General features: G+C 48.5%; 12 protein-coding genes, 3 non-coding genes and 2 pseudogenes across 31 annotated transcripts in view; 12 read left to right on the top strand and 5 right to left on the bottom strand.

Moving 5' to 3' along the window:
- The first annotated feature begins 29,907 nt into the window (after window positions 1–29,907).
- On the top strand, window positions 29,908–38,201 carry TNFSF12 (TNF superfamily member 12). Of its 2 annotated transcripts, none has more exons than XM_065910068.1 (7): window positions 29,908–30,156; window positions 30,304–30,351; window positions 30,906–30,978; window positions 31,627–31,680; window positions 31,765–31,800; window positions 37,191–37,315; window positions 37,483–38,201. In XM_065910068.1, exons 1-7 carry the CDS (start codon window positions 29,980–29,982, stop codon window positions 37,732–37,734), a joined length of 765 nt encoding a protein of 254 aa, XP_065766140.1. In that variant the 5' UTR covers window positions 29,908–29,979; the 3' UTR covers window positions 37,735–38,201. The 2 variants fall into 2 exon arrangements, with proteins under 2 accessions (XP_065766140.1, XP_065766138.1); XM_065910066.1 differs by having other exon boundaries at window positions 30,301–30,351.
- Window positions 38,202–38,644: 443 nt separating this feature from the next.
- TNFSF13 (TNF superfamily member 13) lies at window positions 38,645–42,039 on the top strand. Its single transcript, XM_065910069.1, has 6 exons — window positions 38,645–39,675; window positions 40,031–40,109; window positions 40,244–40,291; window positions 40,435–40,553; window positions 40,768–40,906; window positions 41,152–42,039. The coding sequence occupies exons 1-6, from the start codon at window positions 39,418–39,420 to the stop codon at window positions 41,259–41,261; spliced, it is 753 nt and encodes a 250-aa protein (XP_065766141.1). The 5' UTR covers window positions 38,645–39,417; the 3' UTR covers window positions 41,262–42,039.
- Window positions 42,040–42,416: 377 nt separating this feature from the next.
- On the top strand, window positions 42,417–51,951 carry SENP3 (SUMO specific peptidase 3). The gene is made up of 11 exons (XM_065910004.1): window positions 42,417–42,662; window positions 43,823–44,548; window positions 46,895–47,134; window positions 47,225–47,336; window positions 47,718–47,865; window positions 47,995–48,042; window positions 48,456–48,533; window positions 50,197–50,334; window positions 50,519–50,602; window positions 50,725–50,775; window positions 51,538–51,951. The coding sequence occupies exons 2-11, from the start codon at window positions 43,834–43,836 to the stop codon at window positions 51,646–51,648; spliced, it is 1,725 nt and encodes a 574-aa protein (XP_065766076.1). The 5' UTR covers window positions 42,417–42,662; window positions 43,823–43,833; the 3' UTR covers window positions 51,649–51,951.
- A 939-nt stretch (window positions 51,952–52,890) lies between these two features.
- On the top strand, window positions 52,891–58,948 carry EIF4A1 (eukaryotic translation initiation factor 4A1). The gene is made up of 11 exons (XM_065910202.1): window positions 52,891–52,997; window positions 54,363–54,411; window positions 54,831–54,963; window positions 55,425–55,564; window positions 56,484–56,652; window positions 56,992–57,101; window positions 57,270–57,413; window positions 57,500–57,637; window positions 57,753–57,842; window positions 58,093–58,172; window positions 58,285–58,948. Exons 1-11 carry the CDS (start codon window positions 52,975–52,977, stop codon window positions 58,427–58,429), a joined length of 1,221 nt encoding a protein of 406 aa, XP_065766274.1. The 5' UTR covers window positions 52,891–52,974; the 3' UTR covers window positions 58,430–58,948.
- Window positions 54,998–55,130, top strand: LOC136150447 (small nucleolar RNA SNORA48). Its single transcript, XR_010659869.1, has one exon. It is a non-coding gene; the product is annotated as a small nucleolar RNA SNORA48 (small nucleolar RNA).
- LOC136150448 (small nucleolar RNA SNORA48) lies at window positions 55,849–55,993 on the top strand (annotated as a pseudogene).
- Window positions 56,762–56,901, top strand: LOC136150472 (small nucleolar RNA SNORD10). Its single transcript, XR_010659891.1, has one exon. It is a non-coding gene; the product is annotated as a small nucleolar RNA SNORD10 (small nucleolar RNA).
- On the top strand, window positions 57,882–58,024 carry LOC136150426 (small nucleolar RNA SNORA67). Its single transcript, XR_010659851.1, has one exon. It is a non-coding gene; the product is annotated as a small nucleolar RNA SNORA67 (small nucleolar RNA).
- Window positions 58,949–59,443: 495 nt separating the features above from the next.
- Window positions 59,444–61,545, top strand: CD68 (CD68 molecule). The gene is made up of 6 exons (XM_065910203.1): window positions 59,444–59,597; window positions 59,676–60,136; window positions 60,307–60,426; window positions 60,546–60,618; window positions 60,731–60,901; window positions 61,197–61,545. Exons 1-6 carry the CDS (start codon window positions 59,549–59,551, stop codon window positions 61,328–61,330), a joined length of 1,008 nt encoding a protein of 335 aa, XP_065766275.1. The 5' UTR covers window positions 59,444–59,548; the 3' UTR covers window positions 61,331–61,545.
- Window positions 61,546–62,971: 1,426 nt separating this feature from the next.
- MPDU1 (mannose-P-dolichol utilization defect 1) lies at window positions 62,972–66,538 on the top strand. Of its 2 annotated transcripts, none has more exons than XM_065910205.1 (7): window positions 62,972–63,095; window positions 64,476–64,541; window positions 64,725–64,857; window positions 65,195–65,280; window positions 65,401–65,519; window positions 65,684–65,794; window positions 65,928–66,538. In XM_065910205.1, exons 1-7 carry the CDS (start codon window positions 62,987–62,989, stop codon window positions 66,045–66,047), a joined length of 744 nt encoding a protein of 247 aa, XP_065766277.1. In that variant the 5' UTR covers window positions 62,972–62,986; the 3' UTR covers window positions 66,048–66,538. The 2 variants fall into 2 exon arrangements, with proteins under 2 accessions (XP_065766277.1, XP_065766278.1); XM_065910206.1 differs by lacking the exon at window positions 62,972–63,095 and adding an exon at window positions 63,187–63,345.
- A 96-nt stretch (window positions 66,539–66,634) lies between these two features.
- Window positions 66,635–68,224, bottom strand: SOX15 (SRY-box transcription factor 15). Its single transcript, XM_065910207.1, has 2 exons — window positions 67,690–68,224; window positions 66,635–67,018 (listed from the first exon to the last, which is right to left on the bottom strand). Exons 1-2 carry the CDS (start codon window positions 68,220–68,222, stop codon window positions 66,850–66,852), a joined length of 702 nt encoding a protein of 233 aa, XP_065766279.1. The 5' UTR covers window positions 68,223–68,224; the 3' UTR covers window positions 66,635–66,849.
- Window positions 68,225–68,531: 307 nt separating this feature from the next.
- On the bottom strand, window positions 68,532–83,384 carry FXR2 (FMR1 autosomal homolog 2). Of its 4 annotated transcripts, XR_010659701.1 has the most exons (18): window positions 82,811–83,383; window positions 77,068–77,120; window positions 76,631–76,724; window positions 76,157–76,228; window positions 75,894–76,042; window positions 75,563–75,656; window positions 74,982–75,098; window positions 73,509–73,679; window positions 73,169–73,247; window positions 72,742–72,851; window positions 72,426–72,512; window positions 71,918–72,140; window positions 71,513–71,710; window positions 71,222–71,422; window positions 71,031–71,126; window positions 70,787–70,887; window positions 69,590–69,701; window positions 68,532–68,649 (listed from the first exon to the last, which is right to left on the bottom strand). XR_010659701.1 is itself a non-coding variant. In XM_065910201.1 (17 exons), exons 1-17 carry the CDS (start codon window positions 82,889–82,891, stop codon window positions 69,696–69,698), a joined length of 1,932 nt encoding a protein of 643 aa, XP_065766273.1. In that variant the 5' UTR covers window positions 82,892–83,383; the 3' UTR covers window positions 69,559–69,695. The 4 variants fall into 4 exon arrangements, 3 of the variants coding, with proteins under 3 accessions (XP_065766273.1, XP_065766272.1, XP_065766271.1); XM_065910201.1 differs by lacking the exon at window positions 68,532–68,649 and having other exon boundaries at window positions 69,559–69,701; XM_065910200.1 differs by lacking the exons at window positions 68,532–68,649; window positions 69,590–69,701 and adding an exon at window positions 69,755–70,455 and having other exon boundaries at window positions 71,031–71,123; window positions 82,811–83,384.
- A 7,532-nt stretch (window positions 83,385–90,916) lies between these two features.
- Window positions 90,917–92,539, bottom strand: SAT2 (spermidine/spermine N1-acetyltransferase family member 2). Its single transcript, XM_065910323.1, has 6 exons — window positions 92,244–92,539; window positions 92,021–92,072; window positions 91,801–91,884; window positions 91,600–91,701; window positions 91,425–91,465; window positions 90,917–91,290 (listed from the first exon to the last, which is right to left on the bottom strand). The coding sequence occupies exons 1-6, from the start codon at window positions 92,307–92,309 to the stop codon at window positions 91,123–91,125; spliced, it is 513 nt and encodes a 170-aa protein (XP_065766395.1). The 5' UTR covers window positions 92,310–92,539; the 3' UTR covers window positions 90,917–91,122.
- SHBG (sex hormone binding globulin) lies at window positions 92,466–97,253 on the top strand. 12 transcript variants are annotated; one of them, XM_065910315.1, is made up of 11 exons: window positions 92,474–92,594; window positions 93,049–93,169; window positions 93,272–93,357; window positions 93,529–93,733; window positions 93,895–93,986; window positions 94,767–94,956; window positions 95,422–95,583; window positions 95,821–95,980; window positions 96,097–96,233; window positions 96,611–96,818; window positions 97,068–97,253. In XM_065910315.1, exons 3-11 carry the CDS (start codon window positions 93,290–93,292, stop codon window positions 97,214–97,216), a joined length of 1,371 nt encoding a protein of 456 aa, XP_065766387.1. In that variant the 5' UTR covers window positions 92,474–92,594; window positions 93,049–93,169; window positions 93,272–93,289; the 3' UTR covers window positions 97,217–97,253. The 12 variants fall into 12 exon arrangements, with proteins under 12 accessions (XP_065766392.1, XP_065766394.1, XP_065766387.1 ...); XM_065910316.1 differs by having other exon boundaries at window positions 92,507–92,594; window positions 93,060–93,169; XM_065910314.1 differs by lacking the exon at window positions 92,474–92,594 and adding an exon at window positions 92,662–92,854 and having other exon boundaries at window positions 93,060–93,169.
- Window positions 97,254–107,855: 10,602 nt separating this feature from the next.
- On the bottom strand, window positions 107,856–108,232 carry LOC136148969 (small ribosomal subunit protein bS16m pseudogene; annotated as a pseudogene).
- Window positions 108,233–111,714: 3,482 nt separating this feature from the next.
- Window positions 111,715–118,384, top strand: ATP1B2 (ATPase Na+/K+ transporting subunit beta 2). Its single transcript, XM_065909023.1, has 7 exons — window positions 111,715–112,414; window positions 114,224–114,352; window positions 114,700–114,804; window positions 114,906–115,111; window positions 115,343–115,399; window positions 116,197–116,295; window positions 116,403–118,384. The coding sequence occupies exons 1-7, from the start codon at window positions 112,303–112,305 to the stop codon at window positions 116,565–116,567; spliced, it is 873 nt and encodes a 290-aa protein (XP_065765095.1). The 5' UTR covers window positions 111,715–112,302; the 3' UTR covers window positions 116,568–118,384.
- Window positions 118,385–123,535: 5,151 nt separating this feature from the next.
- Window positions 123,536–134,652, bottom strand: part of TP53 (tumor protein p53) — a 12,715-nt gene continuing 1,598 nt past the window's right edge. Inside the window, exons 2-11 of the mRNA XM_065910419.1 lie at window positions 127,858–127,959; window positions 127,701–127,722; window positions 127,362–127,613; window positions 126,744–126,927; window positions 126,550–126,662; window positions 126,215–126,324; window positions 125,748–125,884; window positions 125,589–125,662; window positions 125,086–125,192; window positions 123,536–124,482 (exon numbers count right to left, since the gene is read on the bottom strand). Of these exons, the coding sequence (XP_065766491.1) occupies window positions 124,401–124,482; window positions 125,086–125,192; window positions 125,589–125,662; window positions 125,748–125,884; window positions 126,215–126,324; window positions 126,550–126,662; window positions 126,744–126,927; window positions 127,362–127,613; window positions 127,701–127,722; window positions 127,858–127,931 (1,155 nt within the window). The 5' untranslated portion in view covers window positions 127,932–127,959 and the 3' untranslated portion in view covers window positions 123,536–124,400. The remainder of the gene's footprint in view (window positions 124,483–125,085; window positions 125,193–125,588; window positions 125,663–125,747; window positions 125,885–126,214; window positions 126,325–126,549; window positions 126,663–126,743; window positions 126,928–127,361; window positions 127,614–127,700; window positions 127,723–127,857; window positions 127,960–134,652) is intronic.

Below are 134,652 nucleotides of genomic sequence, written 5' to 3'. Positions count from 1 at the left end.
TTTTCTCTTCTAAGAGTTTTATAGTTTTAGCTCTTACATTTAGATCTGTGATCTGTTTGGGATTACCTTTTGCGTATGGTGTGAAGTAGGGATCTAGCCTCGTTTTTTTTCCGAGTTGGAGCATAGTTGGTTTACTATGTTGTGTTAGTTTCTGTTATGCAGCGAAGTGAATCAGCTATACATGGACATATAATCCTGTTTTTGGGGTTTCCTTCCCATTTAGGTCACCAACTTCATTCTTTTATATGTGACACTCCAGCTGTCTTAGCAGTATTTGTTGAAAACACATTTGACTTGGCATCCTTGTTACAAACTGGCTGGGCACAAATGTAGGAATTTACACCTTGCTGGCATTTTGTTGTTGCTGCTGTTGTTAAAATGTATTTTATTTATTTATTTTTATTTTTGGCTGTGCTGGGGCTTCGTTGCTGCTCGGGCTTTCTCTAGTTGCAGAGAGCGAGGGCTACTCTCTAGTGGTGCAAGGGCCTCTCATTGAGGTGGTTTCTCTTGTTGCCGAGCATGGGCTATAGAACGAGCGGGCTTCAGTAGTTGCGGCAATTGGGCTCAATAGTTGCATTTCACAGGCTCTAGAGCGCTGGCTCAATAGTTACAGCGCAAGCTGTTGCTCTGCAGCACATGGGATCTCCTCAGAGCAGGGATCGAGACTGTGTCTCCTGCATTGGCAGAGAGATTCTTTACCACAAGCCACCAGAGTAGCTGCCTGACTCATTTTGAACAAGTCAAATCAAACATCTTCCTCAGTGGTGCCTTCCTGACCATCCCGCCTCCCTCTGCATCCAATTAGTTAAGGCTTTTGTAATGTCATCCCCAATCCCGGTTCACAACCCTCTGTATGTAATTATTTACCTACCCCCTGCTCCTTGTCTGACTCTAGATTCAAACTCTCTGAAGTCGCTGTAGCATTTGAGTGCCCTGTACCTGGGTCCCTACAGGATATCCTCAGCTTTTTTTTTTTTTCTTTTTTTGGCGCAGGATCTTGGTTCCCCAACTGGGGTGGAACCTGCACCCTTGGCAGTGAAAACTTGGGAGTCCTAACCACTGGACCGCCAGGGAATTCCCAGCTGCAGCCCTTTTGAAGGAAGGTTTTCTTTGTTGTATTGGTTTTGCCTTTCTAGGGTGACCAGATCGTCTCTATTTCTCTTACACTGGAAGTTCAGAGCCCCAAAAAACACCTCAGTCCCAGGCAATGTGGATGGTTGGTCACCTGACCGGTAGCGCTCCGGGACAGGTTTGGGTCCTGGGTGGAGGCTCTTGTGCCCAGGCCTGAGTCCTTGTCATGCTCCTCAGCTCTCCCCGGGGTCTGTGAACCTGACTCCTCCTTCGCGTCTGTAGAAAGCAGAGTCTGTGTGCAATGACCACCGGGGTTTCCTGGTGACCCTGTCGCCACCTCACTGCCGCTTGTCAGGCTCCAAGGTCTGCAAGAAACAGAATCTGGGAGGCAGAATTCCTCATTCAGCCCCTCTGACAGCTCTTGCTCTCCTAGACAGCCCGGGCCAAACCCAGAGGCAGAGAGTCAGCGAGAGGTCAGGGCTCATCACTGACCTCCAGGCTGTGATGCATCTACCAGACTGTGCTGCAGCCCACATGGAGGGGCTTTTGAAGAACTACCCATGGTTCTTGCTCTCGAAGCTTCATGAGGAGGTCAATTCTTTTTTTATTTCTACTTTTAAATTTTTTTTTAAATTTACATTGAAGTATAGTTGATTTACAATGTTGTATTAATTACCACTGTACAGCAAAGTGAGTCAGTCATATATACATATGTATATATTCTTTTTTATATTCTTTTCCATTATGATTTATCATAGGATATTGAATATGGTTCCCAGTAGGACTTTGTTGTTTATCCGTTCTATATATAATAGTTCCCATTTGCAAACCCTCACCTCCCACTCCATCCATCCCCAAGCCCCGTCTGCTGTGGCAACCGCCAGCCTGTTCTTCATGTCTGTGATTCTGTTTCTGTTTCATAGATAGGCTCGTTTGTGTCATACTGTGTCACATTTTAGATTCCACATATAAGTGATATCATATGGTTTTTGTCTTTCTCTTTACGACTTATTTTGCTTAGTATGATAATCTCTGGTTGCATCCATGTTGCAGCAGATGGCATTCTTTCATTCTTTCTGAGGGCTGAGTTAGTATTCCATTGTCTATATGTGCTGTGTCTTATCCATTCATCTGTCATTAGACATTTAGGGTGTTTCCTTGTCTTGGCTACTGTGAATACTACTGCTAGGAACCTAGGGGTACATGTATCTTTTTGAATTATAGCTTTGTCCAGATATGGGCCCAGGAGTGGGCTTGTGGGATCGTATGATACTCCTATTATTAGTTTTCTGAGGACCCTCCATACTGTTTTCCACAGTGGCTGCACCTACTACATTTCCACCAACAGCATAGGAGGGTTCTCTTTTCTCCACATCCTCTCCAGCATTTTTGTTATTTATAGACTTTTTAATGATGGACATTCTAATTGGTGTGAGGTTTTACCTCATTTTAGTTTCATTCATATTTCTTTAAAAATCAGGAATGTTGAACATCTTTTCATGTGCCTGTAGCCATCTGTCTTCTTGGAGAACTGTCTTTTTAGGTCTTCTACCCATTTGTAAATAGAGTTGTTTGTTTTTTGTTGTTGAGTTGTATGAGCTGTTTATTTATTTTGGAAATTAAGCCCTTGTCAGTCTCATCATGCAAATATTTTCTCCAGTTCTGTAGGCTGTCGTTTTGTTCTGTTTATGATTTCCCTTACTGTGCAAAAGCTTGTAAGTTTAATTAGGATCCATTTGTTTATTTTTGTTTTTATTCCTATTGCCTTGGGAGTCTGACAAGGAGGTTAGTTCTTTACCCAACCTGCTAGGAGGATCTCAGGAGAAATGTCTCCATGGATTGATCCTAAGACCAAGAGCAGAAGCTTCCTGAGCAGCTGGTTGCTTATTAATCTCAGAGACTCTTGGAACCATGTTATTGACCAAGTCATCCTTCCTTCATCAGCTGCAGGGATGTCTGGAGCACACTCTTGTTCCACTCCCCAAACACAAAGCATCTAGGACATTGTGGTTTCCACTTTGTCCTTGTTCCTGGTGTGTGATGGCCCCACCTTACTATTTCATTCCTCTTTCCCCTTCTTTGCTTTATTGAGGTAAAATTACATCCAGTGAAAATGCAAAAAAAAAAAAAAAAGCAAAAAGAAAATACACACATCTTACGCATACAATTGGATGAGTTTTGACAACTCAAATGTTGACACCCATGTACCAACACCCAAATCAAAAAAAGAACATTTCTATCACCCAGAAAGCCTGCTTATATTTCTTTATGGCCAACTTCTCACCCTGAAACTATCCTTTCCCTGCTTTCAATATATTCTCTTACTGTTTTTCATGTAGTCTCCCCCACTCCCACTGGTTGTAGTAACTTTATATTTTTTATTTTTATTTTTATTTCCATTTTGGTTGTGCCACAAGGCATGTGGGATCTTAGTTCCCTGACCAGGGGCCAATTCCAAGCCCCTTGCAGTGAAAGTGTAGAGTCTTAATCACTGGACCGCCAGGGAAGTACCCATGTAATCTTTTGAATATCTTAAATCTTCTCTTGCAATGAGAAAGAGCATGAATAATGATGGTTTGTAATGAGGGAGATGTCCCAGCCCTGGCTCAATATTGTACAGAGCTTACCGCCCACCTGGGAGAATGACAGAGCCTAGAATGCTGAAGCAGCTCAGATCCTACCATCTGAGGTCTTCTGACCACATGCAAGTTCCCTGCCAGGTCCTCCTCCCCTCTGTGTGGCTGGAAGCCTCCTCCATGTGGTGCTGCCCAGCCTGGGGGTACTTCCCAGGACATCTCCTCATGGGTGACTTGTGTCTTTGTTCACTGTCTTCCCCATTGCTAACCATCATGGATGCTCCCCTTCCTTCAACCCAGCCCCAAACTTAGTCTTCACATTTCATCCATAGACAAGGCTGAGATGGTTTTGGCCCTCTGGGAAGTAAGAGGCTTGCTCACCCATACATGGAGAAGTCACCTCACGATACAAGACTGTGTGTAACCTCAGGAGAGGAGAATTACTGTGCATTTATGCACACCAACCTCTGCAGCAGTCTAAGGTCCTCGAGTTTATTAAGCCATTCAAAAATATTTATTTAATTTTGCTACATGCAAAGTACAGTTCTATAATTTTTTTTTTTTTTTTTTTTTTTTTTTTTAACCACGTGGCATGTGGGATCTTCATTCCCTGACCAGGGATTGAACCAGCAGCCCCTGCATTGGGAGGGTGGTGTCTTAACCACTGGACCAGGCAAGTCCCCAGGCACAGTTCTAGACACATCAGTAATTAAAACTGTGAGGTCCCCTGCTCTTGGGGAGCTTGTACTATCATAGGATAAAATACACAATAAATGTGAGAAATCAGTAAATCCTGTAGACTGTGAGAAAGTAACCATTGCTATGGCAAAAAGGAAAAGAACAGGATCAGGGATCAGGAATTTGGGGCCGGGGTCCTGATGTAGGATTAAATGAGGTGGTCTGGGTAGGTCTCACTGAGCAGGTGAGATTTGAGCAAAGACTTGACGGGGGAGGGAGGAAGTCAAGTGGGTATCTAGGAAAGCCCATTCTAGGCCAGTGGTTCTCAGTCTGTGGTGATTCCTCCCTCATACTCAAGGAACTTTTTGCCAACATCTGGAGACATTTTTGTTGTCACAACTGTGTGTATGTTTGGGTGCTGCTGGCATCTACAAGGGAGAGGCTATAAACATCCCACAATATACACAGGACAACTCCCACAACAAAGAATTAGCCAGAGGGCTGATGGTGCCAAGGTGAAGAAGCTGGTCTGGTAGCGGAAAGAGCCAGCGCAAAGGATCTGTGGCAGAAGCATGCCTGGCATCCATAGAACTTCTGGGAACCCATATGGCTGGAGGGAGGAGGTAGGAGCCAAGGTGAGAGGCAGGAGTGCCAGCCTGACATAGGGCAGGGAAGGAAGTGATGACTGACTTGGGTCGTCACTGCAGGGTTTGAAGTGGAGGATTGATGTCATCTCACTGAACATTTTAGAGTCTCCATCAGGCTGCTGTGCTGGGAACAGGCTGTGGGACTGAAAGCCAGTGACCCGAGAGCCGGTTTGGACTTTCCCCTCTTTCCTCCCCATCCTCTGCCCCCTCCCTCACTCCCAGCTGCCTCAGAGCAAAAGCAGCAGCTGTGAGATGTGCCCCCCCACCCCCCTCCCCGCCCCTGTCCTGTCCTTTCCCGGCACAGGGCACAGGCCAAGCCCCAGGCCAGGGCTCAGGATTCCCCTCCAGTCCATCCCTTCAGTGCGCAGGCGCACTCCCACGTCTCCTGTATGAGACAGACGCTGCCCAACCAGCCCCAGAGGCAGAGCTGTCCTTCAATGCAGCAGAGTCTGGGAGGGAGTCACCATCATCAAGTGCTAGCCTTTTGTAAATTGAATCTCTTTGTTATGAAAGATCCTAGGGGTTCCCTGTACTTTACCGTATGAATTTGAATCTCTTTGTTATGAAAGATCCTAGGGGTTCCCTGTACTTTACCATATGAATTCTTTATGAGCAGGCATTCCTTTTCCAGATAAAACAGAAGCATAGAATTAAAAATATTTAACAAAAATAACTTATAAAAAATTTAACAAAAATAACTAAAAAACACCCTCCACTGGCCCTGGAGCCCCTCTTCAGCTACCATCCCCGCTCCTCTCCTCCCTATCCCTTTGCATCAAACCTCATCTTCACCCACTGCAGTCTGGTTTGCACCCAAACTGTTCTAACCTCTGTGTTGTAAATCAACACAGCTGGCAACCTCCTTGCTCCCTGACACCAGGTCCTCCCCTCCTACCCCACTGGCACTCCTCTTCTGGCTTCTGGAGTTCCTCAGCGGGATCTTAGTCCCTGACAGGAATTGAACCCGGGCCTCCTGCATTGGGAGTGTGGAGTCTTAACCACTGGACCACCAGGGAGGTCCCCAATCAACCTCTACTTCTCCCTCCCTGGGTGATCTCCTCCCACAGATTCAAATAGCATTTACACTTAAAATATCATTTATAGGGGCTTCCCTGGTGGCTCAGTGGTAGAGAATCTGCCTGCCAATGTAGGAGACAAGGGTTTGATCCCTGGTTGGGAAAGATCTCACATGCCTCGGAGCATTTAAGCTCGTACACCACAACTAGTAAGCCTATGCTCTAGAGCCCAGGAGCCACAGCGACTGAGCCCATGTCCCGCAGCTACTGAAGCCGACACACCAAGAGCCCGTGCCCCGAAACAAGAGAAGCCACTGCAGTGAGAAGTCCGAGCACCACAACGAGAGAGTAGCCTGGATTGCCGCAACTAGAGAAAAGCCCAAGTAGCAAGGAAGACCCAGCACAGCTTAAATAAATAAATATTTTTTAAAAATACCATTTATAGCATCAGCCTGACTCCAACCTGAAACACCCAAGCACTAGACTTCCCTGCTTGGGCATCTCACGGGTACTTCAGACCTAGCAGGGTGGGAATGGAACTCTGTCTCAGACTTGTTCCTCCCTGGAGGTCCCCATCTCAATGCATGGCACCCACATCCACCAGGTGCTTGTTCTGTCTTTATGATTTTGACTACTCTAGGTCAAAACTAGTTGCTGCTTAGCCTCTTGGGGTCACACAGGTGAGTTTGGCCATGAACACACAACATCTTTGTTCTTGTCATCTGCTGTCCCCACACTGCACCACTGGACACAGCAGCTCCTGAACTGACAGGTCAGGTGAATGAAAGCTTCAATCAGGCATTCTTCTTGCTCCCTGAAAAATGGGGCCTGCTCCTCCACTTCAGGGAGAAGCCTGAAATGCTTTTTCAGAATAATGCCCAGTCAGACTACAGAGTACATTTCTTATATCCAACTACAATTTCCTCTTTGTATAATGAAAATTGCTTCCAGTGCTCCTTGCATCCAAGTGAAGGCTCAATAACTATTTGTTAGCAGTGAACAGATAGTGGTACCTCAGTAATTGTTAACTGATGAGCATGAACATGACTTAAGTATAAGCAAAATGTAAACAAACAAGCCTTAACCACCACCAAAAGGCTAAGGACAAAGCTGTCACCAGTGTGGGCATTAGGTGTCATTTGGAAGCCAAGGATCTGATCATCCTGTCTGGGCAATTTCCTATCATATGCATGCTGCTAGGCGGTAAAGCCTTCTACCCTCAGTAGAGACCCTATGGCCAGAGGTTCACTTTCCCAGCATCCCTTGCAGCTGATGGGGGGGGACATGACCCAGGCTGAGTCAGGTGGACCACTGCCCCCTGAGGTTTTGGTTTGAAGGCTAGAGAAACAAAGTCACATGAAGAGTATCCATCCAGGGCCAGCGGCGGCCTCCAGCCTCCAGGGCCAGTGGTGCTGTGAGTCCGGCTGTGCATCTGCGTCCTGCAGGGCCTGTGGCGGGCATGCCCTCAGCAGGCCAGATCCACAGTGAGCGTTGGTCCCTGTCATTGCTGTGACTCCCTTGATTAGGTTTGTTTCCTGAGCCTGGCTATCCAAACTTCCTGGAGATTCTAGGAGCCTATGGCCTTCTTTCTGATTGATTTTTGCTCCACCACACAGCTTGTGGGATCTTAGTTCACCAACAAGGGATTGAATCTGCACCCCCAGCATTGGAAGCTCGAGTCTTCACTACTGGACCGCTAGGAAAATCCCCCTATGGCCTTCTGATAAGCTCCTTTCCGGCTTGTAAACACCAGGGATGGTTTTTATTGCTAAAACTCTAACAGCTCGCCGCAGACAAGAACTTAAGGGAGAGGTGGAGGCCTTATGTCCTGCTCGTCTGAGAGCCACACATCAACTCCAGGCTCAGGCTCTGACAGGGGACTCCTCCAGCAGAGCCTGAGCAGGACCCTGAAGCGGTGGGGCCAGAGGCTGAGAAAGCCCTTCCTAGAGGGAGGTCCCCAACCAGCAGTGGAGGCATCATCAGAAATGCAAATCCCCCTTCCCTGATCAACAGAACCAGAAATGCCAGTGGGGGCTTCCTGGTAGTCCAGTGCTTAAGATCCTGCCTTCCACTGCCGGAGGTATGGGTTCGATTCCTGGTCAGAAAACTAAGATCCCACATGTCACAGGATGCAGCCAAAAATTTAAAAAAAAAAAATGCTGGTGGTGAATCCCAGCAATTGACACTTTAAGAAGCCCTGTAAGTGACTCAGATGTACCCTAAAACTTACCCTGCAACTTCAGGGAGGAACCAAGTGCAGCAGAAAAAGCAACAGATAGAAACTAGAGACCTGGTTCTAGCTCTTGACTAGTTGACTTTGAACTCATTTGCCTTTTCTGAGTCTAGTTTCCTTTCATCTATAAAACAGGGCTTGTGGCATCACCATAGAGGCTTTTTGTGAGGATCAAATTAAGTTAACACTGTACACATACAGTGCCAAGCCTGATAACGGGCCCCCAGGAGAGGCCCAGGAAACGACAGCCGTCACTGTTCAGACTGGTTGCAATTAGTTCTCTTAGTAGACGTCTGTGCAAATTTGGGCTGGGCCCCTAGTGTCTCAGCCTCTTTTTCTCTCTGTAACATGCAGATAACAGTCCTCACCTCCTAGGCTTGTTTGGAGAATCAAGGAAGATAAAATATGAAAGCAATATTTTGTCCAAACTGAAACATGAAACTATGAAAACACAAAATGAAATAAAGTTCAAAAATATTCTACCTAGGGGACTTCTCTGATGGTCCAGTGTCTAAGATTACATGCTTGCACTGCAGGGTTTGATCCCTGATCAAGGAACTAGATCTCACATGCCACAGCTAAAGATTTCGAATGCCACAACAAAAATTGGAGGTCCTGTGTGCCAGAACTAAAACGTGGTACAGCCATATAAATAAATAAATAAAAATTTAAGAAATAAACCAAAAATATTCCATCTAGACAGCAAGACACAAACAGCAGGCAAGGAAGGGCTTACTTACAGGTTTCTCATGAGGCCTGGGCTGCCACTGTGGGTGGAGGCTACATTAGGCACAGAGAATCCAGCAGTGAACTGGCAGATAATAGTCTCTGTCCTTGAAATTGTTCATAATTTAACTTTCCACTCATTCAGGCCAGAGTAGACTACTGCTCATATTTCTATAGTAAAACATTTATGTAGAGTTATGTATATGTGTGTGTGTTAGTCACTTAGTCGTGCCCAAATTCTTTGTGACCCCATGGACAGTAGCCCACCAGGCTCCTCTGTCCGTGGAATTATCCAGGCAAGAATACTGGAGTGGGTTGCCATTCCCTTCTTCAGGGGATCTTCCCGACCCAGGGATCGAACCCAAGTCTCTACATTGCAGGCAGATTCTTTACCGTCTGAGCCACCAGAGGAGCCCAACATATTTATATATACACACGTGTATACTTATATATATTCATACATATGTGCTTGTGTGTGCTCAGTCACTTCAGTCATGTCTGACTCTCTGTGACCCCGCCAGACTCCTCTGCCCATGGGATTCTCTAGGCAAAAAGACTGGAGGGGGTTGTCGTGGCCTCCTCCAGGAGATCTTCCTGACCTAGGAATCAAACCCGCATCATCTCCTGCATTGCAGGCGGATTCTTTACCCACTGAGCCACCTGAGATAACATATAAACCTTTGTCTCTCTACATGTGAGTGTCAAATATGTGTGTGTACATATAATTACATAGGCTTGAGTTAGATTTAAACTGAAGAAAGTTTTGAAAACACACATTTTGAAAACTGTGGTGCCAATTCCTTCCTTATTGTATTCATTTGCTTAGACCAGATGACACATACGCATGGGTATAGGAATATATGGCACAAATTCTCTCTCACTGCAGACCTTCAGATTCCCAGTTCTTCTGCTGCAGGGGAAACCCTGGTACCAATCTCATGTATCTTCTTCTAGAAACATAGGCTGCGCTTAGGCAAGAGGGTCAATGGCTGTTGGTAGACACCACAAGTGTGGTTTTTGGTTTTGATTGACTGATTTGTGCGTTTACATTTGCCTTCCCCAAAAGGGTCTGAGGTGGCTAACACTGAAGTATCAGGACTTGTGTTGTTTTACCATTTTCTCCTGCTTGGAGGGAGGCCAGATGGTCTGACCCATTGCAGCCAAGCTAGAACTGAGTCAAGCTGCAGCTCAGGGCCAAGGCTGAGGTAGGTGCCAAGGGCCAGTGGCCAAACTAGATTGATCATATTAGTTATCAGGTCAATCTCCATGTTGCCAACATAGCCACAGAGCTAGGCCAGATAGTGGTGTCCAGAGCACACACCACCCAGGAGCCTGGCCCCCTCCTCACATTCAGTACCATCTGGGCTGAGTCTAAACTGAGGCAGCTATGAAATGGACGGAGAACTGAGGATAAAAATAAAAACCTTGTAGGGACTTCCCTGGTGGTCCAGTGATTAAGAATCAGCGTTGCAATGCAGGTGATGCAGGTTCGATCCATGGTTAGGGACATGCCTTGGTGCAAGTAAGCCTGCATTCTCCAGGACCTGAGCACCACAGCAAAAGGTCTGGCATGAGGCAAGGAAGATCTCGTGTGCCCCAACTAAGACCTGATGCAGCCAAATAAAAAATTTAAAACAACAACCACCATGACCTTATGAGTGAAACTCTGAAATAGAGAAGGTATAACGTCAAAGATGCAGATGACAGTCAGGCTAATCATTGCTCACCTAACCTTGGAATGCTGATCCTTCTTCTCTACTCATCAAATCCTACCCAGTCTTCAAGGCCAGTACTTCTTTCCCCTCCTCTGGGAACTGATGGAACAAATAGGGCAAGGGGTCACTTTGGAGTCCCAGGTTTGAATTCTGGTACCCTCACTTCCTGGCAAAAACCACTCATTCATTCAATGAGTATCTATGGAGCATCTACTATGTGCGAGGCATTAGCTGGGTTAAGGAAACAAAGATAAATTGATCACAGCCCCTGTACCCATGAAGCTGACAATAGGGAGTCAGATGAGTCAACAGATGATAACATGGAGGGATAGTGATGTGATCAGATAAGCACAGGCAGTTGGAATGCAGAGTGAGGCCCTAACCATCAAAGGATGCACAGGGACCCAAAAGGTCCGGGTGGAATCCTTTGGAGAATTCCCTGGGACCAACCAAGGAAAAAGACATTTATTCAACAAATACATGAAGTGCATTACTGGGTGCCTGGCAAGAAGTAAGGCACTGGAGATACAATGGTCCACAGCACAGAGAACTTCGCACTCCAGTGAGGGGATGCCCAATGCATGTGAATTTTGCCTGGACTTCCCTGGTGGTCCAGTGTTTAAGACTCCACGCTTCCAACTCAGGGGACCTGGGTTTGATCCAGGGTTGGGAAACTAATATTCCCACATGTCACACGGGACCACCAATAAATAAATAAATTGGGTCAAGTGAATGATAGAAACACAGCATTGTGATCAAGAATAATACTGGGGATGTGAAGGGGATACAACTGTTGGAGGGAGGAAGAGGATGAACCTTGTGGTGTTAGATCGCAATGAAAAGTGTCATAAGAATTTACTATATGGTATGTATCCTATCTATGCCTGATAAAGGGTCTAGAAACAGTGGTATTTCCCAAACTATTGACTTTACTTTGTGCTTAGATCTTGGTTTCTCATAGACCTCTCTGTGATAGGAAACAGAGTTCTTTGAAGAACTCCCAGGGCTGGTAAAGAGGAAGTACAAAGGGTACCTGGAAAAGAGAGGTGCAGGGGTGGGGGAGAAGAAAGAGAAAGGGGAGAAGGCAAAGAGGAAGAGAATAAGGACAAGAAGGAAAAGCTCAGAAGCTAAAGAGGGTACAGGGATCAAATGGAAAAACCTCCCACTGGATGAAACTGGACAATATAAATATTGAAATGGAGGATGACTTAATAGGTTATAATACATGAAACGATACATAACTAATGGACACACGGTTATCCTAAATCTAAAGACAAATAAATTGGGGAAGAAATTATAATATACCATAGTTTATAAATACAGAGGGACAATTACGAAGTCCACATCTTTAAATCAGCCTAGTAATAATTGGTTCAGGCAAGAATCATTAAAGGATGTTAAAATCTTCAGACAAAAGTTTGTTGGAAGACAGGATATTTATAGGGTCTCAAATGTCTTTCCACAGACTGTTTTTCCACAGATCCCATGTGGCCTGTGGGATCTTAGTTCCCCCAGCAGGGATCAAGCCCATGACCGCTGCAGTGGAAGCACAGAGTCCTAACCATTAGACAAACAGGGAATTCCTTCTACAGACTATTCATTCATTTCAAAAATGATAAATGTAACTTTAGAGTGGAGGAGCCTGGCACATATAACCTTAACCAAGGGATCAAAGTTAACATCACCACTAATGGGATTAATTATGACCTGTATGACCTGGTATGCAGCACCAAGAAGGACACTACAGCATTTCTAGGTCTTCGCTGCCAAAAATGTGGAATCTGATTTATTCATTAAAATAAAGAAAAAAGTAAGGGATGTTCTGTGATATTTTGATTTATAATAAGAAATATATATTTCATCTTTGTCTCCATTTCTGGCCCAGAGTGCCTAAAGCCCTTGGAATTTCCCAATCCATAAGAGTAATGGGAATATCTTTTCTTTTAGCATTTGGTCTTTTGTCCTTGGTTTCTGAAAAGATGCCAGGGCCATAAAGGTGAAAAGAATGTGTCATAACAAGTGTCATAACCCCTTTCTACCACACCTGAGTTTATGTTAATGGAATGATTTTTGGAAAGCCTCTGGGGGATAGGGGCGGGTTACCAGGGAAACCAATCAAGTGATTAGAGGGTTGGGCTGTCAATCCCAAACTTCCAGGGACAGGCTAGAGATGGAGTTCAAGCACCAATGGCTGATGATTTAATCAATCATGTCTATGTAAAAAAGTCTCCATAAAACTGCAAAAGGATCAGGTTTATAGAGCTTCTGGGTTCAACGGACAGGTGGAGGGGCTGGGAGGGTGCATGCCCCTTCCTACACACCTTGCTCTGTGCATCTCTTCCATTGGCTGTTCCTGAGTTGTATCCTTTTGTAATAAACTGATAATCTAGTAAGTAAATGGTTCTCTTGAGCTCTGTGAACCTATTTAGCAAATTAATCAGTGATTAATTAACCACTGCTTCATAGCTTGAAGAGGACTGGCTCAGAGGTTAAAGTGTCTGCCTGCAATGCAGGAGACCTGGGTTCGATCCCTGGGTCCAGAAGATCCCCTGGAGAAGGAAACGGCAACCCACTCCAGTATTCTTGCCTGGAGAATCTCATGGATGGAGGAGCCTGGTGGGCTACAGTCCATGGGGTCGCAAAGAGTCGGACACGACTGAGCAACTTCACTTTCACTTTTTCATAGCTGGTTGGTCAGTTGCATGGTATCAACCTAGACTTTCCCTTAGTGTCTCAAGCATATGGGGAGGGGATAGTCTTACAGGACTGAGCCCTTAACCTGTGGGGATCTATGCTATCTCTAGGTAGATGGTGCTGGAATTGGAGTTAAATTGTGGGACACTCAGCTGGTGTCACAGAAATGTCTGACGTGTGGAAAAAGCATACATCTGGTGTCAGAAGTGAAGTGGAGGAGCAGGAGTATTGAGAGCACAGGAGACACACAACAGGAAGTGAGTTTTCCCTTTACACCATCTGTGAAACAACCAACCTGGACACAAAACCAACAATGTCGTGAAAGACAAAACAAGACCAAGAAAACAGTCTCAATAAAAGGAGCCTAAAAAGGCGTAACACGGTGACCTTTGATCCTGGATCAGAAGAAATATTTGCTATAGCACACATTATTGGGATAATCAGGGAAACTTGAATGTAGATTTTGTACTAGATAATGATATTGTGTGTGTGTGTGCACTCAGTCACTCAGTTGTGCCTGATTCTTTGCGACCCCATGGGCGTAGCCTGGCAGGTTCCTCTGTCCAGGGAATTTTCCAGGCAAGAATACTGGAACAGGTTGCCATTTCCTACTCCAGGGGATCTTCCTGACCCAGGGATCGAACCCAAGTCTCTTGAGTCTCTGGCATCTCCTGCATGAGCAGGTGGATTCTTTACCACTGTGCCACATGGGAAGCCCCAGTGGTGTTGTCTGGATATTAAGTATCCAGATTTGATAGTTATATTGTAGTTAAGAAAGAGAAAATCTTTGGGAGTTCCCTAGCCATCCAGTGGTTAGGACTTGGTGCTTTCACTGCCACAGCCTGGAGTTCAAAGCCTAGTCATCTGGGCACTAAAATCCTGCAAGCTGCATGGCACAGCCCCAAAAATAAATAAATAACAAATAAAAGAATTTATTTAAATAAAATCTTTGTTCTTAGGAGATCCAAGCTGAACTATGTAAGGTAAAAGGCTATGATACCTGCTACATACTCTTACATGTGTCAATAAGAATAAGAAGATGAAAGTATATTAATGTATGTATATGAAAAGAAAGGTAAAATAAATGTGGGAAAAAGTTGGTCATTGATGAATACAGGGGGAAGGTCTAACAGTATTCACTCTACTTTTGTTGTTTATTTGCTAAGTTGTGCCTGACTCTTTTATACCCCATGGACTATAGCCTGGCAGCCTCCTCTATCAATGGTTTCCAGGCAAGAATATTGGAGTGAGTTGCCGTTTCCTTCTTCAGGGGTTCTTTCTAAGTGGGATCGAACCCATATCTCCTGCATTGGCGGGTGGATTCTTTACCACTGAGCTAAGAGGGAAGCCCTCATTGTACTGTACTTGAAACTTTTCTGTAGGTTTAAAATTGTCCAAAATAAAGTTTCAGAATAAAAACCTGGACTTCTCTGGTGGTCCAGTGGTGAAGAATCCACCTTCCAAGGCAGGGGACATGGGTTCAATTTCTGGTCAGGGAACTAAGATCCCACACGCTACAGGGCAACTAAGCCCTCGAGCTGCAATGAAGATTCAGGGCAACCAAAAATAAATAAATACTAAAAATAAATCAAAAGCTACAACCAGTTCCAATTTAAAATACTTTGGAGTGAATTCAGTGATCAAGTGTGAAATTTCTGTATCAGCTCAATTTATGATACCAAGTTTGGTTAAAAAATGAATGAACCAACTTAAAGATAGTGCATTTATCTTCTTTAAAATGACTAACGAAGGAAATGAGAAGCCAGAGGTAGAGGCCAAGGAAAGAGGGTTTCAAAATGACAGTAAAACACAAAGACGCTACAAAGAAGTAAGATGTGGGCTAAGGTATATCTGGTGAGGCGAGTAAAAGGGAGTGATCTTCCAGCAATCCCATGACTGGGGGTATACCCTGAGGAAACCATAATTGAAAAGGACAAATAAACCCCAGTGTTCATTGCAACACTATTTACATTAGCTAGGACATGGAAGCAACCTAGATGTCCACCCACAGATGTATAGATAAAGAAGGTGTGGTACGTATATACAATGGAATATTACTCAGCCATAAAAAGGAACACATTTGAGTCAATTCTAATGAGGTGGATAAACCTAGAGGCTATTATATAAAGTGAAGTAAGTCACAAAGAGAAAAACAACTACTGTATATTAACGCATATATGTGGAATCTAGAAAGATGCTACTGATGAACTAGTTGCAGGCCAGTAATGGAGATGAAGATATAGAGAACAGACTTGTGCACACAGTAAGAGAAGGAGAGGGTCGGATGAATTGAGAAAGTAGCATTGAAATATATATATATGACCATATGTAAAATAGGCAACCAGTGGGAATTTGCTCTGTGACACAGGGAACTCAAATCTGGGTGCTCTTTGACAACCTAGAGGGGTGGGACATGTGTATACCTATGGCTGATTCATGTTGATGTATGGCATAAACCAGCGTAACATTGTAAAGCAATTATCCTCCAATTAAAAATAATTTAAAAAAAAAAAGCAGGAGAGGTCTTTGGTGGAGCATCGGTTCAGCTGGCCAATGGGTGGGGGGAGGTGTAGGAGGGAGGGCCAGGAGTTATCAGCGAAGAGATGGTTTTGAATGTCTGGGGAAGGCTGAGGATGGGGAATAGGAGTGGAGGATTTCAGTTGCTTTCTTATTTGATTAAGTTCTGAGCTTACAAATTTTGACCAGAAGTGTGTGGGGTGGTGGATTGGGAGGGTGGTTATGAATAGCTAGTCCTCTCCTAGGCTTGGTACTAATTCATTTCTATTGCTTGGGATTGTTCCAGGTATAGCATCAAAAGTTCCCCCTCCTAGGAACCTTCTCAGTCAGGATCCTTACTCTCCACTCCCAGGCTGCTCCCACCAATAAATATTCACTGGTCACTGCCAGCCCGGGAGGTTAGATTGTATTTATTCATTCAACAAGCTTTTGCTGGTGCTGAAAATATGGTGGCCAGCAAAGCAGACAGCTGCCATCCTTACAGACCATGTGAAATTCCTTCTTTGCGTTGAAGCTGTATTAATAAAACTGGGCCTCTTTAAAAAAGAAAATCTCATTTCCCCTCATCATAATGGTAGAAAATTTGAGAAGAAAAAGCGTAAAAAGACAGAGGAAAAAAAATTACACTGGCAGATTTCCTCTCAGTATTTTTCCTACACATTTCCCAAGTCACTTCCGATCAGTGTCCAAAAAAATGCAAGTTAATTTTAATTTTGGCCGCAAACCAAGAACAAAAAGGTTAAGTGCATTGAATTAATTTTTCAAGCTCAAGTTAAAGGCTCTGAGGGTGATCTGCTGTCTCCAAGGGTCCAAACCTGTTTTTCTCCACTAGCAGGTGTGATCACAGACCTGGCCCAGGTGGGAAATAACTTTCTCTCCTCAGCAAGGCTTCCAGATTTGCAATTTTTCTCTTTTTCCAAAATAAAATGTTGCATTCACTTCATAACGAATCAAGCAGAACAGAGGCGATTACCATTAAAAACAACAGTGCCTCACCCCTGCCCATCCTGTTCCACCCAACCCCACTCCCTCGACCTAGAGGCAACCCTTTTTAATAGTTTCTATTTTTGTTTCTTCTGGAAGTTATTTCCAAAAATCCTAGCTCAAATGCGCATACTTTATTTCTTTATATTCTGATTTCAGTGACTGTTGACGTTCCAATATAAAATATGAGGCATTTAACTCATTTACATTCCCTCTTCCTCTCTTCTTCCCAATGATGACTATCTATATTGTTATTTTGTTTTTATTTTTATTATTATTTTAAATTTAATTCTTTGGCAAGGTCTCACGGCTTGTGGGATCTTAATTCCCCAACCAGGGATTGAACCCTTGGCCCTTGGCAATAAAAACACAGGTCCTAACCACTGGAAAGTGAAAATGTTAGTCCCTGACTCTTTGCGACCCCATGAACTGCAGCCTGCCAGGTTCCTCTGTCCATGGAATTCTCTAGGCAAGAATACTGGAGTAGGTAGCCATTCCCCTCTCCAAGGGATCTTCCTGACCGAGGGATTGAACCGAGGTGCCCTGTCTTGGCCTTCCCTCATAGCTCAGTTGGTAAAGAATCCGCCTGCGATGCAGGAGACCCCGGTTTGATTCCTGGGTTGGGAAGATCCACAGGCGAAGGGATAGGCTACCCACTCCAGTATTCTTGGGCTTAGCTGGTAAAGAATCCACTTGCAACGTGGGAGACCTAGGTTCAATCCTTGGGTTGGGAGAATCACCTGGAGAAGGGAAAGGCTACCCACTCCAGTATTCTGGCCTAGAGAATTCCATGTACTAAGGCCATGGGGTCAGAGAGTCTCAGACATGACTTGTTGTAGCCACTCGATCTGGGAAACAAACTCACTCAGAAGGACAATGCAGATAGTGGAGTGCAGTTTATTACACCGGCAGGCCCAAGGCAGAATCTCCTCTTAGCCAAGGACCCCGACCAGTTTTTGTGAAAACCTTATATACCTTAAGTGTACTTGCTCAAACCCACCTCCCCAAATTCCTTGAAACTAGTCTGAACAAAAGAAAAGAAAGATACAATCAATAGAGAAAAAAAAAAAAAGATACAATCAAAGTTAACCTGTGATTCATATGCCTTAAGTCTAGGTAGTTAACAGTGGACAATTATCAATAGGCCTATGGTCATACCCCAATAAGTATAATAGAATTTATGATTCTATTCGGTTACACAGATAATTAGGGTATTCTTTTAGGCAACAGAGAGTCTAGCTACGAGCCCTGGGGCTGTTCCATCCAGGGGGCCTGGTTTTCCAGCTGGTATGTTGTTTCCATAGATACTGGACATATAGCTCAAAGTTCACAGTCCGACCCAAGATGGAGTCCTGCTTTCAAGATGGAGCCTATTCTGTCTGTTTCCTCCTTCATTCCCCCCTCTTGATGCTCTTAACAAAGTATGAGCATCATTAATAGGGATATATTGCATCTTGACTCTCCGACCTCCAAATTGGGAGAACGACATCAACCTTCGGGTTACAAAGTTCATAATACATTGTAAAATAAAGGGTCCACAAAGAAGAACTATCAAGGTAACTGTAACAATGGTAAATATAGTTTTCCACCAATCACCCTTCACCCAAGATAGGACTGAAGTTCAAAAAAGAAGATTATCATCAGACATAACTTTTACCTGACCTTTCATGTCGTCTAGGGTGGCTGATATATAGCCAGATATATCAGGAATATATACACAACATTCAACTTTAATTGTAGCACAGGTCCCTCTTTGTACTGAAACTATGGCTAGTCTCAAGATGATACCAGCAAGTCCTTGTAGCAGCAGTTGATTGGAGAGCTTCATCTCTTTTTCTTCTTTAAGATGATCTTGGATTCACGGGGATCAGTGGGGTCCTTTAGTGTAGTCCACTTGGCATCCTTCAGGTCTGCGTGGTATGCGCTCTTCACCCTCGTGTGGTGAATCCAGAGAGTGACACCTGCAACTTTAATGCGAGAGGTGGATACAATCTAGGAGGTCCAGCTGAGGTGGAATTCTGGGGGCATTGACCTGAGGTCTCCACTGCTGGGACTGGAGCCTGCTGAAACGGCGGCTCTACGAACTCAGGGAGAGCTGGTGGAAGAGCAGTGGCTGCTGCAGGAACTTCACCTGGCCCTGGATGGGGCATTAAGGCAGCCTCCGGGCCTGGTGGAGCACTGCCAGGTCCCAGAGGGAGAAGGGGGATCAGCGTGTCTCCACCTGCCGGTGAAGCCGGCACAGCTTCGGAGCACAGCCGAACCAAAACACCACGAGGTCCAAGACTGTTTTCCCCTTAACTTTTAAAGTCCATTTTGCCTTGGTGGGCTTGATGAGGTGGGGATGAAAATACAGATGGGTTAAATATCCCACGTCCCAGGCCGTCTCCGGAAAAGCCAATTCGTACTCACTTATGTATCCCCCTCCTTCTAGCCTGACAATTCCGAGGGGGTCAAGAATTTCATAGCAGATGGGACACCTCCTTGGGGAGGGCAGAATATGAGCACACAAAAACCAAGTTTCTTCTCCTAAAAATCCTCTGGGAATTGCTTGGCATAATTTTCCCCAAGACGGCGTGGACACCACCTCCTAAATGACCTTCACAAATTTCCTTCCGAAGTCCTAACACGCTCATCAACCTGTGTACCAAGCAATCGTTGCCACCTGCCTATTCCAGGCTCCTGTGGGTCTGTGCCCCTTCTAGGGGCACAGGGGGGTGATCAGGCCCCCTCCTCCACCCTCCCGGGTGGGTTCCTCCTCACCTGAGCGCTCAGTTCCCCTGCTGCCGTCCACTACCTGCTAACGTGAAAGGTCCGGGCATTGAGAAGCAGAATCCTTCCAGAAGGGCGAGGTGCCTTCCCCCGTCTAGAAGATTCAAGCCGCAAGGCCTCGGAGTAGTCCCAAATGGGACTTGTCTCCTCAGAGTGAGGAGTTTCCCGGCCCATGCACCAAATGTTGTAGCCACACGTTCTGGGAATCAAACTTACTCAGAAGGACAATGCAGACAGTGGAGTGCAGTTTATTACACCGGCGGGCCCAAGGCAGTCTCCTCTTAGCCAAGGACCTGACCAGTTTCTCTGAAAACCTTATATACACTAAGTGTACGTGCCCAAACCCACCTCCCCAAATTCCCTGAAACTAGTCTGAACAAAGGAAAAGAAAGATACAATCAAAGTTAACCCGAGATTCATATGCCTTAAGCCTAGGTAGTTAACAGAGGACAATTATCAATAGGCCTGTGGTCATTCCCCAATAAGCATAATAGAATTTATGATTCTATTCGGTTACACAGATAATTAGGGTATTCTTTTAGGCAACAGAGAGTCTAGCTACGAGCCCTGGGGCTGTTCCATCCAGGGGGCCTGGTTTTCCAGCTGGTATGTCATTTCTATAGATACTGGGCATATAGCTCAAAGTCCACAGTCCGACCCAAGATGGAGTCCTGCTTTCAAGATGGAGCCTGTTCTCTTTCGTCCTTCAGACTGATAGACTTCCACCTTCACCTTCACCTTCACTTCCTGTGTTGCAGGCAGATTCTTTACCATCTGAGCCATGAGGGAAGAAGCCCCCTAACTACTAGACCACTAAGGATTTCCCTATTTTTCCTTTCAAATAAATTATTATATTTTGGTTCCATCTCTTCCTCGGTGTCTCTAGTGAGAGGCCAATTTATAACTCCTCTTTCTCTCCACACTTCCACATGCAAACTTTTTCTCAGCCTTTCACTTACATAGTCAAGATTTTGAGTATTTACAATTTTTCCAGCCATCAAAACAAAGTCTTCCAGATCTTTCTATGTTGATTCTAAAGTTTGAGGTCTAATGAACAGTACTTGTGAATACTGGGCACACTCAGGCCAAACAATGGGCAGGATTATATTTTCTATTCTTTGCCTTCAATTCTACAACCCACGGAATGTTTCAAGCATATGGTCAATTAAATTAAATTAATACTATGTCATTTAAACACCATCATGTCATATTTTATCTTGCCTATCGTTTAATCAAGAATTTCTTTTTCAGTTTTGGGCTTTTCCTAGAGATTCTGATGACTTTTCTTTCTTCTTGTACTTCTTACATATATCATATTTTTTCCCCCAAGTGATTATTCATACCATTTATTCAGTTCAAGCTGCATTTGCCTCTTTCTCCAATTAGAACCCATTACTCCTTAAGTTTTCTCCACAGTCATCATCCTGGCATCTTCATCCACTGATCTTTGGGCTTAGATCCACTGTTTCCTGTGTCTTATTTTGTCTTCTTTTTGGTTCACTACCACATTTCCTCGTATACACCCTCAACTTTCTAGGAGTGTAGAAGCCAACTCTGTATTTCAAAACAAGCCTTTATCTGTTTGACTAGATATAGAATTCTAGATAGAAATTCATTTCTCTCAAAATTGTGCAGGCAGTTCTCCATTTAATCTCCTTGGATTCAGTGTTATTGATGCAAAGTTTGTAGCCATTTTCACCCTTGTTTCTTTAGAGATGAATAGTTTTTCTCTTTAGAAATGTTTATCATCTTCCCTTATTCCCGATATTCTGAAACTTCATGAGGACGTATCTAGATACAGATGATTTTTCATTCATTATCTTGAGCACACAATAAACCCTTTCATAATGGAGACATTAGTTTTAGTCTTGAAGTTATCTCTTATTCTTTTCTAAGATATTTTTCCTTCCCTTCAATTTATTCATTATTATCTTCTGGAGTTCCTAATAGCTGTATGATCCTTCTGGATTTGTCTTCTGTGTTTGCTGTCTTTTCTCTTTGATTTCCATTTTTCACTCTTTTGCTCTCTATAATTTTTCAAGTTTTATTTGTTTATTTTTGGCTGTCCTGGAATTTCATTGCTGAGTGCAAGCTTTCTCTAGTTGCAGCGAGCAGGGGCTACTCTAGCTACGGCATTCAGGTTTCTCATTGTGGTGGCTTCTCTTGTTGTGGCTCATAGGCTCTAGGGCTCGTAGGGTTCAGTAGTTGCAGCGCATGGGCTTAGTGGCCCCCCAGCATGCGGAGTCTTCCCAGACCAGGGAGAACCTGTGTCCCCTGTGGACCACTGGACCACCGTGCTCTATTATTTTTAGAAAAATACCCCCCCCCCACAACTCTATGTTTTAATCCTTCTACTGAACATTTCACTTTTGCAACCACATTTTTAGTCCCTGCAAAATAATTCTTGTTCTCTGTTTCTCTTTCATATAGCATCCTGTTCTAATTTTATGGATATTTTGTCTTCTTGAATCTCTAAGTATATTAGATCTTTCTCTCTTTCTCTTTGTACTCTGGATTATCTCTGTTCTCTTGTGTTACTTTTTTTATTTTTTGCTTATTTTGGTCTTTCTTTGCGTGTAGATTCTTCTTATACGCATGGTGATCATTGGTAATACGTGATAAAGAACCACCTAGGTATCCTCAGTGATGGCATCACCGACTCGATGGACATGAGCTTGAGCAAGTTCCGGGAGTTGGTGATGGACAGGAAAGCCTGGCATGCTGCAGTCCATGGGGTCTCAAAGAGTCAGACACAACTGAGCGACAGAAATGAGGTATCCTCAATTATATTGTTTCTTCTCTACATTTCTCCCTGGTGGAAATTTGACCTAGAAATTCTTTGTGAATCAAGATAGGATATATCAACTGAAAGGTTTCAATTGGGATAGGGAGTCAACTGTCAGTTTATTTTTCCAAGAGACTTTTGCCCAGGAAGATGAATGTTCCAAATTAACTTTACTGCTTATTCCAGGAACTTCCGGTAAGACCCATTAGCTCTTCAATAGAAGGCATCAACTGATGGAGGAAACAGACAGAGCTGGACTCCATCTTAGGCCAGGCTGCGAACAACAGGCTACACGCATGGTCACCCTCCCAGTGCACTCTGAACTTTGTGCCTGGTGTTTATAGAAATGGCAAACCAATGGAAAACCAGACTCCCGGATAAAAGAGCCTCAGGACTTGGACTTGGATACCCTGTTGCCTAAAAGAATATGCTAATTATCTCTGTAACAGAACAAAGTGGTAAATTCCGTTATGTTTATCGGGGATATGACCACAGGCCTATTGATAAATATCTACTGTTTATCTAGTCTTGTGACACATGAATCATGGGTTAACTTTGATCGTATCTCTCGTTTACCTTGTCCAGACTAGTTTCAAGGAATCTGGGGAGGTGGGTTTGAGCAAGTACACTTAGGGTATATAAGGTTTTCACAAAAACTGGTCGGGGTCCTTGGCTAAGAGGAGATTCTGCCTTGGGCCCACCGGTGTAATAAACTGCACTCCACTGTCTGCATTGTCCTTCTGAGTGAGTTTGTTTCCCAGAACGTGTGGCTACAACATTTGGTGCATGGGCTGGGAAACTCCTTACTTTGAGGAGGCAAGCCCCGTTTGGGACTACTCCCAGGCCTTGTGGCTTGAATCTTCAAGCGGGGGGAAGGCACCTCACCCTTCTGAAAGGATTCTGCTTCTCAATGCCTGGACCTTTCACGTTAGCAGGTAGTGGACTGCAGCAAGGAAATTGAGGGCTCAGGTGAGGAGGAACATACCTGACAGGGTGGAAGAGGGTGCCTGATCACCCCCCTGGGAGGGACTAGAAGGAGCGGGGACCCACAGGAGCCTGGAATAGGCAGGCGGTGATTGCTTGGCACACAGGTCAACGAGCATGCTAGGGCTTAGGAAGGGGATTTGCAAAGGTCATTTAGGAGGTGTGTCCACGCCGTCTCAGGGAAAATTATCACCAGCAATCACCAGGGGATTTTTAGGATAGGAAACTGGTCCTTGTATGCTCGTATTTTGCCCTCCCCCAGGAGGTGTCCTGTCTGCTGTGAAAATCTTGACCCCCTCCAAATTGTCAGGCTAGAAGGAAGGGGATACATAAGTGAGTATGAATTGGCTTTTCCGGAGATGGCCTGGGACATGGAATATTTAATCCATCTATGTTTTCATCCACACCTGATCAAGCCCACCAAGGCAGAATGGACTTTAAGGGAGAAACAGCTTGGACCACGTGGTGTTCTGGTTTGGCCTTGCTGACCAGCAGGTGAAGACATGCCGATCCCCTTTCTCCCTCTGGGATCTGGCAGGATTTGGACGAAGATTACCTGTCCTTCCCCCATACTGGATGATGATGATGCGCCCGCCGGCCCAGTGCTCCACCAGGACCGGAGGCTGCCTTAATGCCCCATCCAGGGCCAGGTGAAGTTCCTGCAGCAGCCGCTGCTCCTCCGCCAGCGCTCCTGGAGGTCGTAGAGCCGCCACCTTGGCGGGCTCCAATCCCGGTGGCAAAAGCCTCTGGCCAACACTTCCAGGATCCGGTTCCAGCCGAACTGCCCAAGCTATATCCGCCTCTCCGAGTGAGTACTGACAGGAAGGGGAGGGAGACGTTGGAATTAAGCAGAGACTGCGATCTGCCAGAGAGCTGGAGGGAACGAAAGAGGACAGACAAGAGATTTGCAATGCTAGCTGCTGCTCCGGGAAAGTCTATCTCGGGCCCTCTGGAAAACCTCCTCTGCCCCAGGGACAGGACAGTCCTTCAACCAGTCCCAACGGAGACCCCGGGCCCCGTCACAGCCAAACCAGTGTGCCCGATGCTGAGGTTTTGGCCACTGGAAGAATGAGTGCCCTAAGGCAAGGAAGGAAGAGGAAGCTCCTGCAGTTGTGGGGCTTGCTGACTTGGAAATTAAATAGGGCTGCTGGGGCTCAGAGATATCAGGTCCCCGAGAGCCCTTAAAAATGGGGAACCAAAAAAAAGTGGGGGACCAAAACATTGACTTCATGGTGGATACAGGAGCAGAACTGTCGGTAGTAACAAAACCTGTGGCACCACTGTCCAAAAAGACTACCGCTGTAACTGGGGTATCGGGAGAAGAGATGATTAAATTGTTTTGCCAGCCCAGAAAATGTCAGATGGGGGGGCACCAAGTGATTCATGAATTCCTCTACATTCCTGAGTGCCCAGTACCCCTGTTGGGAAGAGACTTGCTCTTCAAACTAGGAGCACAAGTGACTTTCTCCCCTGAGGCGAGGCCCACCTTCCAGATGGGCACTATGACTTATTTGCTCTCTCTCTCAATACCCCCACAAGATGAGTGGAGGTTGCATGAGCCTCGGAAGGAAGAACCGGGTGGGCAAGAAGAGCATGAGAGAGAGCTAACTCAATTATTCCCTGAAGTCTGGGCGGAAGACAACCGCCACCCGCCACCCCCCACCCCCGCCCCAGACTGGCTAAACATCACGCCCCAGTGATAATAGAACTCAAACCAGGCACCATCCCGGTTAGAAAGCGCCAGTACTCACTACCGATAGAGGCCTGGACCGGCATACTGCCCCACATCAATAGATTGAAATAAGCGGGCATTCTAGGAGAGTGCCAGTCAGCTTGGAATACGCCAATCCTGCCAGTCAAAAAGGAAAGAGGACAGGACTATAGGCCTGTACAAGATCTCAGGCTAGTCAGCCAGGCTACTGTGACTTCACACCCCACTGTTCCAAACCCCTATACCTTACTTAGCTTCCTCCTGCCGAGGACTAAAGTTTACACTTGCCTAGATCTCAAGGATGCCTTCTGTATACGCCTCACCCCAGCATCACAGCCCATCTTTGCCTTTGAATGCGAAGATCCAGTCGGGGGTACCAAACAACAGCTCACCTGGACCCCCCACAAGGGTGTAAGAACTCCCCAGCCATCTTTGGGGAAGCCTTGGCTTCTGACCTGGACTCATTCCATCCAGAAGAGTATGGATGTTGGCTCCTACAATACGGGGATGACCTGCTGCTGGCTGCCGAGACCAAGGAAAAAGATTGGGAAGAGACAAAAGCACTGCTCCTGCTGTTGATGGAAGCAGGTTACTGGGTGTTGAAGAAGAAGGCACAGATCTGCAAGGAGGTGGTAAGGTATCTGGGGTTTGTTTTAAGGAAGGACAAGTTTCCACACCCTAGTTGAGTCCTATATACTGATGGCACTAGCCTGATAAAACAAGGACAATGACTGTCAGGTTAGCCAAAGCGGAAGGGGCCATCATGACTAAAAACGGATGGTGGGAATTGCCAAGTGGCAAATTATTGGTACTGGAGGAGCTGGCACACACTCTGGTAAGCCAAACACACCAAGCGACCCACCTAGGCCATGCTGCCTGCTCACAGGTTAATGCTGCCTCTCACATATTCAGACAAAAACCTCCGGGTATTCAGCTGAAAGGCACGCTGCCCCTTGAACACCTGGGAGTGGGCTTCACTGAAATGAAACCTCACCGACACTACCATTACCTGCTGGTCATGGTATGTATGTTCTCGAGATGGGTAAAAGCTTTTCCTACCTGGACTGAAAGACCATCAGAAGTAGCCTGGTGCCTGTTTAGGGAAATAGTTCCCAGGTTTGGGTTCCCTCCCAGCATTGGATCAGACAATGGCCCGGCTTTTGTAGCTGATTTAGTATAACAAGTAAGCAAAACTTTAAACATCAAATGGAAACTGCACACTACATATAGACCCAGAGTTCTGAGATGGTGGAATGAACCAACCGCACACTTAAAGAGGCTCTCCAAGTGGATCAGAGAGACTGACTGCTCCTGGGTGGACTTGCTTCCGAGGGCTCTGCTCAGACTCAGGATGACCCCACAGACCCAAGGCTATTCTCCATAAGAAATTGTGTATGGGAGTCCCCATCCCATAATAAAACAGGTGTCAACAAATTTGCCTCAGGTAAGGGGGGGATAGGATTTCGCAGCAGATGGAACTGGGTAAGGTAATAAATTGGGTAACTTAAGTTTGTACAAGAAAGGGTGCTGTTCCCCTTTGGGGAACAGATTCATGAGTTTACGCTTGGTGACCAAGTATGGGTCAAAGATCGGAAACTTGATTTACTAGCCCCTGGGTGGAAGGGCCCTTATACTGTTATTCTAACTACCCCTACTGCAGTTAAAGTTGCAGGTATTGCCCTTTGGATCCATCATATGAGGGTGAAGAGAGCATACCACGCAGATCCAGAAAACGCTGAGTGGACTGCAGAGAGGGACCCCGCTGACCCTCGAGAGACTAAGACCATCCTTAAGAAGAAGGAAAAGAAGATCCCTGATGAGTCCCTTGAGGATGAAGCCGCATAATCAACTCCTGCTGCTTGGTCTCATCAACGTGCACATTCCTACGCCAACTTCCACAATAGCTCCAACTGTTGGGTATGTGGGGCTATGCCTCTGTCTATGACGGATGGACTTCCCTGGTGGCTGTCACCGCTCCACCAAGGAGATTTTAAACCACTCTGCTCTTTTCTGGGACACAATCATAATCTCTCCCTGCTTTCTGGGTGTAAGCCAGACCTACAGTCAATAGACTCGGGTCATAGGGTTATATTTGATATAAATGCCAGTGTAACAAAAGCCTAACCTACAACAAGCCCCAGTAAATCTATCTTATTTACATGCTAGGTGGACAAGACCTGTGTTTCAATGGTATGAGTATATTGTTGCCTTATTCATACCCTCTATAGGGACAACAGATATTATGATTAAAGTAGAGGCCTTGATTAATTTCACAAAACAGGCCCTCCTAGATAGAACAAAAGCCATCCAAGCCTTAAATGAAGAGCAGATCCAAATGAGAAAAGTGGTAATTCAAAATAGAATGGGTTTGGACACACAGCTGCTCAAGGAGGGACCTGTGCTATAATTAAGGTTGAATGTTGTGTATGCATTCCTTATCTAGTAATGTATCACTGCTTTAGATGACATGAAAAACCAGGTAAAAGCAATGTCAAGTGAAAACATTCCTTTCTGGACTTCGGTCCTATCTTGGGTGAAGGGCGATTGACGGAAAACTATATTTACCATTGTTATAGTAGCCTTGATATTTCTGCTTTGTGGACCCTGAATTTTACAATGTATTATGAACTTTGTAACCCGAAGGTTGATGTCATTCTCCCAAACTGGCGATCAGAGAGCCAGGGTGAAATATATCCTTTTAAATGATGCTCAAAATATGAGTTAAGAGCATCAAGAGGGGGGAATGAAGGAGGAAACAGACAGAGGTGGACTCCATCTTAGGCCAGGCTGCGAACAACAGGCTACACGTATGGTCACCCTCCCAGTGGACTCTGAACTTTGTGCCAGGTGTCTATAGAAATGGCAAACCAATGGAAAACCAGACCCCCGGATAAAAGAGCCTCAGGACTTGGACTTGAACTCTCAGTTGCCTAAAAGAATATGCTAATTATCTCTGTAACAGAACAAAGTGGTAAATAAATATCCACTGTTTATCTAGTCTTGTGACACATGAATCATGGGTTAACTTTGATCTTATCTCTTTTTTACCTTGTCCAGGCTAGTTTCAAGGAATTTGGGGAGGTGGGCTTGAGTAAGTACACTTAGGGTATATAAGATTTTCACAAAAACTGGTCGGGGTCCTGGGCTAAGAGGATACTCTGCCTTGGGCCCACCGGTGTAATAAACTGCACTCCACTATCTGCATTGTCCTTCTGAGTGAGTTTGTTTCCCGGAATGTGTGGCTACAACATTGACAGGTTGCATCCTAGACTATTTGAATCCCTCACCTGAAAACCCTCATTTTTCTGGTGTTCATTCTAAATTATTATATCATAACCCTTCCCAACCCTAACTAACCCCTGTTCCTACCCTAGCATGCAAAGACCTGCTTTAAACCAGATTTCAAAGTCTTAAGAAATGTTGTGGCCTTACTTATCTCCCTCTGAAGTGTTGTCAGACTGTCAAGGGATAAGTAATAAACTTGGCTTCAGGTGGTCCAGGGTTAAGACTTAACAAACTGGAGGTCCAGTGGTTGACTCCACACTCCCAACGGAAGGGGCATGGGTTCCATCCCAGGTCAGGGAGCTAAGATCCTGCAGGCTGCACGGCAGGCAAGGCGTGAAAAAGAAAAAAATTCCACCAAGTAAATTTGAAGATCTAATTGACTTTATTCAACATTCACAAAGCAGGGATCAGAAGACATCCCATTTAACAAGCAGACAGGCCCTCCAATGAAACAAATGGATCTTTTATAGAGACAAGGTGTTTATCAGCAAAAGAAAAGAAAGAATTGTTTCAGGCAAGGTGACCTGGTCACCTTTCCTTTGGGGCAAGGAAGGGCAGGGATCTTATCCAGCAGACTACCTCCTCACTAGAGTGGATCAGGGAAATTCCAGACTAATTGGTTTAAATCTCTGCTCCTAGGAGGGGCTGAAACTTCAATTAGCTTAGGTGTTGTGTTTTGGTTTTGCTAAAGGTGGCTCCGCACAAGTGACTCCATCTGGGGTCGACTTAAAGCGACCTCCGTGAGCTCCTTGTAGCTCCTCCCTGAGCCCAGGTAACCCCTATTATTTGCATAAGTGGCTCGTGTGTTTTCAGAGAAGTGCATTTGGGGAACACACTTGGGGTGGGGGTTGGGGGGGCGCTGTTCCCGGCGCACAGTTTTAGAAGCTTGCTCTCCTCAGGTGCAGGATCCTGGGGTTTAAATCAACTACCAACTGATTTGCTAAAAGAAGTGGAAACCCAGCCTGCATTAATGCCAGACCTCAGCTCTTCTCGTTAGTTGCAGGAAGAGGATGCCTTTAGGTGCGGCTGCTAAAATCCGAATGTGCCTTGGCCTCTAACTGTGTTGACTGAGGGAATAAGACCAGCCACATGTGGCCTTGTCACCTTGGCCTGGAGGCCTAATTTAGTAATCTCGCTCGGGCAGGACTAGACCTGCCGCAGTTGCGGCGGTGTCCCCGCCCCGCCACCCGCACCCAGGCCGCGTGGAGTTTCTGCTGTTTCGACCCTCGCTCCCTCTCTCCCGCCGGCCGGCCGCCCGCGTGGAAAAAACTCAGCCGCACACCCCAACTCTCCCGCTGCACACTCACACACACATCGCCCCGCTTTTCCGCGCTCGGGAGGTGCGTGCCCCCCTGCCGGGACCCGCTCTGGGCTCTGCAAGCCGAGCGGCGCGCGCCCCGCTCCTTGCACTGCGCTCGGCCCAGCTCGGAGTTTAACCACAAACAGTGTCCGGTTTCCTGTCCTCATCGGCCCCCCCACCCCCCGCTCCCGCCCCGTTTCCCTGGCCCCTCCCTTTCCCCCGCCCGATCCGCCCGCCGGCTCCTCCTCCCCCTATCCCTAGGGTCCCGGGATGGGGGGCCGGTGAGGCATGCACAGCCCCCGCCCCATGGCCACCCGTCGGAGCCAGAGCCGGAGGGAGCGCCGGGGGGAGCCGGGCACCGCCCTGCTGGCCCCGCTCGTGCTGGGCCTGGGCCTGGTGCTGGCCTGCCTCGGCCTCCTGCTGGCCGTGGTCAGCCTGGGGAGCCGGGCATCGCTGTTTGCCCAGGTGAGGCCCGGCTGCACACCCCTCCCTGGGACTGTGCCTAACATCTGATGGGGCTGGTGGGCAGGGGGGAAAAGGGGCCAGGAAGGTGGGTGGAGGGTGAGATGTCAGGTGGAGAAGGACAAGGTAACGCTGCCTCCTTCCCAGCAGGAGCCTTCCCAGAGGGACCTGGTGGCAGAGGAAGACCCGGACCCGCTGGTGAGTGGGGGGTGGTGCTGGCGACATGGTTGCTGAGCATGGGAAGTGTGTAGCCTGCTTGTGCCAGCCATGTGTGTGGGGTGTGTGTGCATCAGCCCTCTCCTGCCTGGGTACATGAGAGTGTGACAACTGTGTGTAAGGGGTTTGTGCCCCCTTGGTGTCACCCAAGTATGAAGTGTTTATTAGCTGTGGGGGACGTGGAAGTGTGAGATGCAGGAGCCTGCTATGGAAGAGGGATGCTGGCTGTGTGTGCAGGGTGTGTACTCATTGTGCACACTAACTGGGTGTGGGCGTGTGTGTGATGTACCAATTGCTGGTTGAGAGGAGAGGACTAGGGGGATGTGGCCGGTCTTGGGGAGAGGGGTGAGGGCTGAGCCCTGACCCCAAGAACCTACCTCCCGGTGGCCTCGGTCGCTCTTGGCTGAGGGATTCCGTCCTCTTGCTCGCTGGGCCTCTCGTGACAGGCCTCCTGTCGGGCCCCCTGCCGGTCTTAGTTTGTGTCTCCTGGAGTCCCTGGTGAGATCCTGGTTTAGCGCTGCCCTTAACGCCCTTAGGACCTGAACCCCCAGCCTGAGGAAAGCCAGGATGCTGTTCCTTTCCTGAAACTGGTTCGGCCTCGCAGAAATGGTGAGCAGCCCTTTATCCCAGCCTTAGGAATCACAATATCATGGTGGCTTCTGGACTCACTGTCGGTTTTGTTCATCATAACAGCCCTGTGAAGCAGCAGAGCAAAATCCATTATCCTTGCTTATGGGTAGAGAAACTGAGGCACAGAGAGTAAAAGGGGGGTTCAGAGTCACAGAGACTCAAACCTAGAATTCTGAGCTTCCCTCTGAAGCTCCTTCCATTGCATAGACCTGCTTCTCACTCAGACCCCACCCTGAATATGAAGACGGGTGGCCAGGAGTTAGGAGAGCTCCTGAGGTCCTGATGAAGACAAGGTAGGGGAATCAGAGGCCCGAGCCCCCAAAAGCAAAGACTTGTGACTGGGGTGACCCTGTGATCATGTATCCAGGCTTGCAGGCTTACACCTGTGGGCTCAATGTGATGATTAATAATCCCCTCTTGCACTCAGAAGCATCCCATTTTGGATGATAAATTATCAGTGGCTATACCTGTGGAGGAAGATAAGTCCTGAGGTTTTGAGACCAGGAGACTAAACAAGAATAAGGGTGTCAGGGTACTGGGGGGAACGGGGCTGAAAGAGTAGCTCCTGGCCACCCACACCCCAGACACGGGGACTGCTTTGCCCATCTGTCTTTCCTTGATCCTCAGCATCTAAAGGCCGGAAACCACGGGCGTGCAGAGCAGTTGCAGCCCACTATGAAGGTGGGTGATGGGGAGCCATGCCCGGGGAGAAGGGGTGGCTGAGGCACAGGGCAGGGCTCACCACCCCTTTCCTGTGTCTTACAGTTCACCCACAGCCAGGACAAGACGGAGCACAGGCAGGTGAGACCCCGCCTCCGCTCCCCAAGCTCTTCTCTTACCCTCACAGCCCTGGCCTTCTGGACAAGGGACCCCCTCCCAAACCTTGACTTCCCACCCCCATCTCCACCTTCAACATAAGAACTCCAAAAGCCAGTTCAAGAAAATGCTTAGGGCTCACTTCTCTTAGCTCCCAAAACTGGACTTTCTCTGTGACTCAGACATGGGACCCCAGGGAGACCCCTTCCCCTTTCAGAGACCAGGCATATCCCCCCACCAAACCACCTTCAGCCCTCGCTCATCTCCAAGAAGCATCTTTGATCCCCCCCCCCCTTCTTTCCCCTCCATATTCCAAGAGTTTTCATGCTCTGATCATTTTTCTCTAAATATTTCCAGTCTCTGATCTTTTCCATCCCCACCCCACCCCCACCCCCACCTCAGCACCATGACCTCAGAACCTCAAACTCAGTCTCCAGCTCCTTCCCCATTCTAGACTTTCCCCACCCCTACTGTGTCCCACCTGTGTTGCCAAGTTCAGCCTCCTTAAGCCTGTCTCTCATTCTTCTATTGCTTTTCTGCTTGACTTCCAGCCTCTCCACGCTCTGGTCTTAACCTCTTTTCCTGGCACATCTTTATGCCCTCTCGACACTTGTTGGCTGACACCCCCTCCCCACCAATGTACTTCTTCTGGACTTTGGACATACTGTTCGTTCACCTGGAATTCCCTTCCATGTGATAGGCCAGGAGGCAAGACACGAGAGTGACTTAGTCTAGGGTTGGCAGCTGAGATGGAGAGAAGTAAATGGATTCAGTTTGAAGAGAAGAACTTGCTGGAGCAGGATAAGGGAGGGTGGGGGAAGGAATGACTTCTAGATTTTTAAGTTGGGCATCTTTGAGAATAATGATGTCTTTTATTAAAGTGGTGTCAACCAGGAAGGAAATAGGTTGGGGGGCATGTAAATGAATAATTGAATTTGAGAGCTAATAATAACTAAGTGGATAAATAATAATAAACAAGTGAGTTTCACAGATAGTTAGCTGGACTTGGTGAGTGGCTCAGGCCTGGGCAGAGTGTGTAGAGTCAGGAGTCATCACCAGATGGATGGTATTTAAAGCTACAGGACTGGATGAGACACCCTTGAGGAAAGGGGGCCCCACAAGGAAAGCCCTGAGGCTCTTGGAGCAGAGTAGGAGAATACAGCAGAGACTGAGAAGCAGCCAGAGAGAGGGGAAGAAACCCAGGGAGGGCAGTGTCCTGGAGTCTCAGAGAAGACATAGTTTCAAGAAGGAGGATGTGGCTGTCTATGTTGAATGCAGCTGAGTGGTCACATGAGATGAGAACAGAGAAATGACTGCTGCATTTAGTAACATTCAAAGTCAACTGGTGACCTTGACAAGGGTGGTGTCTGGTGTGGTTAGGTTGGAAGCCAGTGTGGACTGGGTTAAGGGAAAATCGGAAATAGGAATCAGAGACAGTGACAACCCTCTCCAGAAGTTTCTCTGTAACAGGAGCAGAGAAATGGGCCAGGAGGTAGAGAAGGATGTGAATCCAGGAAAAGTTCAGTCCTTAAGCAATACTGCCTGAATCATAGCTAATACCTATTCAGTGTTTGAAGTGAAGTGAAGTTGCTCAGTCGTGTCTGACTCTTTGTGACCCCATGGACTGTAGCCTACCGGGCTCCTCCGTCCATGGGATCTTCCAGGCAAGAGTACTGGAGTGGGTTGCCATTTCCTTCCCCAGAGGATCTTCCCGTCCCAGGGATCGAACCCGGGTCTCCCGCATTGTGGGCAGACACTTTACCGTTTGAGCCACCACGGAATCAGTGTTTAATCTCACCTAATCCTTGAAAGGGGGCCTCCCTGGTGGCTCAGAGGTTAAAGCGTCTGCCTGCAACGCGGGAGACCTAGGTTCGATCCCTGGGTTGGGAAGAACCCCTGGAGAAGGAAATGGCAACCCAATCCAGTATTCTTACCTGGAGAATCCCATGGACGGAGGAGCCTGGTAGGCTACAGTCCATGGGGTCGCAAAGAGTTGGATACGACTGAGCACTCACTCACTCACTCACTCAATCCTTGAAAGAGTCCTAAAAGGAAGATAATCCAGGCATCTTCTTTTCACAGATAGAGATGACGGTAACCTGTCCAGGTCATGATGATGCTAAGAGGTGGGGCCAGGATTTGAATCCAGCTAGCTGTGCTTGTGTTCCAGACATTATGTGAGAGGCAATTGCCAGTGCAGGGGTGGGGGAACCTGCAGGCAACATCCAAGAAGGTGGGAGGGGGTGGACTCCAGAAGGAAGAAAGGGACGGGACGTGTCATCTCATCACCATAAGAGGGTCAGTGGTGACCATGAGAACAAGTCGGTTTGTGGTCTGGGTGGGAGGACATAAGGTAGCCCTTACCTGATGACTTCGGGGTCCTCTGGAGATCGAGGGAGATGGGCAGGAGGGACGGTGAAAAGCAAGTCTAGTAGGGAAAAAGGATGATTGCCGGGCAGTAAAGAATGAAATTTAGTGATACCATGGTCTCAGGCACACCATGCCCTTAGCCACAACAAGCTCAAACTAGTTCCCTAGCCAGGAATGCCCTTTCTCCTTCTTCCCCCTACTCTTCATGCCTCAGGCCAGCCTTCCTCCCTTCTGTCTGGACCATTATTTCAGCAGTTACCCAAACATTTACTCATTTGTTGACTCGGCACACATGAGTTGAGATGCTACTGTTTGTATGGACCCAGCTAGGTGCCCACACTGAGTAATATCCAGACCTATTTGCAAGGAACTGCTGTCTAGGAGAGGAGGCAAGCATATAAATTTATAAATTACAATGTGATATGACAAGAATAATAATGAAAGTAGCAAGAGACACATGGCCAGCAGAGGAAGACAACTTTACAATGGAGTCAGGGACTCTTCCCCAAGGAGGCATGGGCTCTTATCCAAGTGTGAGTATAAGATGGACAGAGGGGCAGGGCCACTTGTACAAAAGCCCAGAATTTGCCAAGAGTCTGATGAGGCTGGAGGACGGGGAGCAAGTGGCTCGATGTGGTTAAGGAGACAGATCCAGAAAAGCAGGATGGGGTGAGGCTGGAGAAGCATATAGAGCCAGGTGACAGTTGGAGTCTGGAGGTTATTCTGAAGTCAAATCAGGAAGAGAGTCTCACGTCTGCATTTGAGAAACATCATTCTATGCCTCTGTGTAGTGTGGTGAGTAAACTGGAGCAGGCAGTTTACTCCTGGTGGAAACAGGGAGCCTAAAGAGGAAGGAGCCTGAAAAGAGCCCCAGTGAGAAATGGCTGAGTCCACACACACAGGGGAGGGAGACAACTACCTAGGTGGCAGGCTTGCTAGGAACTGGTGATCAGTGGATAAAGCTAGTGAAGGAGAGAGAGGCTTGGGTGCTTGATAAGAGGCAGAACCAGGAGCCCAATGTGGAATGCAGACAGTCAAGCAAATTTGGGGTTGGGAGGGCAGGCTCAGTTTTGGTCTAGGTGAGTTTGAAGTGGGGAGCATGGGGAGGTTACTCTAATGGCAGGCAGGTAGCAGTGTCAGGAGGGGCAGGCACAGGCAGAGCTGGAGACTCAGATTGGAGTCTTGCGAAATAAAAGCCAAGGCAACCCATAGGTAGGGATGAAAATGCCCTGTGAGCATTATGTTCTGGAGAAAGGAACCAGGACAGCGCCCTGGGGCAGGCAGAGGACAGGGTTGCCAGGAAGGAAGCTTCCCAGGCTACTGAGATGAGGTGCAGGTAGCCCTGGAGAGCAGCCTGTGGACCCAAACAAGAGACAGCTGTCTCTACAGCCTCTTCGTCCCCTCTGTCTTCTTCCCACCAGCACGTGCTCAGTGTCTGCTCAGAGCAGGCCCAGCTGCAGGGCCTGGGGTGCAGTAACCAGACCAATCCCCCTGCTCCTTGGGGGAGGCAGACCCCAAACTATCACAGAAGGAAATAAAGATGATTTCTGTCCTTGGTGACTGCTGTGAGAGAGATGCGGTGAGTGGAGGAGAGTTTAATGGAGACTAGCTATTAATATTTCAGACTGGGAGGCCTGGGGAGGTCACTCAGAGTGACCAGACTGACTGAAGGGAGGGAGGAATCCCCGGGGGAGGGAAAAGCAGTAAAAACTCTGTGGAAACAGAGAGCTTGGTGCCTGGCAGGAACAGAAAGTGGGCCTGAGGGCCTGGAGTCTTGTGACTTGGAGGAATGTGTGAGATTAGATCTGAGAGGTAAACAGGGGTGCTCATGGAGGACTGGGAAGTCATTTGAGACCCTGCTTAGTGATTTGATTATTTGTCTTCTTTACAGTTTGCAATTACCTTTACTCTAGTTTTGTTGTTGTTAACGGCTTTATTGAGATATAATTCACATACTATATAATTCCCCTTTTTAAAATGTACAGTTAAGCTTTTAGTATAGTCACAGAATTGTATGACCATCACTACAGTAATTTGAGAGTTTTCATTACCTCAAAAAGAAACCGTGTACACTTCACCCACCACACTGTATTTCTCTCTGATCCCCTCCAGCCCTAAGCAACCGCTAATCTACTTTTTGTCTCTATGTATTTATTTGGAAATTTCTTTTTTTTTTTTTTAATTTGGAAATTTCATGTGCATGCGTGTTCAGTCGCTTAGTCATGTCTGACTCTTTGCGACCCCATGGACTGTAGCCCTCCAGGCTCCTCTGTCCATGAGATTCTCGAGGCAAGAATACTAGAGTGGGTTGCCATTTCCAACTCCAGGGGATCTTCCAGACCCAGGGATCGAACCCCCATCTCTTGTGTCTCCTTCATGGGCATGCAGATTCTTTACCACTGTGCCACCTGGACATTCATAGAACATGTGATCCTTTGTGACTAGCTTCTTTCACTTAGCATAACGTTTTCAAGTTTCCTCCACATTGTAGCATGCATTAGTACTCCATGTCTTTTTATGGCTGAATAATATCCCATTGTATGGATTTAATTTTCCTTATCCATTCATTAATGGATGGAGATTTGGGTACCATTTTATTATTTTTAATTTTTTGTTTTTATTTTTTTCCTTTTGATCATTTTTAATTTTAATAACCCAAGTAATATATGATTCAAGTAACGCATCCATACCTTCTCCAAGTAAAAGAGCAAATGGTGCAGACACAACCTATAAAAGCCCCCATGCTTCTTGAGTCCTACTCCTCTCTCCAGAAGCAGCTGGTGAGAACTTGCTGTCTATCATTCTAGTCCTCTATGTTGGGTTTCTTCACCTAACTTCCTATCACACTCCCAGCTCCTGAGGCCGTGGCTCCTCCCTTGCCCCCGGCCTCCTAGATATCTTCTGGGTAAAGTGGGCCCAAAGGTTTATAAATTCAGTGACTCACTGGCCTGTGTGAGAAAGTTCTTTAGAGGGATTTCCCCCTGTCTCTGAACACCCACATTCAGGTGTGGACGGGACGGTGAGTGGCTGGGAGGAGGCCAAAATCAACAGCTCCAACCCCCTGCGCTATGACTGCCAGACAGGGCAATTTATGGTCACCCTGGCTGGGCTCTACTACCTGTACTGTCAGGTAAGCCCCACCTGACTCCACGGGTAAAGCCGGAACTGAAGGAGGAGGGTTGGGCTTCGAGGTTGGGGGCAAGTTAAAGGTGGGGAGGGGGAGCGTGGGGTTTGGGCTGAGAGGACACCTGAGATGAAGCAGAGGGTCTGGACTCCGCCCCTCCCCCGCCCCCCCAGGTGCACTTTGATGAGGGGAAGGCTGTCTACCTGAAGCTGGACTTGCTGGTGGATGACACGCTGGCCCTGCGCTGCCTGGAGGAATTCTCGGCCACTGCGGCCAGTTCCCCGGGGCCCCAGCTCCGTCTCTGCCAGGTGTCAGGGCTCTTGCGCCTTCGGCGAGGGTCCTCCCTGCGGATCCGCACCCTCCCCCAGACCCAACTCAAGGCTGCCCCCTTCCTCACCTACTTTGGACTTTTCCAAGTTCACTGAAGGGCCCCGATCTCCAGTGGCTTGTCCCCACGGCCGCTCTCTGAGCACCCCTGTCCCCTCTGCCCCACCCTGAGCTGCTCCTCCCCCAGGTTGCCAGGGCTCACGTGATGTCCACGCCACACAAGTATTCCCAGCCTCTCTGACAGCTCTCCCCACCTCCAGCTCTCCACCCCACTAGCTCCCAACCCCATTTATCTCCTGACTCCCCAGCCCTGGTGCAGCCCCCCAGGACACTGTGTTTACTGCACTCTGGGTGATGATGGGTCCTCCACACCCCCTCTTCAGGCACTAAGAGGGGCCGGATGCCAGAGAGACTGGGACTAGGCCAGGAGTTCCCGAATGTGAGGGGTCAGAGACCAGGACAGGCTCCTCCCCTGATAATTCCCTGTGGATTTTTAAAACAGATATTATTTTTATTATTATTGTGACTAAATGTTGATAAGTGGATATTAAAGAGAATAAGTCATGGTTGCTCTCTTTATTGGGGCTTAGAGGATATCCTCAGGGTAGCTGAGGGCCATTGGAAGAGGGGGTCTGGGAGGTGGGGGGTGGGGGGAGACGGTCACCTGGAATTCCAGGACGACATCCAGGCTTGGGCATGGACACCTACGTGCCTTGAAGTCCCAGGCAGGAGAAAAGAGTCAAAAGGCAAACTGCCAGGAAGAAAAAAAAAATCAATTCTCTGCCCAAGGTCCAGCAGAAGTTGCCTGATTTACCTAGGAGGCGGGCTTCCTCCTGTGGGGAATCCCTGGGCTGGGAGGAGCAGCGGCCCTTCCTCTTGGCAGCCTGGGCACCTGCAGCAGGTGCTGGCACCAGCCTGGGCTGGGACTTGGCGCAGGGAGCGGGGAAGCGGGGGTGGGGGGCGGGGAAGCAGGCACGATGTAGGGGCTCAGGGTCAGGAAGTGGGACATTAGGGCCCAGGAACATGGGAAGCTGCACCCCAGGGTCCAGGCAGGAGTCCTACAGTGGTGGGGCGCTCTGGCTGTCTCTTTCTCATTTGTCCAGAGCCTTATGTAAGTGTTTCTGGGGAAACAGGAAGTCCCGCTTGCCAAGTTCAGCAGAGAGAGTAGTGCAGGCCTTCTTCCAACACACCCGGCCTGGCCTTAACCCCGGAACTCAGCCAGTTCCTTGCTTCCCCGACCCTGGTTCTCCTCCCCACTGACCCCCTCTCCTCCCCTCCTCTCCCACCTTCAGTCACCGTCAGCAGACTGCCCCGGAGATCTCACCTGTGCCTGGGCGCGAGGGTCTTCCACTCTCAGCCCTTGACCCTCGGTGCTGCCCAGCACGTCTCTTCATCCCGGCTCCTGGCACCATGCCCCAGAGCCAGCCAACCTTCCCTCCCCCACTTCTGGGGCCGCCCCGGGATTCCTGCGTTCTGGCCGCTCCTCCTGGGTGTCACTGGCAGCCCTGTCCTTCCTAGAGAGACTAACACCAAATTCTTCTGAGGCTGGAGGAGGTGAGGGGTCTTGGGACAGTGCTGGCCCCGCAGCAGGGTGCCAAGAGCACCAGCAGTGCCCCAGCTTGCTTCCCGCCTCCCTTCTTTTTATTCTCAAGTTCCTTTTTATTCCTCCCTTGCGTAACGCCCTTCTTCCCTTCTGCACCACTGCCTGCACCCCTACCCTCCCCGTCACCTCCTTGCCATCCCACTCCTGAGACCACAGCTGTTGGCAGGGTCCCCAGCTCATGCCAGCCTCATCTCCTTCCTTGCTAAGCCCCAAAGGGCCCCAGGGAGACATGGGGGGCTCCGTCCGAGAGCCGGCACTCTCAGTTGCCCTCTGGTTGAGTTGGGGGGCGGCTCTGGGGGCTGTGGCTTGTGCCATGGTTCTGCTGACCCAACAAACCGAGCTACAGACCTTAAGGAGAGAGGTGACCCGGCTGCAGAGGAACGGAGGGCCCTCCGAGAAGGGGGAAGGGAATCCGTGGCTAAATCTCCAGGAGCAGGTGAGTGAGGGGAGAAGCATGTCTGGCAAAAAAAGGATGCGTGGCAGGGTGGTCTCTGGGTCTCTCGGTTCCAGCTGCTTGGTCGGCAAAGTTTGGAATGGGTGCAAGAGAGGGTCCCAGGGTTTGGAGGTCAAGGGAGCAACCATTCCAGGAAAGGAAATTGTTAAAGATTAATGCTTCTCATACCTAACAGATTCTGGAGGAGAGCCAGTACCCAGACTCAGGTTGCTGGGGAAAGGTGCAGGAGAGATGTGAGGCATTCCTGGGGCAGGTGGGAGGTGGGGGGTGGGGCTGGGGAAAGGCTTTCTGGGACCCTTGCATCTTAGCCTAACCCTAACCCTCTTTCCATGAGCAGAGCCCTGATGGCACAGAAGGCCGGGAGAATGGGGAGAGATCCCGGAGAAGGAGAGCAGTGCTCACCCGTAAACAGAAGAGTGAGGCCTCCGGGGTGCAGCAGGGGTGGGAGGTGATCCATAGCAGGGGGATCTGGAGACTGCAACCCTGAGCCAGGGCGAGGGCGGAGGGCTGACAGCGCACAACTGCTGAGATCTCCTCCCTCTCTCCCCAGAGAAGCGCTCAGTTCTGCACCTCGTTCCCATTAACATCACCTCCAAGGGTGAGCACTATTTTCAATCATGGCTTTGGGGTGGGGGGCAAGATCTAGGAAGTGTAGGACTGGCACATCGGCCAAAGAGAACCTTAGAGAATAAGTGTCTGAGTGTGCACAGAAATCCTCACTGCCACATTCTTTGCCTCCAGAGGACTCCGATGTGACAGAGGTGATGTGGCAACCAGCTCTCCAGCGTGGGCGAGGCTTGGAGGCCCAAGGATACGTTGTTCGAGTCTGGGATGCTGGAGTTTATCTGCTGTACAGCCAGGTAACCCCAAATATCCCCTGAGCCTCACCTGAGGGCCTGGAGGTCTGTTTTCCCAAAGCCTTGTACCCCAGCACTGAGGTTTCTCAACCACTATTCATACCCCACTTAGAGGGCCCTTCTTCATTCCTCTGCTCCTTTGTCAGGGCTCCTGAGGCTGCCCAGACCCGAGCCACGCCAGCCCACTTTCTTCAGCATCCCCTCCCTTCCCTGTCAGGTCCTGTTTCATGATGAGACTTTCACCATGGGTCAGATGGTATCTCGGGAGGGACAAGGAAGGCAGGAGACTCTATTCCGATGCATACAAAGCATGCCCTCCAACCCTGACTGGGCCTACAACAGCTGCTACAGTGCAGGTGAGAGGTGGGTGGGCGGTGGAGGGTGGATGTGAGGGGAGCAGATCCCTGACCTGGGGCAACAGTGGGGGAGCTATGGCAGGGGCTTGGAAGCCGGGGTGTAGAGGCCGAGTGAGGAATGAAGGACAGAATGCCTTAGTCCTTACAGGAGGCAAACATAAGGTTGAGCTGGATAAAGGAGGGGAAATATCAGATTATCTGCATGCCTGTGCTTCACTGAGCATCTGTTTTCTCCCCTTTCTCAGGTGTCTTCCATTTACACCAGGGGGATATCTTGAGTGTTGTAATCCCTCGGGCAAGGGCCAAACTTAGCCTCTCTCCACATGGAACCTTCCTGGGGCTTGTGAAACTGTGACTATGTTGTAAAAGGTAGTTCTGAGCTTGGAAGACCAGGGTGGGTACACTTTGGAGATGGCCAAGAGCTGACAGTGGACAGGGAACAGTCAGGCACAGAGGCCTGCCTCTGCCCCCAGGTTTGACAGCTCATGACTCTCCCTTCTTCCCACCCTCACCCCCAGGACTTTGAATTCATGGATATTAAAGAGGTATAATAGCTTGTTCTTTTTCTCCATCCAGCCCCAAATTCTTGAGGGAGTAGGGTAGGGGTGGGGGTGGGAAATGCCAGGCTTTGTCTAGACTTGCTCTGGGTCCCACTGGAATGCTTCCAGAACAGCACCACCATCTAGCGGCGGTTTGAGACAACCATCCTGTCGGTTGGCAAATGTCCACGAGTTCCTCCTCCGTTCAGACAAACTCCTGGTTCTTTACACCACACCTCTCTTTAGGTACCCTCTGCCTCTTCACCCAACAAGAAGGCCCCATCCTCACTTCGCTCTCCATCTACTGGGCTCCAGTTTCCATTACTATCTCCAGAGGTGTAATTGTTAGGCGCCGGTCTGCAGAGGGTGCCCGATGACGACGGTCCCCTTGCAGTCACACCACTACTCTTCAGGTCCCAAGTTTTGCCTTCACTCTGTCCACTATCGTGGCCCGGCAGGCCGGGTCGCCTTGGCTAAATCGTACGCACCAGTCCTGATCCTGTCTCACTCCTCTGATCTCTCCTTTCTGCGCAAGCCCTGCCTAAAATTTAAAAATAAAGACTAAATAAATAAGACCTTGGATCCATTTCCCCCACTGCTGTGCCTCAGCTCCGTCCACGCACGGGGACCTCCCAGCCCTCTTCCGACGCGCTTCACTGGACCCACGTGCCAGGGCCCCCAGTTCAGGCCCGGGGGAGCGAGGAACACCAGGGTTCACCGCGCGGGGGCGGAGGGCGGAAGATCGGCACGGGACACGCAGGCGCAAAAGAACTAATAGAGGGGCTGCGGGCGCAGCTCGGGTCAGCGGGTGTGCGCAGGCGCATCTCTGCGTGGGGCGCGTGGGCGGGACGGTCCCGTGGCGTCTACGCTCTCGGGTAGGCGGGACTAGGCGCGTGGTGGCCCCGCCGGCGCTGTTCGCCGGGTGTGACGCACTAAGTGTGCGCCATCGCCGCCGGTGGGCCTGGGGCTCGAGGGAGGGGAAGGAGGAGGAGGAGGGGGAGGTGGTGGAGGTGGAGGCTGAAGCAGAGCAAGAGGTGGCCGCGGCGGGGCGGCGCGGTGCGCGGCCCAGAAGCGTTGGAATCCTGAATTGAGACGGCTGCGCCTGAAGACAGCAGAAGTGGTGGGGCCGCCGCCGCCGCCGCCGGAGAGATGAGCCGGGAAGCCTGAGGCCGGAGACGCCCGCCCTCGGGCCTGTCCGCCCGGCTTCCCCGCTCTGGGTGAGGACGCCCCCTCCCCTCCCCCCAGCTCTGCCACGGCCTCTCCCGTTTCTGAACTCCATTCCCATCTAACGGGGGTCCAGGAGGCCCTCGAAGGGGCTTTATAAGGCCCTTGCACGCGGAGTTTCCCGAGCTTGTAGGACCACACCGGTGCTGGGACGCATTCTGGTCCCCAGGACGGTGCAGGAAGGGGGCTGGGCCAACCTGGCTCGGCTGAGTTCCGTCTCAGCGCGCCTTGACTCGGCTCCTTAAGCGCCATCCGGTTCTCTTTCAGTTTCCTCTAAAATCCTTCCCTTCTCATTAGATTTTATGACCTGAACCGTAGCCCTCGTATCCCCATTCCCTCCTGAGACGACCCGAGCATGCCCACACACCCCATTCATTCCTCGGTGATGGAGAACTCTCTTCTCACTCTCGTTTACGGATTCCTGGCGGAAGTTGTGTTCTCACGTATCTCTGTACCATGTCAGTATTCCCGTACTGAGCCATTTCCCTTACTAACTCTCAATTGGGATATCTCTTGTGCCAGTAGACTTGTGTTAGTGCTCAGTCGTGTCCGACTCTTTGCTACCCCATGGTAGCCCGCCAGGCTCCTCCGTCCATGGAATTCTCCAGGCAAAAGAATACTGGAGTGGGTATTTGCTTCTCCAGGAGTTTCCTGACTCAGGAATGGAACCTAGGTCTCCTGCATTGTAGGCGGATTCTTTACCGTCACCTACCTGGGAAGCCCCTGGTGATATTCAAGTAGAGAAATGGAGCCTGAAAATACTAGGCTTGATGTGGGGATCTGAGAAATAAGAACCCTGAGGCCTGCTGCTTAGCCATTCTTCCTTGCCTCTAGCTGGGCAGGAGAGAGATGGTGGCACAGACTATAAAGGGCAGCTTGTGGACCATGTTAACCATAAGGAAGATCTGAAGTTAGGAATGGGCAGAGAAGGGGGTGGGGAGGGCTAAGATCCTGGGAGAGCAGGAGTCTCTTGTGGTGTTAAGAGCTGGGTCTAAGGAAAGGGAGTCCTGGTTTAGAAAAGCCAGTCATGTCTGCTTGAAATCTGTCTTTTCCATAGTTTGTGTCTAATTGCAAAAGATGCATGCTGAGAAAGAGAGGTGGGATCTGGGGTGTAGGATGTTTGGATTCTGACATTCCAACTTTTGTTTTCCAGGCCATTGGAAGATGAAAGAGACTATACAAGGGACCGGGTCTTGGGGGCCTGAGCCTCCTGGACCCGGCATAGCCCCAGCTTTTTCAAGTCCCAGGCGGGAGCGTCTTCGTTGGCCCCCACCCCCCAAACCCCGACTCAAATCAGGTGGAGGGTTTGGGCCAGACCCTGGGTCAGGGACCACAGTGCCAACCAGACGCCTCCCTGTCCCTCGGCCATCTTTTGATGCCTCAGCTAGTGAAGAGGAGGAGGAAGAAGAGGACGACGAAGATGAAGATGAGGAGGAGGAAGTGGCAGCTTGGAGGCTGCCCCCCAGATGGGGTCAGCTGGGAGCTTCCCAGAGGCCTCGCCCTCCCCGCCCTACTCATCGGAAAACCTGTTCACAGCGCCGTCGCAGAGCTATGAGAGCCTTCCGGATGCTGCTCTACTCAAAAAGCACCTCGCTGACATTCCACTGGAAGCTTTGGGGGCGCCACCGGGGCCGGCGGCGGAACCTCCCACACCCCAAGAACCATCTTTCACCCCGGGAAGGGGCCGTGACACCACAGGTGCCATCCCCTTGCTGTCGTTTTGACTCCCCTCGGGGACCACCTCCACCCCGGCTGGGTCTGTTAGGTGCTCTCATGGCTGAGGATGGGGTGAGAGGATCTCCACCAGTGCCCTCTGGGGCCCCCATGGAGGAAGATGGATTAAGGTGGACTCCAAAGTCTCCTCTGGACCCTGACTCCGGTAAGGTGGGAATGGGGCAGAGGAGAGGGTGGAGAGGGCTAAGATCCTGGGAGATAAGGAGTCTCTTGCTGTGATAAGAGCTGGGTCTAAGGAAAGTAGGAGGGCAGAGAGAGAGGTTGCAGAACAGTTGTGCAATGTTTTAAGCCCTACTCCAAGCAGGAACTAAGTCTGGGAAGAGAGTCAAGGCCGGGAAACAGGATTCCTAAGTAGGTGCCCTGTGCATAGATGAGAGAGGGAATCATGGTTTAGAAAAGCCAGTCATGTCTGCTTGAACTCTGTCTTCATTTGGCCTCTGAGGGTAAGTGCCCCATGCATGTACATCTCATTCTTAGAGTGGTGGGATGGATCTCTCTGGGTAGAGGAGTACATCACCTGGACAGCTGTGTGTGACTTTCTCACTCAGAATGTTTCTCTTTTGGAGAACTCCCAACTAAACAACATCAGGCTCTGTCTTTATTAATTATTTGCGTATTTATTGAGTCTTTGCTGTATGCCAGGTACTATGCTACCATGCTAGGCATTATGAGAAATATCTTTGAACTTCACATCTCTCTGAATCCTAGTGTTTTCTTGCTTTCCTCCTGTTTTTGAGTACAGGCATACCTCATTTCATTGCGCTTCACTTTATTGTACTCCGGAGACATTGCATTTTTTACAAATTGAAGGTCTTTGGCAACACTGAGTAAAGCAAGTCTTATCAGTGCCATTTTTCCAACAGTATTTGCTCAGTAGCATGTCTTTGTCACCTTTTGGTAATTCTTGAAATGTTTCATTGCCTCCACTGCTGAGAAGGTTACTGCTCACTGAAGGCTCAGATGATAGCATTTTTAGCAATGAAGTTTTTTTTTTTTAATATTTTTGTTTTATTGGAATATAGTTGATTTACAGTGTGGTGTTAGTTTCAGGTGCACAGCAAAGTGATTCTGTTATAAATATATTCATTCTTTTTTAGATTCTTATGCAGGTTATCACAGAATATTGGGTAGAGTACCCTGTGCTATATATACTAAGTCCTATATTATATATAGTACTGTGTATATGTTTATTCCAAGCTCCTGATTTATCCTTCGCTTCCACATTTCTCCTTTGGTAACTATAAGTTTGTTTTCAGTATTTCTATAAATTGGTTTCTGATTTGTAAATAAGTTCATTTTATCTTTTTTTAAAAATCAGGTTCCACGTACGAGTGATAGCGGTTTGTTTCTCTCTGACTTCACTTAGTATGATAATCTCTAGGTCCATCCATGTTGCTGCAAATGGCAGTTTTTTCATTCTTTATTTTATGGCTGAGTAATATATCAGTGTTCATATGGGCCACGTCTTTATCCATTCATCCGTTGTTGAACGTTTAGGTTGTTTCCATGTCTTGGCTGTAAATAGTGCTGCAGTGAACATCAGGGTGCAGGTATCTTCAGATAAGGGTTTTCTCCAGATGGATGCCCAGGAGTGGGATTGCTGGGTCATCCAGTAGTTCCTGTTTTTAGTTAAGGAGCCTCCATACTGTTTTCTGTAGTGATTTTACCACCTTACATTCCCACCAACAGTGTAGGAGGGTTCCCTTTTCTCCACACCCTCTCCGACATTGTTTCTAGACTTTTTTCTTTTTAAGAAGACAGAGGTGGTTTGTTTATTTTTTGACTCTGCTGGGTCTTTGTTGCTGCGCATGGGCTTTCTCTAGTTGTCGAGAGTTGGGGGCTCTTCTTCGTTGTGGTGGTTTCTCTTGTTGCAGAGCACAGGGTCTAGACACACGGGCTTAGTTGCTCTATGTTATGTGGACTCTTCTCTGACCAGGGATCACATTGGCAGGTGGGTTCTTATCCACTGTACTACCCGGGAAGTCCTTGTTTGTAGACTTTTTGATGGTGGCCATTCTGACCAGTGTGAGGTGATACCTCAATGTAGTTTTGATGTGCATTTTTCTGATGATTAGTGACGTTGAGCATCTTTTCATGTGTAATAAAGTATTTTTAAAATAGCTTTTTAGATATAATGTTGCACACTTAATAAATTATATTATAGTAAAGGTAAGTTTTATATGCACCAGGAAACCCCAAAATTTGTGTGACTCAGTTTATTACAATATTTGCTTTATTGTAGTGGTCTGGAAGCAAACCTGAAATATCTCTGAGGTATGCCTGTAATAACTCTTCCTCTTTGTCGCTTATAAGCTCTTGGACATAATTATCTCATGCTTTAGGGTTTTCATTCTTTAGTGTTTGTACTGGTAGATTTTGTTTCAGTTCCTCCTTCTCGTGATCTTTTAATTTGCGTGCCTCATTTAATCTTCCCATTGGTCTTTGATCTGAGCGAGTTTCTTGCCTCCATCCTATTTCCCCTGCGTTGCAGGTCTCCTCTCTTGTACTCTGCCCAATGGCTTTGGGGGACCACCTGGGCCAGAAGGAGAGCGAAGTCTGGCACCCCCTGATGCCAGCATCCTCATCAGCAACGTGTGCAGCATCGGGGACCACGTGGCCCAGGAGCTTTTTCAGGGTTCAGATGTGGGCACTGCAGAAGAGGCCGAGCGGCCTGGGGAGAAAGCTGGCCAGCACAGCCCTCTGCGGGAGGAGCATGTCACCTGTGTGCAGAGTAAGGAGCCCTCCAGGATGTTGTCTTTCCCCTCAGCTGACTGTGAGATCGGAGTCTGGAGTCTCACTTTTCTCTGCTCCCTCCACTCAGGCATCTTGGATGAATTCCTTCAGACTTATGGCAGCCTCATCCCCCTCAGCACTGATGAGGTAGTGGAGAAACTAGAGGACATTTTCCAGCAGGAATTCTCTGCACCTTCCAGGTAAGGCATGAAAGAGATGCCCTTTGGAAGAGGGCTGGGACCTGAGAGATGGGGAGAGAATGCTGCTGCCTTTTCTCCCATAGGGATATAGTCGGGGAGGAGGAGGAAGCTAGAACTGAAGGGGAGGAATCTGCAGACAAGGTGCCAAGCCCCTGTGAGCCACCCGGGAGGGCCTTTACCTGGGACCCTGAAATACCGTGTGGACCTAAGTATTCCTGTGCTTCTTACAGGGGAGTGTGCCTTTAGCAAGTCCTCAAAAGGACACATGACCCAAATAAAAAGTTTTAGATTCTTATTCTAGGCAGTAGAAGGTACTTCTCTATGCCCAAGCCACTGCCCCCACCCCAATCTCTTGCATGACTCAACCCTTGGCCTACCCAGGAAGGGCCTGGTGCTGCAGTTGATCCAGTCATACCAACGGATGCCAGGCAATGCCATGGTGAGGGGCTTCCGAGTCACCTATAAGCGGCATGTGCTGACCATGGATGACCTGGGGACTTTGTATGGACAGAACTGGCTCAATGACCAGGTGAGGGGACGTGGAGAAACAGGCCCAAGAGGGGGTTTGGGGAATAATGTGTTTGGGGCCCTCTCTGTGGGGAAGCCGTGTACCCATGCCACACCCTCCATGGCAAGTGGCCTCTCATCTTCTCCTCAGGTGATGAACATGTACGGAGACCTGGTCATGGATACAGTCCCTGAAAAGGTAGGCCTAACCAGATATTTCAGTCCCTGGAAAAACTTTTGAAGTTTTAAGCAGCTTTTTCAGTCCCTTTCATGTCTTCTATTTTACATAAAGAGGGTCCTTCTTTCTGGGGAGAGGCAGTAGAAGGTAATTTGTTAAATTCAAATTTGTAATCTTGGTACTGAACTTTTCAGTTCTAGTCCTTTCCCCTAATCTGTAGTGTTTTCCCCCAATGGCTAACCCCACAAATCAGGGTGGGAAGTTATAAGATGAGGTTGAAAATGGTTTGTGCTTTTTACCCTTAGTAAGTTGGACTGGAGTTTGTGGAAACTAGTCCGAGCCGTGATGAAATGGAATGGGCGGGGGAGAGGACACGTGGCGGGAGGGCCTGTGGTCTGTTGAGTCCACCTGGCTCTTTTGTATCATTGGCACAGGTGCATTTCTTCAACAGTTTCTTCTATGATAAACTCCGTACCAAAGGTTATGATGGGGTGAAAAGGTGGACCAAAAACGTGAGTTATGAATTCACATCTTATGTAACACCTTGCCTCTAGAGTTGTGTTTCCTGTGAATCCTTTCCCCAATCCTGTTCATTCAGACTTTCAAGTATTTATTAAATGTCTTTTGTGTGCCAGGTACTATTCTGGGCATTAAGGATACAGTATTAAATAAGGAAAACTTATTACCTTTTGGGGGTGAGAATCAATAAGCCAGTTAAAGTACAGCTAGTGATAATTTGCTGTAAACAAAACAGTACTGTGGTAGCATGGGGCTGGGTACTTTAGACAGGGTGGTTTGGGAAGGCTTCCTTTAGCTGATACTTGAGTGAGGAGGAGCCAGCCCTGTGCACATCTGGGCAAGCGTATACTAAGCAAAGGGAACCCCAGGAACATGGGACACAGAGCGAGAAAGAACATTTGAGGATCAGAGGGCCCGTGTGGCTGCCTGTGTGATTGGAGCAGAGTGAGCAAAGGAAAAACCATAGAAAATGTGGTCAGAGAGTAGATCATGTGAGGCATGGAGGGCAGGTCAACCAGGGTAGATTTTATTCTTTGTGTTCTAAGAAGCCATTGAAGAGTTTCAAGCAATCTGGGAAGTGACTCATGTTTTAAACTTCTATTTCGGTGATAGAGGGAAAGGGGGCAAGAGTGGAAGCAGGCAGACTAAACAGAGTAGCTGAGAAGTCCTGATGAGAAACTTGGACCAGAGTGGTCAATGTGGAAATATTGATAGAAGTAGTTTTATTTAGGGTAGCTCTTGTAGGTAGAACCAATAGGACTTTCTGATGAATTGGACATGAGAGATGAGGAAAAGATAGCAATCAAGGATGATGCCTAGGTTTTTGGCCTAAGTTACTGGGGAAAATAATTAAGGCGGAGGGCAGCAGGTTTGGTGGGGTGGGAAAGAGTTCTTTTCTCCATTCCGATTAGTTTACCTGTCCTCCGATTCAAAGGCCAGGAAATTTCTACAGTGAGGTAGGGCCACTGCCTCCAGCATTTCTTAATTCCTGTCTCCCTGTAGAGGTGGGGTGACGCCTCAGAAAGAACAGGCTTTCTATATGCCTGCGTTTAAATCCCGCCTCTGTCATCTCTTCTCTCACCTTGAGCAGGTTGCTTTACTTTTCCAAGCCAGTTTCCTCATGAGAACTTTGTTTCAGGATTGTTGTGTTAACTGATTGAGCATCTGTTAGGTGCCATGCATTGTTCTTAGTGTATTATGGATATCATTGTTCTTAGTGTATTATGGATATTAACTAGTTTAATCTGTGTAACAAACAGGTGAGGGTAGATACTGTTATTTTCAGTCTTACAGAAAAAGGAATTGAGTTACTAAGTAACTTGCTTGGGTCATAAGCTAGTACATGGAGGAGCTGAGTTTGAACCCTGAGAGTCTGGCTCCAGGATCCTGAACCTACTAAGCACTTGTATCTTTAATGTGTAAAAAGTACCTGGGCTATCCTGGGCCCGCCAGTGTTTGTTCTGTACCACCTCCTCTGTCCTGCTTTCCTCAAGCCCAAGAATCCAGATATCCAGATGCTGGGCCTTGCCTCACAGTCCAGGGGCTGGGTGTTGAGTTCTTCCACTTAGCTCCTTGCCTGCTCCTCCTTTAGAACCCTCGTAGCAATTAGCAGGATTCCTATGCTGTCTTACCTGATCTCCAGCCCTGCCTTCTTAGGTGGATATCTTCAATAAAGAGCTCCTGCTAATCCCCATCCACCTGGAGGTGCATTGGTCCCTCATCTCTGTTGACGTGAGGCGGCGCACCATCACCTATTTTGATTCGCAGCGCACCCTGAACCGCCGCTGCCCTAAGGTTTGAGAGGAAAGGGAAAGATGGGCAGAATGTGGGGAGATCATCTAGTGGCAAGGCATTTCAGGCAGAAGGTTGGGTTTTGGGTCTCTGATGAGCAACCTGGGCTTGGTGCCTGTGACCAGCACAGCTTGGGTTCAGTTGGGAAATGTAGAGGCTCACTTCCTCCTTTCCTCCATCTACATAGCATATTGCCAAGTATTTGCAGGCAGAGGCAGTGAAGAAAGACCGGCTGGATTTCCACCAGGGCTGGAAAGGTTACTTCAAAATGGTAAGTTCCTAGAGGAGGTTTAAGCAGGGTTAGGGCTGGTGGGGCGTGTGGTAAGAGGCAGAAGTTGAAGCTATACCCGTAGGATCTCCAGGAGAAGGGCTTACCTTTTTTTTATTCTCCAGAATGTGGCCAGGCAGAATAATGACAGTGACTGTGGTGCCTTTGTGTTGCAGGTAAGCAGATACTAGGTGGGTTAAAGAGTTGGGAGGGCAACCCACTCCAGTATTCTTGCCCAGAGAACCCCATGGACAAAAGGTCCTGTGGGTCTATGATCCATGGGGTCACAACTTAGTGACTACACCACAACAACCATAACAACAAACACAATCAGGCAGATTATGATTCAGGGAAATACCTTTTCATGAAAATGTGGCATAAAATGGAGAATGAAGAGACCTAGCAATGTGGAATGTAGAGTTTTGTAAGAAATTAAAATGCGAGTATAGAATAATAGTTGTTAATATTCAAACAATAAAGTCCATGGCTAAAGGAAAAAAAAAAAAGAGTTGGGAGGGAGGGGGAAGCTGTTCGGCCTCCCTCATTTGACTTAACAACCACTTACCTAGTGGGAGTAACCCTACATGTTAGAATGCAGAAACCCTGATTTCATTGGTCCTCTCTTGGCTTCTCCATACCGTGCTGGGACTGGTTCCTTGGGCTCTGGCCCTGATATAGCTGCCTCTGATCCTCAATGCAAAGTGTTTTCTGTTAACACTTGATATTTTGTGTACCAAATAGGAACTTTGCTTTACAGTCAGACTTTTTTTGAACCCCAGCCTATGGGACCTTGGTTTTGTTTGTGAAATGGGAATATTCTTGGAAAGATCCAGTGAGAGGTGTATCAAAAGAAATATGTAGCACAGGTCCTGATTTGGGGGGGGGGGGGGGAGCGTGCTCAGTAGGTGGTTCTCATGGCCTGCCTTTGTTAACCCCAGTATTGCAAGCACCTGGCCCTGTCTCAGCCATTCAGCTTCACTCAGCAGGACATGCCCAAACTTCGTCGGCAGATCTACAAGGAGCTGTGTCACTGCAAACTCACTGTGTGAGCCTCGTATCCCAGGCCTCAAGCCCATTCGTTAATGGGCAGGGGAACATCGGAGACTCTTCCCAAGAAACTCAAGTTCCTTTTGTCTTTAGCCTCTTTCCACCCAGTTCCCTTTGGTTTTTCATATTTAAATGTTTTGATTTCTGTATTTTTTTTCCCTTTGAGAGAATACTTGTTGATATCTGATGTTCAAGGAGTGGCCATGGAAAATCCCCTATTTCCCGCTGTCTGCAAGGGAGTATGGCCTTGTGGCCTGGGTGGGGCAGTCATCTCCCTTCCATGTGCAGGGCGGGGGTGGGGGTCAGAAAAATCTAGGGGTGGTGGGCGGGCAATGGGATTACTGCCTGCCAAATCGTCAAACATTTTTTATATATATATATAAATGCCACGGTCCTGCTCTGTCAATAAAGGATCCTTTGGAGATACATTGTGGTGGTCTTCCTTAAGGGGCCTCAACCTAGTGGATATGCTCTCAGGCTTTCCTCCAGCCAGTACTGTTAGCTTCCCCTTATGGGATTTAAGACTTCTGGGGCGAGCTTTCCATACGTGGCTCGGACAGCACCACCACCATGCCGTCAACAAAAAGAATCCCCCAGTGGGGGACGCCAGGCTGGAAGTACAGAGGGTTGGTAAGCCTCAAAAATAAGGGAGCTTGAGAGATGCTAAAGTTGGGGAAACGGCACACTTAAGGGGGCCGGCAATATTTATGACAGCAACCCCAGATGCTAGTAAACTCATAAATCAGTTACTCCATCCCTTCTTCCAGCCCAGGAACCCTCCTAGCCGCTGGTGGATGGTTCTTGATTCCATTATTTCTGCACATTCGGGGTTTGGTGTCCGACTTATCGTGGGTGCATGAGAGAACAAAATTAAACGTAGGTCCAGTGGAGACCTGGAGTAGAGATCGACGAAAGTGGTAGTCCCGGGAGCCCGGAAGTCCCTGGAGGCTGAAACCTCGCCCCCCCCTTGCCTGATAGGGCGCGCTAGGCCACATGACCAGGGCACTCTCGCCTCCGCACGTGTAGGGGTGCAGGGCCCCAAGATGGCTGCCAGGCCTCGAGGCCTGACTCCCGTATGTCACTTCCGTACCGGCAAGAAAGGCGGGTCCTTTAGCCAATGAGGCTGCGGGGCGGGTCTTCACCTTGATAGGCGCTCAAGTTATCCAATGGTGGCTGCGTGCCAGGGCGCCTACGAATTGACGTCACGCCGGGTTGCTGAGAGGCGGCAGGCGGGGCCGAGGCGGTCAAGCCAATGCGATGGCTGGGGCGGGGTCGGGTGCTCTATAAGTTGTCGATAGGCGGGCACTCCGCCCTAGTTTCTAAGGATCATGTCTGCGAGTCAGGATTCCCGGTAAGAAAGATATTTGCAAGAGATTGTGGCTACTTACCTTGCTACCTTTTTTGAAGACTCCAGTGGGGGGAGCTTAGGCCCCCCAGGGTTGAGGGGAGACTCAAGACGGGAGGATCGGTCGCGTGGGGGGGGGGGGGGTGAGGGGCGGGTCCACGACCGACGTTGCCGCCAGGCCCTGGGAAGAGGCCGAGGACAGCTCGGCTTTCGGGACCTAGCGCGCGAGGTTAGTGAGGGACCCTCGACCGACGCGGTGGGCGAAGCCCCGTCACCGAGTCGGGCGGCGAGGTCGCGACTTTTAGTGGGGAAAGATAGAGGCGGGTTTGCGTGGCCCGAAGCCGCCGGTCCGATTGCTGCTGGAGGGAGGGCTCGCGCGCTCGGGGTTCCGAAGGATTCTGACGGTACCACTCGCCGAAGGTGGGGGTCCCTGGGTCTATAAATCCAGTCGTTTAGTCGCGTGAAGCTATGGGTCGGGGGAGAAGAAGCCGGCCGTTCAGTGTGCTGGTTTTCTTGACGGCCAGGACAGAGCCTAACCCCGAGGAGCGGCCGCGTGAGGCACCGGGAGCCCACCCGGCGCCGGGCGGGCGGGTCCGTTTTGCCGCACAAGTCGGGCAATTGGCAAACTGCGGATGGGCAGGTCCACTTTCCTTCAGGGGTGAGCGGCCTGAGGTATGGGAGGGCGACGCCATTTCGCGACGGGGGCGGGCGGGATGTGGATTGTTCCCTGTAGTGGGGTTGGGGGGCCGTCGCCGGATGGTCGAGGGAGCAAGCACATGGCTGCTCGAGGCGTTCCCCTCCCCCAGTCCGCTTCGCTGCTAAGTGTTGTGCAATCTGCCCCTTTGCTAGCTCGGCTGGGGCTCATTGTGCGTGAGGCCGCCACCGCCCGCGGCCTCCCACATCCGGGCATTGCGAGGGGGGGAGATGGGCTCGAGGAGTGGGGGAGGTGCGGGCGGTGTGACGTGGGGGGAAGGGGATGTCCTACCCCGGCGTCTGGGAGGTGGAGGGCGGGATTTCCGGCAGGCAGGGGCCACGGTGGGAGGTGCACGCGCTTGGGCTTGAAGCGCCGGGCCCGGGACACGTGGGCCGGGAGGCAAGCACCGTCTCCGCGCCCCTTAAGCGCAGCGCAGTTCCTTCCAGCCTTTGGGGCTTCACGGAGCGTTACTCCATCGTGTCGGGGGTGGCTTGGCCTGAGCCGCTCCCGGGATGGGGCAAAGGCTTGACTCAGATGTAAAATGACTTGCGTCTTACGGGAACTCTCGTGAGGGTTGGAATAGGGAGTGAAGGCTGATGGCATCATGCAAAGCCGGTTGCTGGTAGGAAGAGATTGCCTGTCAGGATTTCTACATACTCATGTTTTTAAACCAACAGATCCAGAGACAATGGCCCCGATGGGATGGAACCCGAAGGCGTCATCGAGGTGAGGCTGGATCCCTCCCACCCTTACCTTTCAGCTCTGGGAAAGGGAGTGCTAGTAGCATTATTTCGATATTGCAGTGGGGGCTTAATAAATAAAACCAGAACCCAGGATTCAACTGTGCTATTTAGCTTAAAACCCCCAGATAGGTAGGTAGGTAATTTTAGTTTCTTTATGGTAATGCATAACGTTTGAAACATGTCATCCAGATTCTGTTCTCCCTTGTATTAACAGCCAGCTTCACTGTTTACAGGTGGGCTGACCTCCTAGGGTGGTTTCCCAGGCTGAGTAGAACCAACCAGCTGGCTTCCGTGGGTTGGAGAGAGATTGTGGGTTCTGAAGTTTTGGTGCAGGTACAGGGGCCTGTTTGCTCTTACACAGGAGCGCAACCCCATTTCTGCTGATTCTTTTGCTTTCTGCAGAGTAACTGGAATGAGATTGTCGACAGCTTTGATGACATGAACCTTTCAGAGTCACTCCTCCGTGGCATATATGCCTATGGTTTTGAGAAGCCCTCTGCCATCCAGCAGCGAGCCATTCTTCCTTGTATCAAGGGTAAGATTCCTCTGCCCTAGAACAAGTTCCGAACTGTCCCTGACCTGGGTAGAGTGGCACCTGGTTGGTGGCGGCTGTCTCATCAGTGAGGGACAAAACAACTCCTTGTTTATCCCAGCTTGGCTTTTGCTCTGTGCCCATGCCTGGTTCATGCCCTGGACACATGGATTGACTGCTGGTTTAATCTCTGAGGTAGTGTTTTGGCCATATCTTGTTGGCTTTTTACAGCTATATTGCTAGACTAATTTTGTTGCAGTACTAAATGACTGAAACTTGGCCCAGTTTTCAGTTCTGTTCCTGTTTGGGTACTACGTTGTCAAAAAGTCTGAAGCGCTTATTGCTGAGCACATAACATCTTTGTTGGTTGCTGCTTTGATCTCGTTCAGCAGGGCTTTTGAATGTCCCATGATTCCAAAGAATGCTTTCTACCATGTCAAATTTCTGTCCCAATTTGTGTTTAGGTTATGATGTGATTGCTCAAGCCCAATCTGGGACTGGGAAAACAGCTACTTTTGCCATATCAATTCTGCAACAGATTGAATTAGATCTAAAGGCCACCCAGGCCTTGGTCCTGGCACCCACTAGAGAGTTGGCCCAGCAGGTGAGTTTACCTTCCTTCCCCTGAAGGACTCATTTAGAAATGACCAGCAGAAACCAGAAGTATGTACCCTAACCACCACTGTTTTTAGAACTGAAGTAAGGGGAAAACAGGTGATGTGAAGTCGGTTGATGACTTCCAGGTCTCAAGACTTACTAGGTTAATTATAAGCTTTTTCTAACCAAACACTATAAGCAACCCTTACTCCACCCATTTCCTGAGTCAGATGAAAAGGCTGCTGGGTGGAGCCTAGCTGGCTGGGCAAGTTTGGCCATTTTATGAACAAAACTCCCTGGCAATGGGCAAAGAGGCACCTGATTGGTGGTGTTGCTCTTATATCAGTCAGGGGCAAAGCAGATGTCTAGTCCTTTGTTCATCCTAGCTTGATGCCTGGATTGGTGGCCAGAGCTATTTCATGCCTGGGGCACATAAAATATAGGGCTGTTTTCCTTAGTCTTGAAAAGAAAAATATCAGAAACCCCTGTCTCATAAGTTGACTGTTAATCGGGTTTAAGGGAATGTATTCTTGTAATGTTCTATGAAGGTGTCATGGTCATTCTGTGCCTAACTTCTGAACAAAGATAATGTAAGCAAGAAGTTAACGTAGAGCTCTCCTCTGGGGCCCTAGGGTCTAGAATACGATTCGAAAGTGAAGATCTAACATAGGTCCTATGACAGGACTACAAGAGGATACAATAGTGACCATACAGAAATTATTTCAGTGCTATTTCTGTGAATCAGTGTGTACATTCAGGAGCCATCCTGAGTTCAAATTCTGAGTCTGCCTTTTATCAGCAGAGATCTTAATCTTACATGGTATGTTTACTGGTTTCTTGTTTGAGGGGTTAGCTTAATAGTAGTGTTTAAAATGGGGCCTGGCAGTTGGAGCTAATATACAGGCACTGTTCTTATTCTGATTCAGATACAGAAGGTAGTTATGGCCTTAGGCGATTACATGGGTGCCTCGTGCCATGCCTGCATTGGGGGTACCAATGTACGTGCTGAGGTGCAGAAGCTGCAGATGGAAGCCCCTCATATCATCGTGGGTACCCCAGGCCGTGTGTTCGACATGCTTAACCGGAGATACTTGTGTGAGTGCATCAGATTTCTAGTTCTCTGGGTCACTTCCCTATGCATGCTTTTTTCCAGTTTCTTAATTTGGTTATAATTTCATTCCCAATGACATTCTCTGAAAGAGCTGCTCTGTGATGAACCCCATGCGTGTCATCTGAGCCTGGCTTCCCTGTCATCTCAGCCCAGGTAGTGTTCTACTTCCCAAGGCTGTTGTCTGGCCTGGAAAGGGGATCCCAGGCAAAGGATCAACTTTGTATTCTGAGAGCAGACTGCCTATCCTCTGTTCTTTATCAGGATAGTTAGGTATATTTCAGATTTTTTAATAGCTACCTGTTGGTGTTTCCTTTTTCTTGCAGCTCCCAAATACATCAAGATGTTTGTACTGGATGAAGCTGATGAAATGTTAAGCCGTGGATTCAAGGACCAGATATATGACATATTCCAGAAGCTCAACAGCAACACCCAGGTGAGGACAGGACATTGGGGTCGTCTTACTTGTATGACTGATAGCTTTGCATATATAGGTTGTGGTGTGCCTGGGGGTGATGATAGAAGAGCATTTATCAACTGCCAGGGAAACCATGGAATTCTGGAATATTCCCTACCCTGAAGCTGCTTTTTTCTTTTTCATTAGGTGGTTTTGCTGTCAGCTACAATGCCTTCTGATGTGCTTGAGGTGACCAAGAAGTTCATGAGGGACCCAATTAGAATTCTTGTCAAGAAGGAAGAGTTGACGCTGGAGGGTATCCGTCAATTCTACATCAATGTGGAACGAGAGGTGGGGCCCAGTGCAGGAGGCGGACCTGGTGGTGAGTTGTTGGGTATAGCCCCTGACTTATCTCCTCCCCACCCCCACCCCCCCAGGAGTGGAAGCTGGACACACTGTGCGACTTGTATGAAACCCTGACCATTACCCAGGCAGTCATCTTCATCAACACCCGGAGGAAGGTGGACTGGCTCACCGAGAAGATGCATGCCCGAGACTTCACGGTCTCTGCCATGGTGAGGTTCTTCTACCTTGTTTACCAGCAGAGTAAAACATGTCAGAGTATTACTTACAGCCAGTTCTCTCAGAAGCAACAGACCTACCCTTAACACCATTTCATTTCCTGTTTAGCACGGAGACATGGACCAAAAAGAACGAGACGTTATCATGAGGGAGTTCCGCTCTGGCTCTAGCAGAGTATTGATTACCACTGACCTACTGGTGAGTAGAAGGGCATTGGACAAGACTGGAAGGAAGAGAATCCAAGGTGATTCCCTCTTCCAAGGGGCCTATTAGTGCCCCTCTTCAGGAAAGTAGCAACTTGGAATAAAATCTGGCACGCCTTAGGTGTCTGAGGAAAGGGGGTGTTCATTTCCTTTGCCTGCCTTTGGCTGCCTACATGTTTGCTTAATCCTGGATAGGCTTGTGCTTTCTCATTCGCACACTGAAACTGCCTTCTTTCTTTACATAGGCCAGAGGCATTGATGTACAGCAAGTTTCCTTAGTCATCAACTATGACCTCCCCACCAATAGGGAAAACTATATCCACAGGTAAATGAAAATCTGGTCTTGTTAACCAACCCAGTCCGACTCCCTCTTGCCCAATCCTCCCTACAGAGAAGCTTCTGATTTTTCTATTTTCCTTTATCCTCACTTGTTCCAGAATCGGTCGTGGCGGACGTTTCGGCCGTAAGGGTGTGGCTATTAACATGGTGACAGAAGAAGACAAGAGGACTCTTCGAGACATCGAGACCTTCTACAACACCTCCATTGAGGAAATGCCCCTCAATGTTGCTGACCTCATCTGAGGGGGGCTGTTGTGCTACCTAGCACCAGCCAGGGATAAAACCTTGGAGGGGGCTGAGGAGCAGCAGGAGGGGGGAGGGAAGGGAGCCAAGGGATGGACATCTTGTCATTTTTTTCTTTTTTTTTTTTTTCTTTGACTCTTTGAATAAATGTCACTTTTTGAGGCAAAAGAAGGAACCGTGAACATTTAGACACCCTTTTCTTTGGGGTAGGCGCCGTCTTCTTCTCCCAAAAACACTAATCCATTTCCCTAACCTAGTCAACCTCCAAACCCTAGATGCTCTCCCACCCCAGCTGAATTCCTCTGAAAACATTCATTCAGTAGGGGCTACAATTTTGCTCCACCTCATCTGCTGGGCCAAATCTGGAGGGCGAACCCCTGAGCTAGGTAGCCCAGGGGATTGTCCCCAGGTGGGGGGAGCAGGGGAGAGAAAATGGTAGCCATTTTTACATTGTTTTGTATAGTATTTATTGATTCAGGAAACAAACACAAAATTCTGAATAAAATGACTTGGAAACTGCCTGCCTTGGCTTCTCATTTCTTCCCTCCTCTTCCCTCCCACCTGCTGTTGGGTCCAGTTCTACTGCCCCCACCCCCAGCTAATAGTTACTTTCTGTTGTGCTTCCTTGTTGACTGGAAAATGGTTATGTTAACTAGGGGGTATGACCTTTCCATAGGGGTTGAGCAAGGACCATCATAAGCACCTCACATGTCTTGACAAAGAGGAAGTGATGGAGGGAAAAGGGAGTGTTCTGAATTTACATCCTAGTGAGCTCTCCCACAGAGGGGCTGCTGCCTCTGTAATCACTTGTTGCAACTGCCAAGCACATTATGCTGAGAAAGACAAATCCATGAGGATCAACTTCCCCAAAACTCTCCATCTCACCACCCACATGATGCTGCTAGCTCCTTTGGTGACACCAGGACCAATCATTTAGTGACTAAGAGATCACGGTGGCTGGGGCTGAGGTGCCTGAGTCAGGCTGAGGGTGGGATCACTGCAGTTAACAGGAAGTCAGAGATTTCCTCTTTTTTCCAAGCAGAAGGCAGAGGGTACAGGGTTGGTTGAGCAGGCAGCTGGTACTAACACTGCTGGACTCTGGGTGAAGGCTGTTCTGTCATGAGGTTGGCTGTGTTCTTCTCTGGGGCCTTGCTGGGGCTACTAGCAGGTAAGGAGGAAGGGGATGGGGGAGGGAGCCCCTGGGAAGAAGCCTGCCCTGGGTTGCTAACCAGTCTTTTCCTCAAAGCCCAGGGGACAGGGAATGACTGTCCTCATAAAAAATCTGCCACTCTGCTGCCATCCTTCACGGTGACACCTACAGCTACCGAAAGCACGTCAAGCCCTAGACCAACCAGCCACAGAACTACCAAGAGCGACAGAACCACCACTCAGAGAACCACCACCACCACGCATACAACTACCACCACAGGAACCACCAGCCGAGAGTCCCCAACAGCCACTCATAGTCCTGCTACCACCACCAGTCATCAAAATACTACAGTTCATCCAACAAGAAACAGTACTGCCACGAGTCCAGGACCCTCCACCAGATCCCCCCACCCAGAACCACCACCCTCTCCAAGTCCTAGCCCAGGCTCCAAGGAGGCAATAGGAGACTACACTTGGAATAATGGTTCCCAGCCCTGCGTCCGGCTCCAAGCCCAGATTCAGATGCGAGTTCTGTACCCAACCCAGGGTGGAGGAGAGGTAAAGCTAAAAGACAGTGGAGGACATAAAGGGAAGGGGCAGAGGCCTGATACGATTCAGAAGGGGGCGAGGAAGAGCAGAGGAGGAGACAAATACAGACTGAAGACAAAGGGAACATGGAATGGCAGAGCTGTGTAATTTTGTCACCTCTCATCTTTTAACTTCTACAGGCCTGGGGCATCTCTGTACTGAACCCCAACAGAACCAAGGCCCAGGGGGGCTGTGAAGGTCCCCATTCCCACTTGCTCCTCTCATTCCCCTACGGACAGCTGAGTTTCGGATTCAAGCAGGTACTAACCCTCACCCCTCCCTCTCACCCTATCCCTACCAACCTCTTGCCATACTTCTTAGTCTATACCTGGATGCCACTCTCCCTTGCTGCCCTGAGTCTTCCCGGTCACCTCCCCAGGATCCACTGCAGAGCGCTGTCTACCTGAACTTTATGGCTGTGGAGTACAACGTGTCCTTCCCCCAGGCAGTGCGTGAGTAACCTTCCCTTTCTCACCACCTGCACTAGATATTTGGGTTCCTGAAGGGACCCAGGCTAGTGGGTGGAGACGTGGATATGGAGCTAATTCTTCCTCATTCTTTTAGAGTGGACATTCTCAGTTCAGAACTCATCTCTTCGAGATCTCCAAACCCCCCTGGGCCAGAGCTTCAGTTGCAGAAATGCAAGCATCCTTGTTTCACCAGCTTTACACCTTGATCTGCTCTCCCTGAAGCTACAAGCTGCTCAGCTGTCCCCCTCAGGGGACTTTGGACCAAGTAAGACCTATTTCTTCTCTCCTAGAATTTTCCTATTGCACTGAAAGCCCCCACCCAGGCTTATACTCTCCCTCCTTGCACCCCCAAATCCCCTCCTCCTTTCAAGCTTGTCACAGCTATGGTAACTGTCCTTCCTCCTCTATAAGGCTCTCCCCAGGCTCCCCTTTGTTTCCTGCTCTGAGACATCTAGGTGAGTGCCTCACCAATCTCTACTTTCCAACATCCCCTACATTCCTTCCTCCCACCTTGATCCCAACCACCACCATGACACCCACTTTACCTGTCTTTCCATCAGGTTTCTCTTGTCCCAGTGATAAGTCAATCTTGCTGCCTCTCATCATTGGCCTGATCTTACTTGGCCTCCTCACCCTGGTGCTTGTTACCTTCTGCATCGTCCGAAGACGCCCACCCTCTTACCAACCTCTCTGAGCATTTGTCTCAATACCCAGGGCACCAGGAGGTGCTCTCATTTCTCATCACTCAATTGACTCAAAAAGATAAAAGTTATCATCCTTCCCTGTCTTGATGAACAAAGAGATAATGCAGTTCGGAGGGATGAGAGGAAAGATGTTTATTAAATATGACTGATTCCCCATCTTCCATGGGAAAATAATAAAACTTGCTCAAATCTTTATCCTTGGTTTTCCTTGTCCTTCCTCCCAGGATTAAAAGCCCTTAAGTTTCTTGTCACACACCTTTTGGTACCTTCCATGGGTGGTCTAAGGGTCCTAGAAACAGCTCACCAGGAGCGATGAAAATGTCACTGTGTGGTGCAATGCCCTCATGGATTCCTCCTTCAAACTCTGGCACAGCTGTTGTCAAACTGGCCTTGCCTCCCTTGCTCCTCTTTTCCTGGGGTCTCTGACTGCTCCAGTTACCTCTCCTCCAATCCAGGGGAGCCACCCATCCCAGCAGCCTGTCAAATGCCCTGCCCTACCCACTGTGTCCGGGCTAGTGAACAGCCCAGATTAAACTCTGGCTGCATCTGGGATGCTCCTATCTCACCTGCAAAGGATTTTCATCAACCACAGAAGCAATGCCTACTCTGACTTCCATAAAATATCCTCTATGCTTCTGGGCAACCCACAGTCCCTGGTGTGGTGCCCCCTAGAGGTGGTGGGTGGCACCCCCCTGGACAGCCCCAGTGTGGATTCTAAACAGGATCTCCCGACCGCCCTAGCCTGAACGACCAGACCAGGGAGTGCTAAATTCCCCTTTACAGTTCCTCGCCCTGTGAGCATCCCCAGGGCCAATATGGGGCCCTTCCAATTGTAGAAGCCTTGTAAGGTTACAGAAAGCAGCCAACGAGAATGGCATACCCACCCCTTTTGAGGGGAGCACTTGGCTGAGACCCAGCAAACACACCACCGCCTCTCGACACCTCATAAGACCCTGCAGTCTGTGGTGCAGGAGTCGCCGAAGGGTGTGGTACTCCCAGCAGGTGCCCAGCCAACCAGAGCGTGATGACCAGTGCCATCTCCACCAAGACTTGGTGTCCCGGCACTGGATGGCAGAAGGCATCGCTCCTGGTGGGTAGTCTTGAGATGCCCCAAGGTGAGATGCTAGGGCGCCTCCGTCTGACCCAAATCCTGGCTCAGCACGTGGTCATAAGAGGCCGAGGAAGGGGCCTTGGCCCAGAGGTGGCGCCCTCGGGCCAGTGGGGTGAGAGGGAACCCCGGGGCCTTCTTTCCACAGAAGGGCCCGCGGAGGAGCTAGGGACGCTGCCATCTCCCGAAACCGGGCTCTCCTTCCCCAACGCCCCTTTCTCTGCTTCACTGTCCCGGCCCAGCGCACCCATTTGCCAAGGCCTCGGCGAACCTGAGGAGAGAGAAGCATAGGCCTTGCACCTAAGGTGAGCGGCCTGGCTCACTGTCTCGCTCCCATCGGCGCCATGTCCTCTGGAGACACCGAGAGTACAGGAGGTGGAAAGCTACACCGCCCACACCCAACGCCATTTTGGAGACTCACGCCCCTTCTCTCTCAACTTCGAACAATGTAGTAAGCTGGAAGAAGACAAGATGGCGCCGAGCAGGAGGAGCGGAGAAAGGAAGGATAAATCTTACTGCGTAAACAAAGGCTCGAAAAATGGAACTGCGCAGGCGTACAGCTTTGGCACGCTTTAAAAATTTGAGCAGCAGGGAGGGAGCATCCAAAAACGTGGTTTCCAGGCGAGACCTATTTTACGTTAACGAAGGTGGGATGGCGTAAAGAAGAGCTGGGGCGGGAGGCGGGGCGCGGTCCTGCTTAGTGGCGGGAAGGAGGGAGGCGGAGCGCTCGGAGCGCGCGTGCGCACCGTCAGTCAATGGCGGTTTGAGGGATTGGCGGAAGTTAGCTTTGTAATATGGCGGCCGAGGTAGATGGGCCACTTAAACGGGTGCTGGTGCCGCTTCTTTTACCTGAGAAATGCTACGACCAAATTTTCGTCCAGTGGGACTTGCTTCATGGTAAGTTTTATTTGGTATCGGGTCAGAGTTTTGCTCCACCGTTCCCCGGCCGTAAAGGAGCCAAGAGTGCGGAATAAGTGCCGGCGGCGACCATTGCCACGGCATTCCGGGCGGAAGTCGTATCTGAGAGGGGCGGAAGTGTCTCGGGCTCCGTAGAATGAGGACTCCATATTTGGGCGAGAGGGGGAGTCGCTAGGTGGGAGTGCTTGGCTTTAGCGACCGATGAAAGACGGAAAGAGTCAAATTTTACAAAACACAGTTTAAGATCTGATTAGATCGTTCTAACATCTAATAGATCTGTACACCTTCAGGAGCAATGTTACAAATGACTCAAAGCCTTTTACGGCAAAGCCTTCTGTGGCACCCCCAAGGCTCCTGCCATCCTAATGGCTTTCCTCCCAGCCTCCACGTTTGCTCACGGTGTAATTTTGGAATTAATTTGTCTGGCTTCCTTTTTCTATCTACTAGGCAACGCCACAGCCAAAACCCGCCTCTGACGTCAGACCTTTAGGGAAGCCTTCACAGTCAACCCCCGTCAGTTTTTTGGTACTCCTCTGTTCTCCCGGGACAATGTTTTAGCTGTGTTCATGACCTATGATAGTCAGACTACCACTGGGGCAAACACCTTGGGGGTGGACTTCCAGGCTCGAGAAGATGTTGGTAGCTAGAACATAAAAGCAGGTCGTGGAAGTTCCTGAGTAGGGGCCAGAAACAGTGTTCGAGAATGAGCGATATAAAGGAAACCTATCCTTGGAGAGAAAAGACGTGTGGATGCCTACTTGCTCACAGGCGGGGAATAAAGGATCAGAGGACTCTTGGGCCTTGTTCAGCTCTGCACAAGGAAGCATTGGAGAGCCTTGGAAGTCAGATGAAGGAGTTTAGGTGTGATGGGTAGGGAACGGAAGAGTGGGTCAGAGGAAAGAAAAGGTAAAAGCTGTTTTGGAGAGTCACCTGGTCTGAACGTAATATAATTTGGAGTAGGAAGAACTAGTCCTTTTTAATCTGCCTTCAGACCACCCAAGATGTCCTTTTGTGGGTATGTCAAGATCTTAAAGCACTTAAAGCCTTTAGGCTTGCAAGTCCTGGCCTGGGTTCCAGAGGTCTCATCTCTGCTTACTTTCTCTTCTTAGTTCCCTGCCTCAAGATTCTCCTCAGCAAAGGCCTGGGGCTGGTCATTGTGGCTGGCTCACTTCTGGGTATGTTTCTTATCTTCAATTCCTGCTGCTGGGAGGTGGGTAGAGTGCTGAGATAACATAAACTGAATGGGTCCCTTAACTAGAAGTGGTTAACATGCCTCCAGGTCTGCTCTGTAGCTGTTGTGCTGTGCACCCAAGGGATATCAGCTCCTCAACCTTGCCCTTCTCATCCTCTTTTCCCAGTAAAACTACCACAAGTGTTTAAAATACTGGGAGCCAAGAGTGCGGAAGGATTGAGTTTTCAGTCTGTAATGCTAGAGCTAGTGGCGTTGACTGGGACCATGGTCTACAGCATCACCAATAATTTTCCCTTCAGGTGAGGGGCGCTGCCCTTTATCTCCAAGGGTAAATGCTTACAACTCTAATGGGGGTTAGAGGGAGGGAGGTAAAAGGGCAGGAAGGCTTAAACCTTTCTGGAACTCTAGTCATCATCTATGGTGATGATGAGAGGAGGTGAGCAACCCAAGAACCCTCAGTTTCCGATCCTGAATCAACTGCATGGGGGCTGCCAGGAGGCAGGAGGTAAGGGACCACTAGGGCTGTGGCAGATAGGGAATAATCAGAGAATTGTGTCCCCAAGATGGATGGGCTCTGGAGGCTTTCCCTGCCTCTTCCAGGCCCGCCATTCTTCCTCCCAACTCTTGACTCTGCAGCTCTTGGGGTGAAGCCCTGTTCCTGATGCTCCAGACAGTCACCATCGCCTTCTTGGTCCTGCACTACAGAGGACAGACTGTGAAAGGTGCTGAGGATTGACCCATAAACTGGCTGCCAGCTCTCAGGAGTCTTGCTGGGAAGGCAGGCTTGGGGAAGCCAGGGGGCTCAGAAGTTGACAAGGACTCCTTATTTCCCTGTCTCCCAGGTGTTGCTTTCCTAGCATGCTACGCCCTGGTCCTGCTGGTGCTGCTTTCACCACTGACGCCCCAGGCTGTAGTCACCCTGCTCCAGGCCTCCAACATGCCTTCTGTGGTGGTGGGAAGGGTGGGTGCTGGGAACGAGGGAGAGGACGTTGGGAAGGGGGCTGGGTAAAGAGTAGAGGAGAAACCCAAAGTTTGCAGGGGGTGGGACTGAGAATAGAGAAATGACATGGGAACATGGAAAGAGTTCAGGTGACAGAACAAAGGGTGTCTCAACTCTTCCCTTAGCTGCTCCAGGCAGCCACCAACTACCGCAATGGGCACACAGGCCAGCTTTCAGCCATCACAGTGTTTCTGCTCTTTGGAGGGTCCCTGGCCCGAATCTTCACCTCCATTCAGGTGAGTGCACCTCCTCCCCTCTAGAGGGCACCATAACTTCACCTTACCTCTCCCTGCCCGAGGACTTCAAGCTGCCTCTTTTGGAACCCTTTTTCACTATGCTTAAGTGACCCTAGCTGTGTGTCTCACCCAGGAAACTGGAGACCCCCTCATGGCTGGAACCTTTGTAGTCTCTTCTCTCTGCAATGGCCTCATCGCTGCCCAGGTCCTCTTCTACTGGAATGCCAAGGCTCCCCACAAGAAAAAGCAGTAGAGTTGAGTTGGCTCTCTGAGTACATTCCCATGTTTCCATTCATCCACCCAACCTTGGGGTCCTTCTCATCTGGATCAGTTTGCTGGTGTGACTTTTAACCATTCCCTTCTTCTGCAACTTTGATTGGCCCAGATCCTTAGAAAGGATGAGGTGGAGATTTTCAGGCTGACATTTTAACATTGTGTGCTGTCCTGTGTATATGCTCTGGACTCATTTAAACATTTGGCTAAAATTCTTCCTTTAGCAGACGTTTCTAGCTAGTTAATCTATTCTGGGCAAAAGTCTTACCCTGTCCTCCCCATTTCCCCACTTCCCTTCTGACCCTGAAGGACAGAGCCTGGACAGTGGAAGGGACCAGGTGCTTATGGTTTCCTTCCTCCCCCAGCCTGGCTCAGACTGTCTCCTGGACCCCAGTGCTTGGTGGGGGGGGTAGGGGGTGGGGGACAGAAGAATGACTCAGGCAGGGCCCCAGGGTGGGGTGAGGAGGTTCCTGCTCTGGCAGGTCCAGACGGAAGGGAGTGGAGACTGCTGGTTCCTGCTGCAGTAAAGGGGAACAGAGATGGAACAATAAAGACTCAGAGACATGGTTTAATTGTACAAAACTGTATTCAGCCTACAAAAAAAATCTGTGGGTGTTGTTCCCCCTAGCTTTCTGGGGTTTGAGGAGTACTGCTCATCTCTGAACTGTGGTCCAACATAGTTCTAAAGGATTAGCAACCTGGGAGTGGGCATGGTGGTGTTCTGGGTAGAAATGTAGAAAAGGAGACTGGACACCTTTCTGGGCGGGGCATGTCTGTGAGGGTTAGAGGTGGGTCAGGGGCAAGGGGGTCCCTGAGAGGGGTGGGTTGTACAGAGGGGGAGAGCCTGGGGGTGGGTAGGGGCTGTAAGCGGGGAGTAGCTCCCCCTGGAGCCTTGGGTTACTCTGAGGGAGAGAGCACGGCGCGGGGCCCTCAGGTTTGCAGTGGGAAGAGCTGCAAAAAGAAACACCGTGGTTAGAAGGCATTTGCTCCCTGGGTTGGAGGTGTCAAGTAGGGTCCCCAACTCGCATGTGGGGGTAGTTCTGACAAGTTCTACACAGACAGGTAGAACTAATCACCCACCCGTCCATCCCTGGCTATCCGGACCCCCCTAAGTACCAGTGGTAGGGAAGGGAACCGGATGGCTTAGAGCTGCACCGCGGCCACAACCATGTCGGGGCACGCTCAAGTGCGAGCTTGCGTGCTGCGTGCCTGTTTTCCTCTTTTAGGGCGGCAGGCCAGGAAGGGGTAGAGTTGGGCTTGGCCTGTCCTTGCCCCGGGGCTGGGAGAGGAAGCCGGGGCTGGGAGAGGAAGCCGGGTCACACCAGGGCCAGAAGTGGGGGCTGGGGTGGGGGGGAGGGAAGACGCGAAATTCAGGTAACTAGAAGAGTCACATCCAGGTTGCTGCTCCTGCAGTGTCACCACCAACTGACTCTGATGGAAGAAAGACCCTGGCTCTCCCGAAGTCTCCCACCCTTCATCGGGCACCCTCCAAACTCCTTCATGACTGTCCCCTACTTGGGTGGGCTCAGGACCCCTGCCAGCCAGGTTCTCTGATATCTGCCCCCACCCAGGCTCTAGGACAGGGGCACAAGTTTCTGCCATCCTGTTCCCCGAGTACTCACCCATAACTGCCAGGAAGGTAGGCTGTCGAATAGTTGGGGGGCTGGTACCCAAAACCTCTGCTCCCCTGGTTGGCTGCATATCCAGGCCCCCAGACTGGCCCGCCGCCAGCCACACCACTGCTTGCCTGGCTGAAGTGGGGCGACCCGGCGCCCGCGCTCTTGGTCTTGCGCCGGGGCCTGTACTTGTAGTCAGGGTAGTCGCGCAGGTGCCGGGCTCGGAGCCGCTTAGCCTCCTCCACGAAGGGCCGCTTCTCATCCTCGCCCAGCAGCTTCCATTGCGCGCCCAGGCGCTTGGAGATCTCCGAGTTGTGCATCTTCGGGTTCTGCTGCGCCATCTGGCGGCGCTGGGCGGAGCTCCACACCATGAACGCATTCATGGGCCGTTTGACCTTCTCCAAGGGAAGCCCCCTGGAGACAACAGGGCTCCCGGCGCCCTCCCGTTCCTGGGGGCCCGAGGACGAGGAGGTAGGGGCCGTGGGAGTGGGAGGGTCCAGGTTCCAGGCCTGGTCGTGTGAGGAGCCCGGTACCGCCATTGGGGAGCAGAAGGGAAGCCTTAAGAGGGCGTTTCTACACGCCCTCCCCTCCAAAGTGAAACGTTGATCCCCAAACCCGGTATCCTAAGTGTCTTTCTAATCCAGAGTCTTCACAGAGAAACTCGTGTCCTTAAAGGTATAAACCGCCCCCAAGTTCAGAGTCCTTATAATGGAGCCCGTGCTTCCAACCAATCCGGCACTTCTGGGGAGCCCAGCACAAAACCGCTGCCTGGTACCCGCTCCTGTACAGGTTGTGCTCTTTCCTTGTGGCTGCGAGGTTCCCGGCGACCCAGTCTGGCTCCCCCTGCCCGCTGCCCGCCAAGGGCCCGGCTTCCGTGAAGGCGGTAAACCTCTGCGACTGGGGGTCCCGCAACTGCCAGGCGGCGTAGCCCAGGTGCCACGGCCCTCTCTCACCTGGTCTCAGCGTCTGTGGCAGGCGGGTGGGCCAGGCTGGGGAACAGTTTTTAACGACTGGCTCCTCCCCACTCCCTCCCAGCCGACCGCGCCTCCTTAAGGGCGCCAACATCCCCCTCCCTTAGGCCAACCCAGGTGCCCCGTTCTTCCCAGCCCCCAACACTCCCCCCAGGGGACCACACCCCCTCTCCACCCAAGACCCAGAAGCCAGGCCTTCCAGCCCCAGTAGCCTGAACATCTACCCCTCCCTTCTTAAGCACAGCAATTTAAAGTCAATATCTTTGCACAATGGGATCAAGTAGAGGGGGATCAAGAGCCCTCAGGGTCAGAGTTGTGCTGGGAAGGTGGGAACACCCAACCTACTAACCCAAACCTTTTTCTGGTGCCTACAACTCCTCAAACCCCTGACCAGCCCAGGGGCAGAAAAGTCAGGCAGGCCATTTTTGTTCCCTGAGTCATCCCAGCAGGTGCTTGGGTGGTGATACAACCCCTTGCCAGGTGAGAAAATTTAAAACCTCACCACTATAGCCCCCAAACCTAGGTTTCTCCACATTTTATCTCTAAACCTCAGAGTTGGGAGGCAGGGCGCAAGGAAGCCCAGGAAGAACCAAGGCTGAGATATTAGTGATATGGATGCTGAAGAGGAAGCCTGGATCCAGAGCAGAGTACCAGCAAGAATGAGGGCTCAACACCTACGTTCCAGGGGCTGTCTTGAGGGAACCCTGCTCCCCACGCTCCCCAAGGCCCAGCCCAAGCCCCAGGCCTCAGGTAATCGGATTAAGCAGCCTGCCTTGGCTCTCAGCTCTTAGCAGGAACAGCTCCAGCTCTGAGCAGCCCTACCTAGCCCGCTGTGACTCAGGGTATAGGAGTGGCCTAGCTCCCTCTACCAGCAAACCTGGGGGAGGGGAGAAGCAGCAAGGCACCAGCTGCTTTTCTCTAGACCAGGAGGGTACCTGGGCCTGGGGAATTCAGGAATGTCAGAAATTCCCAGACGTAGACCATCTCTGGAATGCTAGAGAAGCCAGGTGTGGTGATACAGGAAACAAGGGCCAGGGCAGGTCACTCCTATAGAAACAGATGGACCAAACTGGGCACAAGGAAGGTACAGGAACCAGAGAGCCATTTGGATTTTTTTATTCTCTTTTTAAATACTGTACAGTGAAAAATAAATACGCCTTCTCATCCACCAGACAAGGTTGGTCCCCCCCTCCCCTGGGGGACCTTGTCACCCCCCTTCATACACACCCCTGGTTCTACTCCAAAACCTTCCCCATGCCTCCCACCCACTTATACCCTTACTATCCCCGTCTTCCACAGTGATGAGGCCCCAGAAATGGGGGGTACAGGATGGGAGGAGGGATAGCAGGGGAGCCCCCCTGAACTGTCAAATCTGGGTGGGTCAAGAAGCACCCCGCACCAACAGGCGGAGAATGGGGGTGTTCAGAGAGAGATTGGGGCATTAGAGGATAAAGGCACATCCAGTCTGATGGGGAAGGAGAGAGGCTCCCCTCACCCTGGGGGTAGGGTGGACAATAGGGAGGGGGTAGGACCCTGTTACACACCCCTCCACTAGCTCCTGGAGGCTGGGGGGGACCCAAGCTGCTGTGCCACCCCCCTCCCCCCTAGATAAGAGCAGCTCCAGCGCAGGTCAGTCGGGCCTGTGAGGGCCATTGGTGTTGGGCAGCAAGCGAGATGGAGAAGGGAGGGATGCAGGCTGGAGGGTTTATGAAACCCCATTCACCAAACTACCCAACTCCAGGGGGGCGGAGAGCTCCCCATTCTCTGAGGGGCCCTTAGGAAGCTTGCTGACAGAGTCACCCTGAAGGGAGAGTGGGAAAAGAAAATGGAGAGGAAGGAAAGGAAGTCAGTAGAAATTTAGGTAATGCCATTCCCTACCACCTAAGAGCTCCAGGCATCTGGTGGGACCCAGGGGTTGGTTGCCAGTAGTCACTTTTACTGGGATCCAGAAAATATGAACCAAATGGCCCTTTCTCTTCTATACAAAATTTTCACTATTCTACATGCAGCCTGAATTCCAGCTGCATGCCTTCCCTGCAATTTCACAAGAGATTTCTTAGCGAGTTTTCATGTGCCCCCTATTCCAGAACAACACAAAAGGGAGTGGGGTAAACTATGTCTTCCTTGCCTACCTTCTGCCCTGAAAGAGAATCCTCTGAAGGTTTAGTGCGTTCCAGGGGTGGCCGCTGGCGGCTCTGAGACTTTGCTCGGGAGATATAGTCAGCCACAGTCACTGGGGAAGACAGAGGATCAAGTTTCAGAAGGAACCCAGGTATCCAGCCTCTAGACACCCACTGAACCCCAATCCCTAGTTTCCACAGGGTAAGAGGCATCCTGTTCTCTGAGGCAGTCTGCTGGAATCCAGTGTTAGCTCACCTGGCTGACGGTCTCCACTGATAGAACCATCAGTCCGGTTACCACGGTTACGGCGGCGGCGGCTCCGATTACGACGCTGGGGTCTTGACTCATCTTCTGTGGGGCAGGGGAAAATGAGAACTGTGCATCAATCTCCCACCCCCTCAATTCTTGCCCAGTTGTAATTTTTCAAACCCTCATACACCCCTTACCCAGGCCATTCTCTGTCATGCTGGGCCCGTCAGATTCTAGGCCTCCATCCATGACAGTCCTATCTTCATCGGTGCGGCGGCGGCGGGAGCGGCGGCGTCTGGCACTTGCTGGGGGGGGTTCCCCAGGCTCTGAATCAACTGGGGGCTCTGGTTCGGATGTGTCCAGTAGGCTGTAGGGATTACTGTCTGGGTCCTTCAGCACTGGTTGGAGGAAGAAGGAGTTGGGAGTCAGGTGTCCACCATCTTTCCTTTTGGCCCACATTCATGAGCCCAGCTGTCTGCTTCTGGTACCTGAGCTAATCGATGAAGAGTTGTATCTTGAGGTGGGCCGGGGGGCAGGTGGGGGTCCTCTACCCCGGCCTCCTATCGGACGCCTCCGGCTTTCTTCCCCCCGGGTTGGGGGATCCCGGTCGCCAGGCCCAGCTCGGGTGGGCTCCTCCCTCTTCTCTGACTCCGTCTCAGAAGCTGTGGATAGGTCTGAGTTGGGGCCTGAAGAACATAGTGGCATTCAAACAGGGTCACTCACCCTATCCCAGGATCCATCCCCACCCCCAAGCTGGAAAATTCTCCCTCTCACTCCTCAGTCCCTCAGCCAATCACTTCATCTTCTCAATCACCCTTTCCTCAAGCTTCCACCCAGACCTCTGCCTCCCACACCCCACCACCGCTTGCCCCCCACTCCCAGGGCTGTCTCACCATAGGCAGGACCGCCTGTCCTCCGGCCCCGGCCCCGGCCCCCATAGCTGCCCCCATAGGTTCGAGTGGTATGAAGGGAGGAGGAGGAGCTCTCATCGGTGGTATATCCAGCCTTGTCACTGCTGCCGCTGCCCCGCCCACTTCCAGGAGGCCGAAAGCCCAGCCCAATCTGCCGAAGCTGCTCATCAATCTGCAGCCTCTCCAAGCGGAGCTGCTCCACCTCCTGGTTGGGTAGAAGATGGAGAAAAAACGAGGAAGAAGTGTGAGATCAACAGTCTCTTCACGCTTCTCTGCCCCACTGTCCCTAGGGACCTGAACTCTCAGGAACACAAGGCTTAAAACAGGGAAAATGATGGGTTCCAACTCCACAGCCCCAATTTTCCACCTAACAGTTTCTATTCTACTCAGAAACACAAACTGGAAACCACCACTTTTAACTCCATCCAGCATGCTCCTCAGTCCCCTGTACACGTGGGTCTTTCCTCTCCCAGGCTCCTGGCTCGGGTACCTGCAGGTAGGAGAGGTGATATTCCAGCAGAGCCTGAGCATTGCTGATGTTTTCTCGGGTGCCAACAAATATGAAAGGAACCATGCCCTGGAGAGCAAAGGACACATGGATTAGAAACAGACTCAAATCAAGTATTAAGTCCACCTTATCTTCTAGAGAAGCCTACCCAAAAGGGATCTTTCTGGGCTCTCCATCTACTAGGAAAAACCAAAGTTCCCATACCCCATCCCCTAGAAATCCCAGCCCTCAAGAGAATGGCTTGGAGAACAATCACATCTACTCTGGAAACCAATCTCTAGGTGTAGTTGCCCCATACCTCTTCCCTGGGGTTCTTCTTGTCATTATCACCTTCAACTCGAACCCTCACCACACCAGATTTATCCACAATCTCCTGGATCACTTTCCCGTTCTTTCCAATCACTTTGCCTGAATAGGTAAAAGAGGAGTTAGGCTTTTTTTTTTTTTTAAAGAAAGAAAAAAGAGCAAAACCAGACAGTTTTCCAGCTTCTATGAAAAAATTCTATTTCATCAATCTCCTGCTTCTAGGCTTCTGGTGTGTTTTCACAGGACAAAATACCACAATCCCTAGAAATTAGTTCTCCCATTTTTGTCACTCCAACTACAGACTGGTCTGTCCTCGTGAAACGAAGTTCACCGGGAGGTGTGAAGCCAGAATCACTTTAGAGGATCTCGCATCTGGCCCCCAACATGTTCTCTTATATACATACACAACCTCAACTCACCAACCAGGTTCCTGGGCACTTGCACAGAGTCCTCAGAAAACTCAAGATAGCTCCGGGCCTGTCGGCATGCTTCAGGAGTCTTAAGAGAAGAATGGGGAGTCATTAATAAAACAGAGGACCTGGATCTCAAACAGTGATCTTCCTGCCACTCTCTGTTTTTGGGAATATGTGTTGCTGCCAAAGTCTGGGAGGGAGGAAGCAACTATACTCCAGTTAAAGAAAACAAAAAGTATGCACATTAAAAAAGGGGGAGGGAGGTGAACACAACAGGCTTCCTTTATATCACACACTCTTCTCTCTATCCCTGAAGGGACTTAGATGACAGGTATCTTTTGCTGACCTCCCCATAGATGCGGAAAGTGCAGGTCTCTTCACCCAATTCAATGGCAGTCACCCCAGGTACTTTTCGGGCCTGCTGGATGTTGGCACCGTGAGTCCCAATTGCTAGTCCCATCAGGTCCTCTCGCACTGTGAACTCCTCTTGGAAAGCTGCTGCCAGCTGCTTACTTGTCTGAAAGAAAATAAGACACTGACCTATAGGAATCATGGTGAAATTTCAGACACCTGTCCCAGGAAGCTGCTGCTTTGTATAACTTCAATAAGAAAAGACTGTGAAAGAGAGCCAGAACTATCTGGAAGTCCACTGACCACCAGGACCTGTGTGGAGAATTTAGGAATGCTTCATTCCATTCCTACCTTCTCAGTACCAATGGCTTGGTGGGCAGGGGAGGTAATGGCGACAGAGTTTGGGCTAGGAGCCATCAAAGTTCTGGATTTGGCTCTAACACTACCTGGTTGTATAATCCCAAACAAAACATACTCTCTGTGCCTCTGTTGTTATCCACTAAATGTTTACACCTGACCTGCCCCATTCCCAGACTAACAAGAGGATTAAATAAGACTGGTGTTTAAGAAAGGGCTTTTCACATGGTAAATGCAAGTGTAAGGAATATTTACCTTAACCAAATCAATACAAACTCCCAAAATAAAACCCAGAAAGTTTGAGAAAGCACGAGGTTGAGAAAAGCATAAAAAGAGGCTATGACACACCATGCTACCACTTCGTTTCTCAACCAGTCCTCAGAGGGAGGCCTGAGGACAAGGGCGGCAAAGGGGAAGGGCCCTGGCAGCACCCTGAGGAGCACCCCGGAGTACAGGTTACCATGCGCCAGAATTTGCACAGGCCCCTATAGAGATCAGTTCACCTGATTAACAGGAAATGGATGTTCAAATAACACATACACATGTGCACCTCATTTAGGACAGTATAATTCCTAAGGGAATCTGACCATCATAAGATGTCGGGATTCAAAAAGACCTTGCATAAACACTCTCCTTCAACTACCTCACTGTCACAGATAAGGAAGAGAAAACTCACTGGAATCAAATTATTTGCCAAAGCAAGACAGGATTGATCCCAAGACCAGGGATCTTTTCCAGTGTACAAATGGCTCTCACAAAGTGGTTTGGTTCTCAGAGGTAACTTGGGGGCACCCAGTGGAGGTAAGACCCACACCCTCTTCCACTTTTAGACAGACTTGCTCTCATTCATCTGTCTTATGCATTGTGCTTTCAAGTAAAATTTCACTTGGTCACAGGGTCCTGTAGCTTTAAAAAAAAAAAAAAAGCTTTACACTAAAAACATGATGGAGCTCTGCCATCCAGAGGAGTCTGAGATGAAACAGCAGACCCAGGTTTAACAGCCCAGAAAGACCTCAACCTCTGTTCTGTAAACATAGAGTATGAGTGGAGGATGAGGTGGGAGGGAAGACAACAATATCATTCAGCAGTAAAAAGTGGAGCCCAAACTTACCTCGAGGTGCTTGGTAGCTTCTTCATTGCGCGACATGAGCAGCAGTTTGGTGCGCAGGCTTCGAAAATGCATATCACCCAGCAGGGATGCTCGCTTCACAGGGGCTTCCGTGGTTGACTGGAAAGAAACCAACAGAAAAGTCACTAAAACTGCCTATGTTTTAGAGGAGAGTCAGGAACTGGGAATCAGGACACCTGAGTCTCTGAAAAAGGGCAGGAGTTTAAGAAACAAAGTTGAGGAAGAGAAAATCATTGTCGGTCTCACAAGGGCCTACTATCTGGGTGCCTAGGGGAACTGATTTTACGTGGCAAGCACAGGTGAGAATCATACTGTTTCTGAGAGTCCAAATATGCAAGAAGGGTCCTTGACCCAAACTGCAATATGACGGTCAGGTTGAAAAAAAATTAAGGTCATACATGAGAAAGACTAAGGAATGGTAGGGCTAACCTGGGTCCACAGGAGTCAGGAGCAATAAAGTCCTCTCTGACAAATAAATAGAAGCACACTTTAGCTCTTCCCTTCTTGCAAAAGAGATAAAAGGGGAGAAGGGTTTAGGTGAAGTTCAGGCAAAATAAACTCACCAGGATGAAGAGCTCACTATTTGTGATGTTGAGAAAGATGCAGTTCGCTCCCAACGCTTTCTTAAACTCTTTATGAACGTTTTCATTGGAGCAGCTGCAGAGACAAAAGAACAGTGTGCAGAGGGCAGAGTGTAGAGTACAGCTGAACATTCAGGGGAGAGAGAGGGACTGAGAAAAATAAGGACTGCAGTTAAAGAACACAGATGAGGAAACAGAACTGGGAGCAGAGAGGACTCTAGAGGGCCAGGGAACAGAAAACACACCTGGGACAAACACGTGCAGAGATGAGGACCATAAAAGGGGCCCCACACCCAACATCCCAAACACTCACGCCTCTCTCAGATCCTCAGGCACAGCCATGGTAACCTTGAAGAAGCTGCCTTTGGTTGCAAGGGGATTGGGATTAACTGGCCGAAGCCGTTCCAGGGTGACAATCTCATTGTAAGTGGCATCGCAGGCAGCATATTCAATAACATAGAACTGGCAGAAGGAAAGAAAGAAGAAGGTGTGGATAACATGAGCTTCTACCTCCCACCTTTCTCTGACAAAAATGTTTCGGCAGTTCCCCAAAGACCTTGACAATCAGTCACTCACATCTCCCTTCATCATCCGCACCCGGGCCAGCCACCAGCCACAAGGCTCTTGCTCATTGGCTCGAGAATAAACCTGAAGAGAAGTTGAAAATAAAAGAGATCTTGAGGCCCATCTAAAAACATCAAAAATAGAATGAGCATTAAGACTCTTGGGAGGCATCCTAGACCAAGATGAAGGAAACTAGAGGAAGGAGCTGCTAGTTAAAATCAGAGGACACTGGAGTTCAGATGCTGTTATCATAAATGGAAGAAACGTGGATCCCCTGAAACTGGGAAGCTCCCTAAAGGCTTGATTGACCACAATGGTGATGGACAGAAAACTGCTGCACTTCACTCCTCCACGGACTGCCTAGCTAGATGGAGGAAGGAGAGTGAAACAAGCAGTAAGGAGCCTACGATACCTGTATCAGGGTAAGGGAAATGCAGAATCCTGGGAAAAGTGATGGTTAGAAAAGGTGGGACTTCAGGCCCTTACCTCCACTTCATCCCCTTCTGTGATCTCCTTGTTATAGTCAGCTGGAGGTGGTAGCCGGACATCCCCAAAAGGAATCTGTCTCTCACTCTGCCAGCTGCAAGGGAAATAGTGATATGATAGCTATTCAGGCTAGTGTGGTTGCCTGTTTCTTCAGAAAAAGGTAACTTCCTCCACTGGACATTTTCCACCTTCCCTGGTGATTAGAAGCTAAATTCCAGGCTCTGCTCCATACCAGTGTCTTCCATATCTTGCTAGAACCTAAATACTGAGTCAAATGCCCCCACCAGCACCATTTCCTCTCCTAGGATCCATACAAGTCGCCCACCCAAACCCCTGGCTCTCGCCCACCTATTACATGCCTCATGGGACTCAGTCGCCCCTTCTCCACTCTCCTTCTAGGACCTAGTATGCTGGATTCTCTATTCCCAAGGTCTTACTTGTTTTCAAAGAAGATGGTGACAGAGTCTTCATGGACATCCTTCACAAAGCCCTAGAATGGATTTTAGAATAAAGTGAAAAGAAAAAAAAAAAAAAAAGACAATTAACCACCACCTCAGCCATTAAAGGAACAGACACCTTTGCAGCATCTTATACTACAGGTTGGGCTTCTCCAGTGGCTCAGTGGTAGAGAATCCACCCGCCAAGCAGATGTGGGTTCGATCCCTGGGTGGCGCAGAACCCCAGGAGGAGGAAATGGCAACCCACTCCAATATTCCTGCTTGGGAAATGCCATAGACAGAGCCTGGGGGGCTACATACACTCCATAGGGTTGCAAACAGTCAGACCTGACTCAGCAACTAAACAACAAAAGTAGGGTTTCTTTTTCATTTTCTGGCTGCACCACACGGCTGGTGAAACAGTTCCCCCAATCAAGGATTGAACCCAAGGCCATGGCAGTGAAAGCCCAAATCCTAACCACTAAGCCGCAAGGAAACCATGCCCCCCCCCCCCCAGCCCCGCCCTTTTTTCCTTTTGAAACTAGTTTTAGATGGGAACATAAGCGATCTAAAAACCAGGCTAGGGAAAGCTGCACTGGGGAAAGAATACAAATGGTGAGGTAGCAAGAAAAGAAGTAATCCTGGCATGGACAGAGATGTTACAAAATCAAGAAATAAGATGAGACAGAAATTAAGTAGAAGGGAAAAACATCACCTGTATCAGAACAGCCTGGAAACTAGTGGTCTCCTATGGCTCCCACAGGGGCCTCCCTATCTGTCTGCCTCCTGCTATACTGAGCAGCTTGCCAGAGTTCAATTAAAATACCAACAACATTCAGCAAAGCTAAGAATATCCCATGAGACAGTGTGAGGCTGTCCTGGAACACCTAGAGGACATCAGGATCTGCCAAGAAAGGGTCTAGCTCCTAACACAGTAAGAAACCTGAGCAAACTAGATGCTTTGATGCCTGGGCCATATGAAAACAATCAGAACACCGGAGAAGTTAAAAATCCAAAAACAACTTACAGAAAGAAAAATTAGGGATTTAAAAGACGTGAGGGAATTCCCTGGTGGTCCAGTGGTTAGGACTTTCACAGCTGTGGACCAGGGTTCAATCCCTGGTAGGGAACTACAACCTACAAGTCATGTGATATGGCCAAATAAATAAAGATGTAAGATTTTTTAATGCTAGACTATGACACTGCTAAGAATTTGAAAAGGGTAATAAAATTTGTAGAAGACCCCAAACTTGAGATCTTGACAAGGAAAAGCAACAGGAATGACTGAACTATTTTCTCTTTTTTTTTTGCCAAGGCAGTGAAAGCGCTAAGTCTAAACCACTGGACTGCCAAGGAATTCCCTACTTCCTATTTCCTCTGTCTTCACCGAGGAAGCCAAAGCTATGAGTTCAATCCTATGCTCCCAGTTTTCCTACCTTTTCTATTTTTCAAATACTCAAAATTAGGGATTGCTAATTTTAATAAAGTCCAATTTATCAATTTGCTCTTTTGGTTTCATATCTAACAAATCTTCACCTAATCCAAGACCACAGAAGTTTCCTCCTATGTCCTTGTCTAGAAGTTTTATAGTTTTTATTTTACATTTAGGTCTATGATCCATTTTGAGTTAAATTTTTCAACATGGTGCCAGATACAATTCAAGTTCATTTTTAACCTATGGATGTGCAATTCTTTAAGCACCATTTGTTGAAAGATTACTTTTTCCAGTAACTGCCTTTTCATGTCTGTCAAAAATCAGAAAATTCAAACTAATGTATAATGACAGAAAGCACATTGGTGGAAGACTTTTGGGAATGATGGAAATTGTGGTGATGGTTCATTTTATATATATGTCAAAACTTAAATTGTATGCTTTAAATTTGTATGCTTCCTTGTATGTCAATTATGCCTCATTAAAGCTTTAAAGAAAAATTAGGGGTCTCAAAAAACATATATATATATAACAACTATTCCTAAGCTTTGCAGATAGGAACAAAATATGAGCTTAGAAAACACCAAAAATGCACATGTGTGTCACTCCCGCCTCAGGGAGAACTGATCAATCATAAACACTTAATTCCTTAAATCTAAACTTAAAATTTCCCTCTTGATATGAGCCGTCTTCCTCTTCTTTTGAGAAAGGATCTCATTATGGAGTCTTACTACTGCCCAGTACTCCTGGTCCTGCCTAGCTTTACATACCCGTGCTTCAGCTTTCTCTGCCATTCCCTTCCTCGGAAATGTTTCTCCCACTCTTCATTCACCTCCATCAATGCTCACTCCTCCTCTTCTCCACTCACAACTGAGGCACTTTTACTTTTCACTGTGTGCCCAAGTTCCTCTTCTCTTTTGGGTTCTTCCCTTTAACTCCTCCCCTCCCCCCGCCCTTCTTTTTTCCTTAGCTCCTTTTTAAGTGTCCTCCTCCCCTCCTCCCCCAATGACTATTGTATCTCTTCCCTCTCTTTTCTTCTTTTATAAGGGTCTGTCTGGATTTCTCTAAAGATTTCATCTAGCCTCTGTAGCTGACTTTATCTAAAATGTCTATCTCTAAGCTTTAGAAACAGTTAATAGAGAGAGACAGTTAGCTATTTTCAAAACATTTCTGGGATGAGATAAAACACTGTGGAAAAGATAGAAGAGAATCACTTGCCTGCCTTTTTTTGTGAAGAGATTCCCCACTCCTAGATATAATCATTCACAAAAAATGCACTTTTCCCTCACATTACTCAGCAGTTCAACAAAACATCACTCATTCTTATACTTCTAAGGTCTTTTTTTGTCAAAGATCCTCCAAAACAAGCTATCGCCTCAACTTCATATTCCAATTCACTCTCTGCTCCTTAATTCCACTCACATTATCCCAGTTTTTTCCTTCATAGATACCAGTGGTAGAAAGTGAGTTCCTCGTTCTGCTCAGTCCTTGCTCACTGAGAAGATAAGCAAGGGAGGGCAACAGCAGTTGAGTGAATCTCTAGAAGGCTACCTAGATCCAAAGGATGACTCAATTCAATTCAACAATCATGGCAAACGGGCTTTGGCTTATAAGTGGATGCTATATCCTTAACAAAGGAGTAGGTATTGGGATATCCAGGCAAGGTCTGGAAAGTTGGATGACCGTGCCCTGGAAGATGAAGATATTTCACTTGGGAGAGTACACCTTAAAAAATAATGTACATTAAGTTCTGACAGAAAAGGAAGAGTTGATGGGATAGCTACAAGGTAACTTCTGATATTTTCAGTTCTAGCCTGTAAGAAGAAAAACAACAGGACCCAATTCTGAGAGGGATGAAAGGAACCTCCCCAGATTTATACTTCTAGAAGCAATGTAAACACTCCTTGAACCACACTGAAGTCTGCTGAGTCATGAATATTAAATCAGCAGCAAGGTCAGATTCAGTAAGTATACGGTACTGAAAGTTGAAGAAAGATTACTGAATTTAAGGATGTTTTTGTTGCTCAAATGAGACAAGAAGCAGAAAATGCTAAAGTGACCAAAATACAAACTCCATATTACCTGGCTTTTAGTTGAACTCCAAATTCTATTCTCTGATTCAAAGCATCCGATATTTAATTCACTGAATCAAGTCTATCACTGCCATATAGCCCACAGGAGAAAAGAGAAAGATTCAGAGACAGACTTTCTACTGGACACTTATATGAGGAAAGGGAAATATGCCCCTTCCCAGCAGTCTCACACAGTTAATCTGAACTGGATACCGATCTTTCCCATGCTTCCTGGAACAAAAGCAAACATTATATTTTGATCTCAGACTCAATTTAAGAAGCACTTTCTTGGGGCTGGGAAGAACCCTGATGAAGGACAGGATACTGTGGGAAATGAGGTTAAAATCTTATGAGAAAGGGTATTTCAAAAAGGTAACGCAAGCTTGAGGGGAAAGGATATAAGAGACAAATGTACTCTACCAGAATCAGAAAGGAATTAAGAGACTTTGCCAAAGAAAACAAATGCTATGGAGGCACACTAGAGAAAAAACTCACATGAGTTATGAAAGTATGTAGAAAAAGAAGGAAAGAAGGGATAAGTTGGGCGCTTCCTTCTTCCATGTTAGCTGGGTCATGGAAGAGGTAGTTTGGGGCGATTATGCAGAAATACTAGGATAAAAAGCCACAGACTTAAATTGAGAAATTAAGACAGATGTGGGTACCCACAGGCACTGAAGAATATAAAGAAATCTGGTGAGGGGAAGTCAGGCAGGAATGAATAGGCATTTAGAGTGGGTCAAAAATGACTACACTGAACTTATCAATTGAAGCTGGGGCAGAAACCTATTCCAAGAGTTAATATAAGGCCCTTTCCAGTGATAGCAAGGTAAGACTTCACAGGGAAGGAGTTGGAAAAAGTCATTTCCAAGGGTACGAAGGTGGAGAGGTCTACTATGGGAGGAAAGGCTTGAGGGGAAGAGGAGGAAAGGGGGCTCTTGTCCTCACAAATAACGGATGAGAAGGTAACTTCCGGCTCCTCAGGGCAAAATGAGAGAACAAGACAGGAAGCAGGAAAGTATCTGAGACAATCCCAGGCATAAAGCACAAAGAGGTTCAAAATAACAACAGTGGCATAAATAAAAATGCCTGGGAGGCAAAAGGGGTCTCCCTCTAGCTTAATATAAATGAAGGGGGAAAAGTGTCCTAAAAATAGATTCAGGGGACTTCCCTGGCAGTCCAGTGGGTAAGACTGCATTCCCAACGCAGGGGGCATGGGTTTGATCCCTGGTTGAGGAACTAAGATCCTGAATGCTGCACAGCCAAATAAATGAATATTAAAATGTAAAGACAGCCCTCTTCTTTAAAAAAAAAAAGAAAAGAAAAGAAAAAAAACGAATAAACAGACTACTGGGTTTCTGAATTGGGCAAGTTGACCAAAAGTCTTCTAGAAGTGGAAATCCTTAAGAAAAAGATAAACAGAAGGAATCCTCATGAGATCATCTCGTTTTAGATAGATAAGAGGTTAGGAGTATGAAGCTTACACTCCTCAAAATGAAGAAACTATATGAATGATCTAAATGTATGAGGTCAAAGTGAGATGACAAATACAAAACCATCCTCCAGTAAAAGAGCAGACCAACTAGTCTTGGAAATAAAGGGGTGGGGTGAGAGCGACTTGTGAAAAGATGCCACCTTATGGCTAGGAGGCAACTAGACTGATACAGGCCAGAGTTCCTGAGGTCAAACATACTAAATGTCATAAACAGCTTCTGACCGTTTCTCCTTGGGGTGGGAACAGAAATATAAGATGAAAGTGGAGTGAGTCTTCCAGAGCCAGGAGGCAGAGGCCTCTCCGAGGAAGATGAAAGGATCTAATATGGGACGGCCTTCCCAAGGGGGTAATAGGGGAGAATAAAGAGAATTCTCCATGTGCTTGGACTGTGGGTAAGAGGTGATTAAGGTCCAAGGTATGGCTTCTGTTAGGAGACAGGAAAAGTCAATGAGACGCTGGGGTAAATGGGGTCTCTCCTGGGGGCTGCGGGGGCGCTGATCCAAGCACAATAACGCTCTGATGTTCATTTCCAGAGATGCGGGTAAAAGCAGGTGTAACAGAGGGTCCAAAAATAAAAAGGGGTTAACTTCCAGAGGTCTCCCCCAAGGAGGGCCGCGGGTGGGATCGTGGGTCCAAGGTTCTAAGGGTCAGGGCTAGCTCCAGAACCTCGATCCCGCCCCACTCTTCCCCGCTCTGGCTGGAGGGAGGGGGCTGAAGACCGCGTCCCTGGCCGGCGCGCCGCCTCACCTTGTAGAAGGCCCCGTTGGAGCCGCGCACCTCGACGGGCAGTCCCGGCTCCACATCCCCCCCCGAGGCCAGGCCGCCCATGGCGCCGCCACCGCCTCCGACTCCCCCGGCGGCGGCTGCAGCAGCGCTCTGAGTACGGGCCGGGCCAGGTCCCCGGCGTCTCCCCGGAGGAGGAGCCGGAGGGGGAGCCGCGGGGGGCGGGAGCCGGGCCGGCCCCACGGCGGCCCTGCCACAGCCAACGAGCAGGGGGCCGGGGCCGGGCCGCTCCCCGTCCGCCGCCGCCGCCTTGGTCTCCGCCACCGTGAGGAAAACGGCCGCCGCCGCCGCTGCCTTCGTCACCTCAGCTTCCGCCCGCCGCCGCCCCCGCTGCAGCCTCAGTCCCGGGACCCACTGCTGCCGCTGCCGCTCCACGGCCTCCTCCTCCCTCTGCCGCCGCCGCCGCCACCTACTGCGCAGGCGCACCGGGCACCCGCCCGCCGCGCGCGGGCCCCGAGGGCCACGGCGCACGCGTCAAGGCTGGCGACCCAGCTCTCGCTGGCCAGCGCATCAGGGCTTCCACTCTCCTCTTCCCTCTCTCACGCCCTCTCCTGGTCGCTGATTTACGCTTGCGCAGAACCAAACTGATTCTCTTTCTTTGCCACCCCACCATTCCACAGCCCTGTCCCTTCCTTTCCCCGCCCCACAACACAGAGAGCTAACCAATCATGGGGAGGGAGGGGCCGAGCTCACTCAATCGGATTGGGCTTCTGATGCTCCTTGATCAGACCACACCCACTTCACCGCTGTGCGCTCCACCAGGCTTGGAGAAGTTAGGGACGGGCATGCGCCTGAATGATTGCTTGGTCACTTTCTCCACCTTTGTCTTTTTTGGTGCGCACGCTCCGGGGGGGGAAAAAGAAAGAGTTGAAAAGCAAAAATGGGCCTAGTGCGCGTGCGCTGGGCCTTCTTGTCCACATGCCGGTATGGACTCTTTTGAGTGTTTCTGTTTCTGCGCGTTACGATTTAAATTAAGAGTCACCTTCTTGCCTTGAGAAGATTCTGATCCTGCATATGATGAAAGGTTAAAGAAAGATTTCAAGACAATACCGAAAGGCAAATGCAGTTTGGCATTAGATTGATATCTAAATCCTGAGAGATTTCAAAATGGGAAAAAAGGTTACTGAGCAAGGATAGTAGAGGGGAAACTTAGGATTCATAAACTAAGTAAGAAATTAAAAAATAATAATAATAAATAAATAAATAAAAAGAAATTTAAGTAGAAGTGAATAAAATAGCCAAGAAATTAGGATCATGTGTGTGCATCTAATCATTTAGCAAATATTTATTTAGCCCTCACTGTGTTCCAATTACCCCAAACAAGGATTTTTTAATATATTGGAAGCGGCGCAATCACATTTAAGTAAATAAAGTGATTAGAGTTCATCTGAAGATGTGTTAAAGATGAGGACTAGGATAGAGGGGATCCCAAAGACACAAACAATGGTCAGTTGCCCTTCAGCATGATAGGGAAAGACCACTGCAGTGGAGGTGATGCAAATTGAGATTTGAGGGATAAGTAGGCGTTTGCTAGAGGGAAAATGCATTAAAAGTAAAAGTATTTTTGAGAGAACAAGGAATAAACAGTCCAGAGGAGCAGAAACAAAACAAAACATGTCCTTTGGGGAACCACAACTAGTTCAAATAGCATTTGGCTTGAAGTAGGGAAGCTAAACTGTGAAGCACTTATAAATCAGGTTAAGGAGAATGACCTACACTTTATCAATACTAGAGAGTCATTGAACGATTTTAAGCAGTAGTGTAAGTGCAGTGACTCAGCGGTAAAGGGTCTGCCTGCAGTGCAGGAGCCGCAGAAGACACCGGTTCAATCCCTGGATTGGGAAGATCCCCTGGAGATGGGAATGGTAACCCACTCCAGTATTCTTGCCTGGAGAATCCCAGGGACAGAGGAGCCTGGCGGGCTACAGTCCATGGGGTCGCAGAGTCAGATACAACTGAGCATAAAGCACATGTCATACATGTCCATCCCCAACTCCCTAACTATCCCTTCCCCACATCCTTCCCCCCGCAACCGTAAGTTCGTTCTCTAAGTCTGAGTCTCTCTTTTGTAACTTCATTTGTATCATTTCTTTTTACATTCCACATATAAGGGACATCATACAATATTTCTCCTCTGTCTGACTTACTTCACTCAGTATGAAAATTAAAAATAATTTCTTTAGCCTTCCATTATGCTCACACTAGGTTAGGTCTTCTACCTCATGCTGCTAAAACATTGTATACTCTTTTATGGTACTCATCATAGTTGTAATTTTCATCATTTCTCCAGTGTTTGTCTTCTGCCATCACACTATAAGTAAACCTTGTGAGATCAGAGACTGGGTTCCACGTGTCTGTTTGACTGCAGTATTGTATACCCAGTACTTAGCACAGTTCCTGGCATAGCAAGTAATAACCAAAGGAACCAATGTCCTGTAGATCAATGGATGTAGCCCAAGACAGGCCTGGGTTAGAGTGGTAAATATGAGAATTATCATCATATTGGTGGTTTAGTCATTGTGTCCGACTCTTGCGATCCCATGAACTGTAGCCCACCAGGCTCCTCTGTCCATGGGATTCTCCAGGCAAGAATACGGGAGTGGGTTGCCATTTCCTTCTTCAGGGGATCTTTCCCACCCAGGAATTGAACCTGGGTCTCCTGCATTGCAGGCAGATTCTTTACTGAATGAGCTATGAGGTAATTCCATCGGCACATTAGACATAGTGAAAGCTACAAGAGAAAATTAGATGTCTAGAGAAAAGTGACTTAGAAATGAATTGGGTCCATGATAGAACTCTCAACTACAACAGTATTTAAAGAACTGGCAGGGAATTCCCCGGTGGTCCAGTGGTTAGGACTCTGCACTTCCACTGCAGGGGGCACCAGTTACTTATTTTTTGGGCTGCACCACACAGCATGTGGGATCTTAGTTCCCAGACCAAGGATCAAACTTGTGTCCCCTGCATTTCTGCATTGTAAGTGCGGTATCTTAACCACTGGACGACCAGAGAAGTCCTAAGGGGGCACCAGTTAAATGCCTGGTCTGGGAATTAAGATGCTATGTGTCACACAGTGCAGCAAAAAATTACAAAATAAAAAAGTAAATGAAGGGCTGGCAAAAGAAGAGGTGCGTTCAAGAGTGCCTGAGACAGAACATCAATAGCTAAGGTGGCAGAAATGCTAAAGTGATTAGACTGTCAGCAGTGATTCTGATGGGGCTTCCCAGGTGGCGCTAGTGGTAAAGAGCCTGCCTGCTAATGCAGGAGACTTTAGAGACACAGGTTTGATCCCTGGGTTGGGAAAATCCCCTAGAGGAGGAAATGGTAACCCACTCCAGTATTCTTGCCATGAGAATCCCCATGGACAGAGGAGCCTGGTTGGCTATGGTTCCTAGGTCGCAAAGAGTCGGACATGGCTGAGTGACTTAGCACGCAGCACAGTGATTCTGATAAGGAGTAGAGAGGAAGAATCAGAGAAATTAAGTGGGACAGATTATCAGGAGGGCTGGCTATCAGACTAAAAAACTTGGTTTTGGATCCTGAAGCCACAGGAGTGGCAGAATTTTGTTTTGGAAATGGCACCATCATAACTTCCAAGCATCTGGCAGCATCAGTCCTCTCAGATTTGACTTGTACTCTTTTTCATCTGGTCCTGTCATTGTTCACAATGGCCAAGGATGAGAGTTGGAAAACAGGGGACAGCATTTCAGAAGGGGGAATGGCATGTGCAGAAGGCCCAGAGGGGAGAGTACAGTGCATTTGAGGGACTGTAAGGAGTCTAATATGGACAGAACTGACTTGAAGGGGACACAAGGCTGGAATAATGTTTCAGATGATGGAGGTTTGGGCCAGAGCCTGGAGGGATTGGCAAGAGGTTTGGACTTTGTGCTGAGAGTAGTGGGAACTGTGACTGGATTTTCAGCAGACTTGCCTTTAAGTGTTATTATTTTAGCTGGACTATACAAGATGTGCAAGACGTGTTAAAAGAATATCACAGCCTGCCTTAGGATTTTTTTTTTTTTTTTTTTTTTTTTTGCTACACCATGTAGTATGTGGGATCTTAGTTCCTAGCCAGGGATTGAACCCGATGCCCCTGCAGTGGAAGCATGGAGTCTTAACCACTGAACCACCAGGGAAGTCCTGCCTTAGGACTTCTAAATACATAAAGAGTTTGGGAGGAAGATAGAAAGATGGATAGATTGATAGATAGCTGGAGAGATACTAAAAATGGGGATTAAATGAAAGTTTACAGATTGAATGTTGAGACTTGTCCCAGACTCCCTCTTCACCCAGCTCTGTGTACAACCAGATTTATACCCTCCAGGCAAGAGTTTGGAAGCATCTCTTCTGGGAAGTCTGATCAGACAAGGAAAAAGACCTAAGGGTTCTGACATTAGGGGTTCCTCAAGGCAATGGCCTCATGAATCACCCTATAGTAAAAGTTCGAAGTCCACATGTCTCTCTACCTCATATACAGACACGATCACAGTTGCTGATCAGTACCTCAGTGTACAGATCTTAAATATAAGCAGACAGCTGAGGATTACCAGGCATTTGAGGAAAGTCTTTAAACGAAAGACAAAGGCTAAACAAATAGAGAAAGAAAAAAAAAGCATAGAGGAAATAAAGGCTATGCAAGGAAGAAAACACTATTTTAAAAACCTATGAATATTCTCAGACAAGAAAAGAACATTTATCCATGAAACAAAAACAGAACATTCTTAAAATGCAGGGAACAAAAGAAAGCTTAGAAATTAAAAACATAAAAGCAAACAATAAAAATTCAATAGGCATGTAATATATGGCATGATAAATATAATTAACACTACTGTGTGTTACATATGGAGCTTCCCTGGTGGCTCAGTGGTAAAGAATCTACCTGCCAATGCAGGAGACTTGAGTTCGATCCCTTTGTTGGGAAGATTCCCTGGAGAAGGAAGTGGTAAGCCACTCCAGTGTTCTTGCTTGGAGAATGCCATGGACAGAGGAGCCTGGTGGGCTACAGTCCACAGGGTTGCAAAGAATCAGACACAACTGAAGTGACTTAGCCCAGCACAACACTTCAACTCTCTAGACGCCATAGATCCTATTTCCTACAATTTACACATTTATGTCACCTGCTTGTCCTTGTTCAGTGTCTAAGTCATGACCATTTAACAAATGGTTATTCAACAAAAGGAATAATAAGTCACCATTGAAAGTGATGATGTGTTTAATAGCATGGGAAGATGTTTCTGGCTTATTGTTAAATGAAAAATGTTTGCAAAAGAGTATGATCCAGTAAAACCACACACACTTAACTAATTATTTGTATGTTTATATGTATACATAGCCATTGAAAAAAGTCTAAGGAATTGATACCAAAGGGTTAAGAGTAGTGATATAAGTAAGGCTATGGATTCTATTTTTAGCAGTTCAGTTTAGTTCAGTCACTCAGTCGCATCCAACTCTTTGCAACCCCATGGACTGCAGCACGCCAGGCCTCGCTGTCCATTACCAACTCCCGGAGTTTACTCAAACTCATGTCCATTGAGTCGGTGATGCCATCCAACCATCTCATCCTCTATCATCCCCTTCTCCTCCTGACTTCAATCTTTCCCAGCCTCAGGGTCTTTTCCAATGAGTCAGCTCTTCATATCAGGTGGCCAAAGTATTGGAGTTTCAGCTTCAGCATCAGTTCTTCCAATGAATATTCAGGACTGATTTCCTTCAAGATGGACCTGGTTGGATCTTGCAGTCCAAGGGACTCTCAAGAGTCTTCTCCAACACCACAGTTCAAAAGCTTCAATTCTTAGGTGCTCAGCATTCTTTATGGTCCAACTCTCACATTCATACATGATTACTGGAAAAACCATAGTCTTGACTAGACGGACCTTTGTTGGCAAAGTAATATCTCTGCTTTTTCATATGCTGTCTAGGTTGGTCATAACTTTTCTTCCAAGGGGCAAGCGTCTTTTAATTTCAAGGCTGCAGTCACCATATGCAGTGATTCTGGAGGCTCCCAAAATAAAGTCTCTCACTGTTTCCACTGTTTCCCCATCTATTTGCCATGAAGTGATGGGACCAGATGCCATGACCTTAGTTTTCTGAATGTTGAGTTTTAAGCCAACTTTTTCACTTTCCTCTTTCACTTTCATCAAGAGGCTCTTTAGTTCTTCTTCACTTTCTGCCATAAGGGTGGTGTCATCTGCATATCTGAGGTTATTGATTATTTCTCCTAGCAATCTCGATTCCAGCTTGTGCTTCATCCAGCCCAGCATTTCTCATGATGTATTCTGCATATAAGTTAAATAAGCAGGGTGACAATATACAGCCTTGACGTACTCCTTTCCAGATTTGAAACCAGTCTGTTGTTCCACATCCAGTTCTAACTGTTGCTTCTTGATTTACATACAGATTTCTCAAGAGGCAGGTCAGGTGGTCTGGTATTCCCACCTCTTTAAGAATTTTCCACAGTTTACTGTGATCCACACATTCAAAGGCTTTGGCATAGTCGATAAATCAGAAATAGAAAAAAAAAAAAAAAGAAATAGATGTTTTTCTGGAACTCTCTTGCTTTTTTGATGATCCAGTGGATGTTGGCAATTTGATCTCTGGTTCCTCTGCCTTTTCTAAAACCAGCTTGAACATCTGGAAGTTCACAGTTCATGTACTGTTGAAGTGTGGCTTGGAGAATTTTTGCATGTGAGATGAGTGCAATTGTGCAGTAGTTTGAATATTCTTTGGGATTGCCTTTCTTTGGGACTGGAATGAAAACTGACCTTTTCCAGCCCTATGGCCACTGCTGAGTTTTCCAAATTTGCTGGCATATTGAGTGAAGCACTTTCACAGCATCATCTTTTAGGATTTGAAATAGCTCAACTGGAATTCCATCACCTTTGTTCATAGTGATGCTTCCCAAAGCCCCCTTGACTTCGCATTCCAGGATGTTTGGCTCTAGGTGAGTGATCACACCATCTCTCTCCTCCTTACTTACAGAAAAGTAAGTATACAAAACTATACTTTTTTTGTATAGTTCTTCTGTGTACTCTTGCCACCTCTTCTTAATATCTTCTGTTTCTGTTAGGTCCATACCATTTCTGTCTTTTATTGTGCCCATCTTTGCATGAAAATTTCCCTTGGTATTTCTAATTTTCTTGAGGAGATCTCTAGCCTTTCCCATTCTATTGTTTTCCTCTATTGCTTTGCACTGATCACTGAGGAAGGCTTTCTTATCTCTCCTTGCTATTCTTTGGAACTCTGCATTCAAGTGGGTATATCTTTCCTTTTCTCCATTGCCTTTTGCTTCTCTATTTTTATAGGTCCCTTCAAACTTCTCTACAGCAAACCTGCATGACTTGTAATAAAATAGTATGAAAGTGGGAAATGAGTCTGTTTCCCTTCTTGTCTCCATGGGTCCTAAAGTTTTATTTTAGTTCTACTAACCTGAAAATAAAGACTTTGTGACTTTTGAAAAAGAAAAAGCACTCCCTAGCTGCGTGGATTTTTTTAACAGTTGGGGCGAGTGGTCCTTCCTAGTGACCCTGAAATGCAGCCACCAGGTGGCAGCCTGCTCCACCTATTGAGTTGGTGGGCCTGGCTCAGTCTTAAATTCCATAAGCCAGGCCAGACGTGGCAGGCTTTTGTCCAAATCCCAAACTTGACCAACAAGCCTGATGTGCAAGCTGATCCCTTCTCTTCTTTTTCTATATACCACAGGCCAGAGTCAGTACTCCGGTCTATTGAGGGTAAAAGCCATCTTGTTGTTTAGTCATTGAGTTGTGTCCGACTCTTTTGTGAACCCATCGACTGTAGACTGCTAGGCTCCTCTATCCATGAGATTTCCCAGGCAAGAATGCTGGAGTGGGTGGCCACTTCCTCCTCCAGGGGATCTTCCCCACCCAGGGATTGAACATGCTCTCCTGCATTGGCAGGCAAGTTCTTTACCACTGAGCCATCAGGGAAGACCAGAAGTCATCTAAGGCCCACTTTTATCCCCAGGAGCAACATCCACTGACCAGAATGCTGAGGGAGGGGAGCTGAAGCTTATGGAATCCTCAGTTCTTCTACCCAACACCACATCAACATACAGGAGGAATTCTCATTTATTTTTCACGCTTAATAAGGAGGTGGGAAGGCCTGCCTCTTCCTCACTTCTGCTCTTTCTATCTGGGAATATTCACCTCTGACCCTCCTTCCCTTCCTTCAGGGAGGCTGTGGTCAGTGAAGACAGTCTCTAAGGAGTGTTCAATTGGTGGGGATGGAGAAGCTGAAACAGTGATCCCCCAGGGGTGGCATCACTTTCCTGCCAACTCCCTCATCGCCTCTTCTTCAAAGCAAAAGCAGTGCCAGCCCTCAGCTTCCGTCAGATCTTGGGCTCCGAGGGCCTTGTACAAGTCCATAGCCCTCTTGTTCCAGTCCAGGACTGCCAGGCGTAACTGGGAGCAGCCCTTATCCAAAGCCACCTGTGAGAGAAGACACTGCTCACTTTCCTGGGGTCAAAAAGGAAAAGACTTTCTCACCCTCCATTCAACCCAGGTGCCTCCCATACAGCTCGGCTTTGCCAGGGCCCAACTCCTAGTGCCATCCCTCTCCTCACCTCAGCCACTTTTTTGATTATTTTGGAACCAATCCCCTGACCTGATGTGGGGAGAAAAAAGAAGGATTGTCTGAGTTGAAGAGGAGCAACAAAGGTCATAAGCTAGGATTAAGAGACAAGGGATGGTGGTTCCTTCATGGGTTGCTTTTCTCCCATCCTGGCCTCTTCCCAGTACCTCGATATTCTGGTTTCACATAGATGTCTTCTAGATAAATATTTCGTCCCTTCCATGTGCTGTAGCTGAAGTAATATAGCCCATAGCCCACCACACAGGGCCCTGCAAGAGAAAAAAAGAAGGATAAGGCCTCTGGGCACCTGGGGGAGAGACCTTTGAGGCTGATTGGAGAGGGCACCTCTAAAGTCGGGGTATTCTTACCCTGTGGTTCCCCCGGTGCAGAAAGAACCTCTGCCACCAAACAGTGATAGAAAGGAGTCTCTCCAAAGCCATCTGCTCTCAGGGCTGCAGAGATACGGTTTGGGATAAAGAGATAGAGAAAGAAGGATTGGGTGTGTGCCCAGCCTGCAGTTATTGCCTGGGGAGCCCATCCTTCATTTCCTCCCCAGCTTCTGTCAGGACTCAGGAGTTAGGTCCCTACCTTCTTCACTGATCTTCACCTGGTCTGAGAGTTTCTCGTACTCAGCGAGTTCCTACAGCGTGGGGGCAGAGGCTAGATGAAGGCAGGAGGGCCTCACTGCTTCCTCAGCAAGACCTCAGGGCGCGCTCCTCCCTCTGCTCCCACTTCCTCCTCCTCCACGCCCCCCACCCCAGCCACTCTGACCCCCTTCTTGGGACCCTGGTTTCCAGCCGGCAGTCCTCACCCGAATCAGCCTCAGGATATTTCCACAATCTCCCTCCTTGGCTTCACGGATTATCACGAAAGCCATCCTGTTCCCCAACGTCAGGGATCGAAGTCCAGGATCCCCACTTCCGTTCTGCAGGAAGGGGAGACGAGCAACTCGGACCCTTTAAGGGGCCTACAAATTCGGATCCCGGAAAGTCGCGGGAATGGTGGGGAACGAGGCGGTGGGGGCTCCGGGGGCTGGGAAGCTGAAGCCCTGTTCCGGCTACTGCGGAGAGAGAGATAGGACTAAGTGGTCTTCACTGTCTGGGAGCCCCTAATTTCGGCCCCCGCCAGCGTTCACCTGCCAGCCAATCAGCTTGCAGAACGGGTATGTCCCCGCCCCGCCCCCGCCGCCCCCGCCCGACTCTGCCCCACCGTGGCCGAGTCCCGTGACCGCGCCCGTGGGCAGGGGTCAAGGCTGTACTGCAGAGGCTTTCTCGTCCGAGTTATCTGGGTGTTCCAGCCTCCAGTGGAGAAACCCCACGGCTCCAAAGTTACCACTTTCTTTAACTGAAGAATGCAGTGATTATCTGCTCTTCCCTTCGCTCAAACTCACCCATTCCAGCCCACCCAGACTCCAGACTCGGGGTGAGCCCCAAGACCTCCAGCTCTTTCCTACTGGCTCAAAGTGTGACTTCTGGTGGCATTTATATTTTAAAATGGGTGAGGGAGAGAGGGATGAGTTTCTATTGGTAAATGATTAGGCACTGTGGTAAACGGATAAGATAACTGGGGGTGGGAGGCAGAACTCCTAGTATCCACTGAATCACACTCGGAGACAGTCCCTCCCTAGGAAGCAAGCCTCAGAGGCCTGGGAAAACACCGAGGGAGGAGCTCAGAGCAGATACCAGGCTTTGAATCTGCATTATCTCCATTCATCCTCCTTCACATTGACCCCAGAAAGTAGGTATTATTTTTCACATTTTGCAGACAGGACACTAAAGCACACTGGTGGGGTGACTCGCCCACAGTCACCCAGCTGGTGTTTGGGATTCCATGTCTCAGCTCTAGACCTTATGGAAGATGCTACGTGGGGAGCCCGGCAGGAGTGTTTCTAGATCTCGTGTTTGTCATCAAGGCAGCCTCTGCAGGTAGGCTTGGAGGACCCAGGAAGGAGAGTGCAAGAGAGGTGTCCTCTCCCAGCTCATAAACTTGCCCAGCAGTGGGGGAGGGTAGTGGAGAAACTCTGTCCCTCACTCCATTTGTCCTCAGAGGGGCCAGAGGGTCAGTGGCCCTGTCTCCTGCCCCCCTTCTTCCCCCAGGGCAACCTTTAACCCTCCAACAACCATGTGGAAGGCTGCCTTCCCCCACGCATTTGCCCCAGAGTCATTGGAGGCTAAAAGAGGACCGCAGCTGATTATGGTGAGCAGAGGTCCACTGGCCATTTGGCACGGGCTACTGCTGCTGTTGTTACTACCACTTCCCAGCCACGGAGGACCGGCCCTGAGACCTCCTCTCCCCAGCCAGGTGCAGGAGTGGGACACGGTGCTATGCCCTGCATGTGTTTCAGTGAGCTACGTTGGGGCTTTGCCCTCTTCTCTGCTTTCCTCCTCTGGCCTGGTAGCAATGCCTCTGCCTCCATCTGCCTCTGGCATGTCCTTATTTCGGCTTGCTTTTCTCTTCAACAGACAACTGAAGACTCTCCTGCTCTGCACCTCAGCAATGGCCCTGGACAAGAACCTGTTACCATTATGACCTTTAACCTCACCAAGATCACAAAGTACGAGACTGACCTAATTCTTTGACCTAGTCTCCTGACATCACCCTCTCTCCATCAGCTCCTCTTTTTGCTTTATTTAATTGAAGTATAGTTGATTTACAGTGTTGCATTTTTGGGATACAGCAAAGTGATTCAATTATATATATTTGTAAAACGTGTTATATATATACATTCTTTTTCAGGTTCTTTTGTATTATGGCTTATTATAAGATATTGAATATAGCATACTATGTTATACAGTATGACTTGTCGATTATCTATTTTATACATAATAGCTTGTATCTGTTAATCCCACACTCCCAATTTATTCCCCCACCTTTCGCCCTTTGGTAGCTGCGGATTTGTTTTCTATGACTGTGACTTGGTTTTGCAAATAAGTTCATTTGTATCAGTTTTTAAATTCCATACGTAAGTGATAGCCTATGGTGTTTGTCTTTCTCTGTCTGATTTACTTCATTTAGTATGATAATCTCTAGGTCCGTCCAGGTTGCATTGTTTCATTCTTTTTATGGCTGAATAATCCATTGTGTGTGTGTGTGTGTATACCATTTTATATATATATATGTGCATGTATATATATACCATGTCTTCTTTATCCATTCCTCTGTTGATGAACCTTTAGGTTGCTTCCAAGTCTTGGCTATTGTAAGCAGTGCATCAGTCCCTCTCTTTTCCCTGTCTCTCTGTCCTTCTGTCTACCTGAACTCCTCCTCCCTCAACCTCAAGTCTGTGCTCGAAGTGCACGCCCCCTACAGAGTCCTTCCTTTCATGTCCTTCCAGAATCTCCTCCTCTTTTGAGTTTCGGACTTGGGATCCAGAGGGAGTCATTTTTTATGGTGATACCAACCCAAAGAATGACTGGTTTATGCTGGGGCTTCGGGATGGCAGGCCTGAGATCCAGCTTCATAATCACTGGGCTCAGCTTACAGTGAGTGCTGGACCCCGGCTGGACGATGGGAGGTGGCACCAGGTAAGCCAGATTTGTTTATGAGGGAGGCATATCTTGAGCTGGTCTGAGGAACGGAATGGAACCAAGTTATTAGGCATCCCTCTACCATTGTCACCACATTGAATCCACACAGAAGCCCTATGAAGTTGCTGTTTTTGTCCACATTTTTTTCAGAAGGGAATTCTGAGGCTTAGTCAGTTTGTAAGTGACAGGCCCAGAGTGAGCTGGGGGTACCAGCTCACCCTTCAAGTACATATTCTTTCTGGGCCAGACTAGACTGCCTCTCTTAGGTTCCAGGTTTGGTTTGGTTTGGTTTTGGTTGATGGTTGTTCAGCAGCTAGTTGTGATTTGGGATTGTCGTGATAGGAGGTGATCTTGAGTCCTTCCACTCTGCCATCTTCAGTATGGCATATTCTAGATCGCCTCTGAATAGGTGGAGGCAGGCTCCAGGGACCTCTGATTCCTCTTTTCTTTTTCTTCTCGCAGATGGAAGTGAAGATCCAGGGGGATTCCTTGCTACTCAGGGTGGATGGGGTGGAGGTGCTGCGTCTGAGACAGGTCTTTGGACAACTGGCCAACAATTCCCAGCTCATCATGAGGATTGCACTGGGAGGACTGTTGTTCCCTGCCTCTGACCTCCGGTTGCCGGTAACTGCATCCCAGGGTCAGGAACTGTGACCAAAGCTGATAAAGCATTGCTGGCTAGGTGGCCATAGGGATCTGCATCTACACATTTCAAGGAGAGGGGATGGGGTGAGAGATGCATGGGGGAGGGCAAGTGCTTGAGTCTTAGAGGGGAATAAACAGGGTGGGGAGGCTGAGACTGGGTCTCAGATATCCTGATTCCAACATCCTCTGCATCTTCCCTCCCACCATGGGCTCCAGCTGGTCCCTGCCCTGGATGCCTGCCTGCGCCAGGATGACTGGCTAGACCAACAGGCCCAGACCTCAGCGTCTGTCCCCACTAGTGTCAGAAGCTGTGCTATAGAGTCTCAACCTGGAATATTCTTCCCTCCAGGGACTGGTGCAGAATTTTGTCTCCAAGGTAAAGGCTGTTTTTTCCTCCATGACCAGCTCTGTGTCCATATCCTTCCACCACTAGCCCCTTCTCACCATGAATCCCTAGCCTTAAGACCTCAGGAGGATCGTTTCTCCCTCCAGAAATTCCCCGGCCTCATGCAGAGCCCTGGGCCTTCTCCTTGGACCTGGCACTCCAGCTGGCAGCAGGTTCAGGCCGCCTCCTTGCTCTTGGGACGCCAGAAAACCCTTCTTGGCTCAGCATCCACCTCCAAGATCAAGTAAGGCGGGGGATGCTGCCTGTACTCAGTGGAGCCTAGGAGCAATGGGAGAAAAGGGAATTCCAAAATGTCAACAGTATGAAGGCTTCGGGAGGTGGGGGGTTGCAGAGACACATATTGAAGCTGCCCACAGCAAGCAAATGACCTTTACTTAGATTATATATTTTCTTGGGGGTGGGTATGGTTTTATACAAGGCCAAGACGGGAGAACTGAGGCAGGACTGAGGTGGTGGGAATAGCCAGAGATAGATAGACTGGATAGACATAGATAGTGTGACTGAGAGGAAGAATCCAGGCAGCCAGGGATGGGGCTACAAGGAGTAGGTGCAGTTCGTTCTTCCCTCCCCCACTTATGTCCCTTCCCACACACTCTGCAGAAAGTGGTGTTGTCTTCTGGGTCGGAGCCAGGGCTGGATCTGCCCCTCGTCTTGGGGCACCCTCTTCAGCTGAAGCTGACTGTGTCCGGGGTGGTTTTGAGCCACGGGGCAAAGAAGGAGATCCTTCCTCTGCCTCCCACGGGCCCTGGCTCCCTCGTTGATCTCTGGGTCCAGCCGCAGGGGCGTCTCTTCCTAGGGGCTTTGCCAGGTAAGAACAAGTGATGTTGAAGATTCTTAGCACACCATGGCAAACGGCTAAGGGCAGCGGGAGAAGTGGGAAGGGGCACATTTTTAGGGGAAGGAAACCTCTGGGAGGGAAGAGGAGAAGAGAGAGGATAAGGGGGTAGTGGGAGGAAGTGCTTCCAAATATTTAGGTTGGAGAACTGAAAAAGTGGGGAGGAGCTTCTGGATCCAGGTCCCCCCACCCCAATGTCCCCTCCATGCTCCCTCCCTCTAGGAGAGGCCGCTTCTGCCACCTTTTGCTTGGATGGCCTTTGGGCACAAGGCCAGAGTCTGGACATGGACCGGGCCCAGAGCAGAAGCCTGAACATCTGGACTCACAGCTGTCCTCAGAACCCAGGCAATGGCAGTGACACCACCCATTAAATCCCCACTTAAGAACCTCCTTTGAATGTCACTCCTTCGTTATCCAGCAAATGTTTCCGGTGTGTCTGCAATGTGCCAGGCACTGTGCTGAGCACTGAGTCATACTGAGGAGCCAAACTACCCCTGCTTCCTGTCCTCTCGGTGCGGTGGTCCCCTGGGGGAGGCAGGCATCCGTCAAGGACTAACAAGTGAGTAGATAATTGGAAACTCTGATAAGTACCATAAAGAAGCAGTCAGAGAACTGAGAAAGCTCAAGGGCCAGTGGCCTTGACCTACACTGGGCATCAGGGAGGGCTTCCTGAGGAAGTGATGACTTCCTAGGCTGAGACCCCAGTAACAGCACCACAGACACACACCCAAATACCAGTCACCTTCTGGGAGCCAGGAGCCCACCTCCCTCTCCAGCAGCCGCTGCCTTGGGACTTGAGCTTTGTTGCTCTGAGGCTGGTTCCCAGAAATCAGGAGGGAAGGGAAGACATGGGATTTTTCTTGTCCTTTAGTCAGGCCGCTGCTGTCCCAGACAGGAGCAGCAGGGGGCGTGAGCGGGTCACAGAGAGATGGTGGCCTTCTGGGACTAGGGGTGGAGGCAGCAGGGAGAAAGAAAAAGCGGGGGTTGGAGGGGGGGCGAGCAGAGGGAGAAAGACGCCTCTATCTCTCCTCGTCTCGGCCCACTAGCTTCGTTCCCAGAAGAATTTGTCTTTACTCCATTAAACAAGATCAGGCTTGTGCTGGTCCCACCTGGAAAGAACAGACAGATTCAGGAGTATCTCTGCCTTCAAAGAATATATGGAGACCTAGCCCTTAGCCCCCAGACCCCTGGAGATTCCTCGTGCCCCGTCTCCTCCTTGGAGTACTCTCCTGCCTCAGTGCCAGCTCCCTGGGAAACTTCATTCCCATCCCCCATCTCCAGATCCCATGGGGATCCCAGTGTCCCAGCTTCCTAGGTTACGAGGATCTGCCTACCAGTAACCCAGGCAACAGGGTGAGTCACTCATTGGACCTGCTGTTCCTCTTCTACAAGGATTAGCCAGGACCTGAGTGACCCCAGTGTAAGAAAGCTTCCAGAGAGTCTCTGGGTTGGAAGACACATCCTAGGTCCCTCCTTGAACCCTTACGGTCTCAAGTTTGCAAGGTCTACACTGTCTCCTTCCAGTCAGAGTGTTTTACAGGAATATACTCAGCATGGCCAGGGAGTCCAAATTCAACTCTGGTCCCTGGGCAATGTTCAGGGTCAGCCTGGGCCACTGGGATAAGTCCATTCAACTGATATTTATAGAGCACCTATTGTGTACCAGGCACTGTTCTAGACCCTGAGAATGCCTTGATGAAAAGGATAGACACGGGGACCTCCCTGGTGTTCCAGTTAAGACCCTGTGCTCCCAAAGCAGAGGGCATGGGTTCAATCCCTAGTCAGAGAACTAGAGCCCACATACCACAACTGAAGATCCTGTGCACTGCGAGAAAGATCCCGCATGCCTTGATGAAGATTGGAGATCCTGCATGCTGCAAATGAGACCCCCAAAAAAAGAAGAGCGGGGGGGGATGGTCAGACAACCCATAAACTGAACTGAAACAAATAAGCAAGGTCATTTCAGGTAGTGATTATCTCAATAAAGAGAGTAAAATCCTGTAGTCAATCAGAGGTGGTAGGGTAGAGGCAGCATTAGCCAGGTGGTCAGGGAAGGTCTTTCTGAGGCAGTGTCACTTCAGTAGAGACCTGAATAATGAAACCAGTCCTGTGGGGTGCCTCATGTATGACCAAGCCAGTGGGGGTGAGAGGCTAAAGGGCCTGAACACGCCTGGGTCCCCACCAAAAGGGTTGTGCGGAGTGGCAACTTCTTGGTCCCGGGTCCCTTAGGAATCTCCTGAGGGCTGGCTTTTCTCTCCTTCCTCCATCCCATCCTGTCCAGGACACTCTGCCTCCAACCTCTCTTTCTTCAGCCTGCCCTAGATTCCAAGATTCCTGATTACCATCCAGAGCTGTCTACACTCTTTCATTAAGACTGATTCTGCTTTGACACAGACTCTGCCAGGCTCCCACCAAGGGCACCTACAGTGCCAGTCCAGTGTCCCCTGCCTCTCTCATACCCCTAAAAACCTTTCTGGAGCTTGGCTGCGTATGGTGTAGCCTCCAGACTTATGCTATCCACTCACTCCACCATGTGTGTTACCTTTCTCTCCCCTTCTCTCTTTCCTTCTCTCTCTCTTTGTTTCAGCTAGCATTTATTGGCCCCTGACAGTATGCCAAGGGGCTTCCCTGGTGGCTCAGCAGTAAAGAATCTGCCTACAATGCAAGAGACTTGGGTTCAATTCCTGGGTTTGGAAGATTACCTGGAGAAGGAAATACCCACTCCAGTATTCTTGCCTGGGAAATCCCATGGACAGAGGAGCCTGATGGGCTACAGTCCATGGTGTCACAAGAGAGTTGGACACGACTTAGCGACTACACACGAACACACACAGCATGCCAAACACTGTTAGGCAGCCTACAGGGACTCCAGAATTAAATAAGACTTGGTCCTGGGCTGGAGAATAGGGGTCTGGGGAGAGAAACAGACATATAAAATGCTTTCATAGGGATCTCCTAGGATGTGCGAGGAACTTGAACGAATGACTAGTCTTCTTTACTTTTCAGTTTCCCCATCTGCAAAATGGGCAGGTTACCCCTACTCAGGGTTGCTGAGAGGGTTTGATGGAATCACATAGGTTGGATGTGTGGCATATAGAAAGTGCTCCATGTACCAGAGATGTTGCTTTTGTTGATGTCATTAGCCTTGTGTGTAATTCTTGAAATATAAGTCTCAGCCTTCTGGGTATGGAAGATAAGGAAGGGTGTGTGATGTGACTGAACTGGGAGCAGGCTGAGATGGAATGAGACCAGACTGGGGAGGCTCCTTGTGCCATGAGGTGAGAGGCCTTGTATGTCCTCCTGGGGAGTTGGAGCTTGATACGGTTAGCAGAGGAACTTCTGTGTTTCTTTCCTGTTTGATTGTGATAAAATACACATAACAAAATTTACCATCTTAAATGGTTTTTTTTTTTTTGCCTCACCACATAGCTTGTAGAATGTTAGTTCCCTGATTAGAGATCAAACCTGTCTTAACCATTGAACCACCATGGAAGTCTCCCGTCCTAACCATTTTTTTTTTTTTTTTTTAAGATTTATCATTTATTTATCTTGGGTCATGCTGAGTCTTTGATGTAATGCAAGGGCTTTCTCTAGTTCTAGCAAGCAGGAGCTACTCCTTAGTTCCAATGCACAGGCTTCTTATTGTGCTGGCTTCTCTTGTTTCAGAGTTCGGGCTCTATTTGTGTGGCTTTCAGTAGTTTCTGTGCAGGGGCTTAGTTGCCCCAGAGCATGTAGGATCTTCCTGGAGTAGGGATCGAACCCATGTCCCCTGTATTAGTAGGCAGACTCTTAACCACTGGGTCACCAGGGAAGCCCCCATCGTAACCATTTCTAAGTGTCCTGTTTAGTGACAATAGACTTCACAGTGTTATGAAACCATCCAGCTCCAGAACTCTTCTTGTAAAACCGAAACTCTGTACCCACTAAATAATAACTCCCTGCTCCCCTCTCCCTTCTTTCCTTGTTTCTGTCTCTACAAAGACACATCTTGTTGGGAACCCAAACAGTTGAGTCCCTGGGATTTGGTTGGGAGGGGGAAGGAAATCACTGGGCACAGACCTCAGGACAGGCTCTGGGTATGGGTGAGGGGAGATGGGAGCTCTTAATCCCTTCCTCCTTTCTGGAGATGCTGGAGGGAGGCCTGAGTTCCAGGGAGAGGTTGAAGGTTGTAATGGCTCTTTGCCCCCGCACCCTTCCTCAGCTGTTTCCCTGTGATCACTAGTGCTGCATGGAGTCGAGGGTTCTTCCCCCTCCAACTCCCAACCCTCCTCATGCTGACCCTCACCTTGACGCGAAGGTGTGGAAGGGAGCAACATTATCTAAACGTATAGAAGACACTCGTCCTTTCTTTTTCAAGTGACCTTGGGGTTCAGGCTGGGCAGAGACTGAACCAACTGTTCAGAACCAACCGTTCACACCCCTGGGCCTGTGTTTACCAAGCTGTGTGTGTTGAGGGTAAGATCCAGGCTCACCTCTCTGGATTGAGGCTGGCCCATTACTCTGCTCCTTATCTGATGAATGGGGCTTAGCTGTTGATAAGAAGATAACGAATCTGCCTGCAATGCTGAAGACCCAGGTTTGATCCCTGGGTCAGGAAGATCCCTTCAAGAAGGGAATGGCAACCTACTCCAGGATTCTTGCCTGGAGAATTCCATGGACAGAGGAGCCTGGCAGGCTACAGTCCACGGGGTCACAGAGTCAGACATGACTGAGGAAATAACACTTTCAACACTGTCTGATGAAGGAAAAGGCAAGTTGCTTCTCTAGGGTTTCACATAGAAAGAGCTATTCCATGTTTAAGCCCAGTTCAGCAACCAAGGGGCTTCCCTGGTTGCTCAGTGGTAAAGCATCTGGTTGCACTGCAGCAAACTCGGGTTCAATTGCTGAGTCGGGAAGATACCTTGGAGGAGGAAATGGCAGCCCACTCTGGTATTCTTGACTGGAGAATCCCATGCACAGAGGAGCCTGGTGGGCTACAGTCCGTGGGTCGAAAAGAGTCAGATATGACTAAGCACACATGAAGGGCAGGGGAGCAACCAGGCTTTATCTCGGGTAGCTCTGTGGGTTGCTTGGATATGGGGAATATATACAAAGTGTAAGACAGGGACTTTCCTGGTGATCCGGCAGCTAAGACTTCATGCTCCCAATGCAGAGGGCCTGGGTTTGGCCCCTGCTCAGGGAATTGGATCCCACATGCTGCAACTAAGAGTTCGCAGGCCCCAACTCAGGATCCCAGATGTGGCAACTAAAAAGATCCTGCATGCCGCAACTCAGACCCGGTGCAGCCAAATAAATAATTTAAAAAAAAAAAAAAAATGGAGGAGGAAATGGCAACCCACTCCAGTAGTCTTGCCAGGATAATCCCATGGACCGAGGAACCTGGTAGGCTACCATCCATGGGGTCACAAAGACTCGGACACAACTGAGCAACTGAGCACACACACACATACACACCTGAAACTAATTTGATGTTGTATGTATTATACTATAATAATAAATGCATAAATAAATAACTTACATAAACATGAAAAAAAGTTCTAGCTTGACCATTTAAACTGATTTAATGACCCACTAATGGGCTGCAATTCACTTTGAATGTTGTAGGTATTTGCTATCATTTTAGATAATGCTGGTGGGAATAGTTGTAGTGATCCATGAAAGTCCAGGATTGTTCTTCTCTGACTTTCATCACTCCCAGAGTGCCACAGCCAACCTCTGTCTCAGTCCTTGGCCTTCTCTGCCTTGTCTTATGCTCATGTTCATCTGTATGGCCTGTCTTTGAAGGGGTCTCTTTGGCTGAATTCTCTGTAGACCTTGAAAGGGATACATGATGTATATTTGTTAAATAAATGTTTGAAGGAGAAACAAAAACAAAGTCTAAAGCAAAGGCCTGTTCTGAAAGAACTTACAGCCTGGTTGCAAAGATAAAATAGAAGAGTTTTCAGCACAGTTGCTGAAGACAAAAACCTAGGCGACTAGCCATGATTCCTGTCTCTGTCACCTCCATTGCTCACGACAGACCCTGAACTTCTGTCTCCACCTGTAAAGCTGCTGGCTTGGGCCAAGCCATCCATATTTCCCACCTGGACTGCTACAAAGTCATGCTGCCTGGTCTCCTTACTTCCCATGGTGAGCTCTCACACAGTGGCCATGGTGATTTTCATTACATTTAACCCTATCGATTCCCTGCTTAAAATCCTAGAATTGTTTCTGTGATGGTTGGATTAAAATCCAAACTGCTCCCTTTGGCTTACAAGGACCGTTACGATTTGGCCTCTGCCTACCTCTCAGATCTCTTGCTGTCCCAGTCTTGCCTTTTTCCCTCACGGGAGGCCAGCCTTTGCATTCACCCCTTCCTCCTCCTAGGATGCTCTTCCCCTACAGGTCCCCATGGCTCCTTTGCCTTACTTTGGGTCATTAAAAGTTACCTTCTCAGTAAGACCTTCCCTGAACACTCAGGCACTCTCTGGCACATCACACTGTCTTACTTTTTTTCTGCATAATATTAACATTATTTATTTTTAAATTAAATTTAATTAATTATTTATTCTTGGCTGTACTGGGTCTTCGCTGTTGTGCGGGCTTCTCTCTAGTTGTGGTGAGCAGGAGTTACTCTTCGTTGAAATATGCGGGTTTCTCATTGCGGTGGTTTTCTTGTTGTGGGGCATGGGCTGTAGGGCCTGCAAGCGTCCATAGTTGAGGCACATGGCACATAGGCTCAGTCATTGTGGCTCTCGGGCTCTAGAGCACAGGCTCGATAGTTGTGGTACATGGGCTTAGTCGCTCCTTGGCATGTGGGATCTTCTAAGACCAGGGATCAAACCCATGTCTCCTACAGTGGCAGGCGGATTCTTTACCCCTGAACCACCAGGGAAGCCCTGTTTAATATTTTTATTGCAAATACTTATTTTATTCCTGCTCTAAAAGGGTGAACATCTTTTAGGTGTTGCCCCACTGCTGGTTTTTTCTTTTAATGAATTTTTACTGGAGCATAGTTCATTTACCATGTTGCATTAATTTCTGCTGCACAACAAAGTGAATCAGTTATACTCTTTAGATTCTTTTCCCATATAGCTCATTACAGAATACTGAGTAGAGTTCCCTGTGCTTTACAGTCAGTCCTCATTAGCTATCTATTCTATACATAGTAGTGTGTACATGTTAGTCCCAATCTCTCAGTTTTTCCCTCCTCCCTCCAACATTTATTTAATTTGTTTGTTTGTTTTTACGGTTTATTAGAATGGGAGCCCCAGGAGCATAGGGACGAGAACAGCGCCTGGCTCTAAACAAATGCTCATTAGATACGCATTGAATAAATGAATGGGAGTTGGGGCTGGACTGTGAAGGGTGGGCAGTCTTCCAGGACTCGGAAAGAAAATGGACAAAGGTATAATGTCAGGAGTAAGCACAGCCTGTCCCAGGAATGGCCAGCTCAGCTTCAGCGGAGGGCTAGTTGGAGCCTAGAGGCAAAGGAAGTTGGGGATACAGACTGGGTCTAGATTGTGAAGCACCCTGAAAGTTAGACTAGGAATCAGAACTGCATCCTGCAAGGTCACAGGAAGCCATTTGAAGCCCTTTGAGCTGAGGGGTGGCCTAATTAAAACTGTCTTTTGAGAAAATTAATCCAGAGTCTGTTGCAGAAGGGATTGAAGTAAGACCAGCTGCCTAATTTGTAGGACCCAGTGCAAAATGAAAATATGGAATCCCTTATTCAAAAAGGGGAAAGGACTTCCCCGGTGGTCCAGTGGCTAAGACACTATACTCACTGTGCAGGGGGCCTGGGTTCCGTCCGTTGTCAGGGAATCAGATCCCACATGCTGCAAGTATAGGTCCTACATGCTGCCTCTAAGGACCTCCTGATAAGAATCCCAGGTGCCACAACTGAGACCCGGCACAGTCAAATAAATAAATATTTTTGAAAAAAGGCTGGAAAAAACTGGTGTTCCATTTAGTAAACTGGAGAATTCCATAGATAGAGGAGCTTGGCAGGCTATAGTCCATGGGGTTGCAAAGAGTCAGACATGAATGAGCCACTAACACTTTCACTTTTCACAAGGTACTATAAAATGCTTTCCTTTTTTCCACGATTCTTCTCATGACTTTTCATGGTGTTTTTAATTTATTTAATGTTATTTTAAATAGAGAAAATAGCATTTTTTAACTTTCAGCTTACTGATGACTGAAACGAAAACAGAATTGTGGGTTGCCCCAATTTTCCCTCTCTGTCATCATTGCCAGCAGAAGTGGCTGGCTAAAGCAGCGAATTAATGTGACTGGGAATGGATATGGTAGGGTGCCTCCCATCATCCATGTCTCCTAGAAGACCATTGCCTTCTTTCTGGATTCAAAGCACGTTCTGTTTCAAACCAAACAGTAGCCTCTCAGCTGTCGGCCCCTACACTTACTCAGGTGTAGACATGACATGCTTATCTTGTATTCCCTTTAATCTCATTGAACTCCCATGCATGGTGGGTCCATCAGAGTTCCGTGCTGACTCTTTGTGACCCCATAGACTATACAGTCCATGGAATTCTCCAGGCCAGAATACTGGAGTGGGTAGCCTTTCCCTTCTCCAGGGGATCTTCCCAACCCAGGGATCGAACGCAGGTCTCCAGCATTGCAGGCGAATTCTTTACCAGCTGAGCCACAAGGGAAGTCCTCTGTGTTCATGGAGCATCCCAAATGGCATGTCAGGCTTATCTCCTCTACTCACACATATGGTCCATTGTTCCATTGGACAAAGCACAAGTTCAAAGTTAAAATTATTAAGAAATCCAAGATGGTGGCCACAGAGCACAAGACCAAGCACAAGGCACTTCTGAGCCTGGGCCTTTGAAATGGGAGGGAAGGGGGCAGGACACACACTTTAAAAGAACAACATAAAAAATAAATGAATAAAAGAATGACATAGTCCAAGGACATGAGGTAACTAATTAGAACAAAATAAGTCCAAGATGGCTGACTTCCACTAGACCTTGAGCCTCAGAATGAAAGTATTAGTCTCTCAGTCGTGTTCAACTCTGTGATCCCATGGATGTAGTCTTCCAGGCTCTAATGTCCATGGAATTCACTAGGCAAGAATACTGGAGTGGGTAGCCATTTCCTTTCTCGAGGGATCGTCCCAACCCAGGGATCGAACCTGGGTCTCCTGCATTGCAGGAGGATTCTTTGCTGTTGAACAACCAGCAAAGAGCTTCAGTATATGCTCACTGTACTACATCACTGTACTACACCCACCAGTGCCATGACCTTTCTGAGGACAACCATCAAAGATTAAAAACTGGGCAGTTCCTGGAAATCCCCACCCCTTCCCCTGAAATAGAATAATCCTCCCACTCATTAGCCTATGAAATTACCCAGCCCACAAAACATCAGTCAATTCACTTCAGTTGCTCAGTCGTGTCCAGCTCTATGAGACCCCATGAACTGCAGCACTCCAGGCTTCCCTGTCCATCACCAACACCTAGAGTTTACTCAGACTCATGTCCATCGAGTCAGTGATGCCATCCAACCATCTCATCCTCTGTCATCCCCTTCTCCTTCTGCCCTCAATCTTTCCCAGCATCAGGGTCCTTTCCAATGAGTCAGCTCTTCATATCAGGTGGCCAAAGTATTGGAGTTTCAGCTTCAGCATCAGTCCTTCCAATGAACACTCAGGACTGATCTCCTTTAGGATGGACTGGTTGGATCTCCTTGCAGTCCAAGGGACGCTCAAGAGTCTTTTCCAACATCACAGTTCAAAAGCATCAATCCTTCAGTGCTCAGCTTTCTTTATAGTCCAACTCTCACATCCATACATGAACTGGAAAAACCATAGCCTTGACTAGATGGACCTTTCTTGGCAAAGTAACGTCTCTGCTTTTTAGTATGCTGTCTAGGTTGGTCATACCTTTTCTTTCAAGGAGCAAGCATCTTTTAATTTCATGGCTGCAGTCACCATCTGCAGTGATTATGGAGCCCAAGAAAATAAAGTCTCTCACTGTTTGCATTGTTTCCCCATCTATTTGCCATGAAGTAGAGATCTCTTCAAGAAAATTAGAGATACCAAGGGAACATTTCATGCAAAGAGGAGCATAATAAAGGACAGAAATGGTATGGATCTAACAGAAGTAGAAGATATTAAGAAGAGGTTGCAAGAATACACAGAAGAACTGTACAAAAAAGATCTTCACGACCCAGATAATCACGATGGTGTGATCACTCACCTAGAGCCAGACATCCTGGAATGTGAAGTCAAGGGGGCCTTAGAAAGCATCACTACGAACAAAGCTAGTGGAGATGATGAAATTCCAGTGGACCTATCTCAAATCCTAAAAGATGATGCTGTGAAAGTGCTTCACTCAATATGCCAGCAAATTTGGAAAACTCAGCAATGGCCACAGGACTGGAAAAGGTCAGTTTTTATTCCAATCCCTAAGAAAGGCAATGCCAAATAATGCTCAAACTACTGCACAATTGCACTCATCTCATACGCGAGTAAAGTAATGCTCAAAATTCTCCAAGCCAGGCTTCAGCAATATGTGAACCATGAACTTCCAGATATTTAAGCTGGTTTCAGAAAAGGCAGAGGAACCAGAGATCAAATTGCCAACATCTGCTGGATCATCAAAAAAGCAAGAAAGTTCCAGAAAAACATCTATTTCTGCTTTATTGACTATGCCAGAGTCTTTGACTGTGTGGATCACAATAAACTGTGGAAAATTCTGAAAGAGATGGGAATACCAAACCACCTGACCTGTGTCTTGAGAAACCTGTATGCAGGTCAGGAAGCAACAGTTAGAACTGGACATGGAACAACAGACTGGTTCCAAATTGGGAAAGAAGTACGTGAAGGCTGTATATTGTCACCCTGCTTATTTAACATTTTTTTTTTACCTAGAAAAATTCCATTTATTGACCTCTAAATATAATAAAACTAAGAGTTCTGCACAAATATTTTAGGAGGACTTCGTTTGTTCCCACTGCTATGTTCACTGACGTCAGTTCTATTTTGTTTCTGTAGCCTCTGTATCTGTTTTCTGAGCTGCTAAAAGGACTTCTCATGCCTGTGTCCATCGCAACCTCTCAGCATTTGTGATCACCATCGGGTGCAGAGGGAAAAAGTCAGAAAGACCCAGAAGTTCTTCCACAGGCTTTGAAATGTGGGCTCCACAGCCAATCCAATGCTGGATCCGGTCCAGGTTGAGAGCAACGAGTTTCTCTCCATGACTGTTGGGCATTGGATCATAGGAGCCCAGCTGCTCTACAAAACGGCCATCCCTGGGACACTTGTTGTGAGCAGCCACCATGTGGTAGAAAGGCCTGTTGGTACAGTCACCGAGTGCAAGACAGATGGTTAGGTGGCCTCCATGGTAGGCCTTGCAAAGGACAGTCATGAGCTGGACCATGGCACAGCCGTGGGCCCTGGGGCCTGTGCACCAGTTGTGACGCTTTGGAGCTTCCCGGAGCCGGAGCAAACGGCTCTACGGCCTCTGGCGGCGCAGACAACCCACCAGAAAGTTTAACGCTGAAGAACCGCGGACTTCAATCCTCCCCCACCCCAGCCCAGGCTTTATTTAACTTATATACAAAGTACATCATGAGAAACGCTGGGCTGGATGAAGCACAAACTGGAACCAAGATTGCTAGGAGAAATAATCAGTAACCTCAGATATGCAGATGACACCACCCTTATGGTAGAAAGTGAAGAACTAAAAAGCCTCTTGATGAAAGTGAAAGAGGAGAGTGAAAAAGTTGGCTTAAAGCTCAACATTCAGAAAACTAAGATCATGGCATCTGGTCCCATCACTTCATGGCAAATAGATGGGGAAACAGTGGGAAACTATTTTTTGGAGCTCTAAAATCAGTGCAGATGATGAGTGCAGCCATGAAATTAAAAGACGCTTACTCCTTGGAAGGAAAGTTATGGCCAAACTAGACAGCATATTAAAAAGCAGAGACATTACTTTGCCAACAAAGGTCCATCTAGTCAAGGCTATGGTTTTTCCAGTTCATGTATGGATGTGAGAGTTGGACTATAAAGAAAGCTGAGCACCGAAGGATTGATGCTTTTGAGCTGTGATGTTGGAAAAGACTCTTGAGAGTCCCTTGGACTGCAAGGAGATCCAACCAGTCCATCCTAAAGGAGATCAGTCCTGAGTGTTCATTGGAAGGACTGATGCTGAAGCTGAAACTCCAATACTTTGGCCACCTGATATGAAGAGCTGACTCATTGGAAAGGACCCTGATGCTGGGAAAGACTGAGGGCAGGAGAAGGGGACGACAGAGGATGAGATGGTTGGATGGCATCACTGACTCGATGGACATGAGTCTGAGTAAACTCTGGGTGTTGGTGATGGACAGGGAGGCCTAGAGTGTTGCGGTCCATGGGGTCACACAGAGTTGGGCACAACTGAGTGACTGAACTGAACTGAACTGATGGGACCAGATGCTATGATCTTAGTTTTCTGAATGCTGAGTTTTAAAACTTTTTCACTCTCCTCTTTCACTTTCATCAAGAGACTCTTAAGTTCTTTGCTTTCTGCCATAAGGGTGGTGTCATCTGCATATCTGAGGTTACTGATATTTCTCCCGGCAGTCTTGATTCCAGCTTGTGCTTCATCCAGCCTGGCATTTCGCAAGATGTACTCTGCATATAAGTTAAACGAGCGGAATGACAATATACAGCCTTGACGTACTTCTTTCCCAATTTGGAACCAGTCCGTTGTTTCATGTCCAGTTCTAACTGTTGCTTCTTGACCTGCATACAGATTTCTCAGGAGGCAGGTCAGGTGGTCTGGTATTCCCATCTGTTTAAGAATTTTCTTAAAAAAAAAAAAAAAGAATTTTCTAGTTTGTTTTGATCCACACAGTCAAAGGTTTTTGTGTAGTCAATAAAGCAGAAGCAGATGTTTTTTTCTGGAACTCTCTTGCTTTTCAGTGATCCAACAGATGTTGGCAATTTGATCTCTGGTTCCTCTGGCCTTCCTCAGTGATCCATGCAAAAAAAGGGAGGAAAACAATAGAAGAGGAAAGACTAGAGATCTCTTCAAGAAAATTAGAGATACCAAGGGAACATTTCATGCAAATATGAGCACAATAAAGGACAGAAATGGTATGGACCTAACAGAAGCAGAAGATATTAAGAAGAGGTGGCAAGAATACACAGAAGAACTATACAAGAAGCATCTTCATGACCCAGATAACCACGATGGTTTGATCACTCATGTAGAGCCAGACATCCTGGAATGAGAAGTCAAGTGGGCCTTAGGAAGCATCACTATGAACAAAGCTAGTGGACATGATGGAATTCCAGTTGAGCTATTTCAAATCCTAAAAGATGATGCTGTGAAAGTGCTGCACTCAATATTCCAGCAAATTTGGGAAACTCAGCAGTGGCCATAGGACTGGAAAAGGTCAGTTTTCACTCCAATCCCAAAGAAAGGCAATGCCATAAAACATAGCCACCCCATATTTTGGGGCCTCTCACTTCTGAGATGGCCCACACTCTGTGGAGTGTATTTCTTTTTAAATAAATCCATTTCTTATCTATCACTTTATTTCTCACAATAAATTGTGAGAAATTTCTTTCTGCACTGAGAGACAAAGATCTTGATCCTCACCAAGTCCAGACACCAGGTGAGTCATTCTAATTAAGACAGTGCATTCAAGACTGAGTCTGAAAAAAAAAAAAAAAAGACTGAGTCTGAGTTACACAGCTTCACCTTGTTCGACTGAGCAGATCCTGAGTCCATGAAGCCTGCCCTGACCTGCAGGGGGAGAGTTTGAAGGGGAGGATGGTAGAACAGGAATTGTTGGGGGATAGAGCCAAGAGTGTAAGGTAAGAGTTGAAAGAAGAAGAAAAATCTCTCCAAGGAAAAGTGACAAGATTTGAAGAGACATGAGAAGACAATGAATCTTAACAGGAGGTCTTTTTAAAAAAAAAATTTTTTTTTTTATTAGCTGGAGGCTAATTACTTCACAAACAGGAGGTCTTTAGAGGCCCTTGCACCTCCCTATCAGACTGTGGAAGCCCCGTTGAGAACCTCAACTTTACCTCTCCAGCGCTGGGTCGCACAAGGTCTCTAGCAGGTACTCAATAAATGTTTGTTGACAAATGGGCAAATGAGGAGGAGAGTGCAGAAAGCGGGGACAGGGGATTGGTGGGTGGGAGGAGACAAAACACCTAAGCATATGGGGCTTCAGGGCTGGGGTCTCAAGGCAGTGCAGGGGGCTGGGAAAGTGGTGTTGGAAGGGCTTCAGAGGGGTGTGGGAAGGCAGGGAAGCCCCCAGGCTTGGTGAGAACCAGGTATTGGGAGAAGAGGTTGTGGGACGGGAGAAGGAGGTGTTGGGGACATCGGCAGCATCTCCCTCGAGGGGAATTTCCGACCTGTGGTGGCCTCTATGGGTCTCCTGGTGGCGTGTTCTAACCTCCAGCCCGGCTAGTGTAGTATCCTGGCTGGTCTCTTCGATCTATTTTTCTTGATCTCTGGCTCCTTCTCTGTTAGTCTCACATTCTGCCCTGTCTCCAGAATCTTAGTTTCTTTCTAACTCCCTGCCTGGGGCCCCTATCTCAGCATATATCTGCTTTCCTCTCTGTCTGCTGTGTCTCTCCGGGGTTATCTTTCTATTTTGCCCCGACACGCCTTCTATCCTCTCCACCCACCCAGATCCCGTCCAGTACCTGCGGTGGGAGTAGGGGAGAGACTTGGTCCTGAGGAGGCATCAGGGGGCGGGCCCAAGCCCTTTCTCCAAATTTGCATATGCATAAGGTCGCCCAGGCCAGAGCGAGGAGGCGGGGCTTCTGGGGGCGGGGAAGGGGGCGGGCACCCTAGGAGCCACCGAGTATAAAGACCGCGCGCCGCTGCTGCTAGCCCTGCACTGCTGAAGAGCGGAGCCTCCGCCCGGGGGACCCCTATCCCTGCCTGTCCCTCCAACTGCGCGTCCCCACCCCACCCCCGTGGCCGAGCCACCTTTGGTGTGGCGGTCTCCACTCGTCAGAAGAACCTTGAACAGTCACCCGACTCCTCTCCACAGCCTCTTTGCATCTCGGATTTCGGGGCGGCCCCATCCCCCACCTCTCCCTGCCTCTTTGCACCCCGATTTTTCTGTGCTTCGCTCGGGTTTTGCAGCCGTCTATTTTTGCATTCCTTTTCGTTTTGCTTCTGGGAGGTCTAGGGGGTGAAGCTGCGTTCGCACCCCTTCGCCTTTTTATCCTCCCCTGCTCGGACAACCCCCCTTTTCATTGCAGTGGGGGGGCCTAGGATCTGTTCATCTTACGCCGCGCTGCCAGCACCCCGCAGCGTGTGGCCTTGCGCCCCGGAATTTGCAGCGGCTGCATATCTAAGGGGGGGGGTCTCCCTTGGCCCCGCTGTCTTTGCTCCCCGCGCGTTCCGGTGCGTGAGGGAGCTTCAGCGCGCCGCACCCCGGCTTCTTCATAGCCCCCCGCCCCGCGCGGGACTTGCACCCCGCCGTCAAGATGGTCATCCAGAAAGAGAAGAAGAGCTGCGGGCAGGTGGTTGAAGAGTGGAAGGAGTTCGTGTGGAACCCGAGGACGCACCAGTTCATGGGCCGCACCGGGACCAGCTGGGGTATGCCGGGCCGGCAGTGCGAGGGGCGGGAGGGTGGGGGGGATCCGCCTGGCGACGCCCGGGGAGGACTAGGTCCCGCCGGCGCAGCCCCAGCTCCCTTCCCGGGTTCTCGGCGTCCGGCCCCCCTGCCGGGCTCCGGACTGGGAGGGGGCCGAGTCGCCGGTCTAATCTCCCTGGCTGGCCGCTGCGGAGGCGGAGAAAGTAGGTCACTGCCGCCTTCCCGCCCCCCGCGGAGCCCCCTCGCGCGGGGGGTCGCGGGCTCTGCGCGCGTGTGCTCGCCGCGGCGCTTGCACTCCCTGTCGGGGGCCGGTCAGCTCCACACGGTCGCCCCCCTTCTCCAGAAGAGCGCCCCTTCCCTCCCTCTGATTCTCACTAGCCGGCCAGGCCCGTCTATTTTTAGCTCGTGCCCACCCCTTGGACCCTGGGAACATTCATGAGGGGGCGGGTCTTGGAGAGGTGGGGTGTGTGTTGGAGAGGGTTCTTCACAGCGGAAGTTGTCTGGATCCCACTGCCTTGTGTTTTGGAGCCTTCTGTGGCTGCTTCGTGGGTGGGGGGCTGTGGGGCCGGGGTGCCACTGGGAGGTGTTCCTGGCTGGGTGTTGGGCTCAGATGTCACAAGCAGAGGGAGTGGTCACTGGTGGTGAGATGCGTACATCATCTGGGCCCTGTGTTTCAGGGCTTGGATGGCTTGGCACCTTCCCCACCCATACCTTGGAGGTGGAGTGTGGGACCACATATTTAGGAGATGTGGAGGGACTTGTGTCTGGTTGAGGGTCCAGTGCTGGGCATAGATGCCAGTGAAGGATGGATTTCTTTCAAAAGGGATTTTCAAGCTGGGAAGTTGAAGCACAGGAGACATTGTGTGAAACAATTTACAGTTCATCCAGACTGACTGAATGCTGTTCCCATTAGCCCACCCACCAAGGGGCCCTTGAAGTGGGTCTGATGTAGTCCTTGACGCAGGAAACATGAAGTCCAGTCCGTGGGATTGGAGGGGTCCTTGAGTCCTTGGGAAAATCTGGGGAGACTTGGGGAAGTGTCTTCTGAGATGGAAGGACTTGAGATCTGGGGGAATGGAAACAGCAAGTACCCACACTAGGCTGAGGAGTGACAGTGACTTGTCATGTCCACCAAGAGTCAGCTCTCTGCCTGCAAGGCTGTGGAAAGTCTTCTTTTACACCTGCCTCTGCCCTGAGTACTGAGTGTGAGCTGGGGGTGGAGTGACTGTTGAAGGCTCTGGACAGCTGTCTCTGAGAGACTTTGTAGCTTTGGCCAGAATCTCATTCAAGGTTCAGCTCTTGTAGGGCTCAGAGAGAGAGAAGATTTTGCTGTTTGAGTGTGAGGGTCCACACCCTGAGAGATGGTTTGAGAGTTTGGTGGTGAATTGGGGCCAGTGCCAGCTTGAAAAGTCATCGTGCTGGACAACTTCAAGCATGAGTACCCATATAGCAGTAACAGATGGTGTGCCTTTTCAGGGCCATGAAGGTTGACAAGTTGAGAATGTAATTTGTGGCAAAATGACTGTGGCCTATACTAGGGGTTGTCCAAGCAACAAGAGTTTAGGTTTCTTGTGTCCTCCACAAAGTTGGGCTTCACTGTGCTGTAGGACCAGAAGTGCCTGGGAGCCATGGCTGGAAGCCAGACACACTGCCTTTTTCCAGCTTGTCTCCTTTTGCTCCCAGGGAAAGGCTCCCTGGGGCTCTGGGATCCTTTCCTGGGCAGAACCTCTGAGTGGGGGAGGGGCATGTGGCAACAGGACAGGTCATGGAAGGAGACCTGGAACCTGCTGACCCTATTTCCTCCTCTTTAGCCTTTATCCTCCTCTTCTACCTCGTCTTCTATGGCTTCCTCACCGCCATGTTCACCCTCACCATGTGGGTGATGCTGCAGACTGTCTCCGACCACACCCCCAAGTACCAGGACCGATTGGCCACACCAGGTGAGTGATGAGACTCCCCCACCAGCCAGGCTCACTAGTCTGGTGCCCCCAAGTCTCCCAAAGGAACTCGCAGGTTGAGAACTGTCAGCTCATAGAGGTTTGGTTCTGATGAGCCAGTCACCTCGTGCTGGGCAGTTCTTCTTGAAGGCTGCCTTCACACTCCCCACAGCTGAGAGCTATGTGATCTGGGGAGGTGGCAGAGGGTCACAGGAGATCTCCCTCCCCAGAAGGCGATCTCAGATCTTCCCGTCATCCCTCACCCTTGTGTTCCCCATGTCCATCTTCTTGCCTCTGTGTGTGGTCCTTCATCTTACGTATACCTCCTCATTCTTGCCTCTGCTGACTAGGCTTGATGATTCGCCCTAAGACTGAGAACCTCGATGTCATTGTCAATGTCAGTGACACTGAAAGCTGGGACCAGCATGTTCAGAAACTCAACAAGTTCTTGGAGCGTGAGTACGGGGTCGATGGCTATGCAGGACTTCGGGCAGGGGGTTGGGGACCCTGGGAGCAGAACATGAGGTCTGTGATTCTCTCTCGCCCACCTCCTTAGCTTACAATGACTCCATCCAAGCCCAGAAGAATGATGTCTGCCGCCCTGGTCGCTATTACGAACAACCAGATAACGGAGTTCTAAACTACCCAAAACGTGCTTGCCAGTTCAACCGGACCCAGCTGGGCGACTGCTCTGGCATTGGGGACCCCACCCACTATGGTTACAGCACTGGACAGCCCTGTGTCTTCATCAAGATGAACCGGGTACTCATATCCTTAGTCCCCAGGGAGAATGGAGGAGGGAGATACCATCTGCTGGCAGTTGCTTTCTTTTACTGGGGCTCTTGGGCTTCGGGAGACTTTTAGATGTTTGAGTGGCTGAGAGAACAAGAGAGATGTGACTGCTGGAGGCTGAGATCATGGCTGGGGGGCTGGATATTTCTGTTTTTGACAACTTCTTTTCCTAACCCTCACCACTCTCTCTCCTCACTCCAGGTCATCAACTTCTATGCAGGAGCAAACCAGAGCATGAATGTTACCTGCGTGGGGAAGGTGAGTTTGTTGGGCCTTGTCCATCTGTTTGCCCCATCTGTTTGTCCTTATGGTTTCCATGTCATTCACTCATCTCTCCCTATCTTCTTTGCTCCCAGAGGCCCCGTAACTCTAGGGACAAGGGGGTAAGCATGGGCTTCGATATGGCTCAAACTCCAAGGCGCTGCCATCCCTCTTGCTTCTGTCTAGGATGCAGAAGCCTGCTCTTTTATATGGATAGACACCCTCTCCCTGACTCTACCCGAGCCCCTGCCTCTGGCTTCTCTCCCTGATCCTTCCATCTTCTCCATTCCCTGACCATGTCTTCTGCTCTCGGTCTCATGTCTCTTCTGCCCTCAGTTCTTTTTAGGTATCTGGTAGCTGCTGGTCTGTGAGCACCACCTGCCACCACTAAGTTGTCCTTGGAGCCCTGCTCCCCCCACCTCTGTCCCTCTAGGAGCTTCCTGCTCCTCTTGCTTCATCCCCCTCCTTGCTTCCTACTGAGCCCTTACTCATTGATCTGTTCTCTCTTGGCTCCGCTCCAGAAACCGATTCCTGAGGATGGGGTAAGAATTTGGGGTGGGAGGGCAGTAGAAGGCTTCGGGCTCCTTAGCACCCTGGAGGACTTCCCAGTCTGATGGAAGAGACAGGACAACCCGTCCTGTGCACGCGCAAATATACCAGACTCAGCAGCACAAGGGATACGGATTTGAGAAAGCACGGTCTGGGGTGAAGGAGGAACAAAGGGAAGTCTGGCCAGCGGCTGAGTTCCCGCCATCCCTAACATGCTCTCCTCCATCCTCCTGCGCCCCCCACAGCGAGATGAAGATGCCGAGAATCTCGGCAACTTCGTTATGTTCCCTGCAAACGGCAACATCGACCTCATGTACTTTCCCTATTACGGCAAGAAGTTCCACGTAAGTCCTGCGGGAGGCCGGGTGCTGGCTCCTCCAGGGGAGCAGGGTGCGGGGTTGCAGGCCCAGCTGCCTCAGGCCTGGAGCCTCGCTCTCCTCCTCTGGCCCAGGTGAACTACACGCAGCCCCTGGTGGCCGTCAAGTTCCTGAACGTGACCCCCAACGTGGAGGTGAACGTGGAGTGCCGCATCAACGCTGCCAACATTGCCACTGACGATGAGCGCGACAAGTTCGCGGGGCGTGTGGCCTTCAAACTCCGCATCAACAAAACCTGAGGCCCCCTTCCTCCTGCCCCCACCTCTTTCCTACGGATGCTTCTGGAATACCCCTGACCCCGCCTGATCCCTCCCTCACCCACCCCAAAGGTATTTTTTATAACAGAGCTATGGCTTCTCTGAGCCTCGCGCCCTTTTACTTTCCTTCTGAACCCGGCCTGACATCTGTCGTGATTCTCTGGTTGCGCACACTTTCCACCATCTTCTTCCTGCCCGAGCTTTGTCAGAGACAGGGAGATGGAACCCCCAAGACAGTCATAGAGTTCGGAGTCTTTCTAGTCCTGGTGTAGCTGTGAGTGGGGTGTCCTCACAGCTCCCCACCCATCCTGCCCTCCTGTCCTACCCCCCCAGAACTATAGAAAATGCCCACCCACCCACCTTGGGCTTCCCTCATAGCTCAGTTGATAAAGAATCCGCCTGCAATGCAGGAGACCCTGGCTTGATCCCTGGGTTGGGAAGATCCCCTGGAGAAAGGAAAAGCTACCCACTCCAGTCTTCTAGCCTGGAGAATTCCTTGGACTATATAGTCCATGGGGGTCACAAAGAGTCAGACACGACTGAGTGACTTTCACTTTCTTTTCTTTTCACCCACCCACACACAGACGGCAATCTCTTCATGCTTATCTCCAGACAGAATGTGGCACTCCATTCTTTTATTTAAAATAACTGAAGTATAATTAACTTACAACACTGCTGTTAGTTCCAGGCACACAGCTTAATGATTTAATCTCTGTAGGCTACAGAGTGGTCACCTGCGTGACCCTCTATCCTCCCATGCCAGCTCAGTCGCTGTCCCCCTCCCGTGTCTCCCACACCTTCTGCCTTGTCTACCACAGTTGCTGTCTCAGTGGCTTTTGACTTGTGTGGCTCCTCTGGTCAGTCTTTCCCCACTTCTCCATCCCCATTCCCTCCACTGAAAGCGGGACCACTTGTAACTGAAGACATGATGGCTCTGTGGCCTTTTCCTTCTTTCCTGGCACAGCTGGTTTCACACTCTACGTTGAATACGTGAGCTGGGAATGAGGGTCTGAAAGAGAAGTCCCTGTTGGTTCTTGAAAATTCTCTTCCCGGTCTCCTATCACTCCTCAGAGAGGGCGGGGTTGACCTAGGCTGAATATCCACTTTGTTTTTGCCGATGGCTCCCTTCCCTCTGTTCCCTTTCCCAGAATATCCTGCAAGTTCTACTTCCCAGGCGCCCTGGGGGATGGGCAGCCACTTTGGCTGGGTCCCCAGTGGCCACCTTGGAAACGTCAGCTGGTTATGGGACTATTCCATCTCCTTCCCCTCCGCCCAGATCTGCTCCCCCACCCCCATCCTCTCTGTGACTTCTCTTAGCAAGTTGTCAACTAATCACTAACTCCTCCCCTTTCTTCCGCATGCCAGCGTGAAAATTGCAGATACCTCCTCCTTTTAAGACTCTGAATTTCTTGGCTCCATCTCTTTCAGACCCCTTTGCCTTCTTAAACAACCCCATAGTGCCCATAGAATGTTAAATGAGGGACCTCCTGTGTTCTTGAGTTATAGAGGCATTTTAACTCTTTCTTCTCCCACGCCCTTCACTTCCCCACCTGTAATTTCCCTGTTCTTTTTTGATGCTGCAGCTTCCATATCCACCCATGGGTGGACCCTCCCCTGTTTTTCTCTGGCTGGATCTGAGTCTCTTCCCTTTGGATCCCATTGTTTTCCTGCACTCCCCTCACCCAAGTGGTCTCTCTCTGCAGTTATTTAATGCCTGTGTCTGATCTACTGTAAAAAGAGGATAAAGTACAATAAAATGAGAGCAATTATATATATATATATAAATATATATATCATACCTGGAGCCCTGCGTGCAGGTTGTTCCTTTCTGAGCTTCTGGAGCCCTGGGAAGGGGGTGAGGGGTGGATTTGGGTGATCTGAGGGTTACCCAGCCCTTGGGAGGACCACTTCCCTGCTTTGATCTCTTCTGTCCAGTGTCCAAGCATCTACCTCCTAGATTGCTTCATCACCCATACTCTCTTGAGATCAATCACTCAATACAAGACAGGCAAGAAGCCTATGTCCTTTTCTACAGCTATACTTATAAAGTGCCTACTATGTGCATTCTAGGCATCGTGAAGATACACTTATGAAAGAGGCAGAGTTCCTGCCCCCAAGGAGCTCCCCAGTATAACAGGAGAGGGGAGGAGCACACGAGAAACTCTCAAACCAGGTAGACCCAAACGTATTTCCAGGAAGGAGAGAAAGCTGGTGAGGACAAAATTCAGAGTGGTCAACCACTCTCTGGGGGGTGGGGGGGATGGGTTCATAGGGAAGGTTTCTTAGAGGCTTAAATGATGGGGTGGCTTTGGGGGAGAGGCTAGCATCAACAAATGCCCAGAGACAGATGAGGACTGGAAGAAACAGATCTCAAAACAGTATGAACCATAGGATCCCGATTTTGTGTGTAAAAAAAGCACACAAGCATAGAAAAAGGATGGATGAGTCTGTACAATATTTATTGTGGTATTTTGGGATGGATTTATAGATAATTTTTATTTTCTTGGGGTTTATTTGTTTTTGTTTGCAATGAGTTTGCCTTGAAAAAATAGCTTTATTACTTGTGCATACACACATATATATATACAGTTTTATCTTGAGTGCATAGTACACATACATGGATTGCTGGGTTTTGGTCATAGTTGTGTTCAACTATAGTTGTGTTCATAGTTGTGTTCAACTCTTTGTGATCCCATGGAGTGTAGCCCTCCAGGCTCCTCTGGAGTGGGTACTGGACTGGGTAGCCATTCCCTTTTCCAGGGGATCTTCCCGACCCAGGGATTGAACCCAGGACTACCTGCATTGCAGGCAGATGCTTTACCATCTAAGCCCCCAGGGAAACCCATACATATTATATTAGATCATATTATAGACAATTTTGTGCATTACACTTTGTTCATTCAGCTTCACCTGGCCTGGTAGAGCTCTAATCCATTTTTTTAAATGGCTGCATAATATTTTTTTCTATTGGGTTGTTCTAGTTAATTTCTTAGAGCTTCTTGACAGTTGTAGATATAAACTGTTTTCTGCACTGTAGATTTCCCCCAATCAATTGTTTGTCCCTTGAGTTTGTGGTGGCTTCTTTACTGTTAAAAAGTGGTTTCTTTTTTTGGCCACACTGTGTGGCTTGTGGGATCTTAGTTCCCAGACCAGGGAGCAGGTATCGAACCTACCCCTCAGCAGTGAAAGCATGGAGTCTTCACCACTGGACTCCCAGGGAATTTCCAGAAGGCTATACTCATATTTTGTAAAAATATTTTGGGCAGGATTTTATTTCATTTTAATTTTTACATATGCCTTAATTCCTTTGCCTATTTTTAAAAAAACAATACAACTAAAAATTTAATTTATTTACTTATTTATTTTTGGCTTCACTTCTCAGCTTGAGGGATCTTCCATGACCGGAGATTAAACCCCAGCCTCCTGCAGTGGAAGCTTGGCGTCCTAACAACTGGACTGCCAAGGAATTCCCACACTTGGTCTATTTTGATTTCTTTTGTGTGTGGTACAAATGAAGAGTCTGGTATTATTTTATTAGTGTGTCAGCTTCATTAAAAAAAATTCTTAATTTACTTACTCCCATTGGTTTTTGGTCAGGAAGATCTGGAGAAGGGATGGGCTACCCACTCCAGTATTCTTGGGCTTCGCTGGTGGCTCAGATGGTAAAGAATCTGCCTGCAATGAAGGAGACCTGGGTTCGATCCCTGGGTTGGGAAGATCCCCTGGAGTGGGTTGGAGGAAGGCATGGCAACCCACTCCAGTATTCTTGCCGGGAGAATCCCCATGGACAGAGGAGCCTGGTGGGCTCCAGTCCACGGGTTCGCAAAGAGTCAGACATGACTGAGCAACTAAACACATTGAACTGATATGCCAACTTTGGCTGTATAATACATTTTACTATATACTGAGCTCTTCTGGATTCACTGCTGGCTTGTCTACTACTTCATATACCAAGCCATATTGATCTGATTCCAGTTGATTTTACAGTCTGTTTTCTGATATCTAGCAAGGCAAGCAAGCCCTCTGCCCATTCCTTTTTAAAAACAATTATTGGGTATTTGGGGGCACTTGTTCTCTATGAATTTATGACAAATATATCCAATTCTCAAAAACAAAAGCCATCAAGACGTGTTGAGATTCTAATTGTAATTGCATTGTATCTTTATTTCAGGAGAACTAGTCTTTTTTTTCAGATAGTAAGTTTCCCCATGTAAGAACAGGTTATCTTTTCCTTTTGTTTGGAGCTTGGTTTATGTCCTTAAATAAGGTTTTATAATTTTCTCCATATAGAGTCTGTGCCATTCTTTCATTTTTTGTGTGATTCTTGTGAAACTTATCCCTAATTATTTTATTGCCATCTACTATCCATCTACCTTATTAAATTAGCTTAATTCCATCACCTATTATTAACCAAGAGGTTAGTTTTTAGGTACATAAACATAATCATATGGTCCAAAAAGCAAAAATATTTATTTTTTAACCAATGTTTTGTTTTCTTCATTTCTAAAAATCCTCTTGAGTGCTCTAAAACTGATGTTAGTGGGCATTCTTGCAGTGAAAGCAAGTCTTAACACTGCCAGGGAAGTCCTCTTGTATATTTCTAATTTAAATTGAAGTGACTTAGGGTTTAACCATTAGGATAATACCAGTATTCCATTACTATTTGTTTTTTTTTTTTGGTCAAGTAGAATGTGGGATCTTAGTTGCCTGACCAGGGATCAAACGCAACCCCCCCTGCAGTGGAAGCACAGTCTTAACCACTGAACCACCAGGAAAGTTTCTCCATTACTATTTTAATTTTTTTTAAAGGAATGGCTGCTGAAATTTAATCAAATTCCTTTCAGCATCTGTTGATATGATCATATTTTTATTCCTTAATTTATTAATATAATGAATTATGTTGACAGACTCTCTATTAAACCAATTTTATGCTCCTGGAATAAAGTCTACTTGGTTATGTTAATATTCTTTTGATTCATCAACATATATTTTTTGATACTATTTAGTGATTTTGCATCTCTATAAATTACTTTGCATGTAATTTTTTTGTATATTGATTTAAGTTTTAATATTAATGAAACCACAAAAAATTTATATGAATTGGAGATTTCACTTTTCCTATGGTCTGGAATAGTTTGTTTAAACACTGGATTAATTTGCTCTTACTCTTCCTTTTTTTCTCAATCAAACTCTTGAGTTTTTCTCTTTGTTTAAAGTGTATCTTTTTTCCCTCCCTTAAGTCCTACTTTTGAATTTATTCTTTCAACCAACTTGGCTTTCTCTTTCAGTAAGTTATATCTTTAGTTTTTAGGATGCATGCTAGCTTCTTTTTACTTTTTTAAAATAAAGAAAGCATTTATGGCTTTACATTTTCCTCATTGTACAACTTTTGCTGAGTGTTACAGATTTGGGGGCCCCTGTGTTCCTGAAATCAAAGAGACAAGTTTTAAAAATTATTCTAAACCTCAGCGCAACAGGACTTGGGCTCTTTGAGTATGAGGGCAGGGCCAAGTCTGCCACGAGTCCCCACAACACACAATAATTCTGAGCACACAGTAAGGCATCGGTCAGTGAATATCCGCTGGCTAGATTGTCAGGAGGGAATACAGCCAGAGGGAAGGAAGTGAGCAAGTAGGACCAGAGAGGTCAGGGACTCATTGGAAGTCACATAGCTTAGTAGAACTGGCCTGAAAACCCAGGACTAATAATTCTCAGACCAGTAATCTATCAGAACACAAAGGGATTGGCAGAGCCAGAAAGGCTCTGCTTTGTGAGGGAGTAGAGCAGAAACAAAAAGAGCTAAGGACACACTCTAGAGAAGTGTGGAGTGTAGCGGGGTGCAGGACACTGGTCTGAAAGAGGCTCAAGGTGACCTGTCTACAGGAGTGAGGCGAGGAAATAAGTTTCAACTGCTCTCGTTTACCAAGGGCCTGGCTTGTGGGGAGAGATGGCAAAGTTAGAGATCTCTCCAAGAGGTGGCTCTGGGTATCCTGGGGAGTGTTTGGCATTCTCCAGCAAGGAAGAAGTGTGGTTTCGAGGCCAGGGAGTTGGTGGCTTCACAGCTGTCTGGGATCCTCAGGGTAAGCCTGGGGATTCCCTCAGGGACTTTAAGCCAGGTTGAGGGAACAGTGGTCCCAGAAGCCGCTCTGGACCTTACTCTACTCTCTCCGCCCCCAGGGAGGAGGCAGGATGAGCTGTGTCCCCAGTCTGGCCATCCTTCCAACACTTGCTCAGGCAGCAGTGGCGGGTGTGGGGTGATGGGGAGAGCCTGCCCCCAGCCCCCCTCCCTGGGAGCTGGCAGCTCTAAGGAACAGAACGGGCTGGAAGGGGGTGCAGGGCTCCCCAGGCTCGACTCTCCTCCCTACCCCAAGGAGCCCTTTGAAAGGTTTTCCTGGCAGAGTTTAAAGCTTCCATTCATTCAGCTGGCTGGCACGAGGCCCGGGTGAGGGGACGCCGGGAAGGCCCAAGTCCCACGTCCCAGCCCTCACCTTAGCCGCCCCCACTTCCCGGGGACCCTGGCTGGCAGGCCTTGTTCTCCCTCCTCACCATAGCACCCACCGTCCTTCCCCTTGAGAATCCAGGTATCCTGCCCCTTTCCTGGGGAGCAGATGGCCACCCCGGAAGCTCAGGCTTACTAAATCAGACATTTAAATCCCGTAATCCTTGGTGAGGCTGAGAGGGGGCAGCAGCCCAATCCTAGAAGCAGGAGCAGACCTTGCGCCAGCCCTGGCAGGAGGGGAGGGGGGACAGTGGGTTCCCAAGTTATGAATGGAGGCACCCCTTCCCTTATTGTCATGCAGCCTGCAGACTGACCCAGTCTCCAGGCTTTGTTCTCCTCCAGGAAACCAGGCACTGGCGCCGCCTGCCGCCACCCTCCCGACTCAGGTGGCTGCTTCCCAAACTCACTCCCTTAATTCACCCCTGCACTGGCCCCAGTCTCTCAAGACACACAGGTAGTAGCAAAGTTTTATTGTAAAATAAATTGATATAAAAAATGGGATATAAAAAGGGAAGAGGAGGGGTGTGGGTGACACATGCAGATGTGCCCTGCAGAGTACAGAAGAAATCTGCTGAAGCATTTGGGGGAAATAAAACAGGTACTGGCAGATAGAGCAGGGATGGAAGCCACTCGGATCCAGGATAAGGTGAGCTTTCCCCTTCGGTACTGAGGTTCACCAAGGGGTTATGATCTGGCAGGGCCAGGAGAGAAGGGACTCGGAGACTTCTTCCCTTTAACCAGCCATCCAGTCAGAAACTGTTAAATCATCCACCCAGGGGGACAAAGAACCAGCACCCACAAAAGGCACTAAGTCCCAGACATCATGTAATCAAATGATGGTTTTGGGGCCAGACATACAGTATTTCATCAACCCTCACAACAAACCCCTGGTGAGGTAGGTATGATTATCAGTTTTTTATAGATGTGAACAATGAAGTCAGGAGAAAATCGAACAACTTAAGATAGCTTCCCTGGCTAGTATGGTAGAGAACTGAGTTTTCCAACCCAGTGTATGGCTGATTATAAGATGTTCCTCACACGCAGGAACACCTTCTGACCTCTCCCAAACACTGCTCACAGTAAAAACCTTGAAAGCTAAGCTGGAAAGCGCCAGCACCCCCCAAATCCCCAGAAAACCACGAGCACAGGTCTGCCTCTTTGGCAGAGCCGCAGGCTGAGCAGACGAAGAATCCCAGGGGGTTTCTAAGGCGCACCTGCACCAAACAGAGGTCTAAGCACCTGAGTCTCAAAAAACGCCAAGGAAGGGGTGGGGGATGAGGGTGGGGATGTCAACCAGTGACAGGAAGCACAAGACATCAGTCTGAGTCAGGCCCTTCTCTCTTGAGCATTGGTTTTTTATGGCAGGAGGGAGAAGACCCCTTCTGAGACTTCAGGTGGCTGTGAGGAGAGAGGGGAGGGGAAGAGATGACGTCATCTGAGTAAGAAGCTCTGGGCCCCTCTTCCTGGACCTAAGCTTCGAAGGGCTCGAGGCGGGAGCAAGGAGAACTTACGGTAAAATGGTCACCGCCAAGGGCAGACATGCTGACTGAGCACCTCGGGGTACTTGTGGGTATAAGTCTCTTAATCTTCCCTTATCCCAGCTGACACATGAGGAAACTGAGCCCGGGAGGGGGAAGTAACAAGGCCAACATGACTCTTCAGTACTTTGCAAGGCTGAGCATCTGACTCCAAGGCCTGATATCCCATAGTTATCAGGTCTCTGTTTGAGACCCTAGCTCTGAGAGTCTAGGGTTTCCTAGAATAGGCAAAGAAACATCCATGCCCTGGACCCCCGGAGGCAGGGAAGTGGAGGAAGCCTAAAGAATGTCTGGGCAGGGTTGGGACCCAGCGGCAGGGTATCAGCTGCCTTCTACCTTGAAGGCAGGACCAGAATGGAATACCATGGCTTTCTAACACAGGAAAGCAGCAGATGTGTGTGTGTGTGTGTGTGTGTGTGTGTGTGTGTGTGCCCGGGCACTGGGGAAGACCTGGATCACTCACCTAGAGTGAGCCCTGCTTTCCCCTGGTTCCCTTCTAGCCTGAGCATCCATCAGCTCCAAGGCCTCATTCAGCTCTCGGAACATCTCATAGCGTTTACGCCCACGGATCTGTGGCAAGGAAGGAAGGGAACAAAGAAATATTAGGCAAAGTCACTACAAGAACCAAGGGGCTCCCCCAGTAGCTCAGTGTTAAAGATTCCACCTGCCAATATAGGAGACATGGGTTCAAACCCTGAGTGGGAAAGATCCCCTGGAGCAGGGAATGGCAACCCATTTCAGTATTCTTGCCTGGGAAATCCCATGGACGAGGAGCCTGGCGGGCTACAGTCCACAGGGTTGCAAAAGTTGGACACGACTGAGTGACTGAACACCACAGCCACCATCACCAGTGAATCATGGCCATGGACAGAGGAAAGGATGACTAGAAAATATTTTTTCTTCCCTTATCCAACCCTGTGGAGTGGGGGCAAGAGACTGCACCTCTCTCTCCCCCAGACCTGGTACCTGTAGAGTGAAATATTCTCCATCCAGTGGCTTCTTCTTTTGCTGTGGAGAGGAGCTGGTGCTGGTAGGCAGTGCTGGGAAAGAGGCAAGGAAAGGTGAGAAAAAGAGTGAATTGGGGGCAGAACTGCACCCTCGTTGCCTCTTCTACCTCCTGCTCACCTCGCTTAGTGCTCCCAGGGGGTGGCTCGGGGCAAGACTGCCCCTTCTTGTGAAAATTTTCTTCCTCAATTCGGCGGTCTCTCCCAGGACAGGCACAAACACGCACCTCAAAGCTGTTCCGTCCCAGCAGGTTACCACTACCAGGGTAGGAAGAGGGAAGCAGGAGTCAGTCAGAAAGGGGGACTCTGTCTGTGTTCTCCTGTGAACCAGGCCCCACCTACTCCCAACCACCCCCATCCCAAGGGGAGCCTGAGCTCCAGCTCCAGATTGAGAAGACCCTGGCAAGAGAGGTCCCAAAGCTGGAGAAAGGAGGGAGGGAGCAGCAGAGGATGTCCACAAAGGGAATGCAGTGAGAGGGAACGATGGCTGGTAGTGTGGGAGAATGTGGTGAGGGGCAGGGCCCCGGGGACAGGCAGGCAGAGAGGTTAGGGAGCAAGCTAGCGTGGAGGGTGGTGTGTGGTCCCTACCGAGAGTCTTCCAGTGTGATGATGGTGAGGATGGGCCGCCGGTTCATACCCCCCATGCAGGAGCTGTTACACATGAAATTGTAGTGGATGGTGGTGCACTCAGAGGCGATCTGGGAGAGAGCACAGGCCCGGCGTGAGGCTACCCAGCCCTGGGGAGGCTGTCAGCTTCTGTGAGCCTGTTTCCTCAGCTGTGGGATGGGGATAACCCATCTGCTCTGCACACCTCACAGGGCTGTGGAAGGTCAAGTAAGACGGAGAAAGGCCCCTCCCTCCCACCTAGGATGGTCACGGACAACCCCCCCCCCCCCCCAGAAACCCCAGTTGGCAAACTGGACCTCGGGCGGCTCATAGGGCACCACCACACTGTGTCGAAAAGTGTTCCGGTCGTCCAAATACTCGGCGCGTAAATTCCCTTCCACCCGGATAAGGTGCTGAGGAGGGGCCAGACCTGAGAGCAATCAGGGAGGAATTAGGGGCTTGGGCGCTCCGGGTGCCAGGCCGGTCCCAAGCCACAGTCCCCGCCGCTCACCATCGCTATAGTCAGAGCGCTCATGGTGGGGACAACGCCTCACAACCTCCGTCATGTGCTCCGACTTCTTGTAGATGGCCATGGCGCGGACGCGGGTGCCGGGCGGGGGTGGCAAGTCGACCCACAGCTGCACCGGACAGGTCTTGGCCAGCTGGCAGAACAGCTTGTTGAGGGAAGGGGAATACTGGAGGAGAAGGAGGAAGAATGAATGGAGGGTCAGGGAACAAGTACCCAAGGGTTGAATATACAAACACAAAGTACCGATTGGAAGCTGTGTCCTGTGAGGGGAGGGTAGCTAGAGATGGCAGGGTTGGGGGTGGGGGTCCACATCCCAGAAGCATACTTCCAATAGCCACAGAATGAATGACAGTGAAGAAAAAAGGAAGAAAGAAATGGCCTCATGACTGATACTGAGAATGTGATGGGAAGGATGAAAACCCAAGGGTCAAGGGGGAAAATGTAACCTTGGGGTGGAGTCAAAGGTCACAGACTAGGTAAGATCTAAAAAGACTGACAAAAAGCCAAAGGCTGAAATGGAACCCCAAACTTCTGAACAGAAAACCCCTAGGCTGTATGGCCAGGCACTGATAGGGAAGTCGGCTCCCCAGAGCCACTGACCGTGCAGGTTACAGACTTGGCTGTTCCGGAATGCAGGAACCCTAGACGGAAACCGTAATTGCCAGGGTAGGTCTTCTGAGAGGGGATAAAGGACGACAGGGGCCAGGAGATGGCTGGTGGCAGGGCAGCTGGGGCAGGAGGCTCTGGCATTTGGGGGGCTTCATTCGGACATTCATCCAGCCAGTTGGCAACATCTTCTGAGGTCATTACGGGTGATAGCAGGTCACTCACGGGTGAGGACAGCTCAGAGGACTACAGACAGGAGGAACGCGTCAGAAGGCCCAGTTCACATCCTCTGGCCCCGCAGCCCCCAGGTCCCGCCTGTTCCCCAGGCCTTACCAAAAGGTTGTTTTCAGGAAGTCTGAAAGAAAGGAGTAGAAAGTCAGGACTGGCTTTTGTTTCTCATAGGGCTCTACTAGGGGGCTGGGGACCCGGGTGAGGCAAGGTTATTGGAGGCTGAGCAGTGAACCTGCGGTCCCTCCAGACCCCCACTCACAGGTTCCACAAGTCGGAAAATGTCTCCTGACTCAGAGGGGGCTCCATGCTGAGTTCTGCCTGTGACTCTTCCATTGTAGCTCCCTGGAAGGTTGTGTGGCCTCTGGAGGGAGAAAAGTGAGGATATAGCGTGAGACACACCCAACCCTGGGTCACCCAGCCTGGAGGCAGGAGGGACCCCCTCCACCCACAGCACAACGGGAAGCTGAGGATCTGCTGGGGGGTAGGGGAGGCGCCTGCCCCACCCCTCAGCAGTCTTATCACACACTTCCTTGAGGGATAAAGGCAACCAGAGAGGGACTTCCAACCTTCCCACCACTGAATCCACAAGCGTTCCTCAGTATATACGTATTTCTGGCCTCCGTTGCAGTAATAAGGATGAAGTAACTCTCGGCTCATTTCCTCCGCCCCCACCCCTCCACCTGCTCCCTTGGTATGATTCCTCCCCCTGGCTTACAAATCCCTCAGGGCCCAACCCCACCCACCTCTCTGACCTCACCTCTTAGCACCCTCTCCCTTTTCTGGTTTCCCTGGTGTCTGCCTGCAATGTGGGAGACCTGGGTTCGATTGCTGGGTGGGGAAGATCCCCTGGAGAAGGAAATGGCAACCCACTCCAGTACTCTTGCCTGGAAAATCCCAAGGACAGAGGAGCCTGGTAGGTTACGGTCCATGGGGTCGCAGAGTCTGACATGACTGAGCAACTTCACTTTCCTTTTCTGATGTTCATTAGGCACTCCCAGTTCACTGAACTGGGGACCCTGGGCCCTGCATCCCTGCAGGGTGACCTCCTTCTCACCGACCTCATCATGAATGTCGCACCTTAGCAGGGATGTGTCCCCAGACTTCTCCATCACAGCCAGCCAGCCAAACCCTGTCACCTTATTTTAATTCAGGTCACCCTACTTTAATTCTCGTGGTACTTACACTATGTTACCGTTCCCTGCTCATTTTGCCTGTTTCCTCTATTGGAATATAAATGTCTTCAGGGTAGGGAAGTTGTCTTGCTCACCAGTTACTAGCATAATGGCCTGCACCTTGTTGGGCTCAATAACTGGGGTGAATAAGTGAATCCTCGTGCCGGGCTGTAAGCTGGTTATGAGCAGTCAAGGGAGCCAGGGGGACGGGGGTAGTGGCTGCAGCCTGGGCCAGGGCCCTGTCACCACCATCTCATCTCCCAGGCTAGCTTTCAAACAGTTTCAACATGCCATCTTTCTTGATGCCAAATTTGTCATCAGCTTTGCTCAGAATCATGCCCACTGATGAAAGTCCATGTTCACTACACTTTTCTTCTGTGTCCGTGGTAATGACAACCCCCTCCAAGCAAGCAGCTCTTATGGGCTTCTCTGGTGGCTGAGATGGTAAAGAATCTGCCTACAATGTGGGAGACCTGGGTTCAGTCCCTGGGTTGGGAAGATCCCCTGGAGGAGGCCATGGCAACCCACTCCAGTATTCTTGCCTGGAGAGTCCCCATGGACAGAGGAGCCTGACGGGGTCGCAATGAGTCAGATATGACTGAGCACGCGCACGCACACAAAGGTTCACCTGCACCTTTCTGTTGACATAGGGTCTGCGTACTTATGTAGAGTGTGCAAAATTGTTTCACGTGGGGTATCTTATTGTTGTTCAGTAGCTAAGTCGTGTCTGACTCTTTGAGACTTCATGAACTGCTGCACACCAGGTTTCCCTGTCCTTCACTATCTCCCGGAGTTGGGTTATCTTACTTGTCCAGATAACCACACCTGCCTCTTGACAGGTGAGAACATCTTAGAGAGGTTAAGTGGTCCGCCCACAATACATATAGGTGAGTGAACGAGCTTTTATGAAAAATGACTGTTTGAAGGTCTAGGATTAAGATGCTTACTTCATTACACACAATCATGCAGAGCTGTCTTTCATAATCGGTTAAGTCTGGAGGAGATTTTAGCTGATCAAAGTCCGTCAACTGAGAGGTTGGCAAAGGGCCACTTATAGCTCCCAAAGCTGATGGGGGAAGGACTCTGAATGCACCTGGAGGAAGGCAAGAGGGGACAGCAGTGGGATGCCAAATGTTTGCCTTGGGGGAAAGGACCAGGGTTTCCCCTAGATCGATGATCAAAATAACTTTCGAGACTTTTATGGAAGGGAAGCTGTTATGTAGAGATGGGGCGCAGAAGTCAAAAGCCCTGGGTTTGATGCTGTATCGTCAGTTAAATTTGCTGCATGACCGCACTTATCTTAAATCTCCCAGGGCAAATATGGCAGAGCATGGGCTCTGGAGGCAGACGGGCTAGGCCTGCGTCCCGAGCCACCATCTAATAACTGTTTAACTTTGGGAGGTTGCTGAACCTTTCTGTGCTTCCGTGTCCTTTGCTATAAAATAGTATCCCACTGATTATGGGAAATATAAAGAGTTGAGAGAAGCACATAGCGAGAGCTCAATGAACGCTTCTCTTTAAATGGTCATCCCAATTTTACTTGTTCTGTATTATTGCTGGAGAGCTTTGTGACTGGGAGGGGGTGGGGCTTTTATGGTCCTGCTGGGAGTTTTGCTAGTTCACCCCCTTCAGGTAACTGTGTTCAGTAAACAGGTTGGGAGGGCTGTTCTGGGAGGGTGGGCCAAGGTCTCAGTCCCACAGGGAGAGGGACAGCCCTGTGGACCTAGGAGGCCTCCCGCTCAGTCCTTGGTAGCAACTGAATTCTCGTTTTCTTTCTCTAGGAAACTTTTTCAGAGCAGGTACGTTCCTGTGGGTGTGAACATCAGGGGGTCATGATACTAAAATTGTCAGAGGCTGAAACCAGACCCTCCTGACGGCTGGGGAGGCAGAGCCTTTTCAAAGCAGCCCCCTGGGAACGCAGTAAACTCAGCTGGGACTTAAAGAAGAGGCAGGCCGATCACTATCCTAACAACGGCTGCTGTTTATATAAACCTTACTGGATTCACTGCTTTCAGTGGCTTATCTCAGTAATCCTCTCAAAAAGCAAGTAAGGTAGGTACTGTCATCAGAGAGAACAAGGTTAACGGAATCACCCAGGCTCAGAAAGCTCTCCAGGGTCAGGGCCAGGGATTTGAAGTCAGGTTGTCTGAAGCCAACCCAAGCTCTAAATAATTATGCTCTGGCTTCTCCCAGGGCCTGATGTTTGAAAAACAAACAAACAACTTTTTGTTGGCTGGAAGCTGTGTAATTGAAAAAAAATTGATTTTGGGAAGAAATAAGGGAGCATCTGGTAAAACTGAAAACCACACTCTTACTACTTAGCAAAACTGTTTCTCAGTGGATGCCCTAGAAAAATGATTGCAAGGGGGCAATAGAAGGAGTCTTGCACACAAATGTTCATGACATTGTTGTTCCTAGTGGCCAGTGACAAGAAACAACCTTGGTATCCATCAATAAGGAATAGGAAAATGAAATGCAGTGTATTCATTACAGTGGTTTAGGGAAATGAATTTTATTTGTATATGTAACCTGTTATGGGCTTCCCTAGTGGCTCAGACAGTAAAGCGTCTGCCTGCAATGCGGGACACCCGGGTTCGTTCCCTGGGTCAGGAAGCTCCCCTGGAGAAGGAAATGGTAACCCACTCTAGTATTCTTGCCTGGAAAATTCCATGGATGGAGGAGCCTGGTGGGCTACAGTTCATGGGGTCTCAAAGAGTCGGACACGACTGAGCGAATTCACTAACAGTTCAGAAACATACTGGGTGAAAATATGATTTGCGAGAAAAAACAAAACACAGTAATTTAGTCTATGGAAATCAAACACATAAAATTATTATTTATTGCTTATAAGTATATGTATATAAAAGCATGAAAGGCAAGAAGACTACAAATTCACAAAATCTTTAATAGTGATGTTCTCAGGGAGAGGGGATGTATGCTTAGGGTACTGGGGGTAGTAGAGTCAAAGGGGTTTTAGTTTTTCTTCCCCCTTTGGCTGTGCCTTGAAGCTTGTGGGATCTTAAGTTCCCCAACCTAGGACTGAACCTGGGCCCTGGAAGTGAAAATAGCCAGGGAATTCCTGGTTTTAGCTTTATTAACAAAGAAAAACATTTTAAAGGTGGTATCTATACATTACTTGTGTAATTAAAATAAAATAGAGACAAAAATAAGACAAAATGTTGTTAAAAATTATTTGGTGGGAATATGTTATGTTACTCTTGTACTCTGTGCTTTTCCAAAATAAAAATATTGAGGGGGAAAAAAAAGAAATTATGGATATTTTAATCAGATTTTAAAAAGTAAACAGAATAATGTCCTCCCAAGTACCCATCACTTAGCTTCAAGAATAATCAAGCATTTTGCCTTTATCGTCTCCCCTATACCTCTAGTCACTTCCCACAACCCCACAAATGTTTCTGAGGTGAAACTTACATAGGTTGAAATGGCATCATACTATTTTGATTGCAAAATCTGACAAACTTTGATAAAGCTCTGTAACCTACCCACACTAAGACAAAGATACTGTGTTCTCTTCTGAAAGTTTTACGTGTAGGTTTATTAACCATGTCAAATTTACTGTTGTGTATGGTGAGAAGTTGGGACCAAAATCCATTTTTCTGCTCCAGTTGTTTCAGCACCATTTGTTGAGACTTTCCTCTCCCCACTGATTCACTCTGGTACCTTCACAGAAAATCATTTGACTACATTTATGTGTCTTTTCCCAGACCCTATTCATTGATTGTTGTTCTACTGTAACTTTGTTATTTTTTTAAGTTTTATTATTGGAGTACTGGGGCTTCCCAGGTGACACCAGGGGTGAAAAATCTGCCTGCCAATGCAGGAGACACAAGAAATGTGGGTTCAGTCCTTGGATTGGGAGGATCCCCTGGAGGAGGAAATGGCAACCCACTTGAGTCTTGCCTGGAAAATGTTGTGGACAGAGGAGCCTGGCAGGCTCCAGTCCATAGAGTTGCAAAGAGTTCGGACACAACTGACCATACATGTATTGAAGTATAATTGCTTTACAATGTTGTGTTAGTTTCTGTTATACAACTAAGCCCTACTGTAACTTTACAGTAATCTTGAAATCAGGTATTTTAAGGCCTCCAACTTGTACCAATGTTTTGTTTCAGAATCAGCTTGTCAGTTTGTACATTTTAAAAAATCATTAAGTTAAATCTTTCTGAAGAGTAATGACACCTTAACACCATTGAGTGTTCCAATTCATGAATATGTTAAAATTTCCTTAAATTCTCTCAGCAGTATTTTGTAGTTTTTGATATAGAGCTCTTGTCCATCTTTTGTTAAATTTATCCCTGAGTATACCATGTTTTTCACCATGGCTTCCCAGGTGTCTCCGTGGTAAAGAATCAGCTTGCCAATGCAGGAGACACAGGTTCGATCCCTGGGTCAGGAAGATCCTTTGGAAAAGGAAATGGCAACCCACTGCAGTATGCTTACTTGGAAAAACCCATGGACAGAGGAGACTGGTGGGCTACAGTCCATGGGGTCGCAGAGTCAGACATGACTTAACACATGTCATGTTTTTGAGTTTAGATTCAAGGTTGCCACTATATAAAAATACAATGTATGCATATTGCCTTTGAAAGTTGTAACTTGCCTTTAGTCTTAGCTTTCACTTGTTAGTTCTCATAGTGTGAAAATGAATTTTCTATTAGGACTTTTGGTATACACAGTCATACCATCTGTGAATAAAGCCATTTTATTTCTTCTTTTCCAACTGTTATGTATAGATTAACAGCATTAGGCTGGCCTTATAAAATGAGTTGGGCAATGTAACTGCCTCTCTATTCTGAAAGAGTTTATGTGTGATTGGTATTGTTTCTTTCTCAACTTTTTGAACTGAAGAACAAAGGAGACAGATAGGAAATAGCACTCAGACCCAAATGCTAACAGTAATTGCATTAAATGTAAATAGACCAAGCACTCCAATTAAAGCAGTTCAGTGGGGAAAGGAAGGCTATTTCAACAAGTGGAGCTAGAGCAACTGGCTATCCATAAGAAAAAATAAAACAGAATCTTGAGCTCACAGCATGAAAAAAATTATTTCTTGACTAATAAACTGTGGCTCACAGACTTAACTGTTATATCTAAAACTAGAAAGATTCTCAAAGAAAATATATGAGAAACTATAAGAAAATATCTTCATGACCTTGGGGTAAGATCTCCTAAACAGGTCAAAGCAACCACTGAAAAGAAAAATGAATCTTCTGCTCCTTGTAAGAGTTGTTAAGACAAGCAAGAGGTCAGGAGAAAACACATGTATCTGACAAAGGATACACATTATTCCTATCCAGAATATACAAATGACTCCAACACCTCAAGGACACAAAAAGCAAATGAACCGATTTTTAAAATGGGGAAAACACTTCAACAGTCTCTATATCTGACACAGAAATGGCCAGTAAGCACATGCGAACTGTTAGAACATACGTAACAGAGAATTGCAAACTAAAAACCACATTGATATGCCACATTAGAAGGCCTGACAAACCAAATTCTGAGACAGGATATATCTTGCTGGTGGGAGTGTAAAACAGTACAACCACTTTGAATAACTATAACTTTTTTTTTTTTATAACTTTTTAATATAATTAAAAAATATAAACACCTAACAATTCCACTCCTAAGTATCCAAAAACATAACTACAAAAATAATTTTAAGAATGTTAATAGCAGCTTTATTCAAAATAATCTTAAATGGGAAGCCACTCAAAGGCCATCAAAAGAATGGATAAACAATCAATGGTTTATTTATTCAGTAGAATATACTAAAATATAAAGAAACAAAGTATTGATACGCTGATACATGCAATAAAATGGGTGAATTTCACAGACGGAAAGAAGCCTGACACAAAGGA

Source organism: Muntiacus reevesi, chromosome 18 (genome assembly GCF_963930625.1).
Source record: "Muntiacus reevesi chromosome 18, mMunRee1.1, whole genome shotgun sequence".
Classification (NCBI taxonomy): domain Eukaryota; kingdom Metazoa; phylum Chordata; class Mammalia; order Artiodactyla; family Cervidae; genus Muntiacus; species Muntiacus reevesi.
This window is presented reverse-complemented; position numbering and strand designations above follow the sequence as displayed.

Coding starts and splice junctions, on each gene's coding strand:
- ATP1B2 (XM_065909023.1), top strand. CDS start 112,303: ATGGTCATCCAGAAAGAGAAGAAGAGCTGCGGGCAGGTGGTTGAAGAG. Junction 114,353..114,699: donor GGACCGATTGGCCACACCAG/GTGAGTGATGAG, acceptor TCTGCTGACTAG/GCTTGATGATTCGCCCTAAG. Junction 116,296..116,402: donor ATTACGGCAAGAAGTTCCAC/GTAAGTCCTGCG, acceptor CCTCTGGCCCAG/GTGAACTACACGCAGCCCCT.
- TNFSF12 (XM_065910066.1), top strand. CDS start 29,980: ATGCACAGCCCCCGCCCCATGGCCACCCGTCGGAGCCAGAGCCGGAGG. Junction 30,979..31,626: donor GGTTCGGCCTCGCAGAAATG/GTGAGCAGCCCT, acceptor CTTGATCCTCAG/CATCTAAAGGCCGGAAACCA. Junction 31,681..31,764: donor AGTTGCAGCCCACTATGAAG/GTGGGTGATGGG, acceptor TGTGTCTTACAG/TTCACCCACAGCCAGGACAA.
- EIF4A1 (XM_065910202.1), top strand. CDS start 52,975: ATGTCTGCGAGTCAGGATTCCCG. Junction 54,412..54,830: donor AACCCGAAGGCGTCATCGAG/GTGAGGCTGGAT, acceptor TGCTTTCTGCAG/AGTAACTGGAATGAGATTGT. Junction 54,964..55,424: donor CATTCTTCCTTGTATCAAGG/GTAAGATTCCTC, acceptor ATTTGTGTTTAG/GTTATGATGTGATTGCTCAA.
- MPDU1 (XM_065910205.1), top strand. CDS start 62,987: ATGGAACTGCGCAGGCGTACAGCTTTGGCACGCTTTAAAAATTTGAGC. Junction 64,542..64,724: donor TGTGGCTGGCTCACTTCTGG/GTATGTTTCTTA, acceptor CTCTTTTCCCAG/TAAAACTACCACAAGTGTTT. Junction 65,281..65,400: donor CAGAGGACAGACTGTGAAAG/GTGCTGAGGATT, acceptor CCTGTCTCCCAG/GTGTTGCTTTCCTAGCATGC.
- SENP3 (XM_065910004.1), top strand. CDS start 43,834: ATGAAAGAGACTATACAAGGGACCGGGTCTTGGGGGCCTGAGCCTCCT. Junction 47,337..47,717: donor GAATTCTCTGCACCTTCCAG/GTAAGGCATGAA, acceptor TGGCCTACCCAG/GAAGGGCCTGGTGCTGCAGT. Junction 47,866..47,994: donor AGAACTGGCTCAATGACCAG/GTGAGGGGACGT, acceptor TCTTCTCCTCAG/GTGATGAACATGTACGGAGA.
- SHBG (XM_065910320.1), top strand. CDS start 93,290: ATGCTACGTGGGGAGCCCGGCAGGAGTGTTTCTAGATCTCGTGTTTGT. Junction 95,584..95,820: donor CCTCTGACCTCCGGTTGCCG/GTAACTGCATCC, acceptor CATGGGCTCCAG/CTGGTCCCTGCCCTGGATGC. Junction 96,234..96,610: donor GCATCCACCTCCAAGATCAA/GTAAGGCGGGGG, acceptor CACACTCTGCAG/AAAGTGGTGTTGTCTTCTGG.
- SOX15 (XM_065910207.1), bottom strand. CDS start 68,222: ATGGCGGTACCGGGCTCCTCACACGACCAGGCCTGGAACCTGGACCCT. Junction 67,019..67,689: donor TACCTTCCTGGCAGTTATGG/GTGAGTACTCGG, acceptor TTCTTTTTGCAG/CTCTTCCCACTGCAAACCTG.
- CD68 (XM_065910203.1), top strand. CDS start 59,549: ATGAGGTTGGCTGTGTTCTTCTCTGGGGCCTTGCTGGGGCTACTAGCA. Junction 60,137..60,306: donor CAACCCAGGGTGGAGGAGAG/GTAAAGCTAAAA, acceptor TAACTTCTACAG/GCCTGGGGCATCTCTGTACT. Junction 60,619..60,730: donor GTCCTTCCCCCAGGCAGTGC/GTGAGTAACCTT, acceptor TCATTCTTTTAG/AGTGGACATTCTCAGTTCAG.
- FXR2 (XM_065910199.1), bottom strand. CDS start 82,891: ATGGGCGGCCTGGCCTCGGGGGGGGATGTGGAGCCGGGACTGCCCGTC. Junction 76,229..76,630: donor CAGAAGGGGATGAAGTGGAG/GTAAGGGCCTGA, acceptor ACTTCTCTTCAG/GTTTATTCTCGAGCCAATGA. Junction 73,680..74,981: donor AAGCTACCAAGCACCTCGAG/GTAAGTTTGGGC, acceptor ATTTTCTTTCAG/ACAAGTAAGCAGCTGGCAGC.
- SAT2 (XM_065910323.1), bottom strand. CDS start 92,309: ATGGCTTTCGTGATAATCCGTGAAGCCAAGGAGGGAGATTGTGGAAAT. Junction 91,466..91,599: donor TGTGAAACCAGAATATCGAG/GTACTGGGAAGA, acceptor TCCCCACATCAG/GTCAGGGGATTGGTTCCAAA. Junction 91,291..91,424: donor TAATCAAAAAAGTGGCTGAG/GTGAGGAGAGGG, acceptor CTTCTCTCACAG/GTGGCTTTGGATAAGGGCTG.
- TNFSF13 (XM_065910069.1), top strand. CDS start 39,418: ATGCCAGCCTCATCTCCTTCCTTGCTAAGCCCCAAAGGGCCCCAGGGA. Junction 40,110..40,243: donor GCTCACCCGTAAACAGAAGA/GTGAGGCCTCCG, acceptor CTCTCTCCCCAG/AGAAGCGCTCAGTTCTGCAC. Junction 40,292..40,434: donor CATTAACATCACCTCCAAGG/GTGAGCACTATT, acceptor CTTTGCCTCCAG/AGGACTCCGATGTGACAGAG.